We start from the raw sequence: 142,057 nt of genomic DNA on the forward strand, positions 1-142,057 counted from the left end.
GCTCCAAGACTCACAGACTTGGATTTGTCAGTCTGAGTCAGAAAATTGTTGGCAGAAGACTCTGAAATGAGAAATGAGAAATAAATCTTGAGAATCAGTGTTTTAGATGATAACAAATTAAGAAAAAATTAAGACTAGATTTGAAGCAAAATGGAAGGTAAATTACATTTGCACCAAATTTTAACATTTGATCATTTAAAAATCTTAGATAAATATTAAAACCTTCTCACCCTGACACAGAAAACCCAAGACAACAAGCAGAGTTATTGGCGACATCATCCTGATGCAGTTTTCAGTGTGAGTGCATGAAAACAGTTCAGACTCTCTGTGACTGAAGAACTTAAACTCTGAGGAGCAGTGATGCATAAAAATCATGCAAAGTAAATGTGAGCACACCTGTCTTTGTGAAACTGAGAGAGCCTTTTCCAAATCATTGACCCTCTGGCCATGTGCAGCTTCCTACCCAGCGTCCCCTGCAGGCAGCGATTCTCGTGCATCACTTTCTGATTTTCTCCCTGCAGGTTGATAAACTGCTGCCTCAGCGCAGCGTTTTCAGAGGCCAGCTTCATATTGCACTCTTCAGCTGAGAGAAGGGCTTGTGTGAGGGAGTTCACGTCTGAGCTGGGAGGCACTCCTGCAGGTGGCACATAATGCTGGGGCCTCCTAGTCTTGTTAGTCTGCACTCTACCACATGCCTGAAATACATGAAAACACAACAAGTTTCTGAAAAATCCTCCTGTCTTCAAAATTATAAAATGATTTCTTGTTTTTCTTCAGCATTCAGACCAAATATGAAGAAGAGAAAGAGCAGACTGGCTCCTGCTTTAGTGCAGTGGTGAAAAAAAGGTTGACCAAACAAATTTCTCTTGGTTGAATGAGAAGATCTTACCCTGGGCCTCAGGTTGTATCTCCCTTCCATGATGACTGGACAAAGAGATGGTGAAGGTTGTATTGTTGTTTGACTGTGTAGGTTGACAGTAGCTGATCAGTTTGACTGATGGTCAGGTGAAGTACTGAGTGAAAGTTAAACTGTTTGGAGGAGACGGTTCTAGACTGTTCCATCTTTGTGATGTCACTGACACAGAAGAATCACAAAGTTCTGATCATTAACTGATGATGATGATGTGGGTTAAGACTTTCTGTCAACAGAAACAAAGCACCAATAATTCACATCAGCTTCAGAAGCAAATATTGTACTTTTTACTCTACATTTATCTGACAGCTGTAGTTAATACTTATTTTTAGATTGATTTTTATGTATAAAAATATTGATAAAGTTTATGATAAATAACATGATGAAGTGTTTTGGTCTTTTATCTGATGAAAAATAATGAGAAATTAAATGATTTATATTTTATAAACATGAATGGAAATAAATAATGTATATAAGGAAATAAATGAAAACCGTGTGGTTTTAACGATCTTGTAATATTTACAAGATTTCTATTTCAATGACCTTGAAAATATTTCAGTAATTCAAAAAAAGAGGACATGTATTAAACACAATAAAAATCCAGTGCACTTAATGTCATGAAGGAGATGTGTAGTTAATCATGACTTGATTATGTGATGAGGCAACAGTTAGAAGTTTTGGCATTTAATAGGAATAGAATATGATGTGGTGCCATTAGATTGTAAAGAATTAAAAAATATTCAATAGTATTTTATTGTGAATGTGTGTTTAGTGCTTGGTGAGGTGACTGTCAGCTCTGTGTTCAGTGGTCTGTGTCAGAGTCTCTTCCTGCTCTAACGGCTCAGTGTCTCTGCAGTCTGACTGAGGGAAGTTTTTGTACGACTACAAATCACTGTGTCAACGAGCCACTATGTTCACCCTGACAGTAATAAACTGCTGCATCTTCAGTCTGAACTCCACTGATGGTCAAACTGAAGTCAGAGCTGCTTCCACTGCCACTAAACCGAGCTGGTGTTCCTGATTCACGTGTGCTCACAGATTTTATTAGTAGCTTTGGGGTCTGTCCAAATTTCTGTTGGTACCAGTGCAGACAAAGTCCACTGCCACAAGTGAAGGTAACAGCTGGATAACTCTTACAGGTGAGAGTGACAGTGGATCCTGGAGTAGTTGTCTCTACTGGAGGCTGAGTCACAGTCACCTGACCGCTGCATCCTGCAGACAAAAACAAATCATTCATTTATCAGCAGAAAGAAATGAGAGAAAAGGCAGCACATCATGTTTCAAATGTTGCTGAGTGAATCAACCTGTAAAACAGCAGCAGGCCAGCGTCCAGATCAGGATGGTGATGAGAGTCATGGTGGTTGTGCTTTCTGCTGTGTTGACTGACAGATCTGAGTCCTGCACTGTTCAACTCACAGGACTATAAACCTTCTCAGTTCACTGGAGGATCAGCTGACGATGCAAAGCCTCCTCTCTATGGAAATGATTTCTCTGCTCTCAACAGACTGAAGGCAACGTGGGACACAACATCAGGAGAAATGCTGCTTGGATTTACACTAAATATGATCTTAATGGAAGAGAAGGAAATATTTATATTAGAAGTGCAGTTGAGGATTTAAGGATTAGTTTGTGTCCACTGTGGTTGGTATGATGTGTCTGTTTGTCTGCCTTTAGTGTTTACTCTACATTAATCATATATTTTAATGATGCTTAAAATGAATCATTATCATTAAAAGGATCATGTTCATTTAATCACGTATCAACTGATATAAAAATGTCAAAAATGTGACTTTGTTACAAGGAGACTGTGATGGTTTCTCTGTCAGGTTTAGAAAAGTTAAAAAAAACTGAAGAAATCATCTTAATTTATACATTATTTTCAATCTATAACTTTAAAAACACTTTGTAGATTAAACTAGTTTATATTTTATTGAGTTATCAGAACAAGGAGAGGTTGTTTTGAGTGGATACAAGCTTGTTCACAGTGCAGGAGGTTTTTGTACGGCCACTTCATGAGTTTGTATCACTGTGGTGGACTTTTGGTGGAGGAACCAAACTCGTCATTTACTGTAAGTATAAAAATTTTCTAATTTCTACGTCATAAAACATTATATAAACATTCACATCAGAATGTGATAAATCAAACATTTATTTCACGGTATCTAATGTGATTTGTATATTTTCTGTAATTTATCACATCTGGCTGATGTCACTTTTTCTGTAAACATTTTACAAAGATTGATATTCTTTAATTGTCGATGGCTTTTATAGATGATGGTATGGTTAGGTCTACGCTAAATAATTAGAAATTTCACATATTTTATTTTAAGTGAATATTTGTTCAAATGTGTTTGTAAAATTTGTCTGGGGAACATTTTTCACGTTTTAAAAATTACATCAGGTGTCTTATTTTTCATTTTAAAGTTGAAAAAGTTATTAAAATAAAGAAGTGATGGAGTTCATATGTTCATCCAGTATAGGTTTAGTTTGTGTTCACAGTTCATTAGTTTGATGTGATGAACAGGAAGTGAAACAAACAAATGACAAAGTCTTTATCGGTGTACAGACATGACTCTTTTTTCCACATCAAATTCATTGCAGAGATGAATTATTAACTGTTACACATTTTAAAACAGATTCACTTAATGATCATTTATAACAACATTTACATCTCTGTCATGTTGCATGTTAGAATGAATTCCTGTAGATTTATGATGAGTCCAACAGTAGAATATTCATTAGTTTTATTTGTTAAACCCTCTCTTCCTCTCATTCGCTGCTTCCTCTCCTCTGTCTGATCACAGACACATAAAACACAGCTAATCCACAGTAGTGTTAACCTCTGTCATGTATGATAACTGTGTCATGTTGAGCTGTCTGTCCTACAGTGGAAGTTAATCTGCTCCTTGTGTGTCTCTGCTCTCCCCTCCAGCTGGCTCCATGGTCAGGCCCTCAGTCTCTCTGCTTCCCCCGTCCTCTGAGCAGCTCTCCGGGGGCTCGGCCATGCTGGCCTGCCTGCTGACCGGCTACTCTCCTCAGGGAGCCGTGGTGAGCTGGGAGGTGGACGGTACAGAGGTGACAGACGGGGTCCTGACCGGCTCAGAGGAGGAGAAGAGCGGACGCTACAGCAGCAGCAGCACCCTGAGCCTGAGCCAGGAGCGCTGGATGGAAGGAGAGCTGTACTCCTGCAAGGTCCTCCATCATGGCCACAGCCAGATCCAGTCCCTCCGCAGGAGCAAGTGTCAGGGCTAGAGGGTCTGACTGAAGCCCAGGACAGGAGCTGTGTCTGGGGGGAGCAGGAGGAACACCCCTGCTGCTCTGATCAATATGAGTTTTAATGTTTGTAGAGGAAAGTGAAGCTTTGTGTGACAGAGAACAACACTGCTGCAAAGTGTTGGACAACAACAAGTCAGAGAGTAATGTGCAGAGCTCAGCAGCTGGATGTGAGTGTGCTTAATAACTGTCATGTTGATGACTGATGTTTTTACTAATAAAGCTTGAACCGATGAATAACATGATGAAGTCTTTTGGTCGTTTATCTGATGAAGAATAATAAGAAATTGAATTGTTTTATAACTTCAACTGATTCTCGTCTCTGTGGAGAATGAAAAGTTTGGGATTTAAATGATGATGTAAAAATAAATGTTGTTACTCTAATTGTCCCAAAAACTAAGGAATTCATATTTTTGTTGTGATAGGAGAAGTAGACAAGCAATGATGTGAGTTTTCTTTGAAATGAGACAAAGATAAAAATAAAACTAAGTGAACAAATAACATTTATATCAGCTGTTGACTTTGAATATGAACAGAACATCATTATATTCTTACATTATCTTTGTTACAAAAATATCCTCGTAAAGGTTGAATTAATCAATTAGTGTGAAAGTGTGTTTAGTGCTTGGTGAGGTGACTGTCAGCTCTGTGTTCAGTGGTCTGTGTCAGAGTCTCTTCCTGCTCTAACGGCTCAGTGTCTCTGCAGTCTGACTGAGGGAGGTTTTTGTACGACTACAAATCACTGTGTGAACACATCACCACTGTTTATTTCATGAGCACTCTGACAGTAATAAACTGCTGCATCTTCAGTCTGAACTCCACTGATGGTGAAACTGAAGTCAGAGCTGCTTCCACTGCCACTAAACCGAGCTGGTGTTCCTGATTCACGTGTGCTCACATATTCTATTAGGAGCTTTGGAGCCTGTCCAGATTTCTGTTGGTACCAGAACATAGCTTCAAAAGTTCCATCATCATCAGAATATGAGAAAACATCTTGGCTGGTTTTACAGGTGAAAGTGACAGTGGATCCTGGAGTAAATGTCTCTACTGGAGGCTGAGTCACAGTCACCTGACCGCTGCATCCTGCAGACAAAAACAAATTATTCATTTATCAGCAGAAAGAAATGAGAGAAAAGGCAGCACATCACGTTTCAAATGTTGCTGAGTGAATCAACCTGTAAAACAGCAGCAGGCCAGCGTCCAGATCAGGATGGTGATGAGAGTCATGGTGGTTGTGCTTTCTGCTGTGTTGACTGACAGATCTGAGTCCTGCACTGTTCAACTCACAGGACTATAAACCTTCTCAGTTCACTGAAGGATCAGCTGACGATGCAAAGCCTCCTCTCTATGGAAATGATTTCTCTGCTCTCAACAGACTGAAGGCAACGTGGGACACAACATCAGGAGAAATGCTGCTTGGATTTACACTAAATATGATCTTAATGGAAGAGAAGGAAATATTTATATTAGAAGTGCAGTTGAGGATTTAAGGATTAGTTTGTGTCCACTGTGGTTGGTATGATGTGTCTGTTTGTCAGCCTTAAGTGTTTACTTTACATTAATCATATATTTTAATGTGGTTTAAAATGAATTATTATCATTAAAATGATCATGTTCACTTAATCACGTATCAACTGATATAAAAATGTCAAAAATGTGACTTTGTTACAAGGAGACTGTGATGGTTTCTCTGTCAGGTTTGGAAAAGTTCAACTAAACTGAAGAAATCATCTTAATTTATACATTATTTTCAATCTATACCTTTAAAAACACTTTGTAGATTAAAGTAGTTTATATTTTATTGAGTTATCAGAACAAGGAGAGGTTGTTTTCAGTGGATAGAAGCTTGTTCACAGTGCAGGAGGTTTTTGTACGGCCACTTCATGAGTTTGTATCACTGTGGTGGACTTTTGGTGGAGGAACCAAACTCGTCGTTGACTGTAAGTACCAAAGAATTTTATATTGTACAACATATAACATTTATAAGTTTTATCAAATATTCATGAGACTGTGATTAAGTTTGGTTTTTAAATGTTGTTGATCATTTTTGTTATTTATCAAGAAAAGCTGATCTCACAGTCTGATGACTTATTGTCTGCTTCAAAATGTTTGACAGTAAAATGTTTCGTCTTCAAACCAAACGTCAAAAGTTTCATTTAGTTTTCATTTATTCCTTTTGAAAAATAACAATGTTGAACTAAAACCTGATGTGGATTCCTCTTCAACACAAACATGATTTCATCAGTAAAAGCAGCTCAGCTTCGTGCTCACGCTTCATTCATTTTCCATGTGCTGAAAAGGAAGTGAAAGAGACAGATGACAAAGGTTTGAACTGTCTTCACATGAGTGTTTCAGCTCTGTCACTTTAAACAGAGAAAATCTTCACAGGGATGAGTTATACACTGTCACACATTATCAAACACATGTGCAGATGTCATCAATAATCATTATCAATCAGCCTTTACCCACTTGAATCATGTGGCTGATGGTCTGATGCTGAGTGATTTATGAGAGCAACAGTAGAACAAGTTCTTCTGTTTCATTTGATCAGATACAAGAAATGAGCAGTATGTCGTGTTTCTTTATGACCAAGCCTTCATTCTCATTCCTTTGTCTTTTCTCCCCCCTCTCTCTCCTCCAGTGGGGGTGGTGCGGCCCACCCTGACCGTCCACCCCCCCTCCGTAGAGGAGCTGCAGAAGGGCAGTGCCACAGTGGTGTGTGTGGCCAGCGGAGGCTTCCCCTCAGCCTGGAGGCTGGGCTGGAAGGTGGGGGGCAGCAGCAGCTCCTCAGGGGTGTCAAACAGCCTGGAGGACCTGGGGAGGGACGGCCGCTACAGCTGGAGCAGCACCCTGAGCCTCCCTGCAGACCAGTGGAGGAAGGCGGGCTCAGTGAGCTGTGAGGCCGGTTTGACTGGACAGAGCCCTGTCACTCAAACCCTGGAGCCTGACCGCTGCTCAGAGTAGAGCTTCAGCAACATTTCCTGTCTGGAGGTGATGCTGCTTCTTTGATAGAGATCTTGATGAAGATACAGATCTCCTCTCTTCACATATTTCTGCAGGTTTCACAGCTCTCTACTCATTGTTTTAGTCTGTATGTTGCTTTCTTATACTGATCTTCTGCATATTCTGCTTCATGTTCATTACTCTTCAAATTTAACTAAATCTTGAAATATGGCATAAACATTTAATCATTGAAATAAAACTGTGTATTAAAGTAAATCATTATCTCTGTTTTTCTTTTACAATATATATTTTATGAAAAATACTTTCTGGATCATTCCAGTATCATAATTGATTATATATTAATATTACAGGAGACTTTATTACTTTTAGCCAACTTTTAATTAGAAGAAACTACATTCAGAGTCCAAAATCATTTGAAACTTTAAATATTATGCAGTTTGCAGTTTGAACTGTTGCTATTCAATACTTATTATGTAGCAAAGACGCCATTTAACATTTAATTTATTCTAACAAAATAATTATTTCAGCCTCGTCATAAACAGATGGAATCAAATTACAATTATAAGTATAAAACTGTATGTGGAAAAGTGCCAGTGAGTTCGTTTCAGTTTTATTTAGGTTCATTGTGGTTCTGCTTGATGACTCTTGTGTTGTGTTCACTGAACCAGTTCTCCTCCTCACAGTGTCTTCACCAACCCTCTGCACCTGCAGCAGGCTGTTTTCACTTCAGTCAAACTGAAGGAGGTTTTTGTGTGACTCTATATCACTGTGTGAAGCCATAATTGCCATTATCACCAAAACAGTAGTAATCTCCAAGATCTTCAGCCTGAACACCACTGATGGTTAAAGTGTAGTGAGAACCAGATCTACTGCCACTGAATCGAGACGGAGTTCCTGAGAATCGAAATGATGCAGTGTATATATATATATATATATAAGAGGCTTTGTAGCCTGTCCAGGTTTCTGAAGGTACCAACTCAGCTCAGAACCAATATCTGAACTCCCTGTGGCGCTGATGGTCACAGTCGCTCCAAGACCAACAGACTTGGATTTGTCAGTCTGAGTCACAAAACTGCTCGCAGAAGACTTTGAAATGAGAAATGAAATATCTTGAGAAGAAATGCTTGAAGCCTTTTCAAGAGAAATTCAGGTTATAATAGAAAAGAAAAATAGAAATCACAATTAAATAAAAAATAAAAAGGAAAAATCTGACTATTTCTGCAACAAACATTTTCAAAGTCTCTCACCCTGACTCAGAAAACCCAAGACAACAAGCAAAGTTATTGGCGACATCATCCTGATGCAGTTTACAGTGTGAGTGCATGAAAACAGTTCAGACTCTGTGACAGAAGAACTTAAACTCTGATGAGCAGTGATGCATAAAAGTCATGCAAAGTACATTTAAGAATGGAAACACACCTGTTCATGTGAAACAGAAACAGCAGTATTCTGGATCAGATCAAGTCTGTCTAGAAAACTTTTACATTCTTGCACATGATGTCTCATTAATAGGTGCATGGCTCCCTTTGCAGACACTACATTTTATTTATTCAGTTCTTATTTTTTTGATGTTGTAGTTATTTTCAAAATTTGTCACCCTGATAAACTGGATCCAGGGGCTACATTTATTAGGATAACTAAAAACTGGCAGAATTTGTCACTTGCTTGCTAGCATGCTAATATGAGCATTTAGGTCAAAGCCTATAAGTACGGCCTCACAGAATCGTCTTGTTGATAATCACTGAGGCTTTTAGGTCATATTAGTCACTACTATATACATATTGTGTATTTTATTAAGACCATACTCATGAGCCAGACCAGTGAGGAGAGACAGAACATGTAGCTAGCACTTGATTGCAACATAGAGGAACTCTTTCTTTAGACACAAACCTAGCATGCTATGCATCAACTCTCTAAGTACTTTTACTTTATCAGAAATACGGAAGATATATCTGCCATGCGTTCTGAATTTTGTGTTATTTCCTTTTCATATGTACAGTATAGTACAACACTCAGTTAACTGAAGATTGTGTGTTGATAGAGGAGAAATACTGTAAAAGTATTTTGCATTCATTTCTGATCTGAGCCAGCCTCTTTCTATTTCTAAGAGAGGAAGACCATTTGCATAACTGACCATCTGAAGCACTAAAGGGGAATTAAACCTGAGTGTTAGGCACATGAAAATCTGACTTTCACTTCCTCTCTGACTGAAGATGAACATGGGAAGTTTCATAGGTGGTGGTTGTGCTTTGATTAAGTGTGTTCAATGTTCAGGTGAACGTTGGTGCATGTCAGAGTCTCGCCTGGATGGGCTGTCGATCCTGCGAAAGATAAAACATATGCTATTATACTGTATGTTATAGTGTATATTATATATAAAAGACAATACAAAAATTGAACAATATAATCCAACACAGAAACTCTGTATCAGTTAGCACAGAAAGATTAGTTAGTGCATTGGCTACAGTCAAATGAATCACAGTATCTCAGCCTGAATGTGGATTGACAGCATCATCAGATTGACAGTATTTGTGTGTAAGAAAAAGAATAAAGTATAGTAAAGACTTAATTTCTTAAAAGCACAACAGATATTCAAACTATCTGCCATGGGTGAGCACACTTGCGCCTGTGACAATGAGTTTGTTTCTGCCAAATAGAGATGAATACTGCCCTCTGGGGTTAAAATAGGACGTTGTAAATTAATTTGAATCATGCACATCATGGATGGATTATGAAATAATCAGCCCCTGGACACAGACATGTGAGAAGCCCCCCATCTTTCCTTTATAAGAGCAAGATCCCCAGGCCCTGTGTCCAGCAGGCATATTCAATAATCCAGACTCTTCTTAGGTCCATCTTTATTAATAATTTACATACTGTATGGATTTTATTCAACGCCAGAAGTCGGTGCTTTCACGATGAACAGTAATGCATTCCTTAATTCTCCAATCATTCATATTACATGTGTAAGTGGAATGTGTTCTGGTCAAATGGTCAAATGCCACATAATGGTGTATCCCAGACTGTTCGTAGTATTAGCAAGAATTTGTGTCAACCCATTGAGTACCATATGAGTGGGTTTTACTGCATCATGCATCTGTTAAAAGTACATTTAATAAACGTTTTCTGCTGCGATTGTCTGAACTTGCTGTAAAATGAGGTACAAACCAAACTCATCTGGTACTCTAAGCAAGTTAAAACAAACAATCATTCTCAAATACAGATTGACTCAGCTCCGGCTCGAGTTTCTCAGGCTTATCAATACATTTTATGATTTGGAGTTCATAATGGCACAGTTCAGGGAACTGAGGATGAATTGGTACACAAAAACATGCTAAAAAAATGTCTTCTGTTGTGTTAGTTACAAATATAAAACAATGATATACATACTTTTTAAAAGCCGTTAAAAAAAAAAAAAAAATACAGGACATTACCAATATGTAATATACAAAAAATGCAAAGTCTTCCTCCAGTTCAACAGACAATTTCATACAGTATTTGTGTTGTACTCACCCCAACACACTGCCAGTAAGGCTTCTATTGCAAAAGGCAGAGATAAAGACAAACAGAATATCCAGACAAAGCATCAAATTGAGAGAAATGTGGCAGGTACAGTAAGCCCGAGCATTCAAGGCATTTTTCAGTGTTCATAGTTTGCATAGTTTGTAGAAGAGCCTGAAGAGGGATTTTGATAGCAGAGGCGTATGGAGTCTGAGTCGAGATGATGATAGTGTGTATTTTGGTGCCTAAACAGCCACCAGAAGGTTGAAACCACTGACATTTTTCATCTACCATTAGAAAATAATAAAAGCAAAAACAGACTGCAAAAAAGAAAAAAAAAAAAAAAAATCTAAAACTTGAATCCCACCCTTTTACTGGAATGGCTTGATTTTCACTGAGATACAGGGTCAAACCAGGACACTGGTATGGCTTTTCCACTGCACAAAGACTGCACTGTCCCATGCCAGGCCACAGTGCAGCACAACTTTAGTACACTGTAGTTTTCCAGGCTGCTTTCAGACCTAATGGACCCCCGTCAGAATGCGCACATGTAACCACAGCAACAGCAGCCATGGAAACCAGTTGCAAAAGTTCCATTCTCTCCACACACCAAAATTCTAGATTCCTCATGATGAACAAGTTCGCTCATGTCATAAAACTTTAATCTCAAACAATCCCAAGTAGAGTTGATATGATTAATTGATTAAACTATTTTGATAAATGATTCATTTAAATTTAAATTCTTATCTCAAATATTTCCCTTTTTTGTGGAAAACAAACATTTACTTTTACCTTGCTGGGCCTCAAAAATTTATTCAAATGAGATAATGTGAAGTGAAGATTAGATCCATCTATGTTTATTCAATTGAATTTGTTCTTGTGTTCCTGTATAATTGGGGAAATTATACATAATATATTTCATTTAGCTAACAAGCTCATTCATGAAACTTAAACTATGTCCCAATTTCATACTACATGCTACTGCTATACAGTATATACTACATACTAATCTTTATAGTACACTGTCTTTGCAGTTAGTATATGGTAAATCAACATACTTAACTGTTTAATCATTACTGGAAATTGTGATGTCAATCACACCAAGAATAAAATACCACCTCCAATTAAACTTCACAGAGAAACAGCAGAACATATAACAGTTTTTTTCTGTTTGTTTTTTTCCAGCTATGCGCAGCTCCTCCATTTCCTTTGTGCATTGCATTGTAAGCAAGTAGTGTTCATCAACAGCACACTGAGAAATCAAGGGGTCTTTTTTTTAAGTCAGCATACTGACTGTTTTGAGTATAGTTAAGTTTATTTCGGCACTTTTCAGTAGGAACATACAACATAAACATGGCCTGCTTATAATTAGTATGTAGTATGGAGTTGAGACACAGCATTGATGTCATCCATAGCTTACCATAGCCCCCCCTGTCCCTTCTCTTCCTCTAAGGAGTTCCTCATTTCCTCTGTAAAAGCAACTCTCAGGAGCTTTGTGAACTGCTCTTAAGAGGAAACTCTCAATAGGAGCTTTTAGTGACTTTAGGGGGGACTCCCAGTGGTAAGATAAGATCCTTTGTGAATGTGAGCCTTGGTGTGTAAAAAGTCTTGAACCTGTGCAACAATAATCCCACATTCCAGATATGCATAATAACCAGCATTTGCAGCAACAAATAGAGAACACACTATGGCCTTATGCAGATTTGAACTGAGGCTGAAAGGTAAGATAAATATGGCTTCAGTACAGAAACACTGGGATGAGTGGAAATGCATTTTATGACCCTTTTGAAAAAACACAAACACTAGCAGGTCTGATGACCACCATACGTAGACCAGTAGAAGATGCTGGCTGGTTTGGATGTCATTGGCGTTAGGTCTTAAAGTCTTTAGAGACTGGGATTTAGCGGTTGCTCCTCATGGCCTCCTTGGCTGCCAGGATGAGCGGGGTGAGGCTGGACAGAGGCTTGGCCAGCTTCAGGAATGGATGCTACAGACAGACAGCCAGACAAAGGAGTGCACACATGAAATACCATAAGTTGAGGAATGAGGTGAACATTTTTGGAATCAATCAAACATCAGTTACCTACAAAGAGTAAAAGACAAATAAACATGTCGCATTTTACACTCTCTGGTTAGTTGTGAAGATAAAATTTTATCTTTATTTTATCTTTTGGTTTTGGACCGTTGGATGGACACAAGGAACTAGCCTGTCCTGGTCCAAAAGCGCCAAAATCCACCCACTAGAAAGCTGACTACTATAACACATTATAGTCATTATCATATACCTATTTGTTTAATCTGTACACAAACCAAAGTGCGAGAGTGACAGTTTGTCATTTTACAGGTCTTCATGCGCTGGACTATCTCTACCCAGGCAACCATTGGAAAAGTTACTCAATGTGTGCTAAGCTAAGCTAACCAGCTGCTGGCTCCAGCTACATACTTACCCTACAGACATGACAGAGGCATCAATCTTTTCCTAAAATCCTCACCAAGAAAGTGAATGTGTATTTCTCAAGATGCCAAATTATTCTTTTAAAGCATTTAGACTCCATTTACACTTTAACAATACAATTTCATTAGCCAAATATATGCCTCTCCCATGGTTTTAATTTAAGATTTCTCTATAATGCTTTTGTTTAAATATCATACAGATACACCTACAACTTACTCTGCAACTATTTTAATAATGAATTCATGTTCAAATCACTCTGTAAACAAACATGTCAAGAATCTTCTGGTTTCCCCCTTTTGGATGTGAGGATTTGCTGATCGTATGCAGGAGATATATTGATATGTTGAGGCAGTATGAGCGTGTAGGCCTTTTCTACCTGTAGCAGTTCTCTGCCTGATCCTCGTTTCTCCACGTCCATCTCCAGACAGCGGGACAGGAAGGATCTGAAGACAGGGGACAGCTTCTCTGGACTCTGCAGCTCAGGAGTCCCATTGGTGGCAATTAAATACAATGCCTAAGAATAGCACAATAGCATGGTAAGAAAAGCAGTATAATATCATCTTGAAGCATTCCAATAATAATTTAGTTTCTTCAGTGTTAATCCTTGTAGACATTAACTGTTTAGTATCTCCAACATTAATAATTTTATATATATCTCTATAATGCTCTAATACTAATGATCAAATGTGAAGCTTAACAATCATAGCTGGGAAGCTGCGATACAGACACAGAGGTAGAAACCAGACACAAAGCTAAGAGCTGATGGGAATGTCATTAGTTATGCAGGTTTTTTTTTTGTCATAAACTGAAGAATTTAAATTTTGACCTCATGGTGGTGCTAGAGGACAAGTCAGGGGATCACAAAGTCACTGTGATTCATTTTTTACGAGATGTAAGAGATTTTACTGAAATATGAGGTCAATAAATTGATTAGTCTATAGTGACAAATCAATTTCTCACCAACAAGTCTGATGATTGATTGTTGAAGTCATTTATCAAGCCAAAATGGCAAACAGAGTCTGGTTCCAGCTTCTCAGACGTGAGGAGTTTCTGGTGTTTTTCAGTTTCATATTGTTAAATATCTTTAGGGTTTAGATTGTTGATCAGACACAAAAAGCAATTTTAAGATGTTGCCTTAGGCTCCTGGAAATAGTGATGGTTTGTTTGGTGATGTTTCACAATTTTAATGAAATTTCATAAACTAAAAGATTAACTGAACTCACAAACACCGAAACAGCCGTTTGCCCATTCTTCCTCCCAGCACACACTCACCCTGAGAGGGTTCTCGTTGAGATATGGAGGCTCTCCCTCCACCATCTCTATGGCCATGATCCCCAAAGACCAAATGTCCACTTTGGGTCCATAGGCTTTCCTGGTCACCACCTCTGGAGCCATCCAGTATGGAGTCCCCACCATGGTGCTGCGTTTGCTCTGCTCCGGAGTGATCTGGGCACAGAAGCCGAAGTCAGCTGCAAAGAGAGAGAGAGAAAAAAAAAATATGGGTTGAGATCATTTTATTCATGTTCCTCATCAGAGTTAAGATATGTGTCTGTGGATCTGTGCATGTTTTTGCGTGTGCTCTCTCTCTCACTGAGCTTGACCGATCCGTCCATTCCCAGCAGTACGTTGTCACTCTTGATGTCTCTGTGGATGACCTGGTTGGCGTGTAGAAACTCCAGAGCCTGAAGGACCTGAATGCGGAGCGGGAGAAAGGTTAGCATCCCCAAAAGTTGATGTACTGTTTACATAAGTGCCACAGACAAACATATTTTAAAAAATGTAGGCAGATTTGAATATTTTCTGTAAGTTCTGGTAGAGACAAAAAGATGAGAGCCCCCGTGTGCTGAGAGGTAATTTCATAGAATTTGTTCATTATAACAAAGAAGTAAAATAACGCTAGTACTACTTAAAAGCCTGCAAATTATTATTAAATCCCAAATCGGGTTCTCTTTTTAAAGAGAGTACAAAAACAGACATATACAGTCTATACATAGACAGACACACATTAATTCATGGGGAAATACTGCAGATTTCCACTGTGGAATACGATTTGCAAATTGTGTGGTAATTTTTGACCCATGTTCATCATCACGCTTAAAGACTAACACTGAAAGTTGACCATGGAAATACTAAAAAAATACCTAATTTCCTACTCTCAGACACTTGATAAACACAGACTCTTGCCTATAAATGAGTCACAGGAAGACATGAGACGATTAAGCCCCAAGTGGTAATATTGTAGTGGAAGTGTCTGTCTCTACTGAGCCTATCAGTGGATTTCCTGAATTGTGTGACACTAGTGCTTTGCCAGGTCTTCACTGATATCTTCTGTAAGCTCAGCTGTCTGAGAAGAGTCCCACCTCTCTGCACACAGCGGCGATCTGAGCCTCGTCCATGCACGTCTCCGTCACGACATCAGTTAGGGAGCCACCAGCCAGGTACTCCATCACCACAAATAGCTCATCTCCTACAAGGAAACTAAAAACGCACACATGGATGATCTGATTCACAAGGCAGTGGACTCACACATTATTACAGATGTGAACTGTATGTTTGTCTGCATAGGATGTGTTAGGTTGGTGTTACCTATCTACGAAATTGACAATGTTGGGGTTCTTCAGCTCCTTCATAACCAGGATCTCGTTGATAATCAGCTCTTTCTTTGGCTGCTTCTGCAAGTTGATTTGTTTGATGGCCACCTGTGAAACACAGCATCCTTTAAATGTGGTACCAAAGACACACATAGATTATCTGGGTGACTGCAAGATACAACTAATTCATTTGCCATTTGTTTGCATAAATTGAACACTGATATTTGGACTGTCAAATTCAGAAGACGTAAAGTTGCCAAGACAAAGCATGGATAAATAGGTTCCCTAGACATGTGTCTTGCATAGAGCTGTATTCCTCTGATAAGGGCTGAATGCCGGGAACTGAGGTCCTGGTATTTCCCAGTAATTCTCGCCAAAATCATCTCCGCTTTCCCAAGAATAAATTCCTGCTGAGTCCTAAGATTTATAGCATGTGTGTGTTTATGTCTGAAAACTGGTGTGGTTCAGGAAGTGGTTTAATTTTCAAGGGGAAGAGACACAAGATGAAGTCACCTTACCTCTTGTCCTGTGGCAACGTCTATGGCTGTGTAAACAGTGCCAGACGCCCTGAAAGTGGGAAAACAGTGACAGGTGAAATTAAAGGCCTTTCCTTATTTTTTCCTACTACTGCTATTTCTTTCCAGTCCAACACAATTCAGTGTTGCTTAACCTCCCACACTCACCCCTGGCCGATCTTCTCATAGCGAGTGTATTTCTTCTTAGGATCTCCAATGCTGACAATAGTTCCTAGGAGTCACCAAAAAAAAAAAACTGTTAAGTCAGCTCTACTGGAGCCAAAAATAGAAGTGGCTCTGCCCGCACTGTGTCATTTTCAGTGTGTAACTGAGTGTGGTTTGCATACTTAGTTTCTCCATGATCTCCTCATCAGTCATTTTGCCTCCCTTCTTTTTCTGTTTGTCAGCTGCCTTCGAGGCGGCATCTCCCTCTGGAGCAGGGAGTGGATCTATCACCGACCTCGTGTACACCTGGCGCAACACGGGAAAGACAAATTTCAAGAATACTGACCTTAGATGATCTTTCATTTTTAGCTGTTTGTAATTTTTGGCGATTGGATATTCAGTTTAATTCACTGTAATAAAGATGAAAATTTTCTCCGGGTAACAGTTTCAGCTAAATGCATAAAATAAAATGTTAAAGTAGGTGGTTTTATATTTTCTACTTTTGTAAATATTGTACAAATAACACTGTGTTCTCTAACATCACAATCTTTCCCATCATGACTCACTGATTTTGTGTGTTCTGGCCGTGGGGCCACAACTGGAGGTGGCGTATCGTCATCGTCATCATCGTCACCATCCTTGCCACCTGACGGGGAGGTCACTGTACCCTGCTTACCCTGCAACAGCAAACATATGCAGATAGAACAGAATGAAATTCACTGAATGTGTTCAATTTGATGTAATGAATCAGAGTGGAAGTAACGAAAGGAACTACTCACCGACTGTGAGTCTTTATCTGAAAGAGATAAAACAATACAAGAGGAAGTGTAAGGACAGAGGAGTGAGTCTGCAGAGCTACAACACTGGACTTTTATTTGTCTGCTGAGTGAAAGAAAACTGACCCGAGGCGGAAAAACTGAGGTATTTCTGTTTTCCACTGGTGGAGTCATAGAACTTGAGAATGTCGAGGACGGCCTGAGGATTCTGTTTCTGTTCTGATTTACTGATGTTAGAGGTTTGAAGGAGACGGGCCCACTGCTCCGGCATGCCCTGGACAAATACACACACACACACGCACTTAAAAACGTATATAGAGATCTAAACATAAGAACAACAATAACACAGGTGATATATCCAGATGACACGGTAGTTTAGTAGAAGAGTAAAAGAGGTAATATCTAATTATGTTTAATTAAAATGCTGTTCAATAATGATTTTAAAAGAAGATCACGTTTCACAAAAATAACACAACATACACATTATGCCAAAAACCTAAGACACCATTACCAAAGTCAGCCAAGCATGTTAGGCTAAGCTAAGCTAACCGATTCCAGCTACATATTAACCATACACACATGGGAGTGATATCAATCTTCTTTAAATCTAGGCAAGAAAGGTCTGTAAAATGGTTACAAATATAAACAAGCATTTTGCACAGTATCAAGGTGAGGCACTTACAGTGAACTCTCCAGTGACGGCATCAAAACCCACATGGATGGTGTGTTCAAAGTCCGACGGGGAGGATATCTCAGGTCTGTCCTTGTCCCGGTCCTTCTTCCTGCCTCCTGCAGGTAGAGGTCAAGGGTCAATATGTGGGTCATCCAGAGCCATGCACACAGTCTTTTACTGCATGTCTGTGTATATATGTGTATTCTCCCTCACCTTTCTCAGAGGCAAACATGGAAATGATCTTGTTTCTGGATTTCCTCTCCTCCGGTACAGACGGCAGCGGCCGAGAGCTGTGATTGGCTGACTGGGTGTCCTTGGCTCCTCCTCCTTGGCTGCTCATCCTGACAGGGGGGGCGGGGGGCTTGTCCTCACACACTCCGCTGTCACACATCTACACACACGTACACCTGCAGAGTAGGGATAAGATGCACAAATTTGAAGGCATTCAAGACATGCAGCAAGTCTGTTCGCTGCATGCGCTCAATCACTGGTTCACCTCTTCCTGTTTTTTGGGGTTTTTTTTTTTTTTTTACAATTTCACAATGCTAGTCAAAGCATGACATGTTAGCCAAAAATGCTACAGTGGAACAGCTGCAAGAAAAGCTTCGCCTCTATTACACACAGAAAGAAACAACTGAACACCAAATTAAGAAAGACTCACACAGACCTAACTAATCCATCCAGGCCGCAATCTGTGGAGCAGCACTGAGTGCTGTAGCGCAGGGAACACAGAGTGTGAGAGCAGGAAGCGAGGCTGAATGGTCAAAGTGACGTGTTGAGTCTCGTTCACGTTTACAGATGAATGAGGAAGGAAAGGAGGCAGTAAGACAGAGAGAGAGAGAAGAGCGTCTTAGATTGAGTGGGTGACTGAGAATGGTATGAGCGCAGTAAGACGGAGAAAGAGAACTGAGTGTGTGACAGTTTACTATCTACTTTTCAGATTATGATTTTACATAAAAGAACCTATTATAAGCCTGTAAACTACAGTATTTTGTTATGAACTATTCCAGTGGTTCATAAACCTTTTTGGCTTGTGATCCCTAACAAAAAACATTGTCTTGGGTCCCCTTGTTTATAGGTTGGCAGCAGTTCCACCAAAGAGACATTTCCCTTTTATACACTTCTCAGATGGTTTAATTCAAATAACTGTTTGAGGCTCAAAGAGGGTTGAATTGCCGAAAAACATGGAGAGAAATTATATTGTCACCTTTTGTTGGGGGGCCTTACCCCCAGGGTGAGAACCACTGGACTTAAACTGTCAAACTGTATTTAAAGATTCATGTATGCACAACCAGTTGCCAGAAAACTAATGCAGTCTAATACACCAGTCCTGTAGTAAATCCTCCTTTATGAAAGTTATAATGATCCGTTTTTACTTGAAACTGTTTCTGAAAGGTGTTGGTTCAACTGTGTGATCATTTTGGAGATTGTAGTTTAGGGTTAGCTGCATTATACTGAGACGTGTTTCTGCGATTTGACCTACATTCACCAATATAAATGAGATGGACAAAATAATAGAAACACTATTTTTTCTGCAGAGTGAGTACTTGAATGGATGACTTTCATCTGCAATTGTACTTTAACACTGCTGAACTGTTATTTTTACCCATGCACAGGATTTGAGTTTCATCCATTACCCTAATATGGTGAAAACTGAGACAGTAGACACTCATGCACACATACAGACACACAGACACACAGACACACATGAAACTGTCAACCACAAAAGCACTTCTTACAGTCTTGCAGAGCAAACAGTTTGATTAATTCTGAGCTGTTGCTGCCTGCATTCTTGGTGACATCACAGCACAGGAAACAGGAAGCAAACAAAGGTTCCCTCACTTCCTGTGTCTGACCGCTGATGACACAGCGTGTATTAAACGTGGATAAAGAAACGCGGCTCAGGTACGTATGCCTATGACCTCTTCTTCACATATTAACCCTCCTCCTGTCATGTCACATTCCAACTGCGAAGATTGATACAGATTCTACACACAACATTAGGCCTTTGACGTCACTTCACTTCTGCTTTGCCCTGTATAATAACTGAGGTCCCTGACCACAAACTGACGACACATCAGCACTAACTTGACTCAATGTTACATCATTCCTCTTCCTACATTATTTCTGAAACATTCACTGCGCTGTACGTCTGAGTCTATGATGGGAGCTATCCCAGCTGGCAGGACGGCTGTGTGCTATCTGTAGTGGCGTTTCACACTTTAGATCATGAGCGTAAATCTCAAATTTTCCAATGTGGCAACCCCCCAATATTATAAACCACATCCCGAGGAGCTTGTCAACCTACCGAAACAGAGACACTTTCACCCCCAAACTTTCAGTAGTTTCTCCTTTTTCATCTGAAACTGCCAAGTACTCACCTGTTTGTCGCTTCTTCTGTGTCTTACAGAAGACCAGCTAAACAATAAAAGTATTCCCGTATTCCCAGCGAGTGTGTGCACCTCCTTCCCCAGTGATCATTTATCTACTTAGCTCTCACAGTTTACTTTCCCGTCTTTCTCCCTTTTCTCCCTTCTTCAGGGCAGGTCTTAGCAGGCCGCCTCATTCCTCAGCGATCTTGGATGGAACAAGTGTATTCTTGCCCTGGCAGGATAAAATTAGCCTTAGCCTCAGCCTTAATGTGCATTTTAAAAGTCTGTGTGTGTGTGTGTGTGTGTGTGTGTGTGTGTGTGTGTGTGTGTGTGTGTGTGTTCTGGACTGAGTGTTGGGTGCTGGCTGGCCAGGCTGAGACAAGTTGTCTCTCTGTAGGAATTCCATAGCTGCAGGGCTGCAGCAGGCGTGTTCTCCTGTTCATCTCACACACACACACACACACACCCACGCATGCATACACACACACACACACACACACACACACACACACACACACACACACACACACACACACACACACACACACACGCACAAGGCTCCTTCTCATGCAGGGAGCCCATCTCACACACACACACACACACACATTCCCTGCCCTAAAGCACACACTCCCCTTTCCAACAGGGCCTCCATTGTTAGCACTTGAACATCCATTATGTAGCTGTGAGCTAAGTTACTGAGAACAGCAGCACAAACTTTGAGGGAAGCAGGCAGGTGCACACATCAGCACTGCGGGCTACATGCTTGTGCCCACACTCTGTTACTACTGGCATGAGTAATGGATTAATTAGCTTGCCTCTCCACAGAATCGCACATAAACTCCTTAAAACAGAGCAGGCTAGGCTAGCAGTTCCCTCCTGTTCCCAGTCTTCATGCTAAGCTAAGCTAACCGGCTACTGGCTGTGGCTACAAACATGGACATTTCTTATTTTTAAATGGACATGGGCCAAAAAAGATTTGAAGTGATATTTTTAAAAGATCATCTCAATAATTATTACCCTACTCTCTATCCCTTCCTGGTGTGTAGGGCTGCAACTAATTCATATTTTCATGATCAAATAATATGCTAATTAATTTCTTGATGAAGGGTTTTGTCTATAAGATGTAAAAAACAAATAGTGAAAACAGTCCCAGAGCCCAAGTGACATCTTCTAATTGCTTGTTCTGTCTGACCCGCAGCCCAAAACCGGAAGATACTGAATTTTCAATTTGTAAATAAAAATAGAGAAAAGTAGCACATCCTTACATCTGAGAGGCTGGAACCAGGAAATACTTAGTGTTTTTGTTCAAAAAGTGACCAAAATGATCAATCGATTGCTGTCAATCTACTAATAGATTAGATGGCTAACAGTTTGAGCTCTACTGATGTGGATATGTTCCTTTTGCAAATGTAGAGTGCACATTTCCTTCACATTCCTGTCTCTGAGCCTTTATTTTTTTTCTAATTTATTCTCTCAAACTCCACATTCTTGGTAACCAAACATACTACTTCATATCCAGGCAGCCGCCAGCTGCATCTCTCATCTGTCCTCAATCCACAGAGGACATCATCGCTGTGCGTCTGAGCCTGTCTCATCACTCTGCCCTTTATAATTTCTATTCCTCATTCGCCGCGCTCTCGTTGTGTCAGGGAACTTTCTATTCCCTGCGATTGGTCACCGTCAAGGGAAGCCCACTTCCTCATCCTGGAACTCCCCGAGCGCCAAAAGAGGTCACAGGACCAGGCCTGCCAACCAGAGTGCTGCAAACACAGCCGCCGAGGTGTTTACAGGAAGTGGACAGCAAGCCTTTTGTATTTGGCTTCTATAAAAGGAAATTCTGCGGAGGACTTCCTGGAAGGAGTGATGAAGCTGACACACACAAACCACTTCCACCCCCTTTCATTCAATGACACAGAAAAATAAAATATACACAATTTAACATTAAAAACACTCAAACACACACACTCTGTCTGAGCTCAGTAGCTTCTACAGTCACTTCACTGATTATGGGTCTGGTAGTGAATGAAGCATAAACACACTGCCCAGCTGCACACCCACACTGAGCACCTTATCCTGTTATTCAAACAGCTGCCTCACCCCTGTGTCAACATTATGACTGATCAAAATCACCAACCTGGCAACCTGAGGTCTCAGGCAACTGTCAGAACTTGACTCCACAATTTGGACCAGGTACACAAGCAGCCTCAGGACTTACAGCATGAACGACAGTGGTTCAGTGTACCTGCAGGATTAGCAGTCCGGACTACTAAATCGCAGTCACAGATTTAAACACTGATTTGATGTGTAGGATTCACAGGCAACGCCAGAGCCAAGATTTTAGAGCTACTGAGGTTTCTAAGACCAGACTCTTCCTGTGAAACCCATACCGTTCCAATTTTCCAGAGCCAAAAGCAACATATTCAAACAACTTGTTTTGGCTGATCAACAGAACAAAATCCAAAATCCAAAAGTATACTTTGTCACTTAACACACAAGGCAAAAAAGCAGGTAATCGCCACATCTGAACAGCTGGAGCAAGCAAATATTTACAATAATTTGGTTATCAAAGTAGTTGAAAAGAATAACAACAATAACAGAATGACAAGACTAACGGTAATTTTAGATCTGAATGCTGTTTAAAACCTGTTTACACTGCCAGGACTACAATCCTGGTGGAAAAATACTGACATTTGATTTTTATTCTCCTTTTTTGACATAAAACATCCTAAAAAGTTACAAAAGTGATCATTTTTCAAACCCTGAGCTGAAAATTGTCCATTAATCCACACAGCCATGTATTGTAACTTATAAATACACTATATTTTACTGTGTGTTTCTGTACAGCTACTTTGTCTTCTGATTGATCAAATCACATTTTATTGAACCAGCTTCTGAACCACTTGTCAGACATTTAAAGGCCCATTTATGTCATGTCAGACCAGCCTCCACCGGCTGTTATCGCAGATGTTTGATATAAACATTGCATGTTATTACAATACTATAGTGTCCCTGTAGACTGTCATTACTTTGGTTCAAATTAAAAAAGAAAGCAGACCACAAATCCCACTAACCCTAGGATCTGGATCTCTCGCCTGCTGTACTGTATTTTTATCCCCTTCAGAGACAGGAAAAGTATCTCCGTGACAATTATGGAAGACGTTGCCTCTGAGTCTGAATGCTTCCTGTGCAAAATAAAACAGTTAGTGGTAAACAAAATAAGCAACATATGTGTAAAAACACACTTGGACTGGCTGTATTGTATGAGCAAGTCTAAACTCACCGGTTGCTGTCAACCGCAAAGTATCAGCCACACTCTGGTCAACTCCCGAAACTCCGCCCCGTTTCTACAGATTTTCAGTCCGTTTAAAGTCCAGATTTGACGCTGAGATTTCACCAACTTTCCCGGTGATGTGAAAAACTTAAGGGACTTCTAACACACGGCACCTTGTTCCCGTTTCTCTCCCCTGAGTGCTCTCAGCCTGGTTCTTTGCTTTGCCCGGGGAGGAACCTGGCGAAGAGGAAGCGGAACGTCGTAGAAACAAACCGAGGAATCGGAACCTCACGGCTTCCGTAGCGCTCATTGGGCAAAACTCAAAGGGCGCGTAAAACGCAGCTGGCTATACTGAAACTGCTCTTGTGTTTACATTAAAAGTTAATGGTCGCAACACCGGAAACAAGGTGTCCTTAATTTTCAGATTAAACTTTAGCTGCTCTGCAAAGATAACTAATAATAGCAATATTTATTTTTTCTATGACGTTGGTAAAAGAGCCTGCAACAGTTTTTTTTTTTTTAGAATTTTAATTATTGATTAATCTTAACTAATCAATCATTTATCTATATATACTCAGCAAAAAATAAAAGGTCACAATTTCCCAGAGCCCAAGGTAATGTATTCAGATTGCTTGTTTAGTCCAACTTAGTCAATTTACAATGTGAAAAATAAAACAGAGAAAAATGCATTTGACCATAATATATTCTGCATTCTGCTTGAAAACTAATTCATTGAAAGTTACCAAGTAATTTTCTGTTAAGTCAATCAGCAGCTGTATGATTTGTATATAGACAATGCATGGTGTTATTCATTTGTTGTTGCTCTTTGTATGTATCTATTTTCCCACCTACTTAATTGTAAATAATAGTCATATGCTTATGTTTACTTATGTTAGTTCAGCTTTGTTGTCCTTGTGTTTTGCTGTATGTCCATGTGTATATTTGTGAACATTATTATGGTTACTGCGTGTAAGTATAGCGAGCCACTAGAAACGAGAGTCCATTTCCTTGTGTGTGTTCACAAACTTGGCCAATGAAGCTGATTTGGATTTTAATTGTTACTTTATAAAGTAAACTGGCATTAAAAAAACAATTCTAAACACTAAATTGCTTGTGGAAAAGATAAGAAAAGAAAAGAAAAGAAAAGAAAAGAAAGCAGGCCTCAAATCCCACAAAAACTAGGATGTGGAACTCTTGCCATCGTGTTAATACTGTGTGTTAGTACTTAGTGTAAGTACGTACGTACCTTAATTTGTCAATGAGAAATTTAAATAAGATAACCTATCTTGCTCAACTCAGCCTCTGCACTGAATTTATTTTAACCATTCAAAACTGTAGCAAACTGGCAGGTATAGCTTGCAAAAACTGTTAGCTATCTAAATATACAGGATTCAAATTTTAATGTAACATACATACACCTGTTAATTAACATGTAAGAGTTGCTATAAGTCGTTAAAATAACTGTGTTATGATGATATACACTGGGCTACCAATGAATAAATAAATAAATGAATAAATTAAATTCCTCTGGCTTCTGGCCTAAACTAATTTCATCAAATTTCCGTGGCTCAGTCAGTGAATTACTCAGCCTATAGAGTTACCTGGGTCACATCATTACAGGCCATAGATATTGTATTATTTATAATATTGTTACATTTTAAAAACTATATACACATGACTCAACAAACTATTTGTAATTTGCATCATTATAAAATGACACGAATCAAATCAATTATTTTGAAGATTTCTACCGGATGTTCCACACTAACTGCAGCTTGCTTAACTCCTCCTGATCACACAACAGCAGGGAGGAAAGTAGCTCAAACATCAGAAACGCCAAACAGCTGAAAATCAGACTTTCGTCGAGGGAAAAAAATAATAGTATGAACGAAATGTTAAATACTGACGGATAACGTATTCTGTCTGTAATTGGACACATTATTAGACAAAACAGCGCAGGACTGACTAAGCTAACAACCGTGTAACGTTTACTCAAACCAGCTATTACAAGCTAACGTTAAGATTTATAATTATCAGCATCAGTGTGGCTTTAACTAATGAAATTGTTATCTTGACGGCCATGTAATTAAGTCACAGGTGTAATAGTTAAAGCTGTTCGTCACTTGGCTAGCTGACTTTACTGTTTGGTAATTCCGATGTATTCAAATGTAGGGATACGTTTTATGCTAGTTTCGTGATTCTGCACCTTCGTGTCTCGTGAAACTTTGTGCCTGGTTCAATATTGGCTGTCGTTACAACCTGCAGCTCCAACTCTGTGTGGCCTTAAAAACAGTGTTTATCTTATAAGTTTAAGTTTCTCGCCGCTACCTGTTTCTCAAAACTTACATTCTTCCTCTTGTCTGTTTGTGTGTCTGTTTGTTTGTTTGTTTGTTTGTTTGTTGCATGTCTCTGTGTGTGCTACAGGTGTTATGTTTTCCCGCAGGTGGAGGTTTGGTTGGGACAGGTACAGTGAGGTGGACCTCTTCACAGACCGCCATGAGACCAGTGCAGAGACTCTCTCCCAGGCCATTAGAGCTGCAGCGTCTGAGGAGCCAGACGCAGACGGCAGCGTGCTTTTTGGAGAGCTGCAGGGCACTGTGGTCGGCCTCAGATATTATACAGGAGTGGTAAGGATCAATCAGGGTCACCTCTATTCTTCAGAGGAGGCGAAACAGAACTGCCACGAATTGCCACCTAGTGCAGATATACCCTGAGAAATAATCTGTTTTTGACTCTCTGGACAGGTGAATCAAGGGGAAATGGTTGGTTTAGTACGAGAGCCCCAGAATCCACACGACCGCAATGCAGTGATGGTCGCCAACATTTATGGTAACCAGGTGGGACACATTAAGCGGGAGCTGGCAGCAGCTATGGCCCACGTCATGGACAACAACTTGGCTAAAGTAGAGGGGTGAGTAAATTGTGATTGGTGTGTCAGTGTCCTCGCTGTGCAAGGATATGATTTTTTGCAACATCTTCATTAATATCAGCCTAGAAATCCCACATCAATACCTGACTAACCCTGAACGGACGCTAAAATAGCTGCTTTTGACAACTTCTCCCCTTAAATACCTGTATTGGATTTGATTTTCCAAATCATTGTTTATTTTCATGTACTCCTTTTTCATTTTCATTCATTTCTGTTAAGAGGAACATTGAGTTCTTGTATGCACCATGATTACAGAGGGTTAAAACTGAACATCTGTGAGTTTATGTTTGAGTGTGTGTGTCATTGCTTGTTTCTCTGCTGCGTCAGGGTGGTGTACTCAGGCACGAAAAACAAGTTTACCATGCCTGTGATGCTGTCTTTCTGGGGCAGAGAAGAGAACAAAAGTGCTGTGATTGAATGCATGGCACGTCGCGGTTATAAACTGAACACAGGTGGAGGCAGACCAGCAGGTACACATATACACTCAACTGTCCAACCTCACTTTCATCCTGATGGAAAACCCCTTAGATTGACGCATGTAGCTCACACTGTTGCATTACAAATGTCGGTTTTCAGTTGTCATTAACTTCATTGCTTATTTTGTGTTTGTGGATGTGTGTGTGTGTGTGTCTGCATATGTTTGATTTCAGGTGCAAGTCAAGCATCATATAAAAGTTCAGGGGGAGGTTCATTGCCATCTAAAAAAGGTTTGACCATCCCACTAACTGCAGAGGAGGTAATCTACTCAAATTGAGTTCATATGATATATAATGGTATAGCATGAGGTTTATGCAATATTTTAATGAAATATTTGGCAAACATCTGCAGAGGAGAAATCACATGGCAACATCCTTCTTCTTTCTTAATGTGTCCAATTGTGACAGTACATTTTTGTATTTTAGAGAAGTCATTGTTCATCATTTTTAAATGTATAATTTTCATGCTAAAATTAAATGAAGTGACAATACGTTTGCAGTCATGTTGTAAACATTGTGGAGCAGCCTTAATACAGCTTAAGCTTTATTTATTTTTTACACATATTGTATTTCTTTTCTTTTCCAGCTGAAGAATGCATTTGATAATCTGTTCCAAGGCTTGATGGAGAGCAAAGACGGGGAGAAAGAAGCAGCCCAGGTACAGTACTTCCTTGATCTGTTTGTCTGTCTGCATTTTACATAACTGACTATACATTTGTCTTATTTTGCATTTGTTTCTACTCTCACAATGCGTCAGTCAAAAACTAATGATTTCATCTTGTTTCTTATTGTTTGAATAATATTATTTTTAACCTCAGATTTCTTTATTATTTTCAGTAAATGGAAAACAGTGGCCAATAGTCTCTTTTACAAGAATATTATTTAGAGCCCTGTGTGTTTAGACTCTTTGCTATTGGTCCTCTTTAATGCTGCTGAATTAGAAATTAGATCTTACTCTGCATTTAACAAATTGGAAGTTGCTATGGATAAAAGAATCAGCTAAATGTCTCAAATTTAAATGTAAAATGTATGTTTACAGAAGTAAGAGAAATAATGTCACATGAGGAGACAACCATCCATTATTCTTCTTTTCTGGTTTCCCTTTTTTTTTTTTTTTTTTAATCAGTGTCTTGCATTCATCTCTCTCCCTCTCTCTCTGTAGTCTGTGGGTACTCCTCTCCTGCTTCATCAGAAACAGGCGTTATCCTGGATGTGTGCTCGAGAAAACAAATCTGCATTGCCGCCCTTCTGGGAGAAGAGAGGCGAACTGTACTACAACACCCTCACATGTTTCTCTGCCAAAGAAATACCAGAGAGGGTTCGTGGGGGAATACTGGCAGATGACATGGGACTGGTGAGTGACACACACTGTTACTTGTAAACTGTTAAGAGATGTAATATTATTAGAGTTTTAAAAATATGTGTTTATTGATGAATTACAAGTTAATTCATACATTCACTGATTATGTTATGTTTGGTCAGTCACTGGTTACCGCATAGAGTAGAAAAAATGTGTGTGCAAAACTTTTGTTTGCATCGTTGACAATCAGGCAGGAAACATGAGATGATATGTTGCCTCCAATGAATGAGGAAGGACAAGATTAAGCTGCTCCTGTCAGAGCTGCTTTTTTTCCTACAATTAGCACAAAAACAGACGTCACACTGCTGCTATCCTAGCAGACACGAATCAACACTAAAACCCGTGTTTGTGTTTCTCAGGGAAAAACTCTTACAACCATCGCTCTGATCCTCACCAACTTTCACAACGGGAAGCCACTGCCTGTGGAGAAATGTGTAAGCGTAGCTGTGCTGAATATGTTCTTTTCAATCAGCCAAAGTGACTTGTGGTCAACTGTAATGTTTGTTTACATGTGTGCAGGGGGAGAGGTCTTCCCCCATCAAAGCCAAAAGTAAACTAAAGATGGCTGCCAAACTGGAAGGTACACACAACTTTTAATAAAATTTCTGCTGCAGAGTTGCTGATTTATTTTTTTATTTTTTCTTCATGCTCATTCTTGCTTCAACTCTCTCTCTCTCTCTGTGGCTATACATGAGGGCATTTGCACAAACTTACATGTAAGTAAGTCTAACACTAACAGGAGAGCTGTTGTGGCGTCTTTTTTTTCAGGAAGCAGCAGCGCAGGTGATGGAGTAGGAGTGAGTGGTACAGCAGCTGGTTCCCTATGCTCAGACCCGTAAGTGTGTTTTAAATGAATATGACATGCTGGCTTGATATTGTAACTGATATAGTTTTAATTATAGCTCCATAGCTAATCATACCTGAAGGAAAGAATACACATTTTCTGCACCTGGACATGTTTTCATACAGATCTCCATATATGCTACGTTTGCACACCTGCTCTGTAAACCTAATAATGTTTAGGGCCATCACTTTCTTTTAACATAACCTGATATGTTCCTGTATTCGTCAGTCCCCGGGTGGAGGTGATCTGTGCTGATACACCAGACATAGTGGAGATAACGGGCGAGTCAAAAAAAAGTAAGAACTGACAGTGAAAAGCTACACATTACCTTTCTCAGTTCTAAGTTTTTGTTGGCACTGTGTGGCTTTTGTCTTCTTTCATGGCTGACATACATTTTTACCCAATTTCTCCACCTACAGGTATGAGCCAAGAAAAAATGAAAGCCACTAAGCGAAAGCCCAGTAAAGGTACAACACACCAGCTGTTTGTGTGCTATGATATTTGCGTGTCAAAATTGTTTTAAGTACCAGTTATGATTCTCAATGATCTCAATCATTGTAATCTGTATGCCTAAAATGCAAGGGGCCACCGTGTTGCTGGAGGATCTGGACTTTGCTGCAGCGCTGGGTGGCTCAGCATCAGATACAGCCCCAAAGAAGAAGAAAGCTGCCAAGAAGGCCACTCCCACACCGAGTGAGTTTCAACACTGTGTTTTTTACATGGTGATTTTTTTAAAGAAGGTTTATGCAGTGAAATTGGAGATATGTGTTTATCTTTTCTGTGTGCAGGTGTGGAATCCTCCATCACTGAGAGTGCAGATGAATTATCGGCTAGAACGACTCTCATCATCTGCCCTCTCTCTGTGCTCAGCAACTGGCTGGTAGGAATACAGCCTCACACAAGACATCACACACACAGACACCCAACTCTATCAAAATACAATTTACAGATGAAGCAATTAGTCAATTAATTGATTAGTCGTTAAACACAAAATAATGCGCATCTATTCAGATGTGAGGACTTCATGCTTTTCTTTTTCATAGAGGACAGCAAATAGAAAATATTTGAGTTTGGGATGGATGTTTGAATAAAAAACAGCAAGTTGAACTCGGGCAAGTTCAAAGTATTTTCTAACATTTATACACAACATTATTTATTAGGAAAATAATCAGCAGATTAATTGATAATGAAAATTATCATTAGTTGCAGCTCTAGTGCTGTTACGAGAAAGGCTAGCCTGTAAGCTACTCTTGGTGAAATTGCATACTGTTACAGCAAACAGCCGCATTGTAACACCAGATTGAATGCTGCCTTCGTCATCCCTGGAGTCATTGTGTGTCATCTTTTCTTCCTCTCTCCTTTGTGTGTGCGTTCAGGACCAGTTTGAGCAGCATGTGGATCCCAATGTCAAGCTAAATGTGTATCTGTATTACGGCTCGGAGCGCAACAGGAGCAAGACGTTTTTATCGTCCCAGGATGTGGTGGTCACGACCTACAACGTTCTGTCTGCTGATTTTGGGGTGAGCGAATACAGATTACATGTATGTCAGTGGCTGCGAGGTGAACTGATGTGTTCACACAGAAAAGACACATGGGAGACAAACTTGATATGGTAGTACAGACTGCATTAATTTATTTTGATGAGCACAATTATCCAAAAGCAAAGGGATGTCTTTCCTGCACCTTGACTGTATGTTTTAGTCCATGTCAATACGTGTTTGTTTCTGTTTCAGCATAAGAGTCCGCTCCACGGGATCAACTGGCTGAGGGTCGTGCTGGATGAAGGACACGTCATTAGAAACCCAAACGCACAGATGAGTAAGGCTGTGCTCAACCTGAAAGCTATCCGGCGCTGGATTCTTTCAGGTACACTGTCTTTAAACACACACAAGCATATATGGATTATTGTCATCTCTTTATATAATTGTATTGTGTCCAAATTCTTGTTTTCCAAATGTTGTAACTGACAATTCATTTTAATAAGTTAAACCTTGAAAAAAGCTGTTAGGTACTGGTTATAAACTGTCATTTTGAATACTTTAGTGATATAGTTATGTTTAAGCATATCATCCTTCTTCTACTTCTGCAGGTACTCCTATCCAGAACAGTGTCAAAGACCTGTGGATGCTGCTGGCATTCTTACGACTCAAGCCATTCGACGTGAGAGAGTGGTGGAACAGAGTGATCCAGAGACCCGTTACTCAAGGACACAGGGGCGGTGTGCAGTGAGTGCTCACTGATACACTATTTTACACTGCTGTATGTAGTAATAATACTCCAGAGGGCACCATTCATTTACTGTAAGTAAGCAATGGTACAGTCAGTCTGAGAAAAGTTATTGCTGAGGAACAATCTTATTCCATTCATATTCTAATAAATATGTGTATATACTACATGTTATACAATCATTTTGTTTCCCCTAACTGTAATTTTACTATTGTTTACAACTTCTTGCTGGTTGTTCTTGCTAGTAACAAACAGAATTGGTTTTAAAAGCCAGACTGACTGTGGTGATTGCATACACTTGACATTATTTGGCAACTTTTTGTCAATTTAGATAAAGTAGAAAAGTCAATTTAGATACTTTAAATACACATATCATAGCCCAATGATATGGCCAGCACCTTGGATAATTGCTCGCTGCCATCATCATCTGATTGTGTGTGTACATGGGTGAGAGAGGCAAATCGGGAAGCACACTGAAGAGAAAAGTTCTCCTGTAATTGATTATAGGCCAGGTTGCTATTTTACAGGATAGTTAGATAATCTAACAGACTACAATGAGTTCCCTGTGTAGTATCCTGAGTGAGTTATGAAAGTTTGTCATATTATAATTCTGATCATCAGTCAATGTTAATAAACTGACTGTGTGCAGGAACCTTCAGACCCTAGTGAAGTGCATCACCCTGCGGCGGACCAAGAGCAGTGAGGTGAATGGCCGCCCCCTGGTGTCTCTGCCTGAGAAGACCGTATATGTGGAGCAGGTGGAGCTGAGCCAGCAGGAGAGAGAGGAGTACGAGCTGGCTCGCAATGAAGGAAGAAACACCATCAGCAGGTGTGTGTGTGTGTGTGTGTGTGTGTGTGTGTGTGTGTGTGTGTGTGTGTACATGCATGTGTGTTTGAAGATAGTAATTTTGACAGGTGGCAACTTGCAAGGAGTAATTAGATTAGTATTATATTATTATAGTATTAGCATTTGACAGGACAAATACTATTGATACTGTTGAATGTTATAACAATTTTCCATTGTTTTATATGAATGTGTGTGTGTGTGTGTGTAGATATGTAGCAGAAGGGACGGTGCTGAGGAATTATGCTGATGTGTTGGCCATCCTGATGAGGCTTCGACAGCACTGCTGCCACCCTGATCTGCTGGCAAAGACGTCCTCAGATTTAGGTAAAACCTGCAGTCTGATAAGATAATGATGTGATTCAGGAGAGCAAAGCTTCTGAACTCACTTGATATAACACCTAGAGATTTCTAATAATGATTTATTTGTTTGCTTGACACGGTGTGTTTTTAAAAAAGGAAAAAAACAATTGCTTCTACTCAGGTAGTCCTAGTTTGCCTTGTTTAAGGTCTAGCACACCCACACAGGTGTTTTCAATGTTTTGGCTTAATTAGACTTCTCTTCAGGTTAAAGTTGGCTGAAGAATTTGCTGAGATCACAGCTGGTTATGAAGCACATTGACCATCTGCCATTTGCAGAAATTAAGTGCCTTCATTTCAAAGGTGAAGTTCACCAAAATAAAAACAAAAACAAGTTCAGCTGCGCTGCCGATGTTGAGCCCAAACACCCCACCATGAATAACAAGTACAGCCCAGCCAGACATAAAGCTATAAGTTGCCTTATTCCATCTGTATACCAAAATGAACAGGTGACTTTACTAAGAGCGTTTCCTCCACACACCCACAGTCCTTAGAGCAGATGTAATCAGCCAGAATAATTGAAAACACCTGTGTAGATGTTGCATCGGTGGGTGGGGGCTTTCATTTGTATCTGATGACAAGAAAACCACAGGTGTAATGAATAATATTAACGATGGGTCAACTGCATTTAAGTTTACAGGGCCCTGGTTCTCTGTATGATGTTTGCTTGCTTGATTTACTTCCACACCTCATTGGAAAGGAGGCATCTTTAATGCTATAATTGCACTGTGTTTTCCTGTTATTCTTATTATTCTGTCAGTAGCATGCTGTAGCACTTTTTTCATTCATTACTCATTAAAAACAATAGAAATGAATAGAAATATTGTTGCTATTTCTGCTTCATTTCAACAATATTCTTTGACAGAATTCGGGGACAGATTGATCATTTGGTAATTTGATCCTCCTCTGCACCTGTATCATTATGGTCCCCATACAAGATTCACTTTAGCTTTTCAGTGTGATTTGTGCATTTGAAACTTGGACAATAACTTCATTATGAGCTTACAACATAATACATCACATCTTGAAAAGATTCAAATATTGTCACCTGATGCACATCAAGCTTTTGGGGCTGATTCCAATTACTGTAACACTGTTATACTGTTCATTTAAGCTGTGTGTTCTTGTGTAAATATTTAGTTCCTCTGTCTTAATACAGGTTTCAGAAAGATTTCTCTCCTCTGACTTCATTTGCTTACATATATGTTTGTATCAAAGATTTCTTTCCCACTCCGTGCCCTCCCTTTGTCTGTAGGTGCTGCAGCGACGCCTGCAGAGCTGCGAGAGCGTCTGATAGAGAAGCTGCGGTTAGTGTTGGCCAGCGGCTCTGATGAGGAATGCTCTGTGTGTCTGGACTCCGTCCGTCTCCCTGTCATTACCCACTGCGCCCACGTTTACTGCCGGCCCTGCATCGCCCAGGTCATCAGCTCTGAGCATGTATGTATGCTGCCCTCAGCAGAGAGGGGTTTGTACTTTTGTCATCATTTGATTTAACTCAAAAAGTACATTTTTACTACCATATAATCAGTTATTTAGCTGTTAATCTTTTCCCTATTTTGTGTGTGTGTGTGTGTGTGTGTGTGTGTGTGTGTGTGTGTGTGTGTGTAGGAGAAGGCGCGCTGCCCTCTCTGTCGAAGTGAGATCAAGACCAGTGAGCTGGTGGAGTTTCCACAGGAGGAAATGGAGGAAGAGAAAAGCACAAATTCCGAGAGGTGGAGGACAAGCTCAAAGGTACACTGTACATAATGAGGGTGCAAGGTTAACAGGAGTTAAACCTTTAACATTCTGTATGTGACAAAATATTGTTACCATTTTTAAGTTTTACATATTAGTGCAGAAAATTATTAATCATTTTAATTAATTTTATATTTTATTTGCTTGTTGGTCTAATTTTGCAGCTTATAACATGATCAGTATCAGCAGGAACAATCAAAGTTTTCTGAAAAATGAAGTCTTCAACGGAAAATTAAATGCTTAAATACAAAAGGCAACGATGGGAAATGGACTTGTATGCTACCATGTGAGAGTGGTGTCGTCCGTCCTTTGACGTTTGTTTGTGTTTCCGCAGGTGCAGGCGCTGATGGGAAACCTGCTCAGGCTGCGAGGTGAAGACAGCACCATCAAGTGTTTGGTCGTCTCTCAGTTTACACGTTTCCTCACCAAACTGGAGACTCCACTCAAGTAGGACACACACACACACACACACACACACACACACACACACACACACACACACACAGTGAGTGCAGGGAGGATAGTGTAGTTGTAGGGTGAAGATAACACGAAGGTCACACAAGTAGCAAAAGAGTGCAGAATTAAACATTTCTCTCACATTTCCCTGTTTTTGATAATAACATCAACAATGAAATTAACTATAACCTGTACGACGAAGGAGTTCCACACAGGGGATAGTGGCCCACTAAAGTGGTGATTAGAGATGGATGAAAGAAATGGAGTAAACTGCACTAACAGAACTTCACATTATCTATTACAACAGATTTTGTAATAGCATTCAGTGTGATCTGCTCTTGAGTAGAAGATTTTTTCTAAATTCCATTTTCATTTTCATTTGTTTTCCTTGTTGTGCACCAGAGAGCATGGCTTCGGTTTTGTGCGTTTGGACGGCACCATGAGCCAAAAGAGGAGGTCCCAGGTGATCCAGGAGTTTCAGAGCTCCGCAGCCGACAGCCCCACAATCATGCTGCTGTCACTCAAAGCTGGAGGGGTGGGGCTTAACTTGACCGCTGCCTCTCGTGTTTTCCTTATGGACCCTGTAAGTATTTATTTTGGCGAGGAACCGAGCACATTTGCACATACAGCCACACTTAAGACTCAGTTTATAGTTTTTCAGATAGTGTATATTTAAATGTTTTTTGGGTTAAGGTTAATTTTACATTTATATTACATTTAAATTGAATGTTATTTTGAATCTATTGATAAATTTTGATTGATTTTTGTTCGAGGTGAGATCATAAGTGTGTGTTCTTAAGCTTAACTATATGAATGGGTTTTAGGCATGGAACCCGGCTACTGAGGAGCAGTGTATTGACCGCTGCCACCGTCTGGGCCAGAAGAGGAACGTCGTCGTCATCAAGGTCAGAAAACTGGGCCTCTGTGTGCTCCTGTTGTATTGGGGTCTGCAGTGAAAGCTTGGTGGATTTCTTGATGGTGGCAAGGCATCACATTTTTCGCAGCATGTTCTATAGTTTTTATTTTACATTGTGAAGACTGAACAGCTGTTTGTACTGTATGTATGTATCTCAAATTCCTGCTCAGGTATGTGACGATTGGAATGATTTCTTATTTCAAAATGTCTTTAAAATATCCATCAGTTTTAGACTAGAGAGAGGTACATTAGAAAGATCACTGACTTGAATATTTTGTTTGTTTGTGTATGTTTATTTTGTGTGCGTCTGTTGCTGCAGTTCATTGTGAAGAACTCAGTCGAGGAGAACATGGTGAAGATCCAGAGGCAGAAGCAGGACTTGGTGGAGAAGGCGTTCGGCTCCACAGGCACCGACAGGAAAACCTCTCGCATTGATGACATTAAAGCTCTGATGGAGCTGTAATTGGCCAGGAATAATGTGTTAACATGAAAACAACACAAACATTGTGTTGTACTCTTAACTTCGGAGTCAGACACTTCACATCTGAAGTGTAGCAGAGAGTTTTTGCACACAGTTGTTGATGTTTTGTTCATATTTTGAAAGGTTTAATTTTTTTTATAGCTGGTCAGTAGCATTTTAAGTTCTGTTTTATTTCTGCTTTTATTTAATGATTGTTTTGATACATTTACAAGACGCACCACTTGGCAATCTTTAATTTCATTCAGTTGTGATATACCACTCGTTTGTCTTGATCCGAGCTGTGCTGAGGCATGGAGTTGGCCGATACAGATTTTGTACGGGATGAGGAAATAAATACCAACCTGCTGTTGCATAAAGAAATGCAGACTACCGATACTGTACCTGTATTTAACCACAGCAGCTTTCAGAGATTATGTGTGACATTCAAGGTGAAAATGATATGTGTTGGTTGTACTTACTTAAAAGGGAAGATTTTCTGCTTGTACTCTACTTGTACTGTTATATGTTGTAAACTGAATATCTTTTGAGTTTTGGATTGTTGGTTGCACAAAACAAGACATTTAAATATATTATCTGGGGCTGTTGCTATAACTTGTTACAGTCATACAATCAAAATGAAACAAATGAAGTAAGGTTGGATGAAAAATGTTTTTAACCAGGTCTTTATTAGCGCTTTAACAGGGATGGACAGTTAACAGCTAGGAAACAGGTCTACATTATGCTCCACTTCCACCATCATGCTGTTCAGGATTTAGCAAACAAGATTAATAAAATCACATGTGGACTTTTCGCTCAACCTTGTCGGCTTCTTGTAGGAAAGTGTATGATGGAGTAAGGATTGTATTTTAGTTATTGTTAGGCATTGTAGATTGTAGTTTAAGAGCACACAAGCTGGAGTGAAGTAAAGGAGGTATTGGCAACAGGAAAGGAGAGGCACGACAAAGTTAAGTTTGTTGTGCTACTAGCAGCAGTTACAGTAAATTAGGTTTTGTAAACAGTGAGCGGCAATAAGGCAGCTGGTAATACTACAAACGGGAAGTGATGAAACCCAGTACATGGCACAAAGAGACACTGATGTGGGTCTGGCAGGGACGTAACATGCAGGGCACATATGCAGATGACAGATGTCTGGGGGGGAAGTGCACTAGTGTTTAATCCCGCACAAATACACACAAAACTGACGACATCACTTTAGGATGTGGGTGGAAGAACTTCAGTACTGACCCACGTTTTAACTCTGTGCCATGCAAATACAACACAACAGGCCTAGCCTTAATACAATACAAGTCACAGGGAGCTGGTGAGTGTCAGAGGCACGGATAGGGAGGTTAATCTATGTACTCTGGTGAGGTGAACACTCTCAAGATTAAAGTGAGATTGTCGTAGCTGGCTGAGAAGGAGAGCATGGACTGCGAGAGGGAGGTGAGCCAGTTGCTGCATATTTAGTTTAAAGTGATTTAGGTAGAAAGGTTTATTGCAGGACAGGTGTTGTGGTAAAATCCAGAAACAACTTTTTAAACTTATTGATTTCCCTTCAGCCGCCACAGGGTTGGCCCGCCATTTTTTCAGTTTCTGTTGTTGCTGAAATTTTCCACAGGTTAGGAAGACTCGGGACTATGTCTCCATCTCCATCAGATGCACAAGAACACTTAAAAAGGAATAGTTAGACATTTTGGGAACACGCTTATTCGCTCTGCTGTCAAGAGTTGGCTGAGAGGATAAGATATATGAAGCTACCACCTGCAGTTTAGCATGAAAGACTGGAAACAGCAAAAATTCCACTTACCAGCACCTCTGAAGCTCACTAATTAACAAATTGTATGTGCCTTGTTTAATCCATACAAAAACCAAAGTGTGGAAGTTAAAATTCACTGTTAAAGTGTTTATGTACCAGACTATTTCTTGGCCTGGAGCAGTCGCTAGGTTCAGAGGGAGTTGCTGCGCCTGGATAAGAAATAATCCAGTATATATATTGTAATTTATAGACTTTCGTTTTTGTATAAATTAAACAAAGTACAACCTGTTAATTAGTGAAGTTCAGCGGGGCTAGTAGGTGGACATATTGTAACCTCAGCACTCCATACTTTACTTTGTGCTTCAGCCCCGTAGCGCTGCACAGTTTGTTTTTTATCTCAGCTGTGAATTATATCGTCAAAGATATTTTCAGGAACTCACACGTTTACTGTTCTCCCAGACTTATAAAATGTTTGCCCGGGTCAAAACCAACATTTAAATGCTACATTTATACCCACAGCCTCTGTCTATCATAGCCCGACAGCTCAGCACAGAACATGTGCAGAGCTGAGCGGCTTTGTCATTGTAAATACGTTTGGATATAAACACCAGTTTTGCCCTGGGTAAACATTTTATCACTCTGAGCAGATAGTAAACATCTGTGAGATTACATAAATCTGTTTGAAGATGTAACCCACAGCTGGATTAAAAAACACATGTAACATGGTTTTCACATGGAGCACTATGAGACCAAATCACAGAGTAATGTGCACAGTCTGAGGTTGCAGGTTTTGAGAGGTTTAATTTGGGGCAAGCTGTTCTCCCCTGCTTCCTGTCTTTATGCTAAGCTAAGCTTCATATTTACCATACAGACGTGTGTGGTATCGATCTTCTTATCTAATTCTCTGCAAGAAAACAAATGAGCACATTTCCCAAAATATCAAGAATGAATGGTATGAGTGCATGGGAATTGTGTCAAACTTATACTCTCTGTCATTTACACACATGACAGGATGCAGAGTATGAGGCTGAAAGTTGCACAGAGGCCTTCATTCAGTCACCCGCTCATCAAGCCTCTGTGATTGGCTGAGCGGTGGTTAAATCTCCCACCCACACAGAGCTTCAGACGGTGCTCCCTCTGTCTGTGGAGCTCGCTCGCCTGACTGCTACTTGAGGAAGGAGTCAAGCTTTCGCTCGATGTTGGCGAAGGAGTCATCACCCATGTAGTCGATCTGGCCCGCTTCCCAGCGCTGCTTCCTCTCCTCTGATGAAACCTTCTGAGGAGGAGGAGGAGGAGGAGGAGCTGAGTGCGAAGGCTGCTCTCCCACATCCTCATGAAGCTTACCCTGTGTGACAGACACAGAGAGAGAGAGAGAATGAATGAATCACTTGATAAAACCGCAGCAATACTTTATAAGGACTGGTTTCCCCAAGTTCAGCCATGCTTGGCTTTCCCTCAGCTGGAATTTCCTCACAGGGGAATTGGCTCTTTTCTGCCCTCCACACAATCAGGTTAATGCAGAGTCAAAGTGCAACAAGACGTTTAGCAACACACTTGCAGCAGATAAGAGTTGAGTTCGTCTCTGGGCTTCCTCCAGTGGATGTGCACTAAAGACCCCCCCTCCCCCACATGCATTAAGACATAAAAATACTCTGCTTTGAGTATTACTCTGTGTCTGATTAATACATCTACTCATTCTCTCTCACTGACAAATACAGAATCTATGAATCTATTTAAAATTTTAATTGCTGGACATATGTCTCCAACTTCACAATAAAGTCCATGCTCAGTGTGTATGAACGGAGGATTCCAATGTCCACGTTACACGTGTGGAAGCGGCACATCGGATCACGGCAAAGCCCCAAACTAGTCGTAGTGATCTCACAAAAACACACTCGTATGCCCACGTCTTAAACTCTGAGTTCAAAGGACTTTAAAACTCAACTTCATAAATTCTGACACAAAAATGAACAAAACCTTCCTCTTACAAATGAAAAATTAGAATTCATAAGCAATTGAAACGCAGTTACTGTTATGGTTTCAGCAGCTTGTCCACATCTTTAAGATTAGCTAATGTCAACAAACTTTAGATAGATATGGCTGTGTAAGATAAATGGGTAAGTTCACTGATTTCCGCTCAGTTCTCAGTTCTGACTCAAGAAAACTTTGGGAAATGAAGAGAAATTCATTGTGCAATTGCCACTCTTGGTCACATTGATGGCATAGTGTCTAATAAAATAATAAATCTGGATCTACATCTAGATCACTATGATTATCTTTTGAAAAATAGTCCTGAATTTCAAAGTTTTCTTGGTGAACAGATAGTCTCAGCCAGTGGAGTCAGGGACTCGTCTGTAAAAACTTATCAGTGTGACACAATATGGCACAGCTTCAGGCAACTGGGCAAAGCTGCAAGTGCTGGCAGCTATCCTTTAGTTTGAATTAACTCACAGCTATTTCACTGCAGTGCTGTTACGACAGACAGTGTGGCAACTTCCTGCAACTCTGTTAATTGCTGAACAGTTGTTGCCGGCCTGGCACCCTGCGCATTTCATTGAAGACAGCGAGCTATTCAAGAAGTCAGGGCACTGCCGAGAGGACTGACAATACCGGCAGCAACAAACATGACTTTTGGCAACAGACCGGTGCTGAGGAATGTGGAACCAATCAGCTTTTACTTTGAAACTGTGATGATTAAAGCTAGGCGGCGTTTTGTATCTGGAGCTTAAAGCTTCAGTATGCCGCACTTTCACAGCTTGGTAACTCCACACCATGATAGATTTCCACACATGGCAGAGAAAGCAGAGTTCACCTAGTGATTAGAGGTTTCGACACAGTCAGGACACAATGATTATGCAACGTTGCTACAACAGATAAACACACACATATTCACAGCCATTCTCATTTATGTTTCAACATGTGCATGCCCACCACGGCCACACCTAAAACCAAACACTCTTCTTTCCCACACTCTGACGTACGTTCTCGCTCGCCTCTACGAAGCCGCTGTTGAACGGCGTGTCCCCGTAGGCCTGCTGCAGCAAAGGCACCACGGATTTGGCGTACACCTGCCACCACATGAGCAGGTAGTCCGGGTGTAGGTGGCAAGTGTCAGAAGACAGGGAGTGACCTTTGACCTGGCCCTTCTCAGCGTCATAGGAGCAGTGCCATGGCTTCGACTGGCCCAGGAAATGCACCACCTTCGCGTCATGGCCGTACCTGTCCAAAAAAAAAAAAAAAAAAAAAGTAGGTGACAGGACGGTGAGATGACAAAAAGGAATGTAAGAGACAAAGGAGGAAGCAGGGAGGGATTGAGAGACAGGCTAAGACCTGAAACCCCCCTCTTGTGGTCTTTAAGAAATATTTCTCAAGAAGATTCATTTCAGAAATATTTTGTGAAGATATCGTTCATGATGCAAGTAGTAGTACAGTAGCTCCTGTGTTTTGAGACAGGCTTTGTCAGAATGTGTGTTGTGCCTGCTTTAAATTTCTTGTAATTCGACACACACGCACACACACACGCGCACACGCACAACATTTGAACTGACCTTGGACAAGCTCTAACACTCAAATGCACTAAAGTCAAGTTGTTCAGGGAAAGCTACAGAATCAAGGCAATAGGACGACTAAACATGAATATGTGTGTATGTGTGTGTGTGCATGTGTGTGTGCACTCACTGTTTGAAAGCTGGCAGGTAGGAGTAGATGGCGATACTGCTGAGGTTGTAGATGAAGGGAAGGTGTTTAGAAATATCCGCCGTCGCCCAGGTGTTAAAGAAACTATTGAGAACCCCCTGATCTCCACCTACACACACACACACAGACACACACACACACACACACACACACACACACACACACAAATAAATATTCTCATAATCATTTCTGGTTAAAGTAAAGCAAGAATAATAGACTGCTAGGAGTTCTGGTTTGGCATGTTGAAGTTCACAAACATTTACCTTATATAACCTCTCTCCTCTGGCTGCTGAAACCCAGCTGGACACACTACAGTACATACCCGAATGGTCGACACGTACACACACATACACACACACACACATACACATTCTGAACGTTCCCACAGACTGTGTCCTTTCTTACATGTAAAAATAGAAGGTGAAAAGCGGTGTTGACAGTGCTGTGAGAGGATGCTGCATACAGTGAGCTTACAAACGGTGAAATCACTAACAGATGGCAGACAGGGGGCAGGGGGTGAGCTGGCAGGGTGACAACAGAGTTAGACCACATCAGGGTTAAGATTAGGACATGTCCATCTATATATGAGTTTACATGCAAGATATTAATCTCATTTTTTAGCGACAAACTTCAGTTCATTTTTTTTGGTCTTTGATCCCGTGCTGTATTTGGTTCTTGTTCACACTGTCCTATCACAAACAGAGTACAATCTGTAAACTGTTTATTCAAATAAACTCTCTCCAGCCTGTCACCATGCACAGTTAACAGTGGCTTTAGTGAGGTAAGATGAACTTTTCCTTTTTTAGTGTTCTGACGAAATGCCAACCAACACAGCTGAGTATTTACACCAACACAGCTGAGGGTTGTTCTCATGCCCATAAAATGCTGACTCCAAAGATACCGTATGGAATCCGTTCAGGTTTTCACTCAAAACACCGACAAAAGGCATTTAGCCCCGCAGCACGGCTCTGAGAATAGCAGTGTCGCTCAAATTGAAATATCTCAACATTCACTGGACGGATCACTGTGAAATTTTATACAGACATTCATGATCTCCAGAGGATAAATTCTGATGACTTTGATGATCCCATGACTTTTCATCTAGTTCCACCATCAGGTCAATAAAGGTATTCTCATCACCCTGAGCTGTACTTAACTTCAAATGTATGTTCCTCCTCCTGAAACCTCAGTTTGAGGTCAGACACTGCGCTCATGTCATTCAACACTTTGTGTAATTAGTCAGTAAAGAAACAAATCATCAGCCCTCATTTTAAACATTCATTTTTCTAAATAATTACTGGCGATCAGATATCAGCATCTGTGTCTTTAAGCTTACAAAACATTGCATTTTGGTTCATCACTTCCTCTAGTGTTTTTCAGATTGTGCAAAAACTAAGAGAGCACAAGGTTCGCGTCTCACCGTCAAAGCTGCCGTTTTCCCCGCAGAACGTCAGCAACTTCTCGTGCGTCTCATTGGACGGTGTGAAGACGAAAACCCCGGAGTTGAAACAATCCGGCCAACCGGGATCTGGTGCCGCAGAAAGCTCCTCCCTCTCAAAGAGTTCATCTATATTTGACAGCACCTGAATGCATTAAAGAAAAAAAAGTTATTAATTCCTCAAATATATAAAAAGGTTTCCTTTATAAATATTTCCACTGTTGTAATTTGCGGAAAAATGCACGAATCTGATTTCAAGTGTTTAAACTCAATTTCATCTATTGTGCAGCTGAAATATTGTGGATGCAGGATTTTTGGTCTAAAAGCTACAATAGGTCATGTTCAGGTCTTAATTACAATTAACGAAATGCTGGTTTTGGAAGTGTCCACCCTTTACTCTGTCTTCTCTCATTTTTCATGCAGAAATCAACAGGACTGTTTGATACTGTGACCAAAGGAGCTGCAACAGCAAAAACAAAACTCTTAATAATGAGGTGATTTTTAAAACTTTTTTTATTTTTTTTTTTATTTTTTTAAATTGTTTTCTTTGTTATCAGGTTCCGTATCTCACCAGTGTGTCTGCGTCCATGAACACACACTTGCTGTAGTGTGTGAGAGTCCAGCAGTGCAGTTTGGTGAATGTTACTCCCAGGTCCGGACGCTTCATCAGGGCCAGATGAGCCGCATCGCCCGAGTCCACCACGTCCACCACGCACACCTCGTCGAAAATGGAGCGCAATACATCCCTACAGCACACACACATTTATGTGAGTGTCTAAGGTGGATACAATATGTGTGTATTGAGGGGAAAGAGAGAGAGGAAGAGCAAAAATAATGGCTAAAGAGAGGACATTTTTTTCCACCCAGTGTCACCCATGTGGTGTTACCTGCAAGCTTCTGCAACATGAGGTCCGATGAGTGCAACCAGCTTCTTGGTTGTGTTGTGGTTTCGTAACGACTGGCCAAGAACCATCGCTCCCTTGGCGTAGTTGTCATTTGTTGCCAATGTCACAAAAGCTTGGTCTGCTCAGAGAAACACACACACACACGCTCATCAGCCATGTGACCGCTTGCACAAATGTTATATCTGAATTTCGGAGGGTTGTGATGAAACTGACAGAAACTACGGGCCCACAACAGCCTCATTTCTACTAAAGAACCCAGTGAAAACAACAAACGTTTCAGTCATTTGGCCTTTCTGCCCATAATGCCCACAATGTGAATGGTTTATAAAAGCATCAAAACCAATAAATTACACAATGAACTCTTTGTAACCAAGCGTTTGAAACTTTGATGCATATTGCTGCTGACAGCAATAATCACTTCATAAGTTGGCAGAACAACAGCAGGGACTGAGAGTGTAAAAGAAAACTTTATCTATAAGATCTCCTGGTATTTCACCAACTCTACTGCACACTGCTTTTGTTGTAAGATTTGCTTCCTGTACTACAGTGTGAAGTAATGGATGACTTATTAATCATGCTGATGATTAGGATAAACAAATCAATACCAGTTATGTAAATATACAATTTTCTCAATTTTCTTTTACCTACATAAAATACTGTCCATGCTACTCACATGTAGCTGTTTCAGCCTTTTTTGAACATTTATATTTATACTTGTTATTAAAGTGAGTAAACCATACTTGGATAAAAATAGTAATAATGTAGAATGCAGTGCACTTTCCACCACAAACCTGTCGATCAACCCACTGGTGCCGCTGTCTTTGAATTTGACAGCAAGCTACATTAAAATCAATGCGCCTTTTTTCCATTTTTCCACCATAACAAACATCAATCAAACCCCTCACACCCACTGTCCCGTCCCGTCCAGTTCATCTGCAGGTCTGCTGTGTGAAGTTCAGTGTGATGAGTCCCCTCATGCAACATTAACAACAGCAAGGGCAACACACTGTGTTGCTGCTTGAGTGAAAATAGGCCCAGAGCCAGCAGATATTATTCACCCAGCTGAATGTGTGTGTTGTAGTATGTTGTCGGGGGCTTCTGGGAAACCTGATCCATGTGGAAGTGTTGTAGTGGTTGCTAGGGTCTGATTCAACGAACTATAAAACGACTATCAAAAGGGTGTGAGGCCTGTGTCGCCTACAGGGCCATACAGGAAGCATGTGTTTTGTTCCCACAGAGTTATCTGTGGCTACGTGAAACCTTGTGACTTATGGACCTCTGAGTCTACCGTGATTAAAAAATTATGAGCACAGATATTAACGCTAACACATTATAGGAAACCAGTTTAAATGTATATATTAAAAAGTATATAGTGATGATGTAATGTGGAGTGAGTGCAATGATTTCAAAATAAAATGGAGTGAATTCAGTTCATGACTAATCTATACTGGGGAAATATACACTTACATATATTCTGATATCAAAATTGTTGTATGGATGTAAAATGCAGAGAGATAACATAAGATAGTGTACCTATTCTAAACTACATCAAAAACATAAGCATTGTTTCTTATATGTAATCACATATAATTATGATGCTTGATATGGTTACTTTTTAAAATCTCTCTCTTATTTTCTAAGCACCATGTTAATAGTAATACAGTGTAAAAGGTGTGACACTATGACCCTTTTATAGCGTTAGAAAAAAAACCGTCAAGGCCACACGCTGTAGCGCACGTCCACACATGAAAGCAACTGCGTCAAGTTCATCAAAGAGCCTGCATTAAACCCAGGAAGTTAATAATGTCTTCTCTCAAAACAAAATGCACATGACCTACCTAAAAAGTTTAACCAAAGAACTGTTCACAATGGTTCACAACACTGGTCCAAACTTTTTTTTGTGGAAACAGCCACAAAGACAACCTAAGTTTTAGATATTTGGAGTATGTTCAAATTCTGATTTATGTACTTTTTTAATAATTGTGCACAAAATCATAATGAACTGAACAGCTGCAATGAAAAAGAGGCAGATGTTTGTAACACGTGGGTACACAGGACTGTATTAACCCTCTAAGGAGCCCCGGAAAACTATGGTCCCTTATTGATCCTTGTGGTTGTCCTCTCGCCTCTGCATTACCTGTGTGCCTTAATATGGCTGCATCTAGCAGTTATTTTCATTATCAATTATTATTGTCATTGCCACTTATTTTCTCTATAATCATTTCGTCTCAACAGAGTAAAATTACCATCCCATAATAATCCCAAACTGTTGCATTTTTCTGCACTAAATCTTCTTAAAATATTCTTCTCTTCAACGTTTTTTTGTGTTTCTCAACACTTGTTGCGTTTAACACGGTTTTACTTTGAAAGTTATAACCGGATGTGCTCTTTTTGTTTATCGCGAGCTTTACTGTGGTCCAAACCGCTGGAGCAAACCGTCAACTCAAACACATCAAAACCTATAAAAACGACCACAGCAAAAAATGTAAAAACGTTTCAGTCTAATCGCCTCATCTCTGTCCATGTGAGAGCAGCTGTCAGTGTTGCAGCTCGTGTTTTCAGAACCTCTTAATAATTTCGCGATATTCTGGGAGATGAGGACCGTTCGCGCAGCCCCGGTCCGGTCCGCGGTGGCCGTGTTCCGGTGTCAGTGCCGCGGCTGCGAGTGTCGGCGGAGCCCCGGCGTGTCTTACCCGACATGGTGCGCTGAGGAGAGTCAACCCGGGGGTCGGGGGTCGTGATGGGGAAGGCGCAGGGCTTGCACTGCGAAGGGCAAAGACGCAGCAGCTGCGAGCAGTCCAACACAGGAATTAAGCCCCACATTTTCCGGGTCATGTGACCAGTGACAGCTGACACGCCCCCTACGTTTTCTCTCTCTCGCTCTCTCTCTCTCCCTCTTCACACTGCAACTTTATTTGTGAGGGGAAAAATAACAAACATTAGCCATCTGCAGAAATGATGGTAAAACTATAGACCAGATGTTTTACTTTTACTCTACACCAGTGCAGAAAGTTATCATGCATTCAACATTTTACTTGGACCAAGTAAATCTGTAGTATGTAAGTACTGGCATCAAAATATCTAGCCTACTTAAAGTAGCAAAAGTTGAAGTAGCCTACATGTTGTCCAGAATGGCCTATTTCAGAATATCGTATTTTATACTACTGCATTATAATCATTGGTTCATCAGTGTGTAACCAACACATTAACATTGCAGATGGGCTTTTAACTAGTTAACAAACTGCTTGGTAGTTTAATGTTTATTCTGCAGCATGACAACCTTGACCTCAGCATCATGGAGTCACTCTAGGATCACATGTGGAGACAGAGGACACTGACAGCCTAAATCCACAGAAGAGGTGTGGCAAGTTCTCTAGGATGCTTTTAACAACTTACCTGCCAAGAACAGGATACAAGGTAAGGAATAGTTCCATGTTTTCACCCAATCTACCAGGTTTACAATAAGACACATGCACTTGGATCACTAATGATTTGTATCAGATGATTAATGTGTTAGCATAACGAATGAGTCATGTCTGATTACAAAACAGATTGATTTTTTTTTAAGTCGGGAAAACATATCCTGTCTGCTTCAGTTTCAGCGCCAACATGTCAGCGGCAGTTTGACCTCCATCGTCATTACTTGGGTCAACTTTTCTAACAATAACAGGAAGATCCTCTGTACTCCGGCAGCTGAGCAGCTTACAGTAATGTCAGACATCAGCTTGAGCAATCACTGCCTCCGAGTGGCCATGTCTTCACATTACAGCTGAATTTAAAAAAAGCATCAAGGGCTGGACATGCAGGTGGGTGTATGATGAATCTCACCTCCAACTGCCCCATACAGACAAGTAATATAGGACATATAGCCACATATATGGACATATATGTCCCAATATCAATGTGATGTTGCCTTATAAGTCACCTATAAGGAGATACATTATTATCACATATATGCATCCTCTGGATATATGAAGATATAAGTTTATAACATATAGGGCCTATGAAAAACCTGTGCTGTAGTTTACCATCATGATTTTTAATTATTGCATTTCATAATTAATGTACTGTATGTTTTCACTCTGTTCACTTTCCTGCACATGTGCTCTCTGGTGCCAGTGAATAATGCAGGAGGCTTATGAGAAAGTCTATGGCCAGCTGTTACACTTTTACACCAACAGCTGATCCCGGCTCAGGGTTTGCAAACCAAAACTGCGGCCGGTACATGGACGGCTGGAGGTGGAGCGCTTGCCTGAGGCCGGCGATGAGGAGGAGAGAGTAACCGGAGAGCACCTCCGAGTCACAGAGTGAAACTGGGCCGATCAGGTATCTGAGAAAGAAAAGACCTGAGGGGGAGATAGAAAGATGGAGTCACTTGGCTGCGTGGAGGCAAAATTAAGTTATTGTATGACTTTGTAGATCAGCTATGAAAATGTCTATAGGAAGCTTGTCGGAGGCAAAAGGGAAACATTCTGCACAGTCTTGTATCTAGGTTTTGGCAGATTATGGGACTGTGTGTGTCTTTTTGAGCAGAGATAGAGCTGAAAGGAGAGGTTGACAGGTAAAAACAGAGAAAAGGAGGGGAGATCGGAGCAAAAAAGGGATACGTTGAGAGAGAAAGGGGTTAATAATAAAGGAGGGATGTATATAGCAGGGGTTGGAAAAGGAGAATAAGGAAAAAAGGGGCCCAAAACTAGTCCTCAGAAAGCTGATTTTCTACTCTGGACTGGCCCTGCTCAGGACTCTAAGCCCCTCACCCTGCCTGCGACTGAATGTAAGCTCCTTACTTTTCTTCTATCCTTACATTACAGTTTTACCAAGCTATTCTCAAAAGCCTTTCTGCGCAATGTACAATTATTTAATATGAAAATGAAAAATATTAGAGAGAGGTTTCTAACCTAAACCAGCAGGTCGAATGACACTGATTTAAGGAGAGCATTGTGAGATTTTAAGAAGAAAAAAAAAAGGGGAGACAACAATAGAACAAAACAGGCATAGACGAGTAAATTTACAATTGTATAGCGCTGCTGTGTGTTGGACTAAAGAATGAGCGCTGCAGAAAAGTGGGAGTGTTGTTGGGAAGTGGGGCAGTTTAACCTAAGCGATGCAGTTGGCTCCATGCCTCAGGTTACAGGCCATTGTGTGGCAGTGAGGCAGACTGCACAGGCGAACACAGGCCTCATGTTTTAAACATGTTTGACAGAAATGCAAACTGCGAGCACGGTCCATTACAAAACAAGTGACAAAAGACGTCGTGACACGATAGAAAACACTCATCCCATTTGAAATGCTATTTTTCTACTAAATTGCAAAAGCACGACAAGACAGAGTAGGTTTATCATTTATTATATTTTATTTATTAATGTTATATTCATTCATTGAAATGGTCCCTTTAACTAATGATTATTGGAAAACTTCTGCCCTGTGCTGAGCCCCACAGGCAGCAGGCCCATCTGTCTTACAGTTAATGAATAATCATATATGTGAATAATTGTTAAATGATTTCGAATAAGTTTTGCTCTTAATAAAGGTAATTATTCATTTTTGCCATTGGTACAGTTTAGATAAACTGTGGTTAACTTGAAAGGTTATTTATTTTAAAGGTTGGTAAAGTGCACCTGCGGAAGCGATGCACAAGTCAAATGTAAAATCTCATTATTCAGTACTTATGGAAGAAGAGAGGTTTGCGCCTTTTGTTAGATTGGCTTTTGACCATTTGGTTACATTTGTTTGAATTATATTGTTACTCTAAGGTTTTACTTTTGCAAGATACATTCCAGCTGTATGTAAAAGGAAGGTGTGAACTAAACTATCACACTGACTCTGATTGAATTTACAAGTAAGATGGATGCATAGCAGAATTGGAATTGGGAAAGAAACGCATCAAAACTACAGATAAACTAAAATGGGCATCAATAAAACACAAATTGAAATTTGACGTTATTACAAAAACAAAACTAGAATCATGTCACGTTAGCTTAGCTTAGCATAACAAGTGGAAACAAGGGGAAATGGGCTCTGTACAAAGGTAACACTTGTCCCCACAGTGTGGCTTGTATCCCATTTTAGTCTTGTTTTTGCTCTTCCTACAACAGGTGAATGTATTTAATCAGATATGCACCTTGACTGCAAATCAATTGCCCAGAAGGGGCAAACAGAGGAACGTCTCTAGACAATAACATGATGACACAGCTGAGGCGTTAAATGTTAACTGTCAGACTACGCCTGTCCCAGGGTCCAGGCAGGACAAAGGTCCACTCTGTGCCTCACCTGAGTGACTCCACCTTGGAGAGATAACCAGCTCTGTAGCCTCTCCAGGCTCCAGCTTCCTCTCTGTCCCAGTCTGAAGCCTCGCAGAGCTCTGGAAGACGCCGCTCTTGTTGCCCAGGCCAGAGGGATCGGCACCGAGAGGCTTCTAACTCAAGCCAGGACCAACAGGAGACACACAGGCTCTTATGAAGGTACGTCTCCATTGTTGCCTAGTCGAGAAAAGAACCAGAAGGATCCTTTATTCTAAAATGCTAAGACCTCAGAGGTTTTATGTGGCGCTTATAAGTTGTTTAAACGTGCCTGCATGTGGTGTGTGTGTATGTGTGTGTGAATAGTTGGCAAATTAAAGCAATGTCAATGCTCTGCTGGCTGTGAGAAGTCACATGGCGGATTCCACTAAATAACCTGACACCTCTAAATTGCTTTTCTGCCTTTGTCTCATTTAACTTGTCGAGCTGGGTTAATATTCAGACGTTGAATGATTTTAAGTCTCTACATCTATAGTAAATATGTACCTTTGTGCCATTAAAATAAAGCCTGCCCCCTTTCTCACACTATATGGCTGAAAGCTTCCACTTTGTGTCCAGTATGATCCAAAACTGTGCGTGTGTGTGTGTGTGTGTGTGTGTGTGTGCGTGCTTCAGGTACACAAAGAAGAAACTACGATGGAGAATCATATCACACAGATTTCCCGAGAGGACCTGGAAGATCTCAGAGACGCCTTTAATAAAATTGGTCAGTATCACACTCACACTCACACACACACACACACACACACACACACACACCTAACCTGACGCCATCATTGAATTGAGGAGAATTGTGACCAAAGCAAAAATTTTACAGCCAACCCATAAAGCAGGCGATTATCTTATGCAAGAGATTTTTATTGCTCAGGGTGTTGAGCATATGTACTTTCTGTGTGTGTGTGTGTGTGTGTGTGTAAGGTATTTTCATATGCAATAATGAGACATTTCCAGCTCATTATCAGATACTCATCCTAAGTGCATGATTACAAAACAGATGCTGTCAGTAATATAAATAAAGCATATCAACTAAACATTACTACATGATTTACAGATGACATGCATGAAACAGACAGAGATTCTGTCCATGTCATCATGTTGTGAGCTTGACAGCTTTAAGTATGGCATCGTTTATTTGTGTGAGCATTGCATGAGCAGAAAGCCGAAGTCACCTGTGAGATTTCATGATTTATATAGCAAATATGTGAGAAATGAGTTCGAAGGATGTAATAAATAATGTCCAGTCTTGGCCAGTGCACATGTGGCTCACGTGAATATGCAGTGATGTGTGGGCATAAATTCAACATATATGGAGAACAAAGTTCACAATAGCTGTTTATAAACTCAACATAACTAATTAAACTCAAATATTATTCTTTATTCTCTCTTTAATGAGTACCAAATTACATATAGCTCTTTCCTGGAAACCATTAGGAAATTAATAGGAAATTAAAGACCCATTAATAAAGACATTTGTTTGTCTTTGCTCTTATCATCTATGGACTATGTTTACAAATAAGTATTATAAGTATCATAAGTTTCTGATTGATATATGTGAAGCTAGTTGACTTACTGTGTCTGCGCTCCTCTGCGTGTCTGCTTGTGTTCAGATATTGATAATAGCGGCTACGTGAGTGACTTTGAGCTTCAGGAGCTGTTCAGACAAGCGAGTTTCTCCCTGCCGGGCTACAAGGTGCGAGAGATCATCGAGACCTTCATAGCTGGAGACACCAACAAGGACGAGAAGATCAACTTTGAGGAATTTGTTTCTGTAAGTTCTGATAAACACGCTGAGAGCAAAATACGCAGACTCATACATCCAATCACACACAGCGAGTTACACAGCCCTGTTCCTGTTCAGATCTACCAGGAGCTGAAGAGTAAGGAGTTCAGTGAGACGTTCAGGAAAACCATCACAAGGAGAGATGGGATCCGATCCTTTGGAGGAACATCGAGAATCTCCAGCGAGGGAACGCAGCACTCCTACTCTGGTGAGAGAGAGTATCTGTCGTGTGTGTTAGTAATACTTTCATAATTACCACATTTGCTATTGACACTCATGTGCTCATACATTCATACATTATTCTGGAAAATAAATAGTCAGTGATCTTGAAAAACCCAGACAGCACTTGCAGCTGAAGGATTTGTATTAACCAGGTTTTATTAACCATTGTTTTGTCTATTAAACATTAGAAATGAGTAAAAAGAAAATAGTAAAAAAAAAAAAAAGGCGATTACTATTCCCTGGAGGCCACAGTGGCATCCGCAGATGACTTGTTCTGTCTGACCAATAATCTATAACCCAGAGATTTACAACCTGCTATCATATGAAATAAAGAAAAGCAGCAAATCTCGAGAAGATGGAACCAGTGGATTCATTTCTGCTTTAAAAATGGCGATTAAAGAATTAACAAAATAGTTGTGGATTCATTTTCTGTCAATCTACTAATGAAGTAGCTCTAGTGCATCCTAATGTGTGTGTTTGTGTGTGTGTGTGTGTGTGTGTGTGTGTGTGTGTGTGTGTGTGTGTGTGTGTGTGTGTGTGTGTGTGTGTGTGTGTGTGCGCGTGTGTATGTGTGTTTAGATGAGGAGAAGGTGGCTTTTGTCAACTGGATCAACAAAGCTTTGGCAAAAGAAGCAGACTGCGAACATCTGCTGCCCATGAACCCCAACGATGAAAGCCTCTTCACTTCTGTCCGCGATGGCATCCTGTTATGGTAACACACACACGCACACACTGAGATTCAATATTAGTGTTACAACAAATATCCTCTCTGCCATTTTATTGATTCCAATGAATGATTAAAAATAAAGATGAAAAACATGAGTTTTTCATGTTTACTCTTAATACATTTCATTGTGGACGTACACTGCCACACAGCTAGGATGACCATTTTAGTCCTTTATGTGGCAACAAAGGTTAAAGCAGGAATGGTGTGATCCCATTTTATTGTAGCTTTTACAGTGGTTCACTCCTCTTTCATTTTCTTTGCGCACATGATCGACATAGTACATTTGACCATTTGACCGAGGCGTATCACAGAGGGAGGATTACTTCATTCTTCAATTAGAGTCAGCAAAATCATGTCACTGACTCACTCCAGTCCTCACGTGTTCTCTTTTCCACACCCTCCTTGTTCTCTTTCAGCAAAATGATCAACCTGTCTCAGCCCGACACGATCGACGAAAGAGTCATCAACACGAAGAAACTCACCACCTTCAAAATGACAGTGAGTGGTAGCTAGTATAGTGTTTACCCACAACATCCATACATTGCAAGTACTGCTGAACTACTACTGAAAATTGCCATGCATCGTAAGATACAAATAAAGAGGTTTGCAAAAGAAGAACTGGCAAATTGACAATAATTGTGTTAAACAAAAAAGTCATAAAGTACTTGCATTATTATTAATATTGATGTATTAACACGAAAGCAGCATTTTAATCTCGTAGCTGCTTTTAGGTATCGCTTGTTTACATACTGTTAGGCAGTTTAATCTATTAAAATGCACCATATTCGATCTGATAATTATGTTTTGTGTGTGAATTCTTGATCTGCAGAGAAACCACTAACTCCAGCAGATAAATATAGAAATGTGAAAATAAATTTAGTCACGTAAAAAATAGAAGTACACAAGAAAAGTAACTCAAAATTACATTTAGGTACAGTACAACTAAATTTATTTATTTATTTTCCACTACTTTTAATTTATTTGGTTTAATTTGGCATTTAACTATACAATTCCTGTGACTCTAATTTAATGTAATGTAATGAAGTCTCGTCTTCCTGGTACAACTTTTAGCCAAGAGAATAACAGCTACAGTAAGTGTACATCTTTAAGACAAAAGACTGGTTATTCAGTAATGCTGGGCAGTGCAGAAAGAGCTTGTAATATATTAACTTTTTACTGCATGCTTCTGCTTTTTCATATTGTTTTATATCTCCTGTAATTCTGTAATTGCCTCCTCTGTGGAGAAGTAATGGAAGGAAGCGTAGTCTTACATATTTGGCCTTTTCTTTAGTTCGGAGTTTGAGTTTTGAGAGTGCTGCAGCTCAAATAAGTTAGTTATTATTTGGAGGATTCAGGCTGCAGTCTTTGTTTCTGCTGAGCTGTTACAATAACGGAAGTTGCAACAGTGCTGCAGTTTGGCTTTAAAATAATTTCTAACTTTGATGGAAAAGGAACGATTCGTTTGCTTTTGTAGGAGAATCTGGTCCTGGCTCTGAACTCGGCCTCAGCAATCGGCTGCACGGTGGTGAGCATCGACGCCCATGATCTGATGGCTGGGAAACCCCATCTGGTCCTGGGACTGCTGTGGCAGATTATCAAAGTTGGCCTGTTTGCTGATATAGAAATCAGCAGGAATGACGGTCAGCACACACACACACACACACACACACACACACACACACAAATTTTCAGAGCCCAAACCAACGACTTCACATTATGAAACAATTTGAACAATTAATCTTCAAAACTGTGGCAGATTAATTTGCTGCCGATCAACTGTTTACTTGACCCACTGTCTCAGATCTAACAGTGTGTATGATTGAATTTAACATATGAAGACAAATTCAATCAACAGTCAATATCAATATCACCCCCTATTATTATTACTTTTATTATTTGAGTTTTATTGTCTCAGTTTATGAACATTTTCTACTGAAAGTCTCTTGCTTTATTAGTGAACTAACTGCACTTCTGTGTGTCTGCAGGTCTCATTAACCTCCTGACAGATGGAGAACAACTGGAGCATCTACTGTCTCTCTCTCCTGAGGAGCTGCTGCTCCGTTGGGTCAACGATCATCTACACAACGCAGGGACGCAAACAATCAGCAACTTCAGTGACGACATCAAGGTGCCCTGCGGAACACGCACACACACACACACACACACACACACACACACACACACACACACACATTCAACTATACAAAGACATGAGTGTAATCCATCCCTTCTTGTGCTGTGCCACTGTAGGACTCGCGGGCCTACTTCTACCTGTTGGACCAGATCGCCTCCCAAGGGGAGAACGACTACAAAATGAGCGGGAAAATCGACATGAGAGGCCTCCATGTACGTCTGTTTGTTCCGTTAGGTTTTCAGATCACAGGGAGCAAATGTTAAATGTGAAACTGTGAAACAGACAAATGAGTATATAATAATAATAATAATAATAATAATCATCTTTGTATCTCTCTCTGTTTTATTACCCTGCAGATACAGTGTATGTAAATTACTACTAAATGAAGTGACCTCCCTATTGGACTCTGCTATGATTATGCGTACATAGTGTCTCTTCTGTGCATTTACATGTGTGTCTGTTTCATGTGCATGTGAAGGAGCCTGATTTGGATCAAAGGGCTGAGCTGATGCTGCAGCAGGCAGCCCGGCTGGACTGCAGACAGTTTGTTTCTCCTCAGGACGTCACATCTGGAAACAGCAAACTCAACTTGGCCTTTGTGGCTAATCTGTACAACATGTATCCTGCTCTGCAGAGAGCTCAGACCAACAGCAACGGCATAGACACTGTACACATAGAGGGTGAGATTACACGTGTCACTGAGCAAAACGTTGAGTCCAATATGGTCTGGCTGTATCATCACATGGTTTTGAATCTGTTTCAGACGTAGGCATAAAATACTGACATGTAGACACACACACACACTCAGACACACACTCAGATCAGAGCATGTACCATAATGTGAAGACACAGGGAACTGATGCCAGACACACAGTTCACATGCCAATAAAAAATCTGAAATAAAAAGTAATGTTTCAGGGTGTGACAGGTTATAAACAGCCATAAATCTATATTTACTGTATGTAACCTATAGCTGAACTCAGCTGTATGGGAACAGCTGGTAGAGAACATGATTATATTTGTCACATCTTCCTGTATTTCCAGCTGAGTCCAGAGAGGAAAAAACATTTCGCAACTGGATCAACTCTCTGGGCGTCTCTCCGTATGTCAACCACCTGTACTGGTATGTCATCGGTTACACAGCAATGTGATTAATCCTATCAGGGAAGGGGATGTATACTTGACATTCCTACAGTTACTGTACCTCTTTATACCTGAGCTGCCCAGTATAACCAGTAATGAGGCTAGCAGACAGAGGGTAGTAGGACTTTTGTTATCCGTGCGACTCAGAAATCAGGTGAGCAACATCAGCATCCTCTTTTAATACTATACTAAAGATTGGTTTTTAACAAATGGGCTTTTATTTATTTTATTTTTTTTAATGTCTCAGTTTATGAACATTTTCTACTGAAAGTCTCTTGCTTTATTAGTGAACTAACTGCACTTCTGTGTGTCTGCAGGTCTCATTAACCTCCTGACAGATGGAGAACAACTGGAGCATCTACTGTCTCTCTCTCCTGAGGAGCTGCTGCTCCGTTGGGTCAACGATCATCTACACAACGCAGGGACGCAAACAATCAGCAACTTCAGTGACGACATCAAGGTGCCCTGCGGAACACGCACACACACACACACACACACACACACACACACACACACACACACACATTCAACTATACAAAGACATGAGTGTAATCCATCCCTTCTTGTGCTGTGCCACTGTAGGACTCGCGGGCCTACTTCTACCTGTTGGACCAGATCGCCTCCCAAGGGGAGAACGACTACAAAATGAGCGGGAAAATCGACATGAGAGGCCTCCATGTACGTCTGTTTGTTCCGTTAGGTTTTCAGATCACAGGGAGCAAATGTTAAATGTGAAACTGTGAAACAGACAAATGAGTATATAATAATAATAATAATAATAATAATCATCTTTGTATCTCTCTCTGTTTTATTACCCTGCAGATACAGTGTATGTAAATTACTACTAAATGAAGTGACCTCCCTATTGGACTCTGCTATGATTATGCGTACATAGTGTCTCTTCTGTGCATTTACATGTGTGTCTGTTTCATGTGCATGTGAAGGAGCCTGATTTGGATCAAAGGGCTGAGCTGATGCTGCAGCAGGCAGCCCGGCTGGACTGCAGACAGTTTGTTTCTCCTCAGGACGTCACATCTGGAAACAGCAAACTCAACTTGGCCTTTGTGGCTAATCTGTACAACATGTATCCTGCTCTGCAGAGAGCTCAGACCAACAGCAACGGCATAGACACTGTACACATAGAGGGTGAGATTACACGTGTCACTGAGCAAAACGTTGAGTCCAATATGGTCTGGCTGTATCATCACATGGTTTTGAATCTGTTTCAGACGTAGGCATAAAATACTGACATGTAGACACACACACACACTCAGACACACACTCAGATCAGAGCATGTACCATAATGTGAAGACACAGGGAACTGATGCCAGACACACAGTTCACATGCCAATAAAAAATCTGAAATAAAAAGTAATGTTTCAGGGTGTGACAGGTTATAAACAGCCATAAATCTATATTTACTGTATGTAACCTATAGCTGAACTCAGCTGTATGGGAACAGCTGGTAGAGAACATGATTATATTTGTCACATCTTCCTGTATTTCCAGCTGAGTCCAGAGAGGAAAAAACATTTCGCAACTGGATCAACTCTCTGGGCGTCTCTCCGTATGTCAACCACCTGTACTGGTATGTCATCGGTTACACAGCAATGTGATTAATCCTATCAGGGAAGGGGATGTATACTTGACATTCCTACAGTTACTGTACCTCTTTATACCTGAGCTGCCCAGTATAACCAGTAATGAGGCTAGCAGACAGAGGGTAGTAGGACTTTTGTTATCCGTGCGACTCAGAAATCAGGTGAGCAACATCAGCATCCTCTTTTAATACTATACTAAAGATTGGTTTTTAACAAATGGGCTTTTATTTATTTTATTTTTTTTAATGTACTGTATATGTTTTTTGTTCTTATTTTGAAGTTAATTCCCTTCAAATGGTGCCATATAAACAAAGGTTATTATTATTATAGTAATAGTAGTATTCTACTGCTAGACATTGAGCAGGGAGTTAAGTGCCTTAGTTAAGGGTTATAGCTGAATGTTATTACACAGCTTCACTTAACCTCCTAATCTAAAATGAATCATTCATTTAAATGATATTGTCAGGACTGTGAATGTGCTGTGTCCTTGAGTTCATGTGAATCTGGTGGGAAGTATTGAATCCTGCAATGGTTTAATTATTAATTGTCCTTAAAGTAATCAAATATAATCACATTGACTCTAAAATATAGTTAAATTGTGTTAGACGCCCTGACAACAGCCCCACCTTTTTATGTACAAGCCCAATAATGAGTAACTCTTTGAAGTTTACTTTCAAAAAGTTAGAATTAGTTATTACATAGTTAATCCGAATTAGTGATGCTGAATTGATTCTCCTCACTTTATCTGTGTGTGTCTTTCGCAGGGATCTGTGTGATGGTTTGGTGATTCTGCAGCTTCATGAGAAGGTTAATGTGCCTGTGAACTGGAAGAAAGTCAACAACCCACCTTATCCTGTCCTGGGAGCAAATATGAAGAAGGTACAGATATCTGCAAACATACAAGAGAAATGCATTAAAAACGTTTCTGTCGGTAAATAAAAGACGTGTAATTCTTTCACATGTTCAAGCTGGAGAACTGTAACTATGCTGTGGAGCTGGGCCGGGATGTAGCTCACTTCTCTCTGGTTGGCATTGGAGGAGAAAACCTGAACGAGGGGAGCCACATGCACACCCTGGCACTGGTCTGGCAGCTGATGAGGAGGTACATGCGCCGTCCACAGCCGCGGGACATGTCACTTGCCGTAGTCAAAATTGTTTCTGAAAGAGAGATTGTCCATTTTCATCTATTTCATTGGTTGGAATACAACTGATCTTTGTACAGTTTCAGTTATCGCTTCTGCTTGTTGTCTTTCAGGTACACATTGCTGGTTTTGTCAGATTTGGGTGATGGAGAGAAAGTTGGAGATCAGATTATCCTCACCTGGGTCAACACCATGCTGAGCCAGAAACGCAAGGACACACAGATCAGCAGCTTCAAGGTGTGTGTGTGTGTGTGTATATGTGTGTGTGTGTGTGTGTGTGTGTGTGTGTGTGTGTGTTGTTTGTGTGTGTGTGTGTGTGTGTACATGCATATTGTATTTGTGCAAATAGATGGCTACATGTGCATTTGACCTGGTTTTCCTGTTCTCTGCAGGACAAACTGATCAGCACCAGTCTGCCAGTAATCGACCTGATTGATGCCATCGCTCCCGGTACTGTCAAGTGGGACATGGTGAAGCGAGGAGAGAAAGGAGTGCTGAAGGATGAAGATAAACTCAACAACGCCAAGTAAAAATCAAACATTTCAGCTGGTTTTGTTCCCCTTTTCCCACCACTTTGTATTTGTCACTTGATCATCATCTCCTCTCAACTCCTCTCTCTTCCCATTCCTCTCCCAGGTACGCGATCTCATTGGCCCGTAAGATCGGAGCTCGTGTTTACGCCTTGCCTGATGATTTGGTCGAGGTGAAACCCAAGATGGTGCTGACAGTGTTTGCTTGCCTCATGGGCCACGGTTTGAAAAAGGCCAACCGCTGAAAAGAAAAAATTAAAAAGACATGAACAAACCTGGGAACCAACCACCAACGTACTCATTGCAACATGTTGTTTCCACTTGCTATCTCTTTGACTTTTGTCATCTTTTTCTCATCATTGTAATTCCTTTTTCTTTGACCTTGCTGAGAATATCCAACAGAGGCATTTATATTCTGTTCATGAAAAGAAGCTCTTAACTGTTCTTTGCTGTATTATCTAATATGCTCTTACATCTACTTATTTCTTTAACTTTAGCAGTTGATACACACAAGCAGAACTGTACACCCTTTTCCTTCAGCAATACTTTAAGTCTGTAAATGTTGTGCATTGAAATATTGCCTATTTAATTATTAAAATTAATCTATTAAATGTACGTAACAGCTTTGTACGTGTGTGTTGTCAGAACATTCAGAAGTTTAAATCTGGTAGATTATAACATTTGTTAGTCCATGAGTACATAACCACATCGCTTTAATTGAAACAGTTTTGAATCTATTATCATTTTAGACTGTTTATGCTGGTTCATAATTCTGGTTTGTTTGGGGAGATGAACACACTGTTGGTTGTTCATGCTGGGTCAAAGGGGTATTATTATTTTTTCAATAAACCTAGCTGCTATGTTTGACTTTCACACATTAAATTAAATGATGAGTGTAACATTAGCTGCTAATTCTGGCTATCACAAATTAAATACTGATGTGAGATGAAACAATGACAGTCACCTTACCTGCCAGTGTTGGCTACAAAACAAGATAGTAAGGTAAAAATAAAAAAACAAAACGTAATGATTCATTGTCATGATTAATGAATAAGATTAATTTAACAGGTGCTGTTCCTTTGAGTAAATGCATAAAAACATAATACATTAAACAACGTATTGTATTTAACTTTATTTTATGTTTTTCAAATTTTCCATTAAAACCACTCACAGAGCAAAAGTATATAAAAATACACGAAACACAGGGGCATGACGGCAATAACATGAAGTTATTTGTGGCTAAATTAGAGTGGTGTTTCAGTCACAGATCTTTTAATCATCATGTCCTATGAATTCATGAAAGAGATCTTCCAAACAAGGAAATTCATTCACTCAACAATTCCTTAAGACCTGGTGTATCCAAATTAGCTGTGTGGGTGTGTGGATGTGTGTGTTTTAATGTTAATGACAATGATAATTGTAACTATAATATTATTACTCCAAACTACTATTTCAAGACTGAGTTTGCCACTTGCTGGCTGGGCGCATGGCCCACTGTAATATTTACAGATTACACATCTTCTCACTGATTGTCAAATTATTAACACAAATAATATTGCAATTTACCTCCATAAATTTTCATAAGAAATTAAATATTTTACTGTGGTATGAAAAAAAGGGGGGCGCAATTTGCCGTTCGAGTGATCTTGTAGGTATATTGACTCTCGGTGGCTTCCGTATCAAAACATAAACGTCATTTTGGAGCGAAAGTTTTCGAAAGACTGGCTATAATGCACAGGACATGTAGCAGCGTCCTGGTGAGAATTACATGACAAATCCATGATATAATTTCTCGACGAAGTTGTTAAAAATAGCGACACACCAAGCTGCTGTAAAAATGGAAGGACTGGAGATGTCCGCGATGATACCGGCTCTTCAGGAGCTAGCTAGGTGAGTAAGCGGCTAAGCTAAGTTAACAACAACTAACAGACTTTCAGCTTTAGGTTGAACAAAGTTTTGTCTTATCTATAAAACACTCGCTGAAATTAATGAAAGGTAAATGCTGTACCATGTTTTTTTTTTTTTGTTTGTTTTTTAAATAAATAACGTTACACCATGTTGGTATTTGCAGTGCCAGCGCGGCTGAGTATGAACAGGCGGTGCAGAAACCTCGACAGATCCTCTGTCAGTTCATTGACAGGATACTGACGGATGTGGATGTCGGTAAGTCAGGAGTATCAAGCACATACAAACAGAAACACCTGACAGCACAGTACAGTCTTAAATCACAGCTTATTAAACCTATAAAGGCTGTAGTGTTCAGTTTTTGATGGATGCTGTTAATTAATTTTCCTTGTGATATTATGTTTCATTTATTTGAGACTATAACCAGCTGTGACTTCTGTTCCCCTTTTCAAATTTAGTTTTTAATGTCCTCATTAATCTCGGTGACTGGTGCACTCAAGACTTGACATGTCAGCCAAATACTATTACATTCATTAAATTATTTTTGTTTTAATTGTTGTTTTGTATCATAGCAACTACTTACCAGGGCTGTTTGGCTTGGGCTCTTCCTGAAGTTTCATTTAGGCCTCCATATTTTGCAATAAACCATCAGAAATTCAACAATCAACCAGCCGTATCGGCACCTATCTGGCTTTTCACTTTGTACTTCTGTCTTGCGTTTTCCAAATCCGTTGTCTAACATTTAAGATCGTGTTCTGTCATTTGAGTGACCTTAGAGAGGCCCTGTGCAGTTGAAGAGGTTAATGAAGTAGTTCCTACCTGTTTTGGCTTATAACACTCACACAAGTGAGGCAGCGTTTGTCGGACTTCTTGCCACAGGTTGCACGTGTCAGACCTTGAGCAGATTAATTAAAGAGAGATTGTGGATTGTGTATTGAAGTTCCTGATCTCCAGATTGTCTGTGTTCTTCCAGTCGCTCTGGGGCTGAGTAAGAAGTCCAGTTCGGAGCCAGCTTGCGTGATGCTCTTGGACTTTGTGCAACACATAGTAAAATCCTCATCTCTGATGTTTGCCAATCCTGCCTGCCAGCCTGCGGAGTATCCAGACACCACACAGAGCTGTACAAGTAGGACATTCTCCTAAAGATTTCTGAGATTTAAAAAAAAAAAAAAAAAAGTCCTGAATCCGTAATAACTGTGGTTATTTCGTGTTTCCCTCTTTGCTTTCCCCTCTAATGTCTCCTCATCCCTCCCCTCCTTTCATTCAGACTTCAGTAAGTGGGTGGCGGTGCGTTTGCTTCGTGTGGCAGCAGCTCCAGACTGTGACATCATCCACAGACGTGTCTATGCTGTGTTGTGCTCTTTACTTCACACCCTGAGAGTCAGGGCGCCGTTCATCTCCAGCCACCTCACTCAGGAACTCATATTTCTGGCCCAGGACCTCAGCAACATCTTGTACGCCCACATTGCCACACTCGCAGGACGAGGACACACTCTGGACACGCAGAACCGGTGGCCTGTGACACTCGAGTGCTTCAGTTTGTCCCGTGGTTGTGTCTCCTCGTACCTCACTCCCTCTCCTCTTGTGCTCTCCTCACCTGCTGCGCTGGAGTCGCTCACCGCCGTGGCGATAGGTGTCGTAACTGACGCCCTGAGGGGAGTGCTTTCCCGTCATGATCTCAGTGTGGCCTGGGAGACGGCTTGCTCCGTCCTCGCCAACGGCAACATCAAGCTGAGGAAGATCTCCATGGTGATGTTGAGGCGACTGGTGGAGCTGGGAGGATTTCCTGTGATGCAAGGCCATGAGTTCTTCACAGCCTACCTTCAGTTGCTGGAAACACACTCCTATACATGCACAGCAAACACATGCTTAGATGAGACACAGCCCTATGAAGGGGAGCTGCTGCACCTGACTCGCTGTGTGTTTCAGTCATCCGGTGCCTCTGACACACACTTTGAGCCCATCTATCTCTCGCAGATGTTTGAGTGCGTTTGTACTCTTGGAGGAGCAGGTGTCAAGTTGGGGACAGAAGTTACTGAATCACTGTGCTTGCTGTTCAGCTTCTTACTATCTGTTGCCCCAGTTTATGAGACTGCTACGATGTTAAGGAGACAGCGCGTCACAGCGGTCTGCAGGACACTAGCACGCACCGTTGGAACAGAAAATCAAGCTGAAGTATGATTTTATTTCTTTGTGTTTTATTTGTAAAATCTCTCTCTTGTTCTTGCGGTATTTGTCACAGCTCTTTATTCTTGCCGTCTTCACACTGACTGTGTTGCATGTGTTTTGCAGTGTGCTGAGGGGTTTCTTCAAGCCGCACTGAAGGCTGAGACTACTACGGTGATGAAGGAAGCAGAAGATGGAGAGACTGCTGCCAAGAAATCCTGCAAATCTGCTGGTTCTGTCAGCAAGACAACAAAAACATCATCAGCGTGAGTTCATTAACCTTCACAACTGTGTTCTGTTACAGAAGTAGTCCAGTGGTCAGGCTTAGTGTTGCAAAAGACACCATAGTGCATTGTATCATATCATGCAATGAAATATAACGGAGTGGGGGGTGTACGGGTCTGTTGCTTAATTTGGAAGTCTAAAATTTTACATTTGCTTTAGTGAAAATGTAAGGAAACATAAAAGGGAGTTTTTTTTTTGATTTGTCACTAGTTTCAAAATATATAATATACCAGATTTCCTGTAAAACTTCCTTAGTGAGTTGGACATGCGTGTTCGGAGCGAGGTGTGGGCTGTGGTGAACAGTCGGCTGGAGGAGCTGCTGGCGCTTTTGAACTCGGACTCTGTCGAACCTGAAACCACACAGACTCTCTCTGCTCTGGAGGGTCTGGCCCTCACCTTCCACCTGGCAGCCCTCTGCTCCTCTCCCACCAGGTAACACACCAAAATATACACATGCTGCCACTCGAGTGCTGTTTCTCTATCTTTTGTCTTTTCCTTTCTCACGCGGAAATGCCAACTTTCTGTTATTTTATTAATCACCCGACTATAAGAATGACTTATTTTGCTGGCATGCAGCAGTTTTGTGACACGCCTTTCACAGAGCTTTGTTACATATTCTGATAATGTCACTCTTTCTTTCTCTGTCTCTTTGGCAACAGTGTTTCTCCTCCCCTCTGGGTGCCTTCAGAGACTCTGGGCAGGGCTCTGAAGAGCTGTCAGTCAGTGTTAGAAGGAGGCTCTCAACCTGTCTCAAACCAGAACTACTTTCAGTCTGCTCTCCAGACGACTGTCGGGGTCCTTGACTCTATCTTGTACCTGACAAGTAAGGATAGACACACATGCAAAACACACATTAAATTTGCAGCTGTGGTGGATTTTTATGTCATAATAAAAGCATATTGTCACTATTATTTTGCATTTGCAAACAAAAAAATTAATTCATTTTCTCCACCACCCCCCCATCCCCCTCCTATGTATGTGTGACTATAGTGAGCAGCCAGAGTGAGGACGGGCTCCAGCGGCATGTGTGTGCTCTGTTATCTCTTCCCTGGGTATGTGAGAACAAGTCTGTCTCAGCCTATAAGAGTTCAGGATTCCCCTCCTGGCTTTCTACCTTGGCTCAGAGACTAAACTTCTGTTACTGTGAGTATCTCTGCCGCATCGCAACTCACAAGTAAAATTTTAAATGAATTTGTTGTCGCCTGTAGTGGCTGTCTGCGTCGGTTTTGTGAAATCAGGATGTAAATATTTTTAGTTTTGGCTCAAATCAGTTGAACAATCACTCAAGGAATCATAATTTTAAACGACGTCACCAGATCATGATATCATTGTGATAACTTGACGTTGAACTTGCGTGTCTTTCCAGCACCTGAGGTCCAGGTCGACTGTGTGTCGCTGCTGGCCATCCTGCGTCGTGGTGTGTGTGAGACGTGGCGCGTGTGTGTGTTTTCTAAGGCGCTACAGAGTCCAGATGAGGTGGTGAGAGCGGCGGCAGTCAGGGCCTTCCCTGTTCTTCTTCACCACCTGGGAAACACACATCACAGCCTCATCAGCAGTACTCTGCTGTACGTAAACTCCCGCACTTTGCTGTCATTGTTGGATTTATTTTGCAGTGTGACTTATTACACTGTGTAAACTGGACATTTACAGTTCCACGCTGGAGGACAGTTCGGAGCAGGTAAAGAAGGAGCTTGCCAGGTCCATCGGTCAGCTGAGCTGTATCCAATCAGGGGTCTCCCTGCTCAGTGACGCTCAAGCAGAGTCCCCCTGTCTTCCCAGAATCCTCAGCCTCCGCCTCAGCCTTGCAACAGAGCATGCTGGAAATGCTCTTCCATCCCTCAGGGCAACTTTTGTCAGACCTTTTCTGCCATTGCTCAGACAGCAAGCTCCTAGCAGTGTCAAACAAGGTATTTCAGGTTTTCCCATTTTATGTTTTCTTCCATAATGAGCTGATATAATATCCAGTCAGCAGAAAAGTACGTGTACTTCAGTATACTGGACAGTTCATTGCTGCAAATTTCTTTATTGTTAAATTATTGTTTCATACAGCTTTTCTAAGAAAGCAATTATCTGTTTTATGTATTTCACTGTTCCAGCTTTCTTAGAAGCTCTGCCTCACCTCTGCCAACATGTGAATCTGATTGGTGGCGACAGCGAATCCAGGGCAGTTCTCTGTGCTCTGCTTGGCCTAATGGAGGACTCAGATCCAGTGGTCAGAATCTGTTTCGGCCAATCAGTTCGTTTCCTGCTAACGGAGACCAACAAAAACTCAGAGCAGGGCTCCCTGAGTGATGTGAGTAATTATAGTGGTAAGATTTTCACTATAAATATATTATAATGATTATTTTTGGTAGGTATGCATCCTTGACTTTGACTTATGACTAGAATAAATACTTTTTTCTTTTTTTTTTGAGAATAACAGTGAGATCGATTGTGTGTGTTTCTTCTCACTATCCCAGCTCCTGGTTGCACGACTTAAGGAGGCATTCAACAACGCTAAACTCAACAGAGATGACGACCTGCGCAACACTCTCATCCTGACCACCGGAGAGATTGGCAGGTATCTAATATTTTACTGTGACTGTCACTCTAGTTAGGTGATATTTGTTACTCTTCCTAAAGTACCACTGTTTTGAAAAGTGCTTTGTAGATGACTGTTGTGGTGAAACTTTCATTTATTTTTTCCCTCTCCTCTTCTGTCAGGGCATCTCAGGGAAGTTTGGTGTCGTTCTCTCTGCTGCGTCTGCTCCACTGTCTGCTGTCCAAGTCATCCTCTGTGTCTGTCGCAGCTTACACTCAGATCAGAGCTCTGGCCACCGCCAAAGGCCTTAAACTGCAAACCCTCTTCAGTCAGTACAAGAACCCTATTTGCCAGGTATAAAATCTGATTAAATCCAGGGCAGAATTTGCTGTTGGAAAGTCAGTGTTTTTGTTGTAACTGTTCAATAAAGGTGAAAATGCAAAAAAAAAAAACTATAACAGACATTGTGCCATTAATTGTCTCTTTCTTTTTCTTTTTTTGTAGTTCCTCGTGGAGTCGCTGCACTCGCGTCATGCCTCAGCCCTGCGGAGCACACCTGACCAGGGCAGCGAGTCAGCCAATCAGAGAGAGCTGGCCCTGGACATCCTGGCTCAGATCGCACACGCTTTTGACTTCCCCGACCTCCACCGCTTCCTCACTGTATGTACAGTCACGAATGCAACCATTCTCATCTGATTCTGAATGTTCTCCTGAGCATGTCTGCTTTTATGCTTGCTTTTATATGTAGAGGACCCTCCAGGTGCTGCTGCCCTACCTGGCAGCAAAGGCGAGCTCTACAGGCTCCTCCCTCATCCGTACATTGGCCAATGAGCTTAAAGCAAACAGGAGAGAGATCCTGATCAACAACTTCAAATACATCTTCAGCCATCTGGTCTGTTCATGCACCAAGGAGGAGCTGGAGAGGGCCTTCCACTACCTACAGGTATTAATAATATAACCCTACCTAGCTGTAATCTGTAATTATTTACACAGTAAAGACAACAGACTAATTAGTCTTGCATTGTGAGTCTTGCAATTTTTCACCTTGTGGCTGTAGTGTTTAATAATGAATTTAGACGTTACTGTCATTGTCACAGAACAGAGTATAAACATTTCATAACACCAGCATCTCCAAGCACTGTGCTTTACCACAAGCCAAAATAAAGATCCAAGGGTGTTAATCACATATAGTAACACTTTGGTGGTGTTAGCCCCAGCTGTGTTGCAAGGCTTTCTCTGACAGGGTGAATAAATAAAGCAGTGGTCCCCATAGTAAATAATTCAATTACCAGACTGATTTATGTTTGCTTTCCTAATGTTCCTCCAGAGTGAGACAGAGATTGAACTGGGCTCTCTGTTAAGGCAAGACTTCCAGGGTCTCCACAACGAGCTGCTGCTGCGCCTTGGAGAGCACTACCAGCAGGTCGGCGCACACACACACACACACACACACACACACACACACACACACACACACACACACACACAGGTTCCCCTACAAATGAATCCTTTTTCAGTATATATTGTTGTTGCACACAGAGTGCAACCAGTGTGCTTTAAAACTAGTTATTGTTCACATATATTTTTTACACTTCTATGTACTGCAGGTATTCAATGGTCTGGCAATCCTGGCCTCCTTTGCATCCAATGATGACCCATACCGGGGTCCCCGGGACATCACTACACCAGAACGCATGGTAGGTGTCAAATACGGTGTGACAGCCTTATGTTGTGCTTTGGCTTAACAGATAGGTTGGCATTTTTTATTTATCTATTATTATATATTTATATAAACTTCATATTAATATTATATTTATATAATTTGATAAACAAAAAATCATATCTGGACTAATTTAAACATGCACATGGTGTTTTTATATAAATCTGTAGATAAATTGATAAAGAAACCAGTTGTTGGTTGTAGTCACATGCAAGCAACTGAGAACAGTTATTTTTTATGTTTTTCTTTTTTTTTTTACAAACTTAATTATCAATAAATCAACATTCTCAATTTTTTAACATATATCTGTAATTTTTCTCGCTTTCCTTTGCTTTGGTCATTGTGTGGCAGGCAGATTACCTTCAGCCGAAGCTGCTGGGAATTCTCGCCTTTTTCAACATGCAGCTGCTCAGCTCCAGTGCAGGAGAGAAGGACCGCAAAAAGCTGGTGAGAGATTCACCACTCAGAACTAATTTGATAACTGCAGATTTGACAATGTATCACGATTAAGTTCAATGAGGCATGGGTAGAGGTCAATATTGTTTAGTTATCAGCGAGAATAACCCAAATCTTTTTCACATCAGGGGTTTTCTATCTGAGTGGGCAGATGTTGTTTCTCCGCTATAACTCTGCTTGGTTCGCACAGTTCAAAAACAGTCCTCGCCTTTCCTCTCTTTTCTGTACAGGCCTTGACAAGTGTGATGGCTCTAATGCGACTCATGGGCTCCAAACACATCAGCTCTGTCAGAGTGAAGATGATGACAACGCTGCGCACCAGCCTGCGATACAGAGAGGACTTCCCTCTGCTCTGCTGCCAGTCAGTACACATACACAATTTGAGGTCACAATGAAAGTGTACATAAGTAGCATTTGGCTTCTGTAGTTGTCAAAAGTGACACATTAACTTTTTTCAAAATTATTTAAAATGTTTTAAAAACCATCCCTCCAGATCCTTACCAACCTGACCACGTCTACATATAAATGTTCTTTCTCTTCTTTATTACACCAAAGGTTTAAACAAATCATTTATCTTTGTGTCATCCCTGTGTGGACAGGACGTGGGATTGTTTTGTGAGGAGTGTGGAGCCTGCACACCTGGGTCCTCTACTGAGTCATGTTATCGTTGCTCTCCTCCCCCTGATCCCTCTGCAGCCCAAAGAAACTGCTGCTATTATCCGCTTCCTCATACTGGACAAAAGGTAACACGACCATGTTTTCCTACTTTCTTGAAACATGGTTGATCACCATTTAATCAGTATACGAAACACACGCACAGCTTTGAGGTACGTCCAAAAATTAGACAGTGAGTTGTGCTTCGCAACACTGCAGACTATTCCCTTAAAATGTTTATAACATCAAAATAATTGAGTTAATCCAAAAATGTGCAAAGGCTTTCATGTCATCTCACTACACACTGTAGATGTAGCAGATTCCTTGCTTTTACCTGACAGCAGTGATTTAATGCAGTCGATCTATCACAGGGAAGAAGTCAACGACTACCTCCATGAGATTTACTTTCTACCGGATCACCCTGAGTTAAAGGACATCCACACTGTTCTGCAGGATTACAAGAAGGTCAGTATGGGCAGAAAGAGTACAATGAAGGATGGTAGATGGCAGAAAACGTTGGCGTTAAAGTTGAAAATATACAACAAATAGTGATATGCCATGTCTGATTCCGCCCCAGCTCACAGCCAGCAGCAGTGACCTGGCCGCAGCACTGCAGCTCTCTATGAGAGCCGTTCAGCATGAAAATGTTGACGTCAGGATTCATGCACTCACCAGCCTCAGGGATATGATGCACAGCAACCAGGTACACAAACTCACAGACACACATTGTTAGACGAGGTAACAGCTCATCCCGTTGTCTTCGGTGCCTCCCCCTCCTGGTCCTGCAAATCTGAAATGAACTAAAATGTTCTTTACTTAACAATAAATGTATTTCTGTGTGTGTCGTGGACTGCAGGAGTGGCTGCTGCGGCAGGTTTGTGCAAGTGAGGCTGTGGAGCCAGTCATCTCAAACTTGGTGTCGGTGCTGCTAAATGGCTGCCAGGACTCGTCCCCAGAGGCCAGGCTCCTCTGTGGGGAGTGTCTGGGGGAGCTGGGGGCCGTGGACCCGGGACGTCTGGACTTGTCACACACACACACCCATGGTGACCGCAACACATTTGTGGTAAGCTCGGCTACACCAACACTGTGTAGGAACAAAGTGCAGCTAATAGCACAATGTGCATATGATACAATACACATTCACTGTCACTGGAATATAGATGGATTTTGGTGAATTTTGCAATATTTCGTACGTAACCAGAGCCAAACAAATCCATGAATGTGTTTTATGTCTCTGGTTTACGCTTCAGTTTTGTTTAGTCAATTAACTCAGCTGCTGGATGTCTGTGGGATCGAGACGCAGCTCCTCTCAACAAGCAAAAATCTCAATCCTGTGTTAATCAAGTACAAAGTATAAAACCCTCAAAACTGGAGCTTTAATATGTTCATTTTGAGCATAGCTGCCATTTCATCTCATACACATACTGATGTGAGCTGAGCTAAGGTGAGCTCACTCTTCATTATGCCTTAAATATACAAACGAGAGAGATTATTTGAAGGTCTATAGGGAACCAAAGGATAATGTTCATTTTCCTCCATTACAGAGTGGGGTTGATGATCCCAACTTTGCCCACGACCTGCTGAACGAACTCACCAGAACCTTCCTGGCTTATGCTGATAATGTGAGAGCACAGGACTCAGCTGCGTATGCAATTCAGGTACACAGACACACACTCACTTAACAAAACCATCATCTTTAAATTGTGTGTGTGCCTTTACGTATCTTTTTTTTGGGGGGACTTCTGTCTTTTGTCTGTTATCTGTGTTCATGTTGATGCTTTCATGGGCACTTTAGGAGCTGCTGTCCATCTTTGAGTGTCGTGAGGGACGGACCGACTCTCCGGGTCGGCGTCTGTGGAGGAGATTCCCAGAGCAGATCCAGGAAATACTGGAACCTCACCTCAACAGCAGGTATTCAAGTTTAGACACGCGCACATTCACAGAACATACTCACGGACCCTTTCTCTTCAAGTAATTCAAATCCCTCATGTGAAACATATTTTTCTTCTTCATCCTTTATCTCCTCTCTTCTCTCCTCCCTCCTTCCTCCTCTCTTACCTTTTTTTCTTCTTCTTTTACTCTCGATCCTACTTTAATTACAATGCATTCATTATTACGTCCTCTTCTTTACTTGCTGCTTCCTTACTCCCCCTCTTCCCCTTTTTCCTCTCTCACTGCAGATATAAGAGCAGCCAGAAGGAGGTGAACTGGTCTAAACTGAAGAAACCAGTGTACTTGAGTAACAGAGGCAGCAGGTTCTCTGATTGGTCAGCCACCTGGGCCGGCTACCTCATCAGCAAGGTTAGCTGAGCTCTCTTTGAATTTAGCAGAACTTTCATCTCTACAGTGACACTGACTCGTGCTTGAAGTCAGACGTTTTAGGAGTTGGTTTTTGTTGGGTTTTCTTTCCAGGTGAGACATGAGCTGGCCAGTAAGGTGTTCACCTGCTGCAGTTTCATCATCAAACACGACTACAAGGTCACTATCTACCTGCTGCCTCATATTCTGCTGTACATGCTGCTGGGCTGCACACCTGCAGAGCAACAGGAGGTGAGGACACGTCTGTACGCTCACACACGTGCACAAGAAGATAAGATAAGAAGAAGTTGAAGTAACAACACTCCTCCCTCCAGGTAACGGAGGAGATGCTGGCCGTACTGAAAGATGGTGATGGGCGAGGAGGGATGCGCGTCCAGGAGACAGCCTCCAGCCTATCGCAGCTCAGCATTCAGACTGTGTTCAGCATGTTGTCTCACCTCACACAGTGGAGCCGCCACATCCTCTACTCCAAACCAAACAAACACAACGGTAAGAGACACGATCACCCAGCACACTAATCTTAAGTCTCTGAGGTTTTCTCTGCTGCGTTGAAACACATTCGGTGTAAATGATCATTCATTTACTGAAACCCCTTGTGTTTGTAGATCTGTATTTGCATGATTGATTTTGACAGAAACTTGACAACAGAACAGTTATTTACATGAAAATTGATTAGTTACTTTGTAAGCTGTAATTAGTTCAATACCTACACATCAGTTTCGATGAACCGTATGTAAGTGAATTTCCCGTTGTTCTTCACTAACCTCCATCTTTTAATAATGCTTTAATGCAAAACTAAAATGTGTCATCCCAGAGAGTGGGGATTATCAGCGAGTGGTGGCCTTCCTGAAGGGTATTCCACAGGACGTTCTGGCCAAGGCTTCTCTACGATCCAAAGCATACACTCGCGCCCTCATGCACTTTGAAGCTTACATACTAGAAAATAAAGAGAACATCCAGGACCATCTCACCTTCCTGCAGGTCAGTGACAGTGTAGAGAACTGAAAATGTCACTTTTATAAATCCTTGCTGATACATTTTGATAGTTTACAACATGAGTCATCTGAATGTATGACGTGTGTTTTACTATTGGCTGCTGCAGACACTGTATGCTGCAATGCATGAGCCTGATGGAGTGAGAGGGGTGAATGCCCTGAGGAGGGAGGAGCCGTCGCTACGGGAACAGATACTGGAGCATGAGAGCATTGGACTGCTCCGAGACGCCACCGCCTGCTATGACCGTGCTATACAACTGGAGTCAGACCAGGTACACACACACACACACACAGATCACCATTTTTGTCTGTTTTTGTATTATTGTTTATATTAAGCAATACATCTTTCTTGAATTCTCTCCCTATTTGATCATTTTCATGTCCCTTTGTTTATAGATTGGTCACTATCACGGGGTCATGACCTCTATGCTCGGCCTGGGACAGCTCTCCACTGTCATCACTCAGGTTAATGGAGTACTGGCGAACAAGTGAGAGAAACACACAGACACATCAATGTTTGTCAATCATGGCCCAGATTCCTCACTAGCAGTAATGTTTAAGGAAAGTTAAACCCACTTTAAATCAATTGTTCATCATGATGTTCATGTTAAACTCTACTGATGGTTTCTTAACTAACTACTTAACTACTTAAATAATATATAGATTAATTAATTAATTAGTAATTAAGAACGTTGTGTGCACATTTAGGCACCAGTGGAAGTCGGAGCTTAACACTTACAGAGTGGAGGCAGCCTGGAAGCTCGGAAAATGGGACCTGCTGGAGGATTACTTAAGTTCGGGTAAGCGGAAAAAGCAATGTGAAGATGTCGCTTTAGCTTTGGTAGCTTGTGATGAGCATTTCTAATTATTATTGTTGACATTTTCTACTCAAAACAAGAAAACTCCAGCCCTGTAATTACACTACCATTGTGTCTCCAGACCGTCAGTCCAGCACCTGGGGTGTGCGGCTCGGCCAGCTGCTGTTGTCAGCTAAGAAGCAGGATGCTGAGACTTTCTATGAGAAGCTGAAGCTCGTGAGGAAGGAACAGGTGGTCCCTCTGTCTGCAGCCAGCTACGAGTGCGGAACCTACCAGAGGGGATACGAGTATATTGTCAGGTCTGTGCGAGTCGGTGTATTTCTAGAATCAATTATATTTTGTCTTTCGTCTTGTTGTAGTTAATTCTGTGTCTTGTGTGTTTAGGCTCCACATGCTAAGCGAGTTGGAGCACACTTTCACTGTGCTGCAGAAACGGAGGGAACACTCTGCCCGCAGTCTCAGCCAGCTGCCTCCCCATTGGTCAGATCGACTGGAGATGACCCAGAACTCCTTCAGGGCAAAGGAGCCCGTCCTGGCTCTCCGTCGTGCCCTGTTCAGTCTGGGATCACAGTAAGGACGAAGCAGCATCTGCAGGCACACAGATACACATTATCACTTAAATCACATTGTCACATCATCTCTTAAAGAATGTCCAGCTCTCCCTTTTTTTTTTCTTGATGTAGCCTAAGGGATCTTGTCTTGAGCTTGTCAGTATTTATTTCTTGGATATATATTACCCTTTTTTATTTTTAGATAACTTATGTGCACACCTAGCAAGAAGTCAGAGAAAAAAAACAATCATCTACCCTATGTGCATCATATCAGGCTCCTCTTCTCCGTGTCTTTTTTCTTTCTTTACTACTGAATAAACGCTGTCAAAGCTCCTACATCTGAACAAAATCAGTGTCAATTAACCAAGTCCAGACCACATGGCAGATCCGTCCTTGTGTTTGCTCTGCAGGTCTGTGTGTCAGGAGCTGGTAGGGGAGTGCTGGCTACAAAGTGCCCGAGTGGCCAGAAAGGCAGGACACCACCAGACTGCTTTCAACGCTCTACTTAACGCAGAGAACACACATCTGGCCGAGCTGGTTACAGAGAAGGCCAAGTGGCTTTGGTCCAAGGTACAATCAGTCTACAATGAATATAGAGTAGGGACCAGATTTTCATGCATAAAATACAGTATATTCACTTTAAGTTTGTTGTTTTGTCTACTATGATTAGTAGTACTTTATTATATAAATAATAGTAATACAACTTATACCTAACACATTTTGCATCTATCTTAACTGTTTTTTAAGGCTGATCCTTCTGTGCACCTGCATTTGTATTAACATGCATATTAGTGTCAACAAATTTAGATGTTCTGTAAGTCAAATAAGTTTTTTACATGTACTGTACACAGACACAAACACAGAAAAAAACACTAATATACTGGTCTCTCATCAGGGCGATGTACACCAGGCCCTGATCGTCCTGCAGAAGGGTGTTGCCCAGTGTTTTCCCGATGATCAGCCCCTCACAGACCCCCGCAGCCTGCAGACCAAAGGCAAGGCCATGCTGCTGGTGGGACGCTTCATGGAGGAGACCGCCAACTTTGAGTCCAACGCCATCATGAAAGCTTACAAAGTAATCGCCACGGGTTTTGTCGAAGGCACGAACCACAGGAATAGCAGGAAGTGAAAGGCTTTAGAAGTGATCAGTGAATTTGTAAATGCTGCCATCACATTAACAAGCTGGACAGCTGAGCTGAGTTTGGAATTTATTTAGACAGTCCAGAAAGAAACAGCAATAATGCAAATATTACAGGCCATAACTCATGTTCATCTTCAGACTACAAAGCAGTGATGTTGCAGCTGCTCGTCACAGATGCCCAAGAAGTTACTGTGTTTAAAGTGCGTGTGTTGTGTTTTTATTTTTAGGATGTGACACACCTTCTGCCGGAGTGGGAGGATGGAAACTTCTACCTGGCCAAATACTACGACAAAGTGATGCCAATGGTGACTGATAACAAGCTGGAGAAACAGGGGAACCTCATTCGATACATTGTCACATACTTTGGAAAGTAAGAACAGATTTATTGTTTATTTATTGTGATCAAAGCTGAGCAAATGCTGTTGCAACTGTACTCCACCTTAGACTCGTTAGTTTCTTCATCAGTCATTTTATTTCCCTTCCAGAGCTTTGCAGTATGGAAACCAGTACATCTACCAGGCCATGCCTCGCATGTTGTCTCTCTGGCTGGATTTTGGAGCCAAAGTGTGTGAATGTGAGAAAGGTGGGTGGCTAAATATTACCTAAGTGTAAAATGAAGATTGACACAAGGCATATTCACTTTTAGCTTTTCATCGACTGCTAACAATGAAATTCTGCCAACTTATTCCTCCACCTCAGCTGGGCGAGTAGACAGGCAGATGCGACAGGAACTGGCTAAAATCAACGTGGCGGTGAGCGAAAACTGCGCCAACTTGGCGCCATACCAGTTCCTGACTGCTTTCTCCCAGCTCATTTCCAGGGTGTGTCACTCCAGTGACGAGGTCTTCAATGTCCTCATGACCATCGTGGCCAAAGTCTTCCTGGCGTACCCCCAGCAGGCCATGTGGCTAATGACTGCTGTCTCCAAGGTGCGTTATGATAATGATCAGAGTCTTATGTACTGCACTTTTGAAGTTGAATGCCTACATATTTCCCCATCTACTAATTACGTGAACTAACTTAATTCTTGTGTATGTGCCTGCGCCTCTTTCCTTTTTTAACTTTAAATGTCATCCAACAGATGTTCCTTTTATTAACATTATAAGCCCAGTATTATATTTTGTGTCATCATTAAAAGGCCACACATTTCAGTACCTGCATAAACTTACTAAACAACTAAATAGCTTTTCTGAAAATTATTATGTGGATTTATTTTCTTTCAGTCTTCCTACCCCACGCGAATGAACCGCTGTAATCAGATTCTGAAAAAGGCCATCAGTCTCAAACAATCTCTGGAGAAATTCATCGGAGACGCCAACAGACTGACAGACAAGTTGTTGGAGCTCTGCAACAAGCCGGTACACACATACAAACACTGACACAGATATATTTTGCATGAAATTAAAATTAAATCACAACTACAAACTCTTGTTATTTTACCCTTATGAAGGTTATCTTAATTTTTTGGTTTTGCATTGTTCGTACTCAATTTTAAAGTGACAACATAGGATTGGATCAAATAAAAAACAGTATATAAAGGTATCACCAGATGTTTGTGAATGTGTCCTTCAGGTGGATGGCAACAGCACCGCCCTCAGCATGAGCGTTCACTTCAAGCAGCTGAAACGTCTGGTGGAGGAGCCCACCTTCAGCCAGATTCTGATCCCCCTGCAGTCAGTGCTCATCCCCACACTTCCCTCGACAGGTGGGACAAACACACAGCACGACGCCTTCCCCGGACACTGGGCCTACCTGGATGGCTTCGAAGATGCTGTAAGAGAGCGAGAGGGCATGAGGCCGTTGATTATTCTCACAATGTTACAGACATTTTTCAGTAAATTTGATTTTTATAATCACAAAATCATCTGTACATGGTATGTGCCTTATAACCATGGTCTGCGGACTGTATGTGCAGGTGGAGATCTTGGCCTCCCTACAAAAGCCCAAGAAGATCAGTCTGAAGGGTTCAGACGGGCGGAGCTACACCATGATGTGTAAACCTAAAGACGACCTCAGGAAGGACTGCCGACTCATGGAGTTCAACTGCCTCATCAATAAGGTGTGTGTGATGTTTGACTCTTAAGTGATATAATGTACACAGAGTTATCAATTTATTTATAACTTATATCTTTACAATATTTTCACTTATACAGGATTGCATTACTGGTATACAGTCCAGTACAACACCACCAATTATTATAGCTTTATATTTTATAGTTACTTTTTTAAACAAAATTAAGTAAACAACAACAAAAAACTGTATATTTATAGTATTCATGTTAAAAAGAGATACATCTTTTTCATTGTTTATTCAGTTATATTTATTAATATATCAATGTATGCATAAGTACATACAGACATATATTTACATTCATACAAATTCATATTTAAAAGGAATGCACATTGTGCCTGTACAACAATAGCAAAAAGAAATATACACACAAATACAATAAATTAATCACATCTTCTGACAATTAAAAGAGAATGAAAGCTTCCCTGCTGATTTCTACATAATCATTCTAATTTTCCATCAATAAACTTCCCCTTTCTTCTACAGAGGCCCTCAGTGTTTTAAATTTGACCAGTTTTATTTCTTCACAGGTTGGACCTGCGTTGTATTTTTCCAGCTTATTGGGATTTTTTTTTTTTTCTTTGCTTTGTAGAATTGAACACTTCAACATTAATATAGAGATTAGATTTACTACAGTTCTGTTGTATGGATGCCATCAGATTGTACCTAATAAATTCATATCTGTGAGTCTACAGGATTTGTGTTACTACGCTGTCAAGAGACAGGATTTATGTTTACATGGTTTCTGTGTGTGTTTGTTTATGTGTAGTGCCTACGTAAAGATGCTGAGTCAAGGCGGAGGGAGCTACATATCCGTACCTACGCTGTGATTCCCCTCAATGAGGAGTGTGGCATCATCGAATGGGTCAACAACACCGCTGGACTTCGACACATCCTCACCAAACTCTACAAGGAGAGAGGTATCTACTTGTCGGGGAAAGAGCTCAGGAAACTTATTCTACCAAAGACGGCTCCCTTTGAGGAGAAGCTACGAATCCACAAGGAAGTGCTATGTGCTCGACACCCCCCTGTATTCCACGAGTGGTTTCTCCGGACCTTCCCTGACCCCACGTCATGGTACAACGCACCCCACAACTCAATTAAACTTAGAAGGGACGCTTTTTTACAAGCCATGTGAATAATGTTTTTTCTGTATCTGTGTATGTTCGCACTAATTAAATAAGCAGTTATCGTTATGAATTTAAAAATATTTTTGGATGGTTATAAATGTGAAAATGACATGTAAGGCCACTCATTGTGTTTGTTTTGCAGGTACAGCAGTCGCTCTGCGTACTGCCGCTCGACCGCTGTGATGTCAATGGTGGGTTATATCCTGGGTTTGGGAGATCGCCATGGAGAAAATATCCTCTTTGACTCTTTCACAGGGGAATGCGTTCACGTCGACTTCAACTGCCTCTTTAACAAGGTTCGTCTTTGTCCCTAATTGTCTTAAAATATTTTGTAGTGATTTATATTATACATTTTTTTGAATAATTAATTAAAAAATAAAATAAATTATTTTATATGTTGTTGTCATGTATTACTATTTCTGTTATTTCCTTTTTCACTGTGTTTCTCTCATGCTCCTTCTCTATATCTCCACTAGGGGGAGACATTTGATGTGCCTGAGGTTGTTCCCTTCCGCCTGACCCAAAACATGGTCCACGCTATGGGACCCATGGGCACCGAAGGTCTCTTCAGACAGGCCTGTGAGGTCACTCTGAGACTAATGAAGGACCAGAGAGAGCCGCTCATGAGGTACACAAACATAAATGCTTTATCATTATCAAATAATCCTGTTTCATAATCTAAGTATACACATATAATGGGGTGCAAAAGTAAAAGACTCTTCTTGAAAAAACACTAAGTAGAATAAATTTTCTAAGCATCAATTAACAAACTAAATTTAAGTTTAAGACCATATTGAATTTATTGGATTTCTTATGTAATTAATACATGATTATACTGTGTATGTGTTTTTTCTGTCACAAATCTACACAGTAACTCTCAATTAGGTTTCTAAATTCAACATTTCTGTTTTTAATTTTCCCTCTAAGTGTGCTCAAGACCTTCCTTCATGACCCGCTGGTGGAGTGGAGCAAACAAGGCAAAGGATTTTCCAAAGCTCAGGCCAATGAGACAGGAGAGATAGTTAATGAAAAGGTGTGAGCATACTTTGGAAATTTGCCTCTGAGAATGTTTATATGCATTTACAGCAGCATGCGAGTCTAATGTATTCCAAAAATGTCACATTTTTCATATTGGTATTACTGTATTGTCTTACCTTTTTCTCTCCTTCTCTACCAGGCTAAAACACACGTGTGTGACATCGAGCAGCGTCTGCTGGGAGTGATAAAGAGCAGGAATAAAGTGCTGGGTCTACCTCTGTCTATAGAGGGACATGTCCACTACCTCATACAGGAAGCTACAGACGACAAACTGCTCTGTCAGATGTATCTGGGCTGGGGGCCCTACCTATGAAACGCACACCTACATTTACAAAACGAGAGGAAAGCACTTTGAAGGCAGTTCGGGAGAATTAAGGCTGCTTTCCTGTGATAAAATGCCTACACAAGACAACCTTAAGTGCTATTATGTGGCTCACAGCAAGTATAATAGTATAAAGAAAATATCTGCACATGCATTTTGCAATAAGAACAAAAGCTCTTTACAATGCCATTTGTTTGTTCTGCTCTTTCTGTTATTCTTGAAAGTTTCCTGTTTTCTGGAAACAAAGGATATGTGTTAAATTGCTGTACATTACCTAGTAATAAAGGATATGTTTTTTCTAATTTTATTTTAAAGGTAAATGTGTCTTTCAGAAGAGTGTTTTCTAATCTCTTAACCCTCCTTAGATTCACTGTAGCAGTCACACTGCCGGATGATTGCTTTAATCCCCTCTGTGTCTCTCTCTTTCTCTCCTGCACACACCCAGTAGTCCAATCAGCTCACCTTTTTCACACAAGCACCAATTAGAGCTAAGTGCTTCCTCATGAGAGGCGTAAGCGGCTGAAGACAACTCTGTGAGGATACCAGTATGGAGTAAGGGAAGTGGAAATTCTTCAAGTGAGCAATGTTTTTGATGTTCAGTCATGGGTTCAGACACTCAAACGGTCTCTGTTTTTTTGATAATTACTTTTCTCCTTTTTGTCAATGCTTGGCTGCTGTTGCAACTTGCTTTTGGATAGAAGCCATTCGTACTTGTTTCAAATTAAGAGGAGCATTCCAAACAAACACTTATTGGAAACTTGTCTTTTCTGATGATGTCAGTGGGTGACCCCCTTGTCTTTACACTCTGCAGCAAGATTATCTAGGAACTTTTCTATGGGAAACAACTGACCTGTGAACTATACAATGCTCTGATTATTGACAAAGTAAATGCAGTAAACTTTTGCCAGAACTGTTATTTGTATAAATTGTACTGAATGTGTAGTTGTACTTTGCAGCTAAATTGCGTTTTCTGCGTTTCTTTTTAAATCGTTCATTGGCTTGTGGATATTATGCTTTTATCTTGAAAAATCGCACCCGGAAGTTTGGGGCTATCATCAAGATAAAGACGTCTTCAATCAGATGATTTTTTTCACGGTTAGAGACAGCTTAAGTCTATATTTATATTTATTTATATGTATCTGTTAAACTGCTCATTAGCTGCCAAACATATCACTGTTTGAAAAAAAAAAAAAAAAAAAGTTAGACGTTACATCCAGCATTTGAGGCATCAAAGTAGAATTCTTAACGGAGATAACGGTTCACAAACAGACAGATCATTCTTGTGCTCACCGCCCGTTGGTACTACACTGAAAGTCATCCGTTATGGCCAAACCGAGGCTGTAAACCATCAGTAAATACGGCCAGCTTGACAGAGGAAGCACTGAGCATGGCTGGAGAATAAACTGTCAATAGCTCGAGCAAGCAGGTGCTTGCACTTGTGACGGCTTTATGTTCTCGGCTGGTCGGTGTTAACGAACCATAATCTGGCTAACAAGCGAGTGGCGGTTAGCGGTTGAGGCCATGGCGAGGTATGTTGACTGTTGCTGCTCACTGGGCTTTTTATAGCTAGCTCAGTCCTGCGGGGCCGTTAACAGCTTGTTGGACCATCGGGGGCAGCGCGCGACCTTGGGGACGTTGTCATGGATTTGACGCGGTTGGCTGTGGATGCTGGTCAGTTCATCAACCGGGCTGTTCAGGTAAACGAGACCGGCAGGAAAATAAATATAGCCACTGAACCGGGTAGAATTAGCTAACTATTCAATAAACTGTCTTGTGCTCGCGGTTAATTGTTATTAAACAGTCCTGAGATTTTCTTTTTTAATCACTCTTAATGACTGTGTTAGGACATTGAGTCCCTCTCATAGCATCAAAATACAATTAATACAATTACAATTCAAATAAATACTACCTCAACGAATAATCAGTTAATTTTTTAAGTGGTTGAAGCTTTAATGTTATCCTTGTCATCCCGCTCCAGTACACGGAGGAGAGTATTGGCCAGGCGGACAAGACAGAGTTGGAGCCTGGTCTGGAGCAGCTCCTGGCCCTGGCAGACGCCACCAAGACCTGCACGGACAAGATAATCTGCCAGACTGAGGTTTTACTGCAGCCTAACCCCGGTGAGAGAGACTGGCTTGTTTATTTATTCTTTGGTTGTCTTTAGGTCCCGGAAAGAGACTTGACTGCCAATTACAATACTGGATTGTAAAACAAGTCCTGTGAGCTCAATTTATCAAGGTCTCATTTCAACACAGACAAATATTATTATTATTTGTATTTTTGATAATTAGTTAATGTAAAAATCTATCACATGAAGCTCAGCCTCCACAGTGACCTCTAATATTTTAGATTATTTACCTTTATTACATTGTGAAAAGGACTATTGTCTGGATGAACCTCTTTTATAAATAAAACTACCTAATATTTATCTGTCATACTTCTCAGTGGAGAGAAGTCAATAACTAGTATTTATATATCACTTAGTAAAAGTGTTTGTTTCTGTGGCTATGATTTCAATGAGAATATATATCAACTACTTAAAAACAAAATATTTCATACATATGATACCTGTACACTTAGTATGTTGTACTGTGCATGCATGCCCAGACATTTGTCCCGACAAAGACATCTTCACCAAATCAGATTGTTACGGGCACTACCTTCAAGTGGGTACTAGCGATTATGGTTCTCTACATAAAACCACCGAATGATGACTACGAGTCTTTACCTCTGAGGCCCAATATTTCAGCTTTATTTGCTCTCAGAAGATAAATACGTCTCCTGTGTGCTCTTCTGTTTGCTTTGACTGCAATTGGCCTGTTCAGATGAATCGGCATGGTTATTCTTTTGCCTGTTTGAATCCAATTACCTCAGATAATGGAATTATGAGTGGATGTGGTCTGCAGTCTGTCAAATAATGAGACCATTCAGCTGCCAGAAATAATAATCTCATACATTCTTTTCAGCATCAAGGATATATTTGCAGGTCATGTCTTGTTTATCTATCGATCGAGGGCTTTTAGTTGCTCTATAGAATCCTTTTTGTTTACCTTAGGTTTACCTAATATGTGTGGGATAGGGAAGGGCCAACTGTTTTCAGCAACTGTACAGTTTCCAGCAGTTTTTCTTGCAAAATACAGTATTACATGTGTGCAGGATGTTAAGTAGTGTGTTTAGTGGTATGTTAATATCCTGACACTTGCTTTTGACATCTATCTCAAGGTTAAACTGCGAGGCATTGGTTGTATGTTTAGGTTGCACAAGTTACTAACACAGAGTCCTGCAGTATAACACTGTATTCATCCCGTTGCTTCTGTCGGGAGTGAAATCATCAACAAATGCCAATGTGCCAGTAACATTAGCAGCCACACAGGCCTGAAAAACAACAGAACCACCATCACGTGTGAAAGATGAGGTGGTGGCTGTTTTTTATCCACTCATATTTCTGTTTTTATTTGCATCTTGTGGTGAATTCTCTGAGGTTATGGTCATGAAGTCTTCTCTTGATCGTTGACAAGGAAACATGTATCCCTACATCCTAGAGAGCATTTTGACCTGCTGTGCAGTCATACAGGGGCTTTTCTTCACTATGCAAACGATTTTCTCCTCAGCCACAAGACTTGTGCTTCTTATAGACTACAAGATTGTTGGATATTTTCTAGTTTTCCCGTGAGTAACATTTGAACCCTGGCAGATTGGGCACTGTGTGTTTAAAGGGCTATATCTCCCACACAGTTCTTTCTATACTGATATATACTGCTCAAATTAAAGGTGAAATTTGTGGTATGGTATTATTATATTGGTATTATTTCATTTTAAATTCAATGTGCTGAGACACAACAATAAAAAATGAGTTACTGTCTATATAGTTACAGTTTGGACTGACAGATTAATGGAGTCTCCAAGAAAATAGAAAAGACATCTAGACAAATTCGTAGGTGTTTAGACATGAAAACCCTTAAACCTGAATTGACCCCCGAGTCCTGATGAACAGGAGCACGGCTAGAGGACCGGCTGTATGAGCATCTGGATTGGAGCGTCCCATCTCGGCCTCGTGCCCTCGAGGCTCTGGGAGATCAAATGACCCAGGCTGGGCTAGAGATTGGGTCCACCACACCCTATGGTGAGTGTAAATTATTCTGAATATTCTTGGTCTCTAAGTATCATTTACACATGCATCCATGAATAGTTTGTAGATGCTGGGTTGAAATTATACAAGGAAAAGGAAAAATATTTGCATAAACATGTCATTTTAGCATTTTTTCATTTATATAGACATGCATGTTGTCGGTATGTTTTCTTTTTAAACTGCAGTATGTTTTGTGCTTAGGAGCTGCACTGCTAAGGTGTGGAGAAGTTCAGAAGCAGCTCAGCGAGGAAGAAAGAAAGTTAGTCCAAAGCACTAACATCCACTTTCTCACCCCTCTGAGGAGTTTCACTGAGGGGGAATTCAGAGACATACAGGTAAAACAACACACATACACACCCGTCATCTGCGTAATGTGACACTGATATACCAAGATGTTTTCAGGTCTTGAATCTCTTTCTCTATTCTTTCCATCATTCATGTTTAGTATGTTGTTTATATACAAAAACAAGTGTTTGTGTGTTTATTCATAGGATGAGCGCAGGATGTTAGTGAACAAGCGTTTGGACTTGGACATAGCTAAAACTAGGCTGAGGAAAGCCCACGAGGCCGACCGAGAGGCCAGGGTGAGTTGCAGTGATGGCGTCCTGACCTTCACTAATGAAAACATCGCCTTTGAATACATATCAGTTTACTTCAGTACATTAATCAGGCCCGGAAAACACAACAAAATATTTCTTTCCCCTAACATACAGCGCATATAATATCTTCTTATTTCACCTTCCTGCTCTTTCCTGTCTTTCTGTCAGAACCTGAATGCAAACCCACTGGACGATGACTACTTGTCTCACGTCTCCTACATGTTCAGCTTCCTGCGTGTTAAATGGCTGAAGGTCAGTGGTTGTTTACAGGGACATGCACATGGAGAGACACAGCTGAACTTGCTGTTTGGTCACTGAGTACATTACTTGTCTTCCTCTGTTTCTTTACTCCAAACAGGTATGGGCTCAGGAAATCTCTCAGGTAAGTTCATGTTTATCTTTGTTTATCTATTCCTCAAGCTGTCAAAGAGGGAGACAGTTTTAACACTGCCAATAGTTATAAAATTGTATAGAATTGAGTATGGTCCTGATAGCTGCAATAATAGTTTTCTTGCTATTGTTTAGCTGATTCAGACTTAAACCTTTCAGGGCTAATGGGAATTTTTCGGAAACAAAGCTGGTAATTTGTGGACATAATTGGAAAGACTAAAAGATGATTTTGTGTGTGTGTGTGTGTGTGTGTGTGTGTGTGTGTGTGTGTGTGTGTGTGTGTGTGTGTGTGTGTGTGTGTGTGTGTGTGTGTGTGTGTGTGTGTGTGTGTGTGTGTAGGCAGAGATGGAGCTCAGGATCTGTCAGAGTCTGTTCGATCGACAGACAGAAATTACAAGACGGGCCCTGGAGGGAATCAGCAACACTCACGTATGTGCACACAGAGAAAGACAGGAAATAAGATTCTGTCATTTTTCTAACAAATACCCCATTCCCAGAAAAATCATAGTGTCTTCTGTTTTGGAAAGTAAATACTTTTTTCTGTGGTTTGTCATTCACTATCTCTCAAATAGGAAGATTGTAATTTGTAAAACTCACATCAATAAAGGATGCACATTATGTTCATTTGTTTGTTTTTATTAGTAGCTTTTACCTCTTTCTTTTAAATATTAAGTATTTTTAATTCAGAGCCAAACTGATGTTGTTACATCTGCCTTGTAGTTTATTTGTCTTGTGTTGTGTTTTATGTTGTTGTTTTTTTCCTCTCAGACCAACCACATGCGGAGCCTGACTGACTTTGTGGAGGCTCAGGCATGTTTCTTTGACCAGTGCAACCAACATGCTCAGGAGCTTCAGAAACAGGTGGCCAGGTGTGTATTGTCTGGTTTGCACCACCTAAAGATCTGAATCTGAATTGCAAATTGGTGGTTGGTTTTTCTTGTTTTTTTTTAGTTTTTTTTTATATACATACTTTAATTTTATTAGATCTTTTTTTGACAAGAACAACAACATTGTTGCCCGGCACAGTATTATCAAAATACAATTTGCAGCTGTCCAATTAATCCCATGTACCTCTAATTATTGCAGCTTTGATGAGGTGTTCCTTTATGTGTTGAGGCAGTTTACAAGGCTTTTTAAGTGCCTGAAAAGTTGACATATTGGACCATTGACAAAAAGCACTTCCATGGAGTTTTCATTAAGTTTATGGGCGTTTTTGTTTGCTCAGGACAGAAAGGAAATTATTTAAAACGATTTTCAACAGTTCTCTTGTAAATTCAGAAGCCAAATACCACTCTAAAATATATATAACACAACACAACATCCATTACTTTTTTATTTAAGTTTTATTTATAACCCCAGTTGGCAACAGATTGCTGTTAACATGGAGATGCCCAACTACAGAGATGCATTTGTAGACACAACTCGTGACATCTGGTCTCACAAAGGAAACAAGAGTATTGGGAATTCTTTTTTAAAACTAATTCAATTACTGACATCAATGACTTGCTTATGATTTTGTTTCTGCCTGCAGCATTCCAGCTGTCCTCTGCTCCAATAATTGGCAGTCAGCAATTACTAATCAGCCATCAACAAGCAGCCATGTAGCAAATGAGCCCATCGGGTTAAATCAGGTCACTCCAATGCCAGTAGTCGTCCATCAACTTCCAGAGTTCGACCAGGACTCGTGGACTGCAAATCCACCAACCGGAACTAAAAAAATAACAACAGCTTCCTCTGCAACCACACAGCCACTGGACCAGACAAACAACAACAATAACAACAGCATCTGCTCAAGTGACAGCCAAGAAATCAGGTACGGTTCAGCAGCCAATCAAGCATTTGATGCCAATCAAGCAAATTCAGATAGTCACTCAGTAGATCAGGTCTCAGCACCAAACAGGACGGCCAGCACACACGAGGCAACTGACAGAATGACTGCTGAATCCCCAGCTTCAAGCCAGACAGAGACATTCAGTTCCACAGCTGCAGTAATCAATGGTGCAGGTAGTGCAGTGCCAACAGCATCCTCTCAGCCTCCACAACCTAGTGGGACTGTGAATGAGCCTCAGACAGCGAATGCAGTGGCTTGTGAGACCATGACAACCAGTGCTGTGGCTGATGAGCCCCAAACAACTAATGAGACGGCTAATGAGCAGCCCACCATTAATGGAGATGTCCAGGAGTCATCATCCGCCAGTCTGGATGTGGTTCAGTAGAGACTCGTATCTGGTGGGGGATGTGATGGCAGGCCAAATCAAGTCTTGACTTTAATGGAGCTTCAGCTGAATTAGACCAGTGGTAACTGACATTGTATAGCTGAGAATACAGATACAGGATCATTACAACGTGGTACAGTAAAAAGAAATGTAATTAATCCCATAGGGAAGATGATGTGAAGTGGTTGTAAAAGTGCTTATTTTTCTAAACGTTATGTAGTGCCACAATCATTTTAGCCTTTAGGAATATTCATATATTATTAATGTTGTATGAAAATGATGAATGTTGAGTATCAGTCCTGTCTTGTGGCAGTAGATGTAAAGTTTCCTGGCCTCAGGCTGCAAGTCAAGGCCTGACTGTTATATTTGCAGCGTGTGAGTGCTGTGTGATGTTGATTTCAGTCAATATCTGTCAAACTAAATCTTTATTTTTACATTTAGCAAAGTGAGAACTAACAAAATGAAAGCTAATCAAGCTTTGTGCCAAGTATACTGTGTGTGTGTGTGTGTGTGTGTGTGTGTGTGTGTGTGTGTGTGTGTGTGTTTGTGTCCATATATATGCACTCTATCACTTGTATTTACAGCTCAGCCAAACCTGTGACACCTTTAAAAAGAGGTGTGTGTGTGTACATGTATGTGACTTTCAATGAGTTGAGGTCACTTTCCATATGAAACGTTTCACTTGTGCTGGGGAGCCCAGCGAGGTGACAAAACACCAGGCTTAACAGGATCTTTATGCTGTAGCACAGTTCAAAATATTCTCCCTCATACACGCTCTGGGTGTTTCCCCCCCTTACATGCTCAAATCACATACTCACTTTAACCCTTTTACCCCCTTAAAGCCCCCATTAGATGAAATAGGTAGAAGTTTCCACGTCCAGATGTTGTTCATTTTCTTCGCGAGGGCAGCCCTGCTCTACTGTGGCGTGGGTCCGCTCTGGGGACCCTGGATGGAAACACACACATTAATGTAGCATTGGCTCTACTGATGTAATCACCCAGTAACTCTGTGCTCTCTGCTTTTGTCCCAATACGTAAACATGTGTGCGAGTTTGGATAGCTACAGTATTCACAATGTAGTTGCAAGTTTTAAACTGCGCGTACATGCAGCCACGACTCAGTCACATGTTGTTCGTTGAGCTGGGGTTTTCACTTCATTCATCTGAAAATGTGGAAATAAATATGCAAACTGTGACGTCATGTCAGTCCAAATCAAGTGTGGATTCTAACTATGTTCTCCAGTTGAGGTGTTTCTGTTATTACCTTGTTAAAATCTACAGCTTGCATTCACTCATATACTCTCTCCTACCAGCCAAACCTCTTGACCTAGATTTACACACACACACACACACACAAAATTATTTCCAGGTTGAGGTCTTGATCAGGCTTTCCAGGCCAAGTCTAATAATATTTTACATCTCTCTAATTAACACCATCCTGACACTGAAGCTTGTGGTTAAGCTTGGCTCACTTCATTATCATTAATTGTGTTAACCACATAACACAATAAAGATTCTTACCGCAACCCCTTAACACGTGTACACACTGAAAAACTACTTCAAAAACACAAAGTGTGTGTGTGTTTTTCTCCTGCATTTTGCTCCCACATCCTCCCCTCTCTCCCATCAGAGGCTGAACAAACAGATTACATTGATTAAGCGCAGATTGTCTGTTATTGATCTCAGTGAAGTCAGGAGGTCTGAAGTTCAATAACATCATAAATACTTATATCACACCACTATATCACACCGCTCCAAATTTTTTAGAGACGCTTCACAGGAGGCGCAGTCAGTGCTTGAAGACAGATTAAATTGTGTTTTGTCCCGGCAACTTTTCCTATGACTCAGCCAAAACGAGAATATTCTGCCCCCAGCTTTTTCACGAGAGCCTTTCCACCTCACTGATACAGCGAGTCCTTGTTATATTTCCAACTTATTTTTATCCTTTCCCGTATGCTCCCTGTCCATCAGCGGAGACAGCAGCTCTCTCTCTCTCTCTCTCTCTCTCTCTCTCTCTCTCTCTCTCTCTCTCTCTCTCTCTCTCTCTCTCTCTCTCTCTCTCTCTCTCTCTCTCTCTGTGTCTCTCTCTCTCTCTCTCTGTGTGGTCTTCACACGATGCTCCCTGTGTGATGCAGGAAGGGGAAGCTGAAATGATGTTCTGCAGACTGGTTGAGATGAGTGAGTTATGAAACCCGATAAAGGGAGTTGGGATGCTTCTAATTATATTTCAGTTGTTTTTCTCCCCCTGGGGGACACAGCCGGATGATCTTTTCGTGGATCGGCACAGTATATTGTTTTATGTTCTTATTACTGCTGAAGTTTTTCAAGGGACACCTGCCCGAGACAGCAGTATTAAAAACAATACCTCAGATAGCTGACACTGCTAAATATTAAAGGCGGACTGTAGTTTTGGTGAGAAGATCCGTGGGTAAACTAAACCATATCAACTGCATAGCAAACTGCAAGTATTTGCATTAATACTTAAATTATTTATGTAAATAGAAAATGACGTTAGACCAAGCACAAAGCCTTGAGTTACTTTATTCAGTACAGTAAGGCATTTTTACTGTGCTTACTGACCAGCTGTAACACCTATAACATTATCATAAACTAAGGCAACCCTCTTAATATCATTAAACATTATCATCTGTCTATTTTCTTGCAATGACTGTATTGTTTGATTATATCTCCATGGTTTCCTCTCCTATATTGGGTACCATAAAGGGAAACACCCAAGAATACCACACAGTTCTCATAAAACTGGCCTGTGTTGGCTCACTTTGCCGATTTAGTGTTAGTGTTGCGGTTTGTTCATCAGTGAAGTCCTGTTGCTGCTTTAAATCAGTGTAAATTCTGCTGACAACACCCACTGTCCCACTTTCCCTGGCACCTCTGGTTTCATTGGAAAAAACCCAAACAACAGGATCCGTTCTCCTCTAATACTCTGAATTAAATTAGTGCTAATACACGACCCAACTTCAGTCATCTCTATCTGTCTTTTTCCCTTCCCATCTTCCTTTCTGTGTCTGTTATGTTTTCATCTTCCCTTCATCTCTCATCACTCCCTCCCCCTCAGTGCCAGCTGGGAGTGCTTTGTGTGACAGCTAAACTGTAGGTGTGGTGTGCAGGTGGGGGTGGTAAACAGCGTCTGGCGACTGCTGATAAATGTGGCTCCTCTGTCATGGAGTCACATATTGACTTAAATAGAAAGATGACCTAAAAAGAGAAGGAAAAAAAAAAGTGGGCATGCCTAAGATGTGGCAAAGATGAGAACACCAACTGTTTCTGACATGCATACACATCGAATTTTACACTCCACCTGCAAGTTTTAACTAAATTTTATTGCCTTCCTGACGGGATCCTAATTACTTTAATTTTATGGAACTGGGACAGGGGAAATTCACACACTCATATCGACAGTGTGGAAAAATGATACAAATACCCTCTGGTCTGTACCCTTTCTCACCATGTATCCACATCTCTGTCTCCATCTCTCCCTAACTCTTCCTCTGCAGGTTCTCTCTTTTCCTGATATAAAGCTGCCAGCTTCCCCTCCAATCAGTCCCTCTGCTGCTTTTACCGCCTGTCAGACAGAGAAAATCAGACATAGTTACTGGCAGACATGCTGACGTCTGCAGTTGGGAACTCGGTCTGGAGGTCTGCAGAGAGTAGAAAGGTCAGGGCTTTTCCTATGACCTTGACATGTCCTACTTCTGCTGCTTAACCCCAACACCTGTTGGCCAGAGCGCTCTGTCTTCAAGAATAAGGTGATTTGGCCACACTATGAGTTCAATAACTGAATGCAACTCCACTGAATGTCTAATCAACAGTGTAACCAGGCAACCAAATACAATCAAAACTAGAAAGCAAATTTCACTGGGTTGCTTAGCAACTAAATTTAATTCCAACTGATATTCAATATAATCCAGACTGCAATGTTGCAACTTTTTTTTTTTTTTTAAGGTTAAGGGATTTGGCGTTGAGACACGGAGCAGCGAGTGACTCTGACTCATCAGTGAAAAGGTTAAAAGGCAGACAGACCTGAGAGAGTGTGGATTGAAACGTCCTGTGGAAACAATGTGTATATGGATGTGAATGACTGAAGTTTAAGAATGAAGCTCAACACAGTGGTCTGCTTCTAGAAACAACAAAAAGTACCTATTCGGCAGGATCATTAGATTTGGGTCATTGATAACTACAAAGCAATTTTAAAGAAGATAGAATCAATGTAGGTACATATTATGGGTGTGTTGCTATACAGGTATGTGCATATATTTCCAATGTAGTAGATTTTTTTTTCCTTCAGTCTTGCTACTGCAGAATTACTGCGATTCTTTCTACCTTGTTTTGCCTCTATTTTCTGCATATTCTTATACTGTTTCATTTCTTTTTCTTATTAAAACTATGTGTGTGTGTGTGTGTGTGTGTGTGTGTGTGTGTGTGTGTGTGTGTGTGTGTGTGTGTGTGGTGTGTGTGTGTGTGTGTGTGTGTGTGCATTTTAAAGCTCACATATTTTTTTTATTTGTCTGGTTGAGATTTTATTTAGTGTCATTTGTGACATAAATTCAAAAAGGAAGTTCCCTTTACATACATTTAAACCTTTTTTGTTCTGCTTGGTGTTTCTCTCATTCCTCTCCTCCCTCAATCCCTTTTTTGCCCCTCTTTTCCCAGTGCCCCTGTAATTCCCCCTCTTTCGACATAATGCCCCTATTTCCAACTCAGTTTGACTTTTGACACATTACCTCCACCAAAGCATGACTCACCCAACCTACACAGCACCCCCCATCTCTGTCCCACCCTCCCTAACCTCCTCCCTCCTTCTTCCCCCTTGTTGAGTTTATAAGTCAGCACCCACAACAGTTGGCTCAATGTGAAGCGTTTTACATTTCAGCAAAGGGGTGAATAAGAGAGGAAAGCAAGGTGACAAACACGTCTGTTGTTAACAGTTTCTTTCGTGGTATTCAATGCTCCATCATGCATGTGTTCAGAATCCGGCATGTGCTGTGTGTGCTTGGTTTCGCGGTTGCATCCTTGTGTGTGAATGAGTATGAGGGGAACTATACAGACAACTATGACAATGAGATCTCTCAGGACCAGCAGGAGGGTGAGTTTTGTTTATTTGTCCTTTTGTTGCTTTTGTTTCCAACTTGTTTGAACAGATGGCTCACTGTGAAAAAGAGTGTCCTCAATTGCCATGCCTGATTTAGCCAAATATATTTTTTGTTATGTTTTAAAGATTCATTCAACACAAATTGGTTTATTAGTTTTTGAAGGTAATATAGGTGTCCCACAGGGCTTTATTCATGATCCACTTCTATTATCTTACATACCATATCTGCCAAACCACTTTGTAATGTATACTTCTGTGCAGATGATACCATCTACAGCCACTGTAATTGTACATTTCTTATCTATTTTTTGTCTGATAAAAATGCCCATCTCTGCTCCCAGGACTTATAATTTTAAATATAATTTTAACTCTAGCTGTAACACATGTTCAAACAGAGCTAGCAGCTATCATACAGCTTGCAATTTACATTGTATTTTTGTTGAATTAATCAAATATGAATAAAATACTTACTACTTTTACTTAAATGTAGGTAGACACTGTGGAAGGAAACTATGGTGAACAAGGGAGCAACAAGTGGGCATTTTAGAGGATTGAAACTACGAGTGAAACTACAACATACACTGTGATCTGGACATAAAAGCTTGTCAGGGTTCTCCTTTGTAACAACTGTATCACTTGCAGTTTTTTTGTCAGATGGACATTGTGTGGGCTACTATTCAACATGTTAAGTCCATTTAAAATATCTTTACTCCATAAATGACGAACAAGTCCCTGATTATTCAGAGATTTCTTCCCCTTTTCTTTGAGTTTCCTACCCCAAAACTACTTTTGCTGCACCCCAGTATTGGACCCCTGTCATCATTTTGGAAACGTAATGTTCTTCAATAACACTTCCATCTGAGTTTTGACAGATTTCTCCAAGGCCCCTTTTATTACCTTACTTGGCAGTATATCATGAAATACATGAAACCATCCTTTCTTTTATAGGTTTAGAAGAATATGAGTGTTAACACCATGTTTCCCAAACTTTAACTTGCATTTCCCAGTACTGTATCCTTAGGGAGGCGACCCAAAAATATTAATCTATTTCTCATTTACTCTAAAATGCCCAACTGTTTCTCCCTTGTTCCCCATTGTCTTGTTTTCTTCTACTACATTTAAGTACCAATAGGAACTGGTAAGTATATTATTGGTACTTGATTCATACTCTGAAGTTAAACTGTTACTAGACTAAATAAATAAATTCATATTTTGGTTATATTTGGTCTATGTACATTTCAATAACCTTTTAGTTTCATAAGTGATGCATGCCTGTGGTTTCTGTCCACAGGGGAGTCTCCAACCACACCATGCCAGGCTGCCGATTTCTCCCGCTGGGACAAGCTTTTCATCGCTCTGGAGGACTCCCACATGAAGCAGAACATGCTGCTGGAGTCTCTGCAGCAGTGTTGTGGAGGAATGGTCTCTCTCAGGACCCAGGTGGAGAAGCTGGTCAGGGGGCCATGCCAGCAGTGTGTACCCAGCATGGAGTCAGCGTGCAGGGCACAAGCAGAGCAGGCAAGTCTCAGGCTGCAGCGAGGTTTGGTGGAACTCAGAGAGGAGGAAGCAGAGAGGGAGAGGAGGTTAAACACTACCTTGCAGATGCTCCTGCACAGTACTCACAAGGAGAATGTCCGGCTGAACCGGCTAGAGGAAAGTAGCGGCCACAGAGTGGTGCCATCAGGACCAGCGGACGGCAGGATGCGACACCAACCAACGCCAAGACCTGGAGGTGTAGGGGCAGCTTTTACTTTGGGGATGAAGGAGCAGGAAGTGACTTCACCGCTGGACATGGCCACAATGCAAAGGGCCCTGGTTGCCATAGCAACAGAGCTGCAGAGGGTTCACCTGCAGCTGAGCAGAGTGATTGAGCAGGCAGGAACATTGAGGACGGACAACAGAGGAGACACATGAATTGCCCAGAGGGGAAGAATATTAAAAGATTGGCTGACGTCACTCCAGTGATAAAGATTTTGCACATATACTTATTTTTAAAATGATTTTCTTTTTCCTTTTTAATGTGAGCTTGTTTATGTCTTGTAACAATGAATTGAAATGTATCATAAATGTTTTGGGTTTATTATAATGAATAAAAAATTAATTAAACAACCTAATCAGCATCGTGGAAAGGTTTCCTCCCTCCTCCCACACAGTAATCAACTCATTTTCGAGCTGCAGACTTACTAATGCATGTCTACACTTTTCATTTGTCAGTGCATGCGCTTCACTGCCTCAGTGCTTGTGTGTAGTTGTGGTGATGTCTGCAATTACCTACAACCACAAGAGAGTGTGTCAGGGGTTTTTGGATTGTGTTTAATTCTGGGCAGGTCTCTCCTTCTCATTAGCTGCTTTAAGAGCCTGTATATTCTAAGAGACCATGACTTACAATGCTCTGGGTGTTTATGATTTATGAGACCCTGCCAGAGCTATTACACTGCTGGCCATCCCTCCTGCAGCCGTACACACACACACACACACACACACACACACACACACACACACACACACACACACACACACACACACACACACACACTCATTGTTACAAACCACAAAGAGTCTCATGTTGACGAGAGGTACTTTCTGTGTATTATAAAGTTTCTGTGTGATGGTGTTTGATCCCAGATCACTGCTTCATTCATTTATAAAGTATTTACACTTTTGTTTTGTGGTAATAGAAAGAGGTCTAATGAGAGAACAGGAAGATGAGGACAGGATGAAATCAGTGATGGAAGAAATATTCAGATTCTTTACTTTAATAAATATACCTCAATGTAAAAACTCTACATAACATTATCAGTAAAAGAAATGTACCCAAGGTATCAAAAATAAAATTCCCAATATGCAACACCAACATCCCTGTCAATAACACACTATATATTATATTATTTGCAGAATTTTAGGGTTGTAGCGGATCAAGGGGGAGCTAACATCTGATGATTAATATATTTTTAAGTAGTTTATGACAAAACATCACACTTTATAAATTGGTTGTTTACTGCAAAATCTGCAGGGTAATTAGTAATTACAGCTGTTAAATAAACCTTGAGCTTGTACCTCAGTGGTGTGCATTCCACCACCGCGCAAAATATAGCAACAAAGAACATTTGAAACGTATGTGAGTTTAATTAGGCCAGCGCACTGACTTCACACAAGTGCTTTGACTAATGAAAGACTTACAACCATGGCATGAATGTATGCTTATGCTCACGGCTATGTATATGTGTGTATGTATGCGTGTGTGTGTGTGCATGCACCTTTCCTTATAAATCTGCAGCTGAGTGGAGAACTGCTGCCAAGATCTGAAGTTTTTTTGTTTTTTTCCCCAGCCTTCTTTCTTTAAATGTCACAACCAACACGATGCAGAGGGCCGTCGTGGAGTAACAAGGATAGTAGTATATACAAACTCCTCACTACACCTGTTTCACCATGATATCCACATGGTACGCTCAATGCGGGGGCACTTGTTTTCATTAAAAAGGCTCCATCTGTGCAATGTGTGTGGGGATTTCAGTGAATGGAAGCTTTGTCATGTTTTCAATCATTTTTAATGGAGAGAAAAGGTGACAAAGAGGGAGAAAAGGGAAAGATGGAGGCTAATGAGGAGGAAAATAGAGGAGGATAGACCCAGGAAGGAGAGTGCCAGTGGTTACGTGCCTGACAGACCGTTATTAGACATAATGACTGACTGCTCCCCACACATAGCACAGTGTTTTTATCAGCCAGCTGTCCTGACACAGCACAATAAGCAGCCGCCATCAGATCAGCCTCGCCTTCTGCCTTGGCTTCCGTTCGTTCCGCTCCTTCCCTTTCATCTCGGTTTCGTCATCTGCCATCACTCTCCTTCCTCCCCTGCTTCTTATCTGTATGCCAATCCCATCATCTTCTCTCTCTCTAGCCCCATTTATCTTCCTCTGATTGTGTGTCTCGCTGCTCTCCCTTGCCTCACATCTCTTGTTTTTCCTCTGCAGCCAGCAGCCAAATAGATGGCATCAATCCTTGGCTGACCCTCAGCTGGCTGGTAAGAGTGACTGACATTATACTCCTGTAAAATGTCGCCAATATCCACACACACACACACACACACACACACACACACACACACACACACACACACACACACACACACACTTAATAAGGCGAGATCTTGATTACAAGTGGCTTCAGGAATGCATTGTGGTCATCAGAGAGATTTTAATGTCACATCACATAGTCACCATAACAGACAACACAATATTGGCACTTTCCCAAAAGCAAAGAGGACAATACAAAATAGATAACGCTCCAATAAACATTCAGCAGTCTTTTATGTACACTGGAACCAATCTCATGGAGGAGGGAGTGAGCGGGAGAGAAAGTGGAGGTGAGAAGAGGTGTCTATTTGATGGGTGAGTCCAGAATCTCTTCATACTCTTCCCTTTGGCGCCGCCCGCCCCCTCGAGAGGGGAGCAGCTTCATCGCCACCAGCCAACCGACGCTCAGTATGACCATCACGCTCCCGACGACATCAGGCGCAGTGGGAACCAGCGGCAGCACGGCCAGATGCAGGAGCATGGCGATAGGTATCTCCAGGCTCTGAGAGGCGGACACCAGAGCCGGGTGGAGGCGTGTGAGGGCGTGCGTCATCCCCAGGAAGGCTGCTACCGAGCAGGCGACCAGGCCCAGGACCAAGCCCCAAGCTGTGGTGCTCGTAGGCCAGGACCAGCCCTCCTGGAGCAGAGCCAAGGAGGCTGGGGCGAGCAGGCAGCCCGTCCAGCTTACTGTGAACAAAGCTGTTCCAACTCCCACCCTCTCCTTCAGGGAACGATACCCGACCAGCGCCAGGGCCATCCACAGTCCCGCAAGCGCCGAGAGAGACCAGCCGAAAGCACCCCTCCAGAACACAACCGGGTCTGTTGGTCGGTCTGAGTTGCTCTCATCCACTGTGGGAAGTAACAGAAGCCCCAAACCACACAGCCCTGCACCTATGGTGATCCCGTCAGCCAATCCCAGCCTCTCCTCCAGGAGCAGGAAGGCCAGGGTCGCTGACAGCGCTGTAGTCGCCAGGCGCCAGGTCGTCGTAGCGTTTCCGGGAGAGACGAAGGTTAGGGATGAGTAGGCGCAGCAGAGGGAAAGTGAGTAGGCGATGCCATAGCAGAGCAGACGTAGACGATGGCCCTCTGGTCCGAAAGGGTTCTCCCCCCTGTGCAGTGGTACAGCCACAGAGAGGAGCTGGACGACGGATCGAACTAAGAGTAGAAAGAGGGGGCCGAGGCTGAAGCGTTCAGAAGCCAGGCGGGTCAGGACGATCAGACAGCCGTGAGCCAGCGCGGCACCCAGCAGCCCCACCCAGGTGAGCCGAGACGCAGACACAGATGCCTCCCCAAAACTGGCCAGCTGTTCCCCTACCCCTTTCCCAGAACCCTTTGCTGTCTTGGCTGCCCCCTCACCTCCATCTCCTCCCACAGCAGCCTGAGCTTTCGGGGCTGTATCCTTGTCTTTGTCTCTGGAACCAAACAGAGTCAGAGGCCACCTCCTGGTCTCCGTCAGCTGTTTCCTGTCTGACGTCTCCACGAGGAAGGAGCCAAAGTCCTCAAAAGACGGGGCGTCGTCATAGCCATCGTCCCCGGGCTGAGGGAAGTGCGTGTGCACTCCAGGTTGAGGGGAGTATGGGGCATGCGTGGCGTATTTGGCTGTGACGGTGTGAGGGTGGATCTTGACTCTCTTCTTTGAGCTGCCCAGGAGGTGAGTGGACTCCATTTTGAAACTTCAGAGAAGACAGACACCTGCGAGGAAACCAAAATGCACTTTTAGAGCCACATTCAATTTATATTTTACACCAACACACACACACACACACACACACACACACACACACACACACACACACACAAATCCTCCCTCCCCATGTGTGATATCTCATATATCTTTAATTTCCAAGATAATAATAGCAGTGACACATCTTCCCATGTGCCCCACGTGTTTGGCAGCGAATGTACGTGAGCTGTGCCCTTTTTCTGTGTGATGAGAGTTGACATTAAGTCCATATCAGAAGGACCATAAAAACCATAATAGCATATTAGCAATGCTAATTATCCCGCCTTTTAGTCTTCCAATATAACATGACCTTGATGGGGGCCCCCCCTCACTTCTGATTTTATCTTTTACATAAAAAACAGGTACAATATATGAATCCCATCTCCCATCTATGTACAAATCCTATGTCCCCAACAGACCCATCTCAACCACCCCCCCACCCCACCCCTCCCCTCTTTCATCCCCATCTCTTTAACTCTTCTCCTCAAGGTGCTGCTCCACAGATGACTAACTTATAACTGACGTAGTAAAAGCTCTGCAGCAGAACAATACGGCCATGCAGGTTGCTACAGCGGCGCACTGCTGCATTTCTGGCTGTACAACACTCAGCAGTGCACTGGTTACCGTGGGAATGGGGGGGGGGGGGGGGGGGTACTTTCACATGACATGGGGTTCAATAAACAATGTTTAAACAGGATTAAATAAATAAAATTGACTTTTTGCTAAGATGTATTCATTTATGAATGAAGAATTTCCCAAGTTTATTATTGCTATAGCTCTTCAATCCGTCTCAGCCAGCCCATTTTAAAAAAGGGATTTGTGAGATAGATTATATACAATATAAAATATACAAATAGACTAAATAAAGTACGAAAGCAGGGACCTACAGCGATACTATGTCTCAATGATGCTTACATGCAGATTTTGAAATGAAATGAAATTTGAAATGCAAATATCATAAATTGCAGCTCCATGCGATTTTTTGCCCCTCCTGCAATTTGGATATTGCACTTGGCCGTATAGCGATTATATTTCAATTCCTACAAGATTTTCACATGTTCCAGCACATGTGCGTATATGGAGTTTGATTTGATTAGTGAAACCTATCAAAATGAGCGAGAGGAAAATGATCTCATACGTGAAACTGGCCGCTGAGTAGAAATGTACAAAAAATACAAAGAAAATTAAAATTAAAAAATAACATCACAGACACAAGTATGGGGTGATATGGATCAAATCTTCAATCATGGTAATAGTAATAAGTAATAACTAAATAGGAATGTCTGTTTTTATCATGGCACACATACTGCCATAAAGCAGTCCTGCACATTGATCACCAACAATGACCTAATATACCCAGAGATGTAACTATCACTGTATAAACAGTATGGCAAGAAATCAGTTGAACAAAGCTGAATAAATCGTTCTATTTCTTGGTAATATCATCATATCACCAAACCCTCACAACCATCACACATGTATGACAGATGTGCGTCTGCTCAGGTTGTAAGGACATCATTGCAGTTTTCTTGTATTTGACTGATCAGGTGAACGATGTGACTGCAGCAGACTCTGTGGCTGAGGCTTTGAGGCCTTTGCTCTCTCCGGAGATACGAAATATTCCCACTTTTGAGCCTGAACTGCCCCGTTACAAATTACAACAGTTAAGGAGTGTGAGTGCTGTTTGCCGTGTGCTTCTCCGTGGTTAATGGCAGGCGCTCATTAATTATTAAATATAAAATAGGTTGCAATTACCTTTGCTTTTAAAATATGGATTTCTGAGGAAATTCTACTGAAGGTGAATTATTCTTTCAACCACTGAGCCTCAGTTCCTCCAAATACGTCCTGTACTGCACTGAATTCAGTCACAAACTGTAGGTTCATGATTTCACAACTTCACAGCTCCCTGAATGAAGTTGTTAAAACATAGCCACTGGCGTGAGGTTACACGCTAATGACATTTGAGAGGATCTCGTCATGTTCTCCCAGCAAAGGTTGCGTGAAATCTGATCAGCTGCTTCTTGAAAACACAAAGGGCAAAAAAAAAAAAAAAAAAAAAAAAAAAAATCATCTCATCGGATCATGATGTTCCTGTCTGACTCTTCTCTTCTCAGTCTGTTAAATTTACTGTTGTGGATGATGCATCCTGCCTCTGCAATGCTGCTGCCGCTGCTGCTTCTCCTCTCCAAAGCTTGTTTCACACCTTACACAACCCAAAAGTGAGCCGCCACAACCGAGCACACCAGACCTTCACAGTGTGAGGACGGCAGGAGATAAATCTCCAGAAGAGTGAGGATGCTCTCACTGTAAACTGTCCTCCTGGAGTATTTACTTGCATCCTCTACGATATTATATTTCCATGACTTTAAAAGCAATAACATCTTTCATATTGCCTATTAACATGCCAGTCACTTTATGAATGGTGCTCTTACTGTTAATAATTGAACAGTCCATGGAGGCATTATAGAGCTGTCAGTGCTTATATATTTAAACTAAGATTGATCAGAGCTAATGTACTGCATAATATGTTATTATAGAGGTGAAAATGTGTGTGTTTGTCTTGCTTCAGGGTTGTTGCATGTTATTATGTAAATGCATGTGTATGCTGTGTTTCAGTGAGTGGGTGTATGTGTCTGTGTGTGGAGGGAGATGTTATTCTCAAGGTTATCTAGGTTCCTCCGTTATGCGCCCCTGTGACGCCAGCGGGTTGAAAACACACACTCACACACGCACATGCACATGTGTGCGCGCACACACATGGAGAAACACAGAAAGGTTTAGCTGCACGTGTTGAACCGCATTTAGATTCAATTCAATAGTCGTTTTTATATCATTGGACATCACATCCCTGCTTCTTCCGTCTCCAAGGTTGACGGTTCGATCGCCAGCCCCCTGACAGACTGAGAGGTTGCGTTAGCATCTATCAAAAGGCTTGTGTGCAAGTATGATGTTGTACCCTACAATGACAGCCCGACCCGTGACCCATGACGAATTCTTGAATGGGGAGAAGCGCGCACTCGCTCACACTCCTGCGCCCTCGGACTGGCACACGTACGGCAGCTGGATCAATGAGACCACAGACTGGTTTCCCAATTAGTGACCTGCTGTAATTTGGTGTTTTAGCATATTTCGGTCAAATCAATAATCCGCCAGTTGTGTTGTTCATATCCTAAAGTCATAAACTCACCTGCTTGCCCGCAGACCAGCGGATGATCCCACCGGGTTGAACGTCACTCTCGCTCAGCCTCAGTCATTTACAGAGCATCTCCAACGCTCCATCACCTCATCTTGGCCATACGCTCTCCTGCTTCTTTTTAAACCTCTCCTCCTTTTTCTTTTTCCCCCCTCTTTCTCCTGCGGCAGGCAGTCGGGAGTGTTCCTCAAGGGCACCGCGGCACGCCTCGCGCCTCAGCCCGGCCAGACCCGACACCTGCGGTCACCTCACTCCCCCACTCTGCTGGAGGTTTTTTATTTTATTTATGGCGACCGTCTGCCCGCCTGTCACACACTGAGCACTGATACAGATGCTCCTCCAGAGCTTGGCCAAAGAGAGGGAGAGACGGAGAGAGAGGGAGAGAAGTCATCATGACGTCTGAGCATGCGTGGCAACCAGTGAACACCAGCACTTATCAGTGTATGTTATCTTATGTCATTCCACTCTCTCTCTCTCTCTCTCTCTCTCTCTCTCTCTCTCTCTCTCTCCCTCTCTCTCTCTCTCTCTCTTTCTCTCTCTCTCTCTCTCTCTCTCTCTCTCTCCCTGTGTGCGTGCGTGCACAGTAGCTCTGTCTGTGATGAGCGAAGATTGGGAGATCAAGACATCAATAGACTTTCTTGAGACCTTTTTAGAATGTGTTTTCTTTCACTATAACCAATTATTTTTTTACCATTTAAACATTTTACTTTGACAAATACTAATAATCATGTAGAGTTGCACTCTACTAGCACCTATGGGTGCTATAGAAAAACAATTAAAGCATGTGATTGATGACAATAGTGTATACAATATATATTATTGTAGTAGTGGTTATTAACCAGCTCATGCCCTTGTGTTGATGTTGCAGTAAAATGTTCAACACCTGTGGTTTTCCGTCACATAACAACCAGCTTCATCTATCTCCCAGCAACAGGCAAGAACTGGATCTGACACTGCACCACTGGTGCCTTGTGGTCATAAACCACCAGGTCTCCCTCGCTCTAAACGCGTCTCTCTGAGTGTTTTTCTGTTTCTACTTTGAGTGCGCGGCTTCAAAATTCACTGTAACTTATAAAGACTGAACTCACAACCTCAAAACTTTCAGGCTGACTTTAAACAGTGTGAACTATTTGACCAGAAAAACGTGAGCTTCATTTCTTACAACTTCGGATTCTTCCCTCTGGACATTGGACTTCACAGTTTAGAAAGCATCACGATGATCGAACCCTTGACCTCAAAACTTCTAAATAGTCCTCTGACTCCACAAGCCTCATCAAAAAGAAAGCTCAGAACTTCCTCTGGCACGCCGAGCTACTTACTTAAGGACTATTGCTCTTTTTCTTTCAGCTCTCCTCTCTGGCTTTCGGGTGCTGTCCAAAGGAAAAGTTGGCTGCACCTTTGGCAGGTCATGGTGGTGAGGCACTGGAGTGAAAGGACCATTAAGAAGTTTTGTGGTTTCGTGTTAGTATCTCAGGCAACTTATTGTATTTTGAAGTGCTACACCCAGAGGAAAGACTCAAAGGCTATAAGAAGTGTGGCTGGTCAAGTGGATCAGGGAATTAGAGGATGGTTTGGAAGCTTCAGGGTTTGGCCCCCTTCTGATCTCCACAGAAATAGAAACAAGGGGAAATGCAATGGAAAACGGTCGATGGCTAGCGTTTTACTTCAACACCAAAGTGTTTGTATCATATAAACAAAGAAAACTAACAAATATACGCCCTGCACTGCATGCTGGTAGCGGTAAGAATGGTGAGAAGAGATTTCATGAAGGCAGGTTTCTCTCTTTGCTCTTTTCTTCCACTGTTTGACTCACAGACTCTGCACAACCTCACACGCTTTCATCTTCCTGCACCCCGACAGTGATTGCTTTGACATTTCGCTGCCATAACACTTGCGTGCTCTGCTCCATTTCAAGCTGTATTAACCTTTTGCTAAATGCAGCTGGGTTCACCGTCGTTACAGGTTGGGCCACCGTACTGTTCAATAAGACGCCTCCGGCTGCTGTTACAATGTTAGCTCAGGAGACTGACTCCTCTGCTGGGAGATGCGCGGCGGTCAGTATCAAGATCAAATACATTATGTAGTGGGAGCATGTGATGAAGAGTAGAAGACTTCTCTCCTTGTTCACCAATTGCCACAGATATTAGGATTATATAAATACTATAGTCCGTATCATATTAAACTGGGACATTTTATGCTTGCAAATACTTTACAAGCCTTTTTCACAGCAGACATTCGGACTAGTGGACCACAGCTGTTACTAATAACGTTAATAATGACAATGTTCTCATCTAGTGTCCCATGAAGTCATGACAGCGTGACACAGAGTCAGCATGCGTAATACCAGTACCATCATTCATTTAAGTATTTACACCTGTGCTACTGTGACATGTCAAAATACCTTCTGTGAAATAGGTCTACGGAAAATCTGTGCCATAGATTATATAGCACTGATGTTTTCATCAGGAATCTCGGGGGGTGGTGATGGTGGGGTGGGGAGAGGGGAGTGGGGGGTTCTGGCTATTCTCATTAGTTAAGTCATGATCTGATGCCTACTCAGCAGACAACTGAGCTTACAGAGACTTTGCTGTTTTCTTTTTCCATCCTTGCATTGTTTTGTTTCATGCTACAGTGGTCAGATATCATGTAAAATGAGCCATGAAGAGAGCAAAGAATATCTGAGAGGAACATTTTATTATGAGTGATGGGCTAAAATGAAAACTTTCAGGACTCGTTGATCTAAAATGAGATAGTACACGGCAACTTGATCATCTCATTTGTTTCAGAAACACATGTACTTGTTGTTGCATCTGCATTATTTTCAATGTTTCTCTCCTTTAAGGTGACACAGCAACTTAAATCTTTAAGTGAGATATATAATATAAGCAAAGGGATATAATTTGTAGATTTTAAAGATCCAGCAAAATGATTTAATTCAGTCAGGAAACATATTCACAATGGATTTTTCATACCAGGACTGTTTTTGATGGCTTCATGGCACAAGCTCGTGAGACAGTGCGAGAGTATAAATCTTCCCCATGCAAAGCACCAATATCCAGTATTTAGACATCTGATGGTAATTCATTCAGATTTCCTTCAATGACATAACAAAATGTCAGCTGTGAAAAAGACCTATTAACAATGGAAGCTCTAAACCAATTACAACATTTATTAAAATCTTATCGCATGTAGACTGTATTTCTATAATAGCTTCATTATGTTCATGACCTGAGTTTCTAAAGAGGCGTTTTCCACAGAGACATAGTCTATTGTGTTACTTTCTACCAGTTATAATGGATTTTATTTTTTTATAGGTCACTGTCAGGCGGTAAAATGGAGAGTGTGTCAGCAAACATTTGCCTCATTACACATTCAGCAGACACTGAGCAACATTAGCATGAGTGTGGATTCATGTTTCTAACAAATAGAAGACCAATATTCACTCTCCCTCGCTGGGCCTTCGGTTTTTATCAGACTCTTTTCCACCTGTAAAGGATGAAACCAAAACACTAAAGTTGTGGGACACTACACCAAAAATAATCAGCTGATGCTAATAATGCTAAATGCTAAGGCAGAGGGGAACTGCATAGTTGGGTGTTAATTCTCCGTGGGTTTCTCATTACGAACGACCCCTTTCGCATTACACGCCATTTGATCATTGTTGATACAAAATTATTGATAAGTGCAGCTTTAAGTTGTTAAAGTACTTTAGCATGCTATTTGTGATTGGGAACTGTAAGTCTCATCACACTGCAACTGTTAAAGCTCTTATTTTCTCTTCAAAGAACAGGGTTTATTAACTCGATAAAAATCGGAGCTAATTTATAATGTTAATTAAATGAAGCCAACCGTTCAAAAGCCCTTTATCAGAGCAATACTTACTGGTGCAACAGTGCTGTAAAAACCTAGCATCTTATTGGAACATGCAGGGATGTGGCAGGGATTATGGATGTTTTTTTCTTGCAGACATTTTTCAGATACAACTCAAAAACCACCCAGCTTCATTTTCCTTTTTCTTTTTTCCAGAAGACAGAGTTTACTCTCAGGAGTCCTGTCCCCCTTAAAAATCACAAACAGCAGTATGAAAATCAGGGACGTCAGGCGCTAAACTTGTGCTGTTTATTTATCTAACACAAGCACGGGGATGTTTTCACCAAATTGCCCTCGAAATGCTGCGGAAATTGGCTGTTCAAATGAGTTCAACACACACACACAGCGCTGATAGAAAAAGTTAATTTCCCTGTGTACTGTTGTAATTGGCCTGTCCCTGGGGCTATTTTCACAGCGGCCATGCACCTCAAAAAGCTGCATGGTGGTCAAAAATTTAACAGAGCACATCTTTCTTTCTTTCTTTCTTTCTTTCTTTCTTTCTTTCTTTCTTTCTTTCTTTCTTTCTTTCTTTCTTTCTTTCTTTCTTTCTTTCCCTAGCTCATCCATGTATTTGCTTTAGGCTATTCCTCTGAGGATGAGGAGGAATATCTAGTGTTTCCATGGTTACGGTGAATAAGAGTACATCGGACTCAGCTATTTAGAGCACTGTTCAAATCCCCACCAACTACTCTGCAGCCAGGTTTTGGGAATAGGTTCATCATATTCGGGCTCGAAGGCGCAGGCGCCGGGGAGGAGGAGTTGGTGACTTGCTGTGATAAGAATATGCCAAAGGAAGCAGAGCTGAGCTGACAGCAGGGAGGAAGTGGTGGGGGGGTGGGGGGTGTAGTGGAGAGACGACAGAAGGGTGAAGAGTATGGGAAAGGCAGAGAGGCTTTTTGATGAATTCAAGCACATTTGAGGGTTATAATCAAGCTGCTCCCTCTACCTTCTACCACTCTTGCTCCATCTCTGGTCAAGATGAAATGAATTATAGAGTATGGTGAAGAACAGAGTGGCAGTTTGAGTGTGCTAAACTTGGATTTCTTTCACTATCTGCTGCAGCTTCATCTCTTCTTTCTTGCTTTTCTTGCTTCTCTTCCTCTGTCTCCCTCTCAAACACATATTTCCTCCTACCAATGACACATGTAGGATGTTATGTTTCTGCCAATTTCACACTTGTATGACACTGGAGGCCTCATGATTTGCAGTCTATCAGTTAGATATTACCATTCATAGAGAGAGATTTCACATTTTTTTTAACAGTTTAATTAACAGTTTGGTGATTTTTAGAATAAATAAATCAGGCAGCCTCCTCTGATTTAGGCTTCTGTTCAGCATCAATCAATATTAGGTTGGGCGTTTGGTGTTTATGAAGTATAAGCAGGATGTCATTATTCAAAGCTTGGGTCCTTGGATGTCTGAACACTTGTTCTCATTACAGCAGGAGCTGATGAGAGCAGAAATAGGCCGACCGCAGCCGCAGACGGGACACATTCATCACCGGGCCTCCTCCACGGTGGAGGGGATAAGCGAAGGAGTCAGACAAAGGAAACTGGAAAAAACACACCCCTGCTGAGATTAAGATGGGGGTAAAATTAAGATCTTCAACAGGAATTGGGAGCCTGGTGGTGTATGGCAAACACACACACACACTGCAGCAAAAAAAAAGAAAAAGAAAAAGAAAAAAAAAAACCTTGGCTGTGTCCACCACCGTCTGTGTGTGTGTTCCAGGGAGTGTGTATGTGAGATGTGTGCCTGGTTCACAAGTGAGGTTGTGATAGACTGTAATGGTTTTCTCCAGCTAATATGGCACTCTAACTCTCATACATTTTGCATTACCACAGTGGTAGAAAGGAAGACAGAGGGGAGGGAGGGGAGAGGAGAGGAGAGGAGGGGAGAGGAGGGGAGAGGAGGGGAGGGGAGAAGAGGGGAGGGAAGGGGAGAAAAGGGGTGTCAGAGAGGGAAGCAAGTTAAATGGAAAAAAAAAAAAAGCCTTGGGAGTGAAAACACTGCAAGCAAGGTCAAAGGAAATTAAAAATAGAACAGGCGTACCGGTGTAGAACAGCCATGTGAAGCCTCTCTGTTAGTCAACAGCCCCAGAGATGAGACAGAGCAAAGAATAAAAAACACTCCTTTATTGCATAACTCTCAATGACTGTGTTTCAGCCTGAGCAAAGAGAGAAGGTGTGAAATGAGTCCGTGCAGCCGTCATCAAAGCGCCACCGAAGCCCCCCGGGCCTGTGTTTTCCCACAGACTGAGATGTTTGTCAGTGCTTTTGACTATTGGAGTGTGACCTGTGATTACCTTGATACTGTAAGAGTGTTAGCTCTGCTGATGTCGTACTAGTCGGCCTCTGTTTCCATGGTTACAGCCCCGGGAAAAGTTTTTCTATCATGCTGGATGGTGTGATTGAGCCGTTATGTGTGTGCGCCCAAGTATGTCCGTGTTTGTGTATGTGTACCCCAGTTTCTCAAAACCCCAAACTGGAGCAATTTCAACGTCAACGTGGATCCAGACATTCCGATGCAGACGCCATGGAAGTCTGTTGGTTACGTAACTCAACACTGCACCATGCATACTTAAAAAGTAAGGTGTAGCCTCACTTAAATACTGGATAGATTTGAAACAGATTAGCCTGTGCAAGTGTCTGCCAAATGAGTTTAAGAGGATGAAGCTGTTACTGATGAGGATTTGAGCCCAGAGGAAAGATAAAAACAAAGCTTCAAAAAACCAGAGCAAAACATTGCAATATACTGCAACACCCTGCACACACACGGCTTTCTTTTGTCAGCTTGTCTGAGTGTGGCGGAGAAAAAAACTAAAAAAAACAAATGTACCAGACAAGAAGATAATCAGCCAGACAGTTTCTCACAAGTGGCAAAGTGCCCCTAGACTGTTTCAAGGCTGGATTGTGTAATAGTATAAATGTCAATGATGAGATAAGGCAGCATTTCCTACAGCAATGCAGGAGGCTAAAAGTTCTATCTATTGTTTATCTTTTATCTGTTCATAAATGTATGTTTATTAATACATCATAATTGTTGTCAGTATATGAGAGAGCAGTCAAATCCTAAATTTAGCACGTACAGCAGGCCTGTATTAAAATTTAAACTTGCGAGAGGAGCCATGAAACATCACTGCACCATACATCAGCAGCAGGAGGGTTCAACTGAGGTACTGCTCGACTCAGGAGAAATATATTGTCACAGAAGTACATATATAGCTCTACATGTGTTGTAAATAAAATAATCCAAATCAACTTCACAGCATCAGTGGTTATCTGACATGCAGCAGACCCCCCCCCCCCCCGTTGAGCTCTGGTGTAATTCACTTTATTTCTTTTTTGGGACAAAGACACAATGGCTGCCTCTGTTGTCTGTGAGCTGCTGTTCTGACCCACTTCTCACATCTTTGGTTGGTGCAGGTACTCTAGCTGAGCATACTCTACCTTTTTATTGTACACATTGTTATTTGATCTGGAGACGGATTTTTTCTCATGGTGCATCTACCATGATTACCGATTTCAGTATTTAGTTGAAAACTTATTTAATGACTCACGTTACAAATTGAAAATGCATTGAGATGGCACAGGCTACTGATAAGCAGATCTTCCGCCATGTTGGCAAGCCTCTGACCTGCTGAATTGAACTGGAAGAAAACACTGAATTCCTGCTTCTTCTTCTTTTCTTTTTTTTTTTTTTTTCCAGTGTTGCTGTTCTGCAGCTGGTTCCTGACCTCTCTGTAAAAGAAGGAGCACCAGAAAAGGTGGTTTCCTTCATGTGGATCAACTGAGAATCTTGAGACAACAGAGATGTGAATTATTCCTCATGTCTGGATCCCCAGAGCCGCCGTGGAGATGTGGATGGAGGCTGTGAATCACTAAGACCTCCCCTGAAGTACACTTCAGTGAGACACCATGAGGATTCTCATGAGGGAATGTGTCTTTTTTTTGTGTGTGAATATACGTGTCTGTGGAGATGAGTGTGTGTACACAGCAAAAACAGAAACAGAACAGGTTATTAAGTGTGGAATTACACAAAAAATTATGATGATTTCTGAATGTCACATGCATATGGTTATCGGGAAAAAATAAAAGTTAAAAATTTGACTTTTTCCTCTCATTTTAAGTGTCGAAACATATAATTCCAGTTTCACAAAATGATCCTCCGAGGATTATTTCAAAAGAATTATGAAAGTGGGTGACTATATTATTGTTTTGATACACATGGCACCTGCCTCATTACACCAAACATTAGAGGGTAATAACATTTGAATATTTGTTTGCGTATGTCTGTGTTTGTGTGTGTGTGTGTGTGTGTGTGTGTGTGTGTGTGTGTGTGTGTGTGTGTGTGTGTGTTTTGTGAAATAAGCTTGAGGGGAGGATCTGGCCGCAGCTTTTATGGGCAAGACGTGCTGTTGCTATGGCAAACAACAATGCGTTCGTCAAATAAAACACCACGGTACCTCGGTACATTTGCATGTGAGTGTGTGTGTGTGTGTGTATGTGTGTGTGTGTCATCGCTGCCTTATCTATTACAAAGATGCAGAGGAAGAAGATGCACACAAGAGAATTTTTGTCAGCCTTTCTTTTTGTTTTATGCACTCTCTCGCTCTCTCTTTCTCTCTCTCTCTCTCTCTCTCTCTCTCTCTCAAACACACCTAATTCAGGTATCTGATATCCATTTAATGACCCCTTTGTAGGACTAATATAATTAACTGAAGCCATTGCTCTCCCAATCTATCTATCTCTCTCGCTCTCTTTTTGGCATGACCAGGCCATGGTGAGCAAGAGTGAGTAATGTGAGTACATCCAGGCTCTGTAATTGGGTTTATGCGTGTCCAATTCCAGCCCAAGGACCTCATGGAGACAAACAGAATAGGGGCTTGGCCATGTGTGCACACACGCACATGCACACGCACACACGCACACGCACACACACTTTTTTTCTTTCTCCACCTCAGGTAGAGAGGCACAAATGAAAAAGAGCAGCAGGGAGGTAGAGAAAGCATCAAGCAGGCCTGCAGGTCAAAGGTCATTAATGCACTGACATATACTTTGCAAGCTGAGTGCTTTTATTATTTTGCTCAGTCACATGTTGACTCACATGTTGTCACATTTCTCCAAAATCCTAAATACACTAATATCTCTATGCAGACATGTGCTTCCAAACATTCACTGGTTCCAGCTTTTCCAGTGTAAAGTTATGCTGCTTAATTTCTTTGTCATATATGATAAATTAAGTACATTTAATTAAATTAGGGGGGTTTGGGATCTTTGGATGGACAAAACGAGACATTTGAAGATGTGTTTTTTTACAAATAAATGTTTAAGTGACAAAATAATCTAGATAAACCGTTTTTAAAACAGTTTGAACAAAAACTGAACATTATAACTTTCATGAAAGGAGAATTTATTGCAGGACTGTTGTATTACACAGACTGGTAACTGGGTGTATGTATCATATTTATATATCTTGTAGTCTTCTGTGGTATTATAAAAGGATTTTTTAATGTATTTTGAGTCATAATGGTCGCATGAAATTTCACTGTCTTGTTGAAATATGTGACATATTCCAAAAGGCGTGTTTTCATGTGTTGTTTCTGAGTCCAGTGTTTTTAAAGTGCTACTTTTAATAGACAGTCCTGTCAAAATAAGAGGGGGGAGTCTCTCTGCTCCTGTGCGCGTCCCCGTGAGTGTTGTGTTGGCGGGGTGTTGCGGTCCCTCCCTTCCCATGCTCGACCCCCGAGGCGCGTGTCCGCCGCGGCCCGGTGTGTCCGCCAGGGGGCAGCTGTGTCTCGGTCTGAGGCTGCGCCGCTCCCGCTGCATCACAGAGAGGAAAATACCACCAGATGGCGGTTTAGGATTGCTGCTCTTCTCTCAAGGCGCGGTTCCGCTCGCACGGCCAATTTTCAATATTAAAATACGCACGATATTTAAACGAAAATCGATTTATTAATTCGGAAGGTGATAATCGATTCGGCGATGGTCGTTAAAGGTGAGTGTCTTGTGTTTTTGTCGTGTTTTGTGCGGTGGGAAGGGAGACGGAGCACAGATTAAAGATGGTGGACACAGACAGGGAAGACTGGTTGGTTGGGGGATGGGCGCTAGCGGCTAACGGAGGTGAATGTGCTTTCTCTCTCTTCCTCAGTTACATTATAGCCTAGCGGAGCTGTTAGCTTGCGAGCTAGCCCCCAAAATTTCGGCAAGACAACTTGCCAGAAGGGCAAGTGGTTGCCGCAGCGCCGGCCTGTTTTGCCAGCAATTTCCATCCGGCGCTGGAGTTTGGCTTGTCAACAAATAAAGAGCCATGCGGTGTGACGTGTTTTCTTGCTCTTTGCAAGACAGGATTCAGAGCATCACCTTCTCTCATTTGCACAGCCGTATTATGATTGTACAGTATTGCCCTCCTGCCGTGCGGTGCTTTCTTTGGTTTGGTTTGTCACCAGCTCAAATGCTACTTGCCACGTTGCTGTTGACTTTGTTGTCATCAACCTATGGCAGTTTTGTTTATTTGTACACTCAGAGATATACAGGGAGAGATATGAACGTGCTACTTTTCCTGTGTCAACATGAGCATCTCAGCTTCTTCTTGCCTTCAAGTTTTCAGAGTAGTGGTGACTTTTTACACGGCTAATAGACGTGTTGCTTTTTTTTTTTATGAATGACAGCACGTGAATGAATTTTAAATATGTTTGCAGGACGGGCTCGTGCATGCTAAACAACATTATTATGGCGCTTCTTTCCCCTTTCCCGCCCCCTTCTGTGCGGGAAGCAGGCAACACTGAGCGGGGAAACATGAGTCACATTAGGGGGGATGGGCTCCACCAGCCAGCCCTACAGGTTTAAACAGGCTCTAGTCCTGCCTCCCCTCCCACACTGACCTATGTGTAGTTGGGGGGCAGTTGATAGTGGGTCAGAGTGCCTCCAGGCAGTATGCACGAATCTAAAATTGTTGCATAACTGCTTTGTTTACAGTCAGCCATGTGATTTCTCATCCAGGCTGTCTTGGATTGCTATCTGCAGCCCGCTTGCCTGCCAACTTGTCCTCCATCATCATTCAATGTTTCCACCCTACACTGCACAAATCACATTTCATATATCCTGCAGAACAAGTTAAGCAACACATGTTAGACATTGTGATAATTGCATTTGGAAATGAAATTGAAATGATGGCTCTTGTTTAGAGTTTTGCTCTGTAGAAGTGGTTTTGTTCCTGTTGTGCTGTTGACATATTTTTTGAATATATGGCTGATATAATTATTTTATGAAGCATCATACGTTCAAATCCTCTGCCAAATCTGGGTGTGTTTTAAATAAGTAAACATCTCCATGAGCATATTTTGAGTGCAAGTGTGAAATGTAGCTTGTTCATATATGCATGGGAAGAAACAGTTGCATAGCAGAACTCTTTTGCATTACGTTTAGTTTTCATGCAGCGGGACCTTGTGTCTTTTTATGATGTTACTTTTCTTTTTCTTTTTTTTTATTGTTCTCCACAAACCAACCATGTAGAAACACCTCATCTGAATGAGGTTGCTCAAGTTGCTCCAGTTCATATATAGAGGTGGAATGAAAGAAATTCTATTTGTCATTTTCTATCACAATATCAATGCATATGGTGACAAGATTTTCTGGCAAACCAATCATGCAATTTTTGTTAGTGATATTGATAAAATAACCAGACATGAATCTAATCCAAGAATTAGGCAAACAAATTGCAAACTGCTAAATTGAATACTTCGAGACATTGATGCAAAAATCATTATAACATTTCAATATTGCTATTAGCAGCCCTGCTCATTGATTTTCAGCATTGCCCACAATGACCAACAAAAGGTTAGTGACCTCAGTATATGGCAAAATCTGTGACGGTTGACAAATTTATATAGTCTCATATTATAAATGATTAAATTTCCTACCGCTATCATTATATCTATTAAGTTTAGCTTATTTTTTATACTTGTATTCCACTGCCTTATGGAAATGATCCAATAAGGCTTCAGTCCATTTTTCTAAAAACATATTTAACTTCCTGCTATCATCAGTCAAGTAAAGTGCAGTAGGGCAACCATTAGGTATGATTATTTCTATTGGTCCTCTTTTACTTGCATTTAGTCTGTTGTACAGTATTGATAATGGTGAGCTAGTTGTCTTCATATATTGAATTCATTTAAACAAAATGTTCGAGATCTTTCGTAACCCAAAATATCTTTTTGTATGTTATGTCTTATCAAAATTTTAATTGAAACGTGTGGAGTTATTGAAAAAAATCTATTGGGATGGTGCAACCATGTATGTCTGTATAAACTGGAAAATCAACATTGCTGATCAGACATTAGATTTGCAGGTCTGTTTGGAAATTTGAGAGTATACCTCTCATTGTTGACCAATTTATTTCGACAGTTATTTGAAATCCTCTCTGACCCCACGAAACATGCATATGTACACACTATGACCTTTGCCCCTCTTCCATATGAAGAGTCACAGCAGGCCTCGTGTTTTGATGCCAGAGTGCATAGTAGTCAGATTGCACTGCAGAGGCTGTTTACTTTTCAAATAAGGGAACCATAAAGACTATTGTCCATTGCTATAGTGCTTGGATGCTCTAAAACACATAATTATAATTGTCATACAAGTATCCACCAAACATAAGCACACAGTTTATTTTGGTCTCAAACAGTTGGTTTAGATAATCAACATTAATATGAATCTGTATACAGTTGGACTGATGCCAAACAAATGTTCTGTGTTGTGGTTTGTGTTGAAGAAATCCTATCCTTGAAGAAGAAAGACACAGACTAAATATCCACATCGTTTTTATCTGTTTGTTGATGCTTCTGTACAGTGATGAATATTCAGTTAAACACCAGCTTGTCTTTGTCTTGGGAATCAAACAGTTTAAAGCTGACACTCGGTGGCATTTCTCGCATAACTTTCTAAAGCTGACTGATGTGAAGAACATGCAACTGTTTTAAACCTTTAGATAACACTGAGGGTTAACAGGAATAATCCCTCCTCCTTCCTGTGTCCCTTGAATGGCTTGGCTCTTTGCCTTTGCTCTCCTATGGTAAGGCTATAAACGAATGAGAATCACATAACGGTGCTCATCAGTAGTATCCACACATAATGTAGATTGTTGTAATTTTAAGGTATCAATGGGTAGCAATGAATGTGTAATGTTTGTTTGTTTTGAGTACCTTTGGTATCAGACAGCTTCTGTCAAGAAATCAAATGGCTTGTCCATATTTTGCAAAGCAAATTTACTTAATACATAATTGGGTTCTAATGATGGCAAGTTACTGTATTTATCATAATTATTTTAAACATCAAGGTATGAATTATATTGGAAAGAGTCGACTAGATTCTGTGTTATGAATTGTGCCATTTGATAGCTTCTAAGCCAGAGGCTCTTAGTTACTCAAGTGCAGTGTGTGCTTTTTGTTAGAGCCATATGCTTATAATGACACAGCTCAGGAGATTATGTAATGGGGTTGACATTTGTCAGAGCCTATTACATGGTGACCTTGATTCAAGATGTTGGCTATAGAAAGAATATTTCCTGTTTCTATTGTTGTCCAGCCTTTGGCGGTTTTTGGCATAGTCAGAGGAATGTCAATGAAAAAATGTATATTACTGTCATCTGCCCTCATTAGTCTGTTTATATCGGTATGTTAATAGTAACACTTCTTTAACCATCGAAACTCACTGAAGAGAAGCACCGTGATTAGAGATAATTACATTCAGTATAAGATCAATCCAAATTCCAGTTTTCTCCATAATTGGCTTTATGAATGTAATAAAACCAGGCAGATATACAATATATAATTGCATTTGGTCCAATGTTCTGAATGCATTTAACATACCAGCAATCTCAGAGGTATCCCCTTAATTCATTATTAATCCATATACATGCATAAACTTAGACAAGCATGCATTTTACACCTTGTTTTCTAAGTGATGTGTGCGCTACAGTAGTGGGTTTTTTTTTTTTAAAGGAAAGTGCTCTAGCCTCCTCGTGTCTTTATGCAAACAATCCTACATAACACTTTCAGAAACAGTTTTGTCACCCCTGGCTGCTTTAAAGCTTTCATCGCGATGTGGTTTCCTGTTGTGTAATTAGCTGCATTGCTGTTGTCAGACCTGCTCAGTGTCACTCTTCTGGGCAGGGCAACTTAGGTCAAGTCAGGAATAAGACTGCTGTAACACCAAGTTGAATTTGTTTACTTAACTGTTGGCTCATGCTGGAGTAGCTCTGAACATTTTGTGAGCCTGTGAATCAGTGGAGTTATGTGATACTTGAGACTAAGCAGAGAAAATGAATAGGATAAAAAAAATATATTTTAGAAGCATGATAAGCACAGATATAACTGAAAATGTCAGTTTGACCTGAATCATCATGTTGCACAGTTTTGCACTGGTTTGGTTTGACTTGTATCAGCATATATATCCCTTAAATAGCAGGACTGTGGAGTCTCTGGTTGCTGTGGTTGGACCAGGGTTATACAAAACACCTCTCACAGTTTCATAGTGTTACTGCTTGAGGATAATGTGCAGACATCAGTTCTGACCTTTTCTAAAGCTGTTACATTTACACAGAAAACTCTGGCACCATTAAATGAAGTATTGATTATTCAGATATGTAATATATATTAACAGTAAGAACTGGAATTTTGGGGTTTGATATAAGATAATATAGTTTCTTAAAACTAATATACAATAACATAATGGTTCCACTGTAATGAATCAAAGAGCCGTACAGAAAACGGAGCCCATACACTAGGAGTCAGAAACATCTGATGCAACATGCACTAGTTATTCTCAGTTATCAGCTCAGTTACAAGGTGGCAGCAGATAAAAGAACCAAAAAGCCTTTGGTAATTGTAGTTTTTCTGCATTTAAGTAAGATGACAAAGCTTTATTTAACTCAACCTGGGCAACAAGGTTACACAGCATTGCCAAGTTTTCCCCTGTAGACATTTATACACAGATCAGTGAGGAATACTTTGATTTCCTCCTAAACCTCAGGGTACGGGACTGTATAGCTGTGGCCAGGTATTAATCTTTTACCGCATGGCTAGAACTGCTTGTGGTGTAAAAATGCAAAATGTTGCTAAGCCAAGTATGTTGGAAATTGGAAAGGCAAATTGTAAGTTGTCGGATTACATAGTAATGCAATGTTGACATAATGATAGGTGAGATAACGTGATGACAACCAGCTCTATTTCCAGCACCATAAGGGAGGCTTAATCTGTATTCAGAGGGTATGTGATAAAGTAATGCTATTCAGCTGTCAGGTTGAGCAGTAATGAGACTAGGTGCGTCATGTCAAGTGTGTGTGCGTGTGTGTGTGTGCGTGCGTGCGTGTGTGTGTGTGTGTGTGTGTGTGTGTGTGCGTGTGTGTGCGTGCGTGCGTGCGTGCGTGCGTGCGTGCGTGCGTGCGTGCGTGTGTGTGTGTGTTTTGGAGGTGTGTGAATTCTCCCTGGCATTCCTACAAGTCTCAGTGGTTGCTAGGCTGAGCAAGCTGCTTTTACCTGCAGCTGACGCACAAGTGTGTTTGCTGATGCAGCCAGGCTATTGACCTGCAGTCGCTATTACTAGTTTTGGGAAGAGTCAAGTGTGTGAAAACAATACCAAGCTTTACTTTTTAACCTGGTGACACTTTATTTTTATTTTTCTGCTCCCATACCTCAATAACAAATAACTTTGTCTCATCTCGGATCTGAGGAGGAGCATACTTGAACATTCAGTGCAGTTACAAGTTTCAGTATCTTTGACTTGGTTCCTGGTATAAATTCCCTACAGTATTCAGTTGTTGTTTTTAATAGATCTGATTTAACTCCTCTGGTCTTGAAAGGCTATGTAGTTAAGACTGTTAGTTGAATGTATTGCGATTTTTCTGAAGAAGCTTGGGCGCTCGAGTATTTACACTTGTCTAAACACACAGACCTTTATTTCACTGCCTTTCAAAAGGAAATACTGCAGCTTTGACACAACTAAATTTATTTGACAACTGAACTAACTAGTTTCATTGTAGATGAAGGTTTCATATTTGAAACATAAGCTCCTAAAATATGATGGATGGATTGATGGATCAAGTTAAAAGTAGCAGCAGTAGATGCATTATGTAGACCCACTGCACCCTAAACCTTGTGCTGACATTATAACACAAATAATTTCAAACACTCAAAAGGAAATTTTGTTACATTACACTTATATTTTGCTCTTAATATTTATTTTGCATAATCTTAGTAATAAAGTTTAGAAACTTTAAAAGTTATGTTTACATTTAATGTAGTATTTTTACATTCACCATCATTCTGAGTTTAACATAGTCTGTGATAATGCATCCATTTAAATCCATTTAAAACGCTGGTATTTTTTCATTTTGCAGTTCTGTTTGTATAAAGGAATGAAATCACTGCTATTATTGGCTCACTTGCATCATATTTGATGGAATTTATTACAGAATAAGTCACGTCATGTGTTAAGAATTATTGTGACTGGTGCAATTTGGCATCCTTTTAAAATTGTCTTGTTTCCCACTTAGTTGTTGGACGTTCTGTTGTGTGTCATCTGCTTTCTGCTGTTTGGACAGTTACGAAATGCTTCTCCCACCTGTGTTGGAATTGCCTGCTCAGTTGATACTGACAGCTGTTCATTTTTACACCAGAGCTGTAACACAGAGCTTTGTAGACTGGAACACCTTATTAAAGACTGAGCCTCAGACAGATGGCTCAAAGAAAAGACTGCCACTAGCGCTTCACTCACACTTAATGCAGGGGGAGAGTTTAAGGTTGTATGAACAGTGGGCCTTTGTGCAAAATAGCAGATGCAGGTTACTGTACATTCACATTTTTGTAAGCTTGATATTTAGCTGACGACAGAGACATCAAGCATGAAAACATCTGGTAACATTTTTAACCCCCATTATGCAGCATTTACAAGATGAATGTCGAGGTGGTTAGACACTCTGATGGGAGATGTGATTTGTGAGATTTTGAGATGTTTATTAATGTATTTGCTAACAACTATAACTCTTCCTGTGAGGCATCCATAAGTGGATGCTGTTGTGTGAATAAAAAATTAATGACATTATTGTAAAACACAATTGCAATAACAGTATATGTGTTTATAGGAGACGGTATAACTGCAGATAAATACTGTACATTAATACATGCTTAAACTTGTCCTTACATATGGTTACACCTCGATTATAATTGTAAATAGATTAAAGTGTTGCTAAAAATGGATTACTACTTTACATTTCAAGTTGCATAAATGATCCTTTAAACTTTATATGTATAGCACCTTTCATATAGGTTTGTGCTATAAAGATGACTGACATGGTGACAATAAGGAAATTTGCGATGAATGCACACAAGGAGTAAAAATGGTGAGAATGAAATAATTAAATTAATAAAACATACAAAAACAGTAAAATAGAGAAAAACAAATAAATGAAATTAAAAAATAAATTGAACAAATAATGTCTATAAGACATTTTAATCACAAATTAGGCCAAAAACGTACCTTTTATGAGTTTATATGTAAAGATCTCAACACTTTCAGCTGCTCTCACATCTCTGGGCAGGCTGTTCTGATGGCGTGGAGCATAAAAACTAAAGGCAGCCTCACCAAATAGTGCACATTTGTCAGTTTCCTAATTCCTAGGTGGAAAGAATTTCTTTTGGGGCATTGGCCAACAGTATGGTGGTGAAGTGAAAGCCCTGCATTTGCATAAACATCGATCGAGAGATGTGAATTGTATCTGTCTCCCCTCCGTGAGTGCAGTCCATAGTTTAGAGAGGTTATGATGCATTATTAATATCTTTGTGGGGCATTAAAGTTTGCCTCCAGTTTCAAATGCAGAGATTGATATCCTGCTTGTAGAGTCTCCGAGGGTTGATGTTCAGGGGATAAGTAAATTCTCACCTCGGCTTGGGAGGGATTTGAATGGTTATTTGGATTTATGTAGGTTCAAGGCAGCTAGATCTAAATTTGGCACCAGACCAGCAAATCCTTTAGGTTTCATTTATACAGGCGAGGTTAACAGCTGTCTTCAAGCAGCAGCGAATACCACCTCCTTAGTATCAGCTGTGGCAGTGTGTGTGTCTCAGCAGTCAGTACTGTTTGTACACACTCTTACTTAATATTGATTCGCAGCCCTGCGCCAAGTAATTTCTTTGGATGTACAGAGTTGAAATGAAGTGCTTGCAAAAGTGCGCAACTTAAAGCAAAGTGAGCTGCTAGGCAGGGCTCCCCCACAAGTCTGGAAACTATAAATAGTTTGCCAAATCTTTATTGGTATTGGCAAAAAATATGAAATTATTTTATTTATTTATTCCTGGTTAGATAGTTTGATGCTGGGACTATGGCAAGACAACTTATCTAATGTTCATGTTTGCACTGATTTCCCATAGAGGTCTCCTGTAAGTGGTGATGTGACAGGCAGGAGTTACCGATGATACATTTGTTTTGGTTTGGTTTACTTCCTTGCAGAGGAATTAGTTTGACCCATCTGCTCTTTTGGCCTGTGTACAGGGGATTAATGGGTTTCCCTGCCCACACTGGCTAAATCCTGCAGATTATTTATCCATAAACCCCCCTTCCTTATTCCTACTTCTGCATATTATCTTAACAGCATTATTCACATATCAACCAAGCAGTCCAGCAGAGTATCAGGCAGACCCACTGCAAACTGCTTCCTCAAGCTGTTGACAGCTACAGTCAATGTAACTAGGAAACTAGCCTTGTTTGAAGACTGTCTACAGTAGCTGATGGACTCCAAGACAATTGCTGTTTGACTTATAGTGATTTTATTTAAAGACAAGAAGCCACCATGGACATTTTAGTAGCCACCATGGAAATATGGCGGATGTAGTCTTCTATCTAGTTTTGTGTACAGTGTGGTCCAAAAGTCTGAGACCACTTTCCCATCCGTCAGTTTAAAAATAATCTTGTGTGCTTCATCACACACTGGATTAGTTCAATTGTCCATGCAGTTCTGTGAAACTGAAATAATGTGAAATGGACCAAGTAAATTGAGTAAGAGTATATGACCAGTTCCTGCTTATTGTGCAATTTCAAAGTTGAAATATCACACAATATAATGTCAGCAGTTAAATCATCTTCATCATGACACCGTTGCTAATAGTAGTAGAAATGTTTATGTCCGACCAACAGTCAAAAATCCAAAGTTATTTGATTTAAAATAATACAGAAGACAAGCAGCAAATCTTCACGTTAAAAGCTGGAACCACACAATATTTGGCCTGATCAAACAACTGTAACTATCTTCACAAATCTTTGCCTGCGTTCTGTCCATCGGCTTATCTGTTTGTTGACTAATTGTTTGAGATCTATTGTGGACAATGTATTATGACAACATTCACATTACTAATCTACAGTCATGATTTACTTGTATCTGCCTTGCAGTAAACGTTATTTCCCCCCCTCAGGCTTTTTAGATTGCATAGGCCGAGCAGTCTTTCCCACTTGGCTCGCTGCTCTTAGCCCAGCCAGGCCTGGCAACCACCACAAACTGCCAAAGATCCTATGGGGTAAGCTGTTTAACGATGAGAAATGATAATACCCCAACTCTAGAGTGGTGCTATGTCGTATGACATGTTCAAGTGTCTTGTTTTGTCCAACCAATAATCCAAAACCCAAAAGATACGGATATAGATTTAATTTACCAACACATAAAACTAATAAAAGCAGCAAATTGTCGAATGAGAGAAGTGGGAACGAGAGAATCTTTGGCATTTTTTCTTAAAAGATTAATTGGTGATTAAAATAGTTGCTGGCTTGACTAATCGATTAATTGACTTCGATGCAACTACTAGTGATCATTTCCATGATCAATTAATATTTTATATCTAATATTTCATGTAATCAGACAAAATGGAGAAAACAATTGTGTAAAGTTGCAGCCAGTACATGTTGACTATTTATATAGTATTTAATGACATAAATTACATAACAGTTATCAAAATGTCATCAATTATATGTTTCTGAATTCATCACAGCACCACTCTGAAGTAATGATCTCTTTGTTGTGTGTTGTCAAAACACTTAAACTGCCCCCAGTAGACATAGCTATTGTGCGTCCCTCAGCTGGATAAGCTCCTCTTAAACATTATTGAATGTGCCTCTGACTAAATTACACACTTCACACACTTAAATGTTCCTGCTTCTCTTTGTCTTGCCATTTGTGTCAGACACCTGTCTGAGATTTGCATACACTACCTGCTAGAAGCACTGTTGTGAATTAACCATCTGCTTCAGTCAAAGCTCACCAGCCTCTTCTTCTGATTCCCTGAGCCTCAGTCTTTATCTGGGCAGTCATTATTCCCCTCAGCTGCCTGTACTTTATGACTACACAGCAGCATTTTTTTTTTTTTTTTTTTTGCTTTGACATCTGCCTTCTCAGATTAGCAAGCCTCTCTCGCTCCAGTGAAATCTTTGACGTGCCACTAGATCATTAGGAAGTAATAATGGGTGTGAGGTCTAATAGCCTCCGCAAGGGGTGTGTGTCAGTCTGTGTGTGTTTCTATGGGTGTGTGTGCGTGTGTGTCATGCCCCGTCCACCACTATTCTCCCTCTTTCTGCCCCTCTATTAGAAGTGAATATGAGACAGACTGAAAATCTGGGCCAAGGTGAGAGAAGGAACCCAGACAGATGAGAGAAGAACAAATGAGTCTTTTTCCCCTCCACTCCCTTGCTCTTCTCCTGCTCTCTCCCCCCCCCTCTGTGTTCCTGTCACACTTTCTCCCTCTCTTCCTCCCCTCTTCCCCCTTTGCCCCCTCTTTTTTCCCCGTCTCCCCTCACTCTCGCGGCTCCATTTTGCGTTAGCTGCAGCCAAGCAGGCAGCCATTGCACAGAGAGGGGGAGAAAAATTGTCTCCTCTCTGCCATATCCTTGTCTTGAAAGCCTTTTCTATAGCCTTGCCCTTTTTTTGGCTTATGATCTATTTATCCTTTATTCACAGAGGTAGTTCTCAGGAGATAGGGAAAAAATCTATTTTTCAGCAGAGATCTTATCAGTTTGTGGAGTTCACACAACATCCTTCCCCTCCCCTCCTCTTTGCCACCATCAGGCTTTGTGTGCTGCAGAGAATGAGCATACAGTGGCAATAACAGATGGCTGTGCATGCATGTGTGTGTGTTTGTGTGTGTGTGTGCACAGGAACATGACTGTGTGTCTGACTCCGACTTTAGTGTGTCGGATGGGTAATCTCCCGTGTGACATAATCATAATCTGGTTAAACCAGACGACCACAGTTGGCCTGAAGGCTGCTCCACATTATGAGGCCAAGGCTCTTTGGTCTCAGTATGTATGGAAGCTGGCAGCATTATAAAGTGCAATTATTGTTTTGGTGGTTCAGCTCATAGCAGCGGCCCAGAGGGACCGATTGTGGTTCAAGCTCACAAGTCAGACTCTCGTTGGCCTTCATTGTGTGGAGTGATTTTAAAGGCACAAGAACTTGCTGATTCTTTTTCTTCTTTTTTGGTCATAGTTTAGAGTTTCATGATCTTGCTGCTGTATGTTGTGACTCTAAGTGTAACCTCCCATCAGCCCTACAGAGCTTTTTAACATCTCTCAGCTTATTGTTCTAGTTTTACTGCCTGCCAACTTTTTGGTTTTGGTTCACTGTTACCACTTCATAGTGACATTTTTGGCCTCAGCAGGCAGCTGTTTCAGTGAAAAAAAAAAAAAAAAAAACCTACTGTACACTACCTGCTCAGGACCAAGCAGCAGACACACACAGCTAGAGACTAGCTGGTGAATATAGTGGAGCTTTTGGCAGCTAAAGAGTAAGGAATTTCCCTCAGGAGTTGGTGGAGGCCAAAAAAGAGCTGAAATGAGAGTGAATATTGGATTTACATTCTCTGGGTGAGCAGAACACAACTCCAAATGAATGCTAATACTGCCCCGTATCAGCTTGATGTGTAAATAAATGACTGTTTGCTAGAAGATTAGGTTATCAACTTTAGTGATACAGTGGTGGTATATCAGTGTTGTGTCTACGGGTAATGTCCGCTACCCACAAGTGGCCAAGAAATCAGTTTTTGCAGCTTAAAGTTGCTTGTTTTGTCCAACCAACTGTCCAAGACCCAAATATATTCATCTTGCTGTCATGTAAGCCAAAAAAACATCAAATAATCACATTTGAATGGTTGGAAACAGTGGATTTATGGTATATTTGTTTATAAAAAATATCAGTTAGATGAATCAGTTATTAAAACTGTTGCCAATTAACTAAACTGTTGATCGTCTAATCTATTAATCCACAAATAATTTCAGCTCAAGGTTAACAAATGCAAGGAATTTTTCACACCTTTGTCACTGGAAGAAAAGCACAGTTGGAACTCATATCATTAATGATGGCTCTGTTTTGTTCAAGTATAACAGTAAGTCATGAGTGTGACAATGAGCCTGTACGCACAATACCAGGAATTCAGGACCATGAATTTTATTATAGACACCTGTGATTGTCCTGATGTGTTGTGCTGAAACATCTTCAGTGAAAAAGGCCTATTGTACCCTCTTAGATTAGATCCATTATCCATTACATCCGCATTTTTCCCCTCTCCGTAGCTCGAACACTTAAAGATCAGTAATGACACATTTTCCACTCCAGGCTTCCCACGTCTGGTCATAAACATATTCAGTGTTACATATTTGCCATGGCTGAGAAGAGACAGCAGAGAAAGCAGTTGGGGCAGCAGGAGGATTTCAGTAGCAGAGAAGACTGTCTTCAGTGTGCAAACTCTCTCAGTCTACTGAGGTGCCCTTGAGCTAAACAGTGTTTTAATGTAGCTGATGTTGGGCTTGTGGGGATCAATAAAGTGCGCACAATAGAATTTAAAGCAATATGTATGATAAAACCATGGCTGACATAACACTATGTCTCTATGCCTGCGTTTTGAAATGAGCAGAAGCGAAGGACGTGTATTTCAAATCCTCTTTGTCTTGGGTTGTAAAGACAGTGACATCACTTTATTGCCATTTTCATTTGAGCTGGCAGGTACTAGACTGAATGCATTATCAGGACCAAGTCAGCGCTCTACCTGGTCGGCCTTTATTCAGTTTGCAAGAAAAAAAATGTCACAAAATGTAGTATATAAGAACATGGATCACCGGTAAGTTAATATATAAGATATGGTGCAGTTTAGGTTGACATGCATATGAATTAAAGGCATTGATTCATCCTTGTAATGAGTCACAAGGATGCCTTAGGTTCCACTTTCGAGTTGGTTATTGGTGCAGCTCATGCAGGTTACTGCCTGCATGATCTGTACATGCTGTTGTCATCTTCAGTTTCTCTTCCTCTTCTCACAGTTATGTCTGATGTTCCACAGTATCTCTACTTGTTTACTCTCTACTCTGTCTTGATGTTTCTTCCTGAACTGTGTCTCTGTGCTTTCATCTTGAATGCTTTGCGGCAACTAGAAGAACATTTCATCTGAAGCAGTTTTCCCAATTGTAGTTCATACACTGACACCAGAACAGTGTGCACACTTCAGTATGAGTTCAAGATATGGCATTGCAGATTACAAGATGCAGCAGAGCATGAGCAGAGAAAGAGGAAAAGAGGAAAGTGAGACAGGAATCACAGAAACTAAATTTTTTTTTTTTTTGTCCTTTGAACATTATTCTTACGTAACAAATTAAAAATAGTGGAAATAATTCAGAGCAGCACTCGCGCACATTACTTGTGACACATATTCTCGAAATTCTATTGGTCAGAGTAACACATTTGGTAAGGAGTTGCACATTTCCAGCATATTTGGTACGATTGGGACTTGCAAACACCAGCAGCTGATTTCCTTCCAGTCATTCTATCAGGTCTCTCCCAAATGCGCGCTCTGCCAATTTGGCTTGAGCCAGTTTTAATCCTCACTTAAAGCAGTCCTGTCTGTAAATGAACAGCATTTAAACTGTTGAATATATTCAAATTAAATTAAGGCTCTACTCTGGTTATAAAAATGGCTATGTGAGTGTAATGGTCTTAGCAGCTGAAAGCTCATTATCAGCGATATTCCACCATGAAAAAAGACACCAACTCAGCTCTTTCATTTTCCCACGCTTACTTTGTAGTGTGAAGACACTTCTTGCAACGGTACCACAGTTTCAGACTTGTACCCAATTATCAAACACCTTGAACTGTTGGAGAAGTTGTTGTTTTTTCTTCTTTTGAACTATAAAAGGTTTAAATACAGTATTATCTTCATCTGATAATTCACATAGCTTTTTGAATGGGTGAATAGAAGTATCCTATACTGACCTTTTTAGGTGATAAAAAGTGCAGTGAAAATGTACTGCATTTATCTGACTAATTTTCTCACTGTGTGTGTCTCTGTGGTATTCCTCTGTGAGTGTAGAAGCCTCTAAAGGCACATCTGAGAGATACTCACACTTTTACATTGGTATTTGTCCCTATTAATGATTTTTTCACCCCGTATTTTGCAGATCAGAACTGTGAAACACGCTGTCTGTTGCAATCAGATGCCAGCATGTAGAGTAAGAATCACCTTACCTGATGCAGCAGGACTCCTAGCTGAAGCATTTTCAGTAAAAATGTAGCTCGGTACGACAAGGCAGAAAGGTCCAGGATGACTGAAATATTTAAAGTTGACATGTTTTACTCATCATGGACCTCGTTGGCCCTGCAGCTCCAGAATGTTAAAACTGAGCAGCTCATTCAGAGTTGAACTATTGACTGGATGTTGGCCACTCGCCAGAGCGTTTTGTAGAACAGAAAAGTCCTCACATTTACCAGTTTTCCTCCAGTGGCTTGTAGTTACTGGCAGTATATTATTATATTTGATTATAGTAGTACATAATGTGTCAGTTAAAACCACTGGTTGACATTCACAGCGCTGCTAAGCCAGTCCTGTAAATGCCTCTCCTTTTAATTATATCTGTGTGGCAGCTAACAGCTTCTCACAGAGTCTTACAGGCATAATGGATTTGACCTTGGACAGATTATTTAATGAAATTCATAATAGACTATCTCTTTATGTCACTGTTTTATTTCCTATTTTGGCAGAGGGCATGCTAAGAGATGTCACTGCTGTCACCCCTCATCCATTGTTTTTTGTGCTCTTGAACCTGACTTATTGACTTAATGGCGCAGACACATGTTTGTTCATATTGGTGTGGTGGTTTTACTTTTTGTACTGATTAAACAAACAAAATATAATGTCTCGGTTAGTTAGCTTTATAGGTGCTGGAAGGCAGATTTACCTTAGGACAGAGCCAGGCTAGCTTTCCAGTCCTTACATTTAACAGACAGGGTGGTTTTTGTCTTCTCATCTAATGCCTTGCAAGAAAGTGTAAGTGTAAGAATAAGCTTATTTCCCAAAATGTTTAACCATAGGTGAGAAAAACTGACTATACTCATCAAATAATTGTCTGAAATGATATTTGGCCAAAATAATAGTGCTGGTTTATCTGCTAATTAATTTCTCGGCTGGTCTATTAAGCCAAAAATATTTTACAAATGCCCAGCACAGTTTCCCAGAGCCTAAGATGGCATCTAAAATCTAAAGTTGTTCAGTTTACAATGATGTAAAACTGGGCATAGCAGCAAATTCTCACATGTGAAAATATTATTAAATGTTATAAATGACTCAAACAATCTATCAAAAATAGTTATCAAAATAGTTAACAATGTTCTGTCAATTAATGGTTTCAGCTCTGACAATTTGTGTTGCAAGTATGAAAGATGACTGATAATAATAACAACAGAGGTGAGGTAAACCACAGAAAAAGCAGTGACATGTGAGCAAATTTGTTCTTCAGCTCAGATCTACACATGAAGCCGTCTGACTTGATTACAGGCTATTTGTCTTACCTCCAGCTGCCGCTATGATCTTTACACCACATACTGTAGATGTCTGGAGGGCTGTATGACATCCAACCAGGTGGTTTAGACAATTACACATACACACTTGTAGGAAACGGTTAATTCCTTTCTGACCAATGTTTTTAGGATTTTTTTTAAATCAACTTTTTATCATTTAACGTCATTATTTTGCACACTTTGCTGAAGGATTTTGTTGTTTTGGATTTGTATAAGATATCTGCTGAGTTATGGGTGCATTGAGGACACACTTACCAGTTTGACCTGCCGTCTGGAGGATTGACCCTCTCATTTTACAGTCACAGGATGAGCCCTCGGGTCAGCAGGTCCACCAAGTTCCAACTTAATTGAATCCATTTAAATCTATCTGGGCTAAACAAGTCCGCTACCCTCGAGTGCCCAGAGTTCACCCCTGACACTTCTGCAGCACAATTCAGGAATAAGCCACAGAAGAGTGAAGAGTAGAGACACCTCTCTCTGCTTCTCCTTCTGTAACTGTCATAAAGTGAGGTGGTAAAAGGACACTGACTTGTCAGTTTATTAGGAACATCTAGCTAAAACTAAAGCAACAGTCCTGCAATGAATAAACTGCTAACACAGTGCACATTAAAGAGACTAGAGTCTGGCAGGAGAGAGAGGAAATACGCAGCATGGTTTACAGTTACTGATAACAGCTGAGGATGATGGGTCAGATTCTCCACAAGCTGAAAGCGTTGAGATAAAAATCGTTTTAGAGAAAATAATGAAAGTGATAAGTGGCTGTTAAGCAGAAAATGACTCCATTTGAGGTCCGTATGTTGCTACGGAAACCAACCTTGTAAAAACCGGTGGTTTTCACGCTTTTAACATTTTATTTGTGCAGACACAACCTTCAATCAGTTTTTAATAATTGAGTCAAATTATTGTTATTACACAGACCAGTTTTGAATGTAGCCACACAGATCGAGAGAAAGGGGGTGTGAAAGTTAATCCACTTCAGCCTGAGCTCAGTGTAACATCAGCTCAGCAAGTCAGTGGCTATAGTGTACAGAGGCTGGAGGAACAAAGTTAAGCAGCTTTAGCTTGTGCCAGTCAGTCAGAGCGCTGCAGTGGTACATTTCCTGATCCTATGGCTCTAATATAAAGAGAGAAGAATACCTCTGCAGTTTGTTCCAGTCGGCTCTACTGAGCAGTACAGAAGTACAGAGCAGAACAGACTTATTTTAACTGTGGACTTGTCAACAGTTCAATAAGTAATAGAGAGGGTATTTTTTCCCTTAAGTGGATTTTACTTTTACTCAGCTTCTGTTTGCTTCAAGGCCAGCAATTTTATTTGAATACTAAATATCCGTCTGGACTTACGTTTTGTGTCTGCATATGTAGCTTATTAATGTCAAGTTAAGTATACCCTTTCATTTTGAAGAGCTGAGGTGAGCTGAGGAGACAGTGAGGGAACACACTCCCTGTGGCATGCACTCGTGTTGTTTTCTGTGCGTGACTGCACTCTTGACTTAAAGAGGCTCTTCAGAGAAAAATGATTTTGCAGATATGTTGAGCAGTGGAGTTAATGATGCATGCTATTGTGGTAGAATGCATGAAAGGTAAATGCTTCTTAGCTGTACAGGAAGTGTTTATATATTTTTCTTTGACCACTGACCACCATGTCTTCTGTACTCTGTACTGTACTAATAGTCCGCACTCATTCTCCCAGCATCCCTCTCTAAGACTCTTGGAGATGCTGTCGTGGAAATGCTGAAAATTGTTCTGATATGGGTCAAGTAGGAAGTTCAGATGGTCATAATGGTTAGTTATCATTTCAGTTCTACAGGCTATGAGGTATATTCCTGGAGAAATCCTGACATTGAAAAATACTCACATCTTACCCTGCTACCCTTAAGCTTGGGGGAACTAGGGGAAAGCTGATGGAATCATTTCTTTATTTAATCAAAGAAGTGGTATTGCAATTTTCCTTCTTAACCCTACATCAAAAATTACACATGCTCATTCAGTTTCAAGTTCCTAAGCATAAAAGACATTTATACCGAAATGTCATGTATGTGTCTGCTTCATGTGAATAAATATTTAGGCTTACAATTGTTTTTCTAGTCTTGGATTTCCCTGCATTTGTAATAAAATTGCTGGGAGTCCTCTTGACACTTCTCTTGTCCTCTTGTTGCAGCTCACTTTGATGCTTTGCTTTGTGCCAGCCACCTACCTGAGGCCACACAAAAAGGCTGTAAAAACAGGCTAATTATGTATTGCAGCTGAATTAACATGACAATAAAGCCACTGACTTGCAAACAGCTGGTAACTGAAAACAGACTGTAAGCCAGCTTTTTCTATTCAGCCTTTACACACCAGCACAGCAAAAATGAATCATATTAATAATACTTAGTGGACTTTACAGCACCAGGCCATTCATTCATCTCCGTCAGGGCGTCCAGAGTTGTTTGTTTTTCGAAGCTTGCAAGTCATTTCCATGTAAATGGGCAATACATTATAGGAGGATTAAGTTTTTCATGGTTGGACCTCATATCTTATTCTTTCAGTTTATCTTTCACATTACTTATTTTTTTTCTGTTTTTCTGCTTTGTTCTGTCCTAATCCCATTTTAGAAATTTACATATTCCTCTCATAGGTGGCCCCAGTTGGAAGTGTAAATACCAAAGATCCTTTATACAGAAGATACCGCATTACAGGCAGCGCCAATGGTATGACACAGGACGCAGTTCCAGTCTCCTGAGTGGACGCTGTCCCTCAACCCCTCCCTCAAGCGAAGGCAACTGGCATGAAATGTGACAGTAGCTGATATTAAAATCTATCCCAGTCTAGATTAACCTCTCTGCAACCTTTGTTAAAGAAAAGACAGATCTGGTTTTCTTGTTATTACAGCCTGTTGCTACACAAAGCTCGGGCATTTTTAACACCAACATCTGGATTACTTGTCCCTGCCAAAAGAATACAACAATAGACGATACAACCCGGACAAATTTGCGCCTTTTTTGCCGCTGTTTTTATCTACTTACGACATCTGATCAGCCCAGTACAAAGTCATGTCAATTTAATAGGCTAATAATCTGTTTTAACAATTGTTTAGCAATGAAACATGTTTTATGTAAGTATTAAACTTTAATCCATGGTTTAACATATAAGTAAGTCAATCCAAAAATAACTGGTCCATCTAAACATCTGGTTATCGGTTGGCAAGGGATGTTGGCAGTTGACAGATCTGGCGAGAGTATGGCACTGAGACAGAGGCAGGTCTCCAATAAAAATAATTTTCTCCTGATCTGTTGATCTGAAAAATGTCATTTTGATGTCAGAATGTTCTGAAGACGTGTGGCTTGTGAAAAATGGGTCCAATATTTATTACGGTGACTAAGGAGCGAAAGAATCTGTCATAATCTGTGATCTCGTTCCCTTCTCCAATTGGATTGAATACACTCAGACCTGCTTCCGGTCTCCTAAAGGGGCGGGGAGGTGGAGAAACTCACGTCACACAAATACAGGAAATAAACGGAAATGAAGCATCTCGGTTTCTCTACTGTCTCTGTTAATAGCCAGCTTTACTCACCAGTGTTGGACCTCTGTCTCACATCGTTTAATAGTGACGGTAGAGACAGAAATAGCCCACAAAGTCTCAATTGGCTTAATTGATGGCAACACATGGGATGTGTACAGTAACTGAGCAACCATCCTTTTTCTTCTTAACTCATTGCTTTTTCTCTCCTGATGTTATTAGGAGTGAATATAGTCTTGTGTTTTTCTGTCTGGAAGGCTGCACAATTGTTGCCCGCGATGTTGGAAACGGGCCGACTACAGTCGAGTCTCTGGAGATAGTGGCCAATTATAGCAGATGCAGTACAGGTTATAGTTGTCAGAAGAATCGGCCAGCAGGGACTGCGACAGCAAGGAAGCATGCGTGACAGTGTGTGTGTGTGTGTGTGTGTGTGTGTGTGTGTGTGTGTGTGTGTGTGTGTGTGTGTGTGTGGTGTGTGTGTGTGTGTGTGTGTGTGTGTGTGTGTGTGTGTTAGCGTAGAAAAATATTTGCAGCTCTCTCTGAGAAACGGACTGACCAAAATGCAGGCGAAGGCAATTACCAACTTTTTTATCACCTCTTCACAGTGCTTTAAAACCTTTAAACAATTAAAGGGGGGAAGAATCAAGTGAAACTTAAGGCTAGAGAAATGCTTTAAGTGTTGCTTGTCAGGGCAGCATATCCACCACTATTGTCTACATTTCATAGACATGTCATATTTCCAATGTTGAGACATGTCGCCGCTGTATATGAAGGTAGTTACAAGTGACGCTGAATCATTACCAGTTGCAGTGTAGTGTGACTAACCCCTGCACTCTCTCATTGCCCTGTAGAAAGAGTGGACAGAAGGACAGAGAGGTTTCCTTTGGTGGGTCAGTGAAATGACGCATAATAATATCATGTTGGCATCCTTGTTGTTGCCGTAATGTTATAGCTGTTCTTTAAGTATAAAGTGGTTAAGCAGTGTTGTAAAAGAAGTGTCATTTTGGTTATTGGTATATTCCCTGTTGTGAAATTGCTGTTGTTTGTATTTTTGCCTTGAGACAGTAGCAGTTTTTAAATGTGTGAGAAATAAAAAAAAAAAAAAAAAAAAGCTTTCTCTTTTCACAGTTGTGGGAACGTGAAGTGACCATGAAAGACGTTAGCATTGGTGAGAGGTGCAGGAGCCTGATTTATGTTTTTCTGTCAAGGTGTTTTGTCTGTCTCACCACAAAAGCCTCTGGCATTGGAATTGATTTATTACTTTGAATATGATTGCACTCGATGATTGTTGTAGCACCACTGCATCACTACCTGGACACATTATACATTATCAGGTTGTGTATGCGTGCATGCATTCATTGTGACCAACGTCATTCTGCTTATTTATAACTTAGCGATACAACCTGACAGAATTTTTGGTTTTTGAAATTGTTTTGGTTGCTAGAAAACACTTTACAAATTTGTATAGCTACTAAAAATGACTCTGTTATGCATTTATTCTCTAGCCATTGTAATCATATTTCTGTCACTAGTAGTGAGGAGGGTGTGCATTGGAGATGACTTTGCAAGACCACACAAATATTGAAATAAAGAGAGAGAATAAAGATCTTTTTGTTGGTTGTTGTTTTCGCTACCAATAACCTCTGGCAGAGCTATTGACATGTAGCTGCCACCATGATGTGGAACGCTAAGTCTGCCCTATCAAACCAAAAACAGTATTGCTTCAAAAACACAAAGGATTGTTTTGGAGGCATTTGTGGTTTCAGGTACAGAGACAATTACTCAAAATAAGCCAGTTTGAGTAATGAATTAATGAGCTTTTCAAAAGCCAAACCACTGCACAACAGTTTGCTTATAAGAATGGATTTTAAAACTTGTTACAGTGACAATTAATTTGTTCTCTTGTCACGACAGTCACACTGTAAATATTCAAATGACAAATGCAACACTTTGCCAGATGACACAACACTGCATTGTGGCAGAGTTAAGAAAGGTTTAATGTTTTTGCCGGGAGACCCTATGTTTCTTTTTTTTTTTTTTTTTTTTTTTGGCCTGAGGACATGTTGAAATGAATGAAGGGGTTGCAATTTTTCACACAGTGCTGTTGTCTGTTTGAATGCAGCCTTAGTGGATGTTCATGTTGTCGTAACAGACCTATGCAAAGACATCATAAAGGGCTGTATTGTTGGTTTCAGGTACAGGTTCCCTGTTGTTTTGGGTACCAGTGAGACAATGAAAAATATGATCCAGCAAGCGCAGTTTGAGTAATAGATATAGAGCAGAATAATAGATCACCCTTGTTGTGTTTATGCAGTTGTTGCATCTAAAAACGACTTTAGGCGAGACCTCCAGGCTAATCAGACCTGTTTTCTGATCTGAAAGTTTTGAGAGAAAACAGTGTTAGTCTGCATATTGATCTAAGAAGGCAACAGTTAGGCACAACTTCATATATTAATATGTTCATGCTTTTATAAATCTCCATCAGTCAGCTTGTTGTAACATTCAGGCAGTGCCATTAGTTGGAATGAATGGGACTGAATGATGTCCAAAGGGATCATATCATGTACTTCTGTGAGGATCATCCAGACAAAGGTCGTAGGGATGGAGAGGCCAATCTGAAAACAACTTTCACCATCACTGCAGGAGTCCTGTCAGAGTGCACAAGTCAGATTTCATGTAGCACTGATTGGATCTGTAACCGGTCCCGTTCTGTTTTGCACCCCCCCCCCCCCCCCAAAAAAAAAAACTATGCTCCCTCCTGTCTCCACTCAGCCAATCAAATATGCCGTCACCGCCGGGCTTATGACCCACACCAGTTGCTATAGCAACGCCGGCCTGCCTCCTAGAGAACATGTCATGCATGTTAAGTGGTTTTCAGATGCTCGCTCGTTGTCTCTCTGTCTTGCACTCTGTCTTAAGTAGACACACACACACACACACACACTCACTCGCAGAGGATGAAGTGATGCAGCAGACCACAGATAGTTAACACAAGGGTTTGTTTTAGTGCCTCTGAGGCAGCACTCATAATTGTACCGCCTAACCTCTAGTGCGTTTTATCTTCATCTCTTAAAGCATGAATGGCTTAATATCTTGTCACTATATTAATTTCAAACCACTTAAAAAATAAAGTGCTCAAGTTTTTATGCTTATAATTGGAAACAAACTCTGGGGGCATGTGTGTATATGTGCAAATGGAAGAAACAAAGAGGTTTTTACTGTTTCTTAGTGCCCCAGTCAAATGTACAATTTTTCCGTCTTTGATAATTATCCAAGATGTGCTCAGCTGTGTATGTCTGGTAGCCACCAGTGTTTTCAGCATCACCATCATCTTCAGTCAGCCTGAAATTTGATCTTGAAAAGTATTTGTATTGCCTGGTGTTCAAGGTGTTTTAGAGATTCTCAATGAAATCACTGTGTCAAAGCAAAACAAGCTGCACAAAACATCATTTGTTTCAAACAGAGAAGTCCATATAAAATTTTATTTGGCTATTAGCTCATAATGTTCCCCATAAATCGGACAAAATCTCATTTGGCCTGGCCTTTCTGTTTGAAGTGGCTGTATTAAGTTTTATTATTCTGACTGGGCTGTAATTCAGTTTGTTTATTTATTTATGAATTATTCGGTTCAGTGTAAGTTGAGGTTTCCAAACAGTTGATTAGAGAGAATGTTCTTCCTGGTCCTGTTTGATCCTGAGATAAAATATACACATGCACACAGTTTCTGCCACACCACCTGCAGTGTCAGGGCGAATGTTTTGAAATGCTTGAAGTAGAGAAGCTGACCTCCAACCAGCCACCAGCCGTACAACTGTCTGCATTCGTATCACCAGAATTGAACTTCTCATTTGGCTCGGTGTATGTGTGTTTGTAAGGACCTGTGTGAACAAGTCTAATTTTTGCTACTTATTCTTACTTACCTTTCCAGTACAAGACAAGACATTTATCACATCTTGTGCCATTTAATGTGAATAATTAACTTTACTTCCTTTTCTTCACTCATAAATCCTGTGTTTATGGTTTTCATGATATCCATGGCACTGTGTCAGAAACTGAAATGCAGGCATTGGTTTTTCTCCTCCACATGACAGGATGACACAAAGTGCAATAAGCACTTCTTACCTGCAGCTCTTCATCTAACCAGCCTATTGTGGGGCTGCTTTTTTACATACTACCCCTTGCAATAATTAAAACTGGTTCACTTACCAAAAAAGTGCTGAAAAATGTACATACAGTGTAGACTGGATCAAAAGTGAATTATAAAACATGTAAAATAACTGCCATCTGTTGGATTAAAGCAACCCAATGCTGAAGTGAAAGTTTGTTGAATCACCCACCTTATTTAAAAAAAGACAAAAATCTTCCCTGTCTTCTGTAATAGTAAATGTAATACCTTTAGACAAAACAAGACATTTGCATTAGCATTTCCTCTGTAACCTGCATGACTGCACATGTTTATCAGTTTACAGCGATGACACACCTCGGCTTAGGGCAGATACAGTCACGTTTGGGCCCTGCTCCTACGCCGAACCATAAGTGCTGTTGTCCCCTGCTGCGAGGAAGTAATGGAAGTAATCCATATGATCACAGTTCATAACGCCACAGTGTACTTAAGTGTAGTATACTGAGCAAAACAGAAAAGGGGCTTTACATGTTTAATTCATTGTTCTGCGTGGTTGTCATTTTAAAATTGTGCTTATTTAATAGGAGAGTTTGTTTTCATTCATGCTATCAGAGTGGAATTGGGAGTGAGAGAGGGCAGGAGATGTGCAGAGTAAATGCAGTTGGCAGCCTCTGTCCTATCCTCCAAAATTGAGAAATAGTTCAGGAGACTCGCTGCAAATTATTCATAGCCTGGTGTTGAAGCTGCTTCAATCTTTGTGTGTGTGTGTGTGTGTGTGTGTGTGTGTGTGTGTGTGTGTGTGTGTGTGTGTGTCTGTGTGTGTGTGTGTGGTGTGTGTGTGTGTGTGTGTGTGTGAGAGAGAGAGAGTATGAAGAAGGCAGAGAGTACAAGTGTTTCAAGAAAACGAGGAAAGCCGATGTGCGTTTAGGATTATTTAGTTGTTGGTTGATAATGGGTCAGGCAACTCCCAGCTTTCTCTCTCACACACACACACACACACACACACACACACACACACACACACACACACACACATCCTTTTCCTGTTCCTCTCTGCATAGCTCAGGACTGAGGAAAAAAAAAAAACTTGATGAGAGAATTGATGATGTCCCTTTTGAGAAAGATAATGCGACGATGAAAAGGACAGAGATGCACGTTTGGCTAAAAAATAAGATGAGATATAACAGTGTGGAAAGTACAGAGGGATGACGGTGGAGGTGGGGGTGGGGGTGGCGTCCCCAGCAGGGGAGGGGAGAATTAGCAGGTGGGGCAGTGGTGAAATTACATAATGAGAGTCATCGGGCGTCCTCTGTTTTGCGCTCTGTCTGTCAGTCACCTGAAGCTGCTGAATTGTGGCTTTAATCCAGTTGCTTTGCTAAATTTTGTGATTACTTCTTATTAATCAGTTATAGACGAGCGCTGATTACCATTCACAAGTGTATGTGATTGGAGGACATAATGTCATCCCACTGTGCGTGTGGTGTTTTGCATCTACATTTTCATCTACCGCTTGTTCTCTGAATGATGTGAGGTGTTTTAGTGCAAATTAAAATCACTCTAGATAATTAGACAAGACTAAATGAGGTTGTTAACAGCAACATCTTTTGTCATAGTCCTGTCAGATATAACCACATTTACTCTCATTCACTTCTCACTTCCCAACATTTTTTTTTCCTTGTAGTTTATTTTTGACAGTATTTCTGCTCAGACCCTCAGGCACTTCCCATGTGTTCCTCTCTCCACATTGTTTACCTTTGCCATCTTTTTTTTTTTTTCTTTGCTTGTTTGTTTGTCAGATCACATCCCTGAGTCCCTGTTCAAATTCTCTAGTTTTTCTTGTGCTGTGCCCCTGAGCTTAGTGGGCAGACTTTGTAGAGAGGAAGAAGAAAGAGTCCCTCCTAGGCGACATCTGTACTGTACGACCAGCTGCTTGTCTGTGCACATGGAATATGTTGCGGAAATTAATTGTCTTGTATGTAAAATATTGGATTTTAGTTCTTCAGTTCAGTGTTAAAAATATTGAAGTGTTTCATGAGTAATGTAAGTAGTTGAATAACTTTTTATAAAAAAAAAAAAAAGGTTGTTTTGCTTTCTTTTAAATGTTTTCAATAATTAATGAGGTCTTTTTCTTATTCCTCACTGTCATTTAAAAAGTCCCATTCTAATAATAGCATTATCTCAGGAATGCTGCAGGGGAATTTCTTCAACTTTAGCTTAAACATTAACTTGACTCACTTGGATGAATTGTTTATATTGCGATGGTGAAAGGTCAAGGTCACTGTGACCAATCAAAACATGTTTTTGGTTTTTTTTTTGCCATAATTCAAGAATTCATACACTACGATGGAGCTTCTTTGCAGCAACATCGTATTTGAAGCATCGTCTACTGTCATGGCTACAACTTGTCGTGTTCTATCAGAGTCAGCCGTATTGGCCAAGCATGTGAAGACATACAAGGAATATGTCTGTTTTCAGTTTCTCTCAATGAACTAACACTAATACAGTAGTCCAACCAGTTTTATTTATATACCCTTTTATATATCACAAATCAAAAAAAATCAAATTTTCCTTAATTTATATATTTGAATATGGTTATAAGAAGCACACCCTGTGCATGATGTCCCAGCAGTTCATATCCTTTTATTCTAGTGTAAATAGTTAATTATTTATGTACTGTACTTTTTCCCTGGTCATGCACCAGCATCTCAATTATGTTTTTGCACATCAGAAGTTTAGATTTACTTAAAACTTACTGGAGTCAGGTTTTTCATATGTTCCCACTCCCATTTTATTAAATATCACTCCAATGCTGACGCCCAGCTTATGCCTGCAGAAAAACATCTATGGGTTACATAAAACGATTTTAAAAAGAATTTGTCGTCTTTATTGTGACATTTTGCAAGTCAACATTTCTTCCTTGTCCATTCAAGTTTTTAGAATGCTGTTCTACGGACAGTCAGGATTACTTCCCTCGCCATTTATACGTGCAGCCATGTCAGCAGAGTCAGGCCTCTTTTATCCTTTTGTGGGTTTCAGGTCTGTGCAGCAGGAATATCAAATGCCATAAATCGATTAGGAGCTTATGTGCCAGGGGCTCACCTGGTTAAGCATGTAACATATATCAATGCCAAGTCCTTGCTGCAGAGGCCCGGGTTCAAATCAGGCCCGGGCCCTTTGCTGCATGTCATTGCCTCTCTTTCCACTCACAAGCTGACATGCAAGCAGGCAGAATCCCAGCTATTAACACTCAGCCTCTGTGGGCTCTGTGGAGGATTGGAAAAAGGAAACTTCTGATTTTATCGAGTATTATTACAACCAACTAAACATCACACGGGCTTTAAAAAGAAACTCAGAGCTTGTAATGACTGAAATCCTGTGTTCGCTCTTTCTCACAGTCCTGGCATGTTTTTAAATGATGGGTTGACAGTGTGAGAACAGTGAGCCAGACAGATGACTGTATATGTGTGTGTGTGTGTGTGTGTGTGTGTGTGTGTGTATGTGTAGTTCAGCATGGTGAAACAGGGGGCTCTCCTGCCAGTGCTACTCCTCAGTACAAACACAGTATTTAAATACACACTCTCTTAGCCTGCCCCCTACTGTTGCCCAGACCTACTTTCAAACACACACGTATACACTCACACACACTCTGGGGAAAATAGAGCCCTAAAACACTTTTCAGGTGAAGAGAACTGGACTGGAGCTGAGATGTGAGTTAAATGAGTGTTAGTTGATTTTTCTGAGCCCACTTTTCCCAGTTAAAACCCACTTAAGCAGTTTGGAGATAGACTTTGGGCAGAGGACTTTGTGGATCATACTGCCTCTTGTGGTTAAGAGCGGCATTGCTCCACCTTTGCTCTGCTCTTATTAGCATATGAACAGGTCACTAACTGCTGTTATAATTAACATTGCTGCCAGTCTCCTAAATGAGAATTTACCCTCATTATCAGCTGTGGCTGGAAGGCATTCTGGGATTGTTTCATGGAGTTTGCATCATTCGTGGCACCTGGGATTTTTCTCAATTTAGACCTGCTGGAAATCATATTTTTCTCCTACTTTTGAATAACAAAGACTGTTTTTTTTGTTTTTTTTTAACTTCTTTTTATTTTTTAACCAGAGGGCAACACTTTGATTGAGTCATAGCATTTTTATCTCTATTTTAACAAAGCTTAAAATAGTATAATATCACAATTTTGACACAGTTTTGAGCAGAACTTCATTTATTTGATGGACTGTGATACATTTCTGAGTGCCATCATGGTGCTGAAATTGTTTGTCAACAACACTCCTGTGAGCCAACACTCCCTGCATGTCCCACAATATTTTGCTGTTGTAGTTCTCAAAGTGACCAGTTGGTGTCCTCCTCTCCCCATTTCCACCTCCAAAGCCTGATCCAGCAGAGTGAAAGACAGAGCTGTCTATCTCTGCTTTCTGTGACATTTTACAGTTGTGACACTTTGGACACTGGCCTGTGTAATGTCTAAATAAACTGTCAGTGGTGTGTTAATGTAGAAAAGAGCAGTCATGTGTACTGGTTTATTTATTAAATCATTAGTAACTTGACAGTTTACTCTAAATGTCTTCATGAAGTTTTTGTTTATGTGCACATGCTTCACTGTTGCACACACTTCATTATAGCTGCAGCCAAGTCTTGTATCATCAGTGATTCTTACAGGCTGGATTTGTTTGTTTTTGTGTTTTTCCAGGAGCTGAAGAGAGTTGAGTTCTAGTGCCAGCAAGTTGAGTGCCGTCCGTCCTGGAGCCTCTCCTCCCTGCCCTTCTGGACCTTTCCCCCAACTGAGCTGCGCATCTTGTACCTCCATCTTTGGAGCTGAAACACACTCAGTCCTGAAGGCTCACACAAACGCAGTCACACACCTGACCACCTCCCCACCCGAGCAGGATGATCACCTCGGAGCTCCCCGTCCTACAGTGAGTGAAACACTTAGGAAGCTCATTGTCAGCAAAAACATACATGAAATAGGATTTTTCATTGGTCAATTCATCTCTCCATTTTCTGCCACAGTCGAGATTATATTCATTTAATTAATTATATCATTAGGAACTATTCATGCATGCTGCTGGGAAGTACTGAAAAATATATAATAGATATAATAATGAATAATTCTCGGCCATTTGACCAGGAAATAATTATTAAATTGTGTTCTATGTAATATCAAAAAGGTCTTTTAAAGTCTTAAATTGAACCCTGAACAAACTCTGTTTAGTTAAATCCTAAGAAAAATTTATTTTATACCAAAACCTTTGTCTGAGTTTTTTAATGATTCTCAGGAGTGTATGTTTAAATCTCAAAAATATATCTGAAAACTCAAGTGATTCTGTCATTGTTCATTTATCAAAATAAATATTTAAATTATTTTAAAAATATATAAATATAATATTTATATAAATATAAATTAAAAAAGAAATTTCATCCCTAAAGTTTCACTTTTGTTAAGAAAGTTATATGTATCATTTTGGAACTGAACATGTCATTTGCTCTAGCCTGGATGAATAAAAGCTTTGACCGAACGCACATGAATCATACGTGTTTTGTGTTTCGCTCCGGCAGGGACTCATCCAATGAGTCTGGGGCAACAGACACAGTGGGCTTAAGTATGAGCATGAGTGAGATGGAAGATCCAGAGGCAAAAGGGAAGAAGAAGAGGGGGAGGCCTGGAAAACAACCGCCGGTATGGGTCTGAAAATCCTGGTTAACTATATGTCTTTGTATGTGACTGCCTCTGTTTTTGATTGTACGAGTGTGTGCATGCATGTGTGTAATGGAATAGGTGAGGGAACAAGCTCTTACACCCCCAGTATGTGGAGGTCTGCATTTGTGTATATGTGTACAGGAGTTGTGAACATGAGCGTTTGCGTTCTTTATTCCTCACTGTGTATTCAACAATTTCCTCCCCAAAGACATCCAATAAGAAGCCTCGAAAGTCGCCGACAGACAAGACTCTGGGAGTTGCCAGAGGCCGAGGGAAAGCCAATGGTGTGGCTCAACATAACGGAGATGGTGGAGACCCTGTCACCCTGTTTGAAGTGGTTAAACTGGGCAAGAGTGCCATGCAGGTGGGTGAATGTAGATCTGTTTTTCAGTTTTAGAAACTCATATTCAAAATATATACTTAAAAAAATATATTCAAGAATAAGTCAAATACAAGAGGTTTCATTTCAAAACTCTGCCTTGGGCTCAGGTTCAACCTTTCAGTCCAGTCCCATGTGCTGTGGTTCTTCATGGTTTGAATGTGACACCTGTCGGTTTTGTCCTAACAGAGCATATTTGTGTTTGCACCTGTGCTCCTGTTGTTCGAAGTCTGTTCTCTCTCCTTTAGGAAAATAGGTTTTACAATGGAGAAGGGGCCGTTTTAAATTCTCACTGTTTTGATTGTGTGTGTTTCTCGCTGTGTGTGTGTGTGTGTGTGTGTGTGTGTGTGTGTGTGTGTGTGTGTGTGTGTGTGTGTGTGTGCGTGTGCGTGTGCGTGTGTGCGCGCGCGTGTGTGTGTGTATCCAGTCTGTGGTGGATGAGTGGATCGAATCGTACAAACAGGACCGAGACTTGGCGCTGCTAGACCTCATCAATTTTTTCATCCAGTGCTCGGGGTGCAAAGGTGAGACTACCTTTAACTACTGTAATCACAGTGGTCCTTTCCTGAAATCTGTAATTCTGTGTGACTGTGTGAGCTGAATAACAAATCTGAACCTGATTGAATGTCATCATTGTTGTGTAACCAGGCACTGTGAGGATTGAGATGTTCAGGAACATGCAGAACGCTGAGATCATCCGTAAGATGACCGAGGAGTTTGATGAGGTAAATGTCTGCCTCTGAAATTAATGATTGAGTAAAGATAATGTCGTCTGTTGTAGGAATGTATGTCTGTATTTATCAGCTCTCTAAAAATATCGCCTTTCTGGAGAGGCTGTGTGCACAATGTGTTCTTTCCTCAGGTCTTGGCTATAGAAGGATTAATCCTCCACAGGATTAATGAATGCTTCAAATGGATGTTGGCTAATGTTAGTTGAACAGAAAATACAGAAAAAAAAGGGATATTCGTTGGTGGGTGCACTGTGATTTAAATCACGCAGTTAATTGAAATTACTCTCATGTCAATTTTCACTTTTCAAGTTTTTCACCAGCTTCTCGCCACATAAAACATTTGTAGCATTACACAATCATACAAGCAGAGAAGAGAATAATAAATAGCTGTTGTTGAACAGATGAAAGGGGCTCTGGTCTCCTTCATTGGTAACAAATGTGATGATGAACCGCAACCAGAACAGAATGAGCAACAGCGCCCATGTTATTAGAAACATGCCCCTGCTAGGACACCCATTGTATGTTTTAATAGCAGTAAATGATCGAACAGTCTGAAGACACAAATTGAATATGATCACTTGTGAATTAAAATCCGAGCCTTAAAGGTCAGATTTAGGTCAGAGTAGAAAGCAGATTTTATTACCTTTAACACCTGCAGAAAATAGTTTATTTTGCTCAAAAACAGTCAGCTCAGAGGCTGGAACCAGTTCTGATGAAGTATGATACAGTCTCTCTGATCCCTCTTGTGTTTCTTTGTCAACAGGACAGCGGAGATTATCCTCTCACCATGCCAGGGCCCATGTGGAAGAAGTTCCGCTACAACTTCTGCGAGTTTATCAGCGTTTTGATTCGCCAGTGTCAGTACAGCATCATCTACGACGAGTACATGATGGACACGG

At 40.9% G+C, this 142,057-nt stretch overlaps 9 protein-coding genes and 2 gene segments (V, D, J or C); 8 read left to right on the forward strand and 3 right to left on the reverse strand.

The window, feature by feature from the left end:
- Positions 1 to 2,847: 2,847 nt before the first annotated feature.
- LOC130180719 (Ig lambda-1 chain C region-like) lies at positions 2,848 to 4,428 on the forward strand. The segment is given in 2 exon segments: positions 2,848 to 2,982; positions 3,846 to 4,428. A coding segment is annotated over 1 exon segment (312 nt).
- On the forward strand, positions 4,333 to 7,399 carry LOC130180370 (immunoglobulin lambda constant 6-like). The segment is given in 3 exon segments: positions 4,333 to 4,356; positions 5,967 to 6,126; positions 6,828 to 7,399. Coding segments are annotated over 3 exon segments (507 nt in total).
- A 2,991-nt stretch (positions 7,400 to 10,390) lies between these two features.
- LOC130180227 (serine/threonine-protein kinase PAK 2-like) lies at positions 10,391 to 23,742 on the reverse strand. Of its 4 annotated transcripts, XM_056393658.1 has the most exons (16): positions 23,479 to 23,742; positions 23,270 to 23,380; positions 18,040 to 18,233; positions 17,836 to 17,942; positions 17,280 to 17,427; positions 17,157 to 17,173; positions 16,944 to 17,054; positions 16,560 to 16,683; positions 16,381 to 16,444; positions 16,216 to 16,264; positions 15,693 to 15,805; positions 15,467 to 15,584; positions 14,698 to 14,797; positions 14,379 to 14,575; positions 13,483 to 13,620; positions 10,391 to 12,638 (listed from the first exon to the last, which is right to left on the reverse strand). In XM_056393658.1, the coding sequence occupies exons 3-16, from the start codon at positions 18,215 to 18,217 to the stop codon at positions 12,552 to 12,554; spliced, it is 1,551 nt and encodes a 516-aa protein (XP_056249633.1). In that variant the 5' UTR covers positions 18,218 to 18,233; positions 23,270 to 23,380; positions 23,479 to 23,742; the 3' UTR covers positions 10,391 to 12,551. The 4 variants fall into 4 exon arrangements, with proteins under 4 accessions (XP_056249633.1, XP_056249631.1, XP_056249632.1 ...); XM_056393656.1 differs by lacking the exon at positions 23,270 to 23,380; XM_056393657.1 differs by lacking the exons at positions 23,270 to 23,380; positions 23,479 to 23,742 and adding an exon at positions 20,208 to 20,438.
- Positions 23,743 to 25,208: 1,466 nt separating this feature from the next.
- On the forward strand, positions 25,209 to 36,891 carry hltf (helicase-like transcription factor). The gene is made up of 25 exons (XM_056392946.1): positions 25,209 to 25,350; positions 25,894 to 26,096; positions 26,214 to 26,380; positions 26,726 to 26,868; positions 27,049 to 27,134; positions 27,461 to 27,532; positions 28,037 to 28,228; positions 28,594 to 28,668; positions 28,754 to 28,814; positions 29,003 to 29,069; positions 29,307 to 29,374; positions 29,498 to 29,545; positions 29,661 to 29,771; positions 29,867 to 29,958; positions 30,455 to 30,598; positions 30,812 to 30,944; positions 31,168 to 31,303; positions 31,954 to 32,133; positions 32,360 to 32,475; positions 33,764 to 33,945; positions 34,117 to 34,239; positions 34,577 to 34,689; positions 35,101 to 35,281; positions 35,523 to 35,603; positions 35,934 to 36,891. Exons 2-25 carry the CDS (start codon positions 25,899 to 25,901, stop codon positions 36,075 to 36,077), a joined length of 2,913 nt encoding a protein of 970 aa, XP_056248921.1. The 5' UTR covers positions 25,209 to 25,350; positions 25,894 to 25,898; the 3' UTR covers positions 36,078 to 36,891.
- gyg1a (glycogenin 1a) lies at positions 36,742 to 46,719 on the reverse strand. Its single transcript, XM_056392947.1, has 7 exons — positions 46,563 to 46,719; positions 43,852 to 43,987; positions 43,536 to 43,710; positions 42,947 to 43,109; positions 41,509 to 41,635; positions 40,812 to 41,049; positions 36,742 to 39,175 (listed from the first exon to the last, which is right to left on the reverse strand). Exons 1-7 carry the CDS (start codon positions 46,702 to 46,704, stop codon positions 38,996 to 38,998), a joined length of 1,161 nt encoding a protein of 386 aa, XP_056248922.1. The 5' UTR covers positions 46,705 to 46,719; the 3' UTR covers positions 36,742 to 38,995.
- Positions 46,720 to 46,792: 73 nt separating this feature from the next.
- Positions 46,793 to 60,063, forward strand: LOC130179852 (plastin-1-like). Its single transcript, XM_056392949.1, has 22 exons — positions 46,793 to 46,928; positions 47,122 to 47,286; positions 47,466 to 47,675; positions 47,989 to 48,643; positions 50,104 to 50,330; positions 50,784 to 50,874; positions 51,776 to 51,936; positions 52,027 to 52,156; positions 52,750 to 52,882; positions 53,314 to 53,395; positions 54,372 to 54,537; positions 54,883 to 55,025; positions 56,227 to 56,231; positions 56,613 to 56,634; positions 56,757 to 56,852; positions 57,119 to 57,320; positions 57,685 to 57,763; positions 58,541 to 58,655; positions 58,745 to 58,878; positions 59,032 to 59,155; positions 59,311 to 59,444; positions 59,555 to 60,063. Exons 5-22 carry the CDS (start codon positions 50,325 to 50,327, stop codon positions 59,691 to 59,693), a joined length of 1,962 nt encoding a protein of 653 aa, XP_056248924.1. The 5' UTR covers positions 46,793 to 46,928; positions 47,122 to 47,286; positions 47,466 to 47,675; positions 47,989 to 48,643; positions 50,104 to 50,324; the 3' UTR covers positions 59,694 to 60,063.
- Positions 60,064 to 61,140: 1,077 nt separating this feature from the next.
- Positions 61,141 to 80,394, forward strand: atr (ATR serine/threonine kinase). Its single transcript, XM_056394402.1, has 47 exons — positions 61,141 to 61,338; positions 61,520 to 61,611; positions 62,327 to 62,479; positions 62,621 to 63,528; positions 63,646 to 63,785; positions 64,060 to 64,236; positions 64,464 to 64,627; positions 64,795 to 64,947; positions 65,171 to 65,369; positions 65,455 to 65,711; positions 65,901 to 66,097; positions 66,264 to 66,364; positions 66,508 to 66,679; positions 66,830 to 66,985; positions 67,074 to 67,268; positions 67,653 to 67,748; positions 67,933 to 68,022; positions 68,397 to 68,492; positions 68,732 to 68,862; positions 69,101 to 69,244; positions 69,527 to 69,620; positions 69,733 to 69,858; positions 70,012 to 70,218; positions 70,700 to 70,813; positions 70,951 to 71,066; positions 71,336 to 71,456; positions 71,568 to 71,705; positions 71,789 to 71,963; positions 72,289 to 72,455; positions 72,577 to 72,741; positions 72,866 to 72,957; positions 73,178 to 73,269; positions 73,409 to 73,586; positions 73,672 to 73,857; positions 74,249 to 74,408; positions 74,734 to 74,913; positions 75,207 to 75,349; positions 75,465 to 75,562; positions 75,679 to 75,908; positions 76,203 to 76,337; positions 76,552 to 76,752; positions 76,895 to 77,038; positions 77,820 to 78,127; positions 78,323 to 78,476; positions 78,657 to 78,808; positions 79,108 to 79,213; positions 79,358 to 80,394. The coding sequence occupies exons 1-47, from the start codon at positions 61,286 to 61,288 to the stop codon at positions 79,529 to 79,531; spliced, it is 7,830 nt and encodes a 2,609-aa protein (XP_056250377.1). The 5' UTR covers positions 61,141 to 61,285; the 3' UTR covers positions 79,532 to 80,394.
- Positions 80,395 to 80,590: 196 nt separating this feature from the next.
- On the forward strand, positions 80,591 to 88,086 carry LOC130180164 (endophilin-B1-like). The gene is made up of 10 exons (XM_056393566.1): positions 80,591 to 81,237; positions 81,519 to 81,660; positions 83,535 to 83,663; positions 83,871 to 84,004; positions 84,161 to 84,253; positions 84,437 to 84,520; positions 84,627 to 84,650; positions 84,998 to 85,087; positions 85,427 to 85,527; positions 86,190 to 88,086. The coding sequence occupies exons 1-10, from the start codon at positions 81,181 to 81,183 to the stop codon at positions 86,872 to 86,874; spliced, it is 1,539 nt and encodes a 512-aa protein (XP_056249541.1). The 5' UTR covers positions 80,591 to 81,180; the 3' UTR covers positions 86,875 to 88,086.
- A 3,298-nt stretch (positions 88,087 to 91,384) lies between these two features.
- LOC130180166 (pentraxin-related protein PTX3-like) lies at positions 91,385 to 94,091 on the forward strand. The gene is made up of 2 exons (XM_056393568.1): positions 91,385 to 91,977; positions 93,275 to 94,091. The coding sequence occupies exons 1-2, from the start codon at positions 91,848 to 91,850 to the stop codon at positions 93,895 to 93,897; spliced, it is 753 nt and encodes a 250-aa protein (XP_056249543.1). The 5' UTR covers positions 91,385 to 91,847; the 3' UTR covers positions 93,898 to 94,091.
- A 2,062-nt stretch (positions 94,092 to 96,153) lies between these two features.
- Positions 96,154 to 101,319, reverse strand: slc35g2a (solute carrier family 35 member G2a). The gene is made up of 2 exons (XM_056393567.1): positions 100,967 to 101,319; positions 96,154 to 97,748 (listed from the first exon to the last, which is right to left on the reverse strand). Exon 2 carries the CDS (start codon positions 97,720 to 97,722, stop codon positions 96,361 to 96,363), a length of 1,362 nt encoding a protein of 453 aa, XP_056249542.1. The 5' UTR covers positions 97,723 to 97,748; positions 100,967 to 101,319; the 3' UTR covers positions 96,154 to 96,360.
- Positions 101,320 to 110,669: 9,350 nt separating this feature from the next.
- Positions 110,670 to 142,057, forward strand: part of stag1a (STAG1 cohesin complex component a) — a 43,827-nt gene continuing 12,439 nt past the window's right edge. The window contains exons 1-7 of the mRNA XM_056393061.1: positions 110,670 to 110,839; positions 139,041 to 139,266; positions 139,907 to 140,027; positions 140,257 to 140,412; positions 140,855 to 140,951; positions 141,076 to 141,152; positions 141,922 to 142,057. The exon at positions 141,922 to 142,057 is cut by the window's right edge and continues 69 nt beyond it. Coding sequence (XP_056249036.1) covers positions 139,238 to 139,266; positions 139,907 to 140,027; positions 140,257 to 140,412; positions 140,855 to 140,951; positions 141,076 to 141,152; positions 141,922 to 142,057 — 616 coding nt within the window. The 5' untranslated portion in view covers positions 110,670 to 110,839; positions 139,041 to 139,237. The remainder of the gene's footprint in view (positions 110,840 to 139,040; positions 139,267 to 139,906; positions 140,028 to 140,256; positions 140,413 to 140,854; positions 140,952 to 141,075; positions 141,153 to 141,921) is intronic.

The sequence above is a fragment of the Seriola aureovittata genome, chromosome 13 (genome assembly GCF_021018895.1).
Source record: "Seriola aureovittata isolate HTS-2021-v1 ecotype China chromosome 13, ASM2101889v1, whole genome shotgun sequence".
In the NCBI taxonomy this organism is placed as follows: domain Eukaryota; kingdom Metazoa; phylum Chordata; class Actinopteri; order Carangiformes; family Carangidae; genus Seriola; species Seriola aureovittata.

Bases quoted from the DNA above. Each gene is read 5' to 3' on its own strand.
- LOC130180227 (XM_056393656.1), bottom strand. From the start codon at position 18,217: ATGTGTGACAGCGGAGTGTGTGAGGACAAGCCCCCCGCCCCCCCTGTC. The intron at 15,585-15,692 runs GTAACACCAACC...GTGCGTTTTTAG, and splicing joins ATTGTCAATTTCGTAGATAG to TTTCCTTGTAGGAGATGAGC. The intron at 14,576-14,697 runs GTGAGAGAGAGA...CTCTCTTTGCAG, and splicing joins GGACGGATCGGTCAAGCTCA to CTGACTTCGGCTTCTGTGCC.
- hltf (XM_056392946.1), top strand. From the start codon at position 25,899: ATGTTTTCCCGCAGGTGGAGGTTTGGTTGGGACAGGTACAGTGAGGTG. The intron at 26,097-26,213 runs GTAAGGATCAAT...CTCTCTGGACAG, and splicing joins TCAGATATTATACAGGAGTG to GTGAATCAAGGGGAAATGGT. The intron at 35,282-35,522 runs GTAAGTATTTAT...AATGGGTTTTAG, and splicing joins GTGTTTTCCTTATGGACCCT to GCATGGAACCCGGCTACTGA.
- gyg1a (XM_056392947.1), bottom strand. From the start codon at position 46,704: ATGACCCGGAAAATGTGGGGCTTAATTCCTGTGTTGGACTGCTCGCAG. The intron at 43,711-43,851 runs GTAACACCACAT...TGTGTGCTGTAG, and splicing joins CATGTTGCAGAAGCTTGCAG to GGATGTATTGCGCTCCATTT. The intron at 39,176-40,811 runs GTACGTCAGAGT...TCTGTCACACAG, and splicing joins TCGTAGAGGCGAGCGAGAAC to GGTAAGCTTCATGAGGATGT.
- LOC130179852 (XM_056392949.1), top strand. The intron at 52,883-53,313 runs GTAACACACACA...GTTCTCTTTCAG, and splicing joins CGCGATGGCATCCTGTTATG to CAAAATGATCAACCTGTCTC. The intron at 59,156-59,310 runs GTGTGTGTGTGT...TGTTCTCTGCAG, and splicing joins CACAGATCAGCAGCTTCAAG to GACAAACTGATCAGCACCAG.
- atr (XM_056394402.1), top strand. From the start codon at position 61,286: ATGGAAGGACTGGAGATGTCCGCGATGATACCGGCTCTTCAGGAGCTA. The intron at 65,712-65,900 runs GTATTTCAGGTT...TCACTGTTCCAG, and splicing joins TCCTAGCAGTGTCAAACAAG to CTTTCTTAGAAGCTCTGCCT. The intron at 72,742-72,865 runs GTACACACACAC...CTTTGTTTATAG, and splicing joins TACAACTGGAGTCAGACCAG to ATTGGTCACTATCACGGGGT.
- LOC130180164 (XM_056393566.1), top strand. From the start codon at position 81,181: ATGGATTTGACGCGGTTGGCTGTGGATGCTGGTCAGTTCATCAACCGG. The intron at 83,664-83,870 runs GTGAGTGTAAAT...TTTTGTGCTTAG, and splicing joins TGGGTCCACCACACCCTATG to GAGCTGCACTGCTAAGGTGT. The intron at 84,005-84,160 runs GTAAAACAACAC...GTTTATTCATAG, and splicing joins GGGAATTCAGAGACATACAG to GATGAGCGCAGGATGTTAGT.
- LOC130180166 (XM_056393568.1), top strand. From the start codon at position 91,848: ATGCATGTGTTCAGAATCCGGCATGTGCTGTGTGTGCTTGGTTTCGCG. The intron at 91,978-93,274 runs GTGAGTTTTGTT...TTCTGTCCACAG, and splicing joins CTCTCAGGACCAGCAGGAGG to GGGAGTCTCCAACCACACCA.
- slc35g2a (XM_056393567.1), bottom strand. From the start codon at position 97,722: ATGGAGTCCACTCACCTCCTGGGCAGCTCAAAGAAGAGAGTCAAGATC.